Raw genomic sequence first — 144,179 nt, 5'->3', positions numbered from 1 at the left:
TGATCCTCGATTCATTACTTGGTGGAGTGAGGAAGAATTAATGCTGAGCAGATGAAGGTGGCCAGGCATGGTTCTGGTCACACCACCACCTGTTTACCCATGGCAGTGTGTGACAGTGTCAAGTTTGTGTTTGCAGTAAAGTCTATTAACTCTATTGCACACGGAGGTTATATCAAAACAATAGTTTATTTTTGTTTTCCTCTGGAACGCTTTGTAAGAATGGAAACAGGAGGTGAACACAGCACACACATGCAGCTGAATTCGGAACTCTTCATCCCAGCATTCAAGGACATCTGAGCCTGGATTCACACCTCTAAGTTGCGATTGAACATTAATTTCTGCATAACACAAATAGTATTGCTATGTCAGCTGAATTTAGCTCTCATAAATATTCCTTTTGTAGTCAGACAGCCGAAATTGTGTGCTTAGAGTTTTGGATTATCATTCATCTTGAAGATATGAAGGCTTCCAGGCATATTAATGACATTTGCCCTATCATTGTGTGCCCTAACAGCCCGTGGAGAGAAACCCTTCAGGTGCACTCTGTGCAGGAAGGCGTTTGCACGTTCATCAAATCTGATGAATTTGGGAAACTTTTTCACTACATCATGAATATATTAATAAGTATAGACGTGTAAGTCACGTGTGCATTCCTCTGTGCCTGACGTGTAGATGGTGTGGATTTTCTTTTTTTTCTGTCTGCAGCTGACGCTTCCTCTGCAGAATTGGTCTGATGGAGCAAAGGCAGTCAGCGCAGCTCGGTACGACAAGTCAACAATGCGACCAGCGTGCATACAGCACGGACCGGACTGGAAATCTGACACGGCACCAGAGAAGTCACAAAGGAGAGAGACCCTTCAAATGTACTGTGTGTGGGAAGGCGTTTGCATTGCCATCAGTTTTTCAGAACCACCAGAGAACACACACGGGAGAGAAACCCTTCAGGTGCACTGTGTGCGGGAAGGCGTTTACACAGTCATGTAATCTTGTAATACACCAGAGAACACACACGGGAGAGAAACCCTTCAAGTGCAGTGTGTGTGGGAAGACATTTTCAGATTTATCTACTCTTAAAAAACACCAGAGAACACACACAGGAGAGAAACCCTTCAAGTGCAGTGTGTGCGTGAAGGCATTTGCACAGTCATCTGATCTTGTAAAACACCAGAGAACACACACGGAAGAGAAACCCTTCAGGTGCACGATGTGCGGGATGGCGTTTGCACAGTCATGTAATCTTGTAACACACCAGAGAACACACACGGGAGAGAAACCCTTCAAGTGCAGTGTGTGTGGGAAGGCATTTTCACATTTATCTACTCTTAAAACACACCAGAGAACACACACGGGAGAGGAACCCTTCAAGTGCAGTGTGTGTGGGAAGACATTTTCAGATTTATCTACTCTTAAAAAACACCAGAGAACACACACAGGAGAGAAACCCTTCAAGTGCAGTGTGTGCGTGAAGGCATTTGCACAGTCATCTGATCTTGTAAAACACCAGAGAACACACACGGGAGAGAAACCCTTCAGGTGCACGATGTGCGGGATGGCGTTTGCACAGTCATGTAATCTTGTAACACACCAGAGAACACACACAGGAGAGAAACCCTTCAATTGCACTGTGTGTGGGAAGACATTTTCAGATTCATCTACTCTTAAAACACACCAGAGAACACACACGGGAGAGAAACCCTTCAGGTGCAGTGTGTGTGGGAAGACATTTTCACATTTATCTACTCTTAAAAAACACCAGAGAACACACACAGGAGAGAAACCCTTCAAGTGCAGTGTGTGTGGAAAGGCATTTTCAGATTCATCTCATCTTCAAAGACACCAGAGAACACGCACGGGAGAGAAACCCTTCAAGTGCAGTGTGTGTGGGAAGACATTTTCAGATTCATTTGCTCTTAAAACACACCAGAGAACACACACAGGAGAGAAACCCTTCAAGTGCAGTGTGTGTGGAAAGGCATTTTCAGATTCATCTGCTCTTAATACACACCAGAGAAAACACACGGGAGAGAAACCCTTCAAGTGCAGTGTGTGTGGGAAGGCATTTGCACAGTCATCTGCTCTTAAAAAACACCAGAGAACACACATGGGAGAGAAACCCTTCAAGTGCACTGTGTGTGGGAAGACATTTTCAGATTCATCTGCTCTTAAAACACACCAGAGAACACACACGGGAGAGAAACCCTTCAAGTGCACTGTATGTGGGAAGGCATTTGTACAGTCATTTGCTCTTAAAACACACCAGAGAACACACACGGGAGAGAAACCCTTCAGGTGCAGTGTGTGTGGGAAGACATTTTCACAGTTATCTGCTCTTAAAACACACCAGAGTACACACACGGGAGAGAAACCCTTCAAGTGCAGTGTGTATGGGAAGGCATTTTCACAGTCATCTGCTCTTAAAACACACCAGAGAACACAGAAGCATCAGAAGATCCACAAGGAGTGCAGTCTGAAATCAGCTTGTGAAAGTCAAAGTGCCGCAATTATCCCACCCCTCATGAAACACGAACCGGAAGAAAATCCCAGCTTGGACACTTTTAAAGGTATCGAGGTGAAATGTGAAGAGGTGATGGTGAAATGTGAAGAAGTGATGGTGAAGAGGGAAGAAGTGATGGGGAAGAGCGAAGAAGTGAAGGTAAAATGTGAAGATGAAGATTCAACTCCAAAATGGGACCTTCACATCGATGGAGGCAACGTAAAGCAGGAGGTGAATTCTGACTGTGAGGCAGAGCGAGGCAACTCCCAGCAGTTTGTGGAAGTGGAGGTGTGGGTGGACTTCCTCCGAGACAATACAAAGTCAAGTGGAGACCCGGTAGATGTGTAAACTTTGCGTTTTAATAATTGTGTTTTTTAATTTTATTTTGGGCACCTTTATAATACACGCCACAGGACCCGCACGAGCTTAATCCGGCACTGTCCGGGATACCGTTCCAGTGGCCAACCAGGCTGTTGAAACCACTGCGGGTGGAGTTGAGGGTGACGGTGGAGGGCGCGAAGGGGGCGAGTGATGCCGATGGGCGGCGAGGTGGTCACCCGAGATGATGCCCAGTGGGGAGACGAAACAATGAAATCGCTCCACGTGTCAGGTGATGTTGATATCGAAAACTGACATATAACTGGCATGCCATAAATAGGAAATTAACTCTGCTTATTCGAATCAATGTATTCATATATGTTGATAAACTGTTTTCAAGCAGATTGTCTCTAACGGCGACTACAGGGACCACGTGATTGTTTAAAAATGTCTTTGATTATAACTATAATTGCCTACAATTCGTCATGTGTAGCTTATTTAGACTATAATTTATTCACTACCCAAACTGTATTTACTTGAAAACATAGAGCTGATATTTGTAAGCAGTCTTTTTTATTTATACGTTAAGTGGAATTGGTAAAAAAAATATTTGTACACGTAGAGGCGTTGTGGTCCATAAGTCTGGTGACACAGAGGCGTTGTGGTCCATAAGTCTGGTGACACAGAGGCGTTGTGGTCCATAAGTCTGGTGACAAAGGCATTGTGGTCCATAAGTCTGGTGACACAGGCGTTGTGGTCCATAAGTCTGGTGACAGAGGCGTTGTGGTCCATAAGTCTGGTGACAGAGGCGTTGTGGTCCATAAGTCTGGTGACACAGAGGCGTTGTGGTCCATAAGTCTGGTGACACAGGCGTTGTGGTCCATAAGTCTGGTGACACAGAGCCGTTGTGGTCCATAAGTCTGGTGACACAGGCGTTGTGGTCCATAAGTCTGGTGACACAGAGCCGTTGTGGTCCATAAGTCTGGTGACACAGGCGTTGTGGTCCATAAGTCTATGGGCTGTGTTGAGTCTATGGCAGTGTTGAGTCTATGGAAGTGTTGAGTCTATGGGTAGTGCTGAGTGTGTAGACAGTGTTGAGTCTGTGGGTAGTGTTGAGTCTATGGCAGTGTTGAGTCTATGGGTGGTAGTGTTGAGTCTGTGGGTAGTGTTGAGTCTATGGCAGTGTTGAGTCTATGGATGGTAGTGTTGAGTCCATGGGTAGTGCTGAGTCTATGGGCAGTGCTGATTGTATGTGCAGTGTTGAGTCTATAATAGTGTTGTGTCTATAGTAGTGTTGAGTCTATGGGTGGTAGTGTTGAGTCTATAGTAGTGTTGAGTCTATGGTAGTGTTGAGTCTATGGGTGGTAGTGTTGTGTCTATGGTAGTGTTGTGTCTATGGGAGTGTTGAGTCTATGGTAGTGTTGAGTCTATGGGTGGTAGTGTTGTGTCTATGGTAGTGTTGTGTCTATGGTAGTGTTGAGTCTATGGGTGGTAGTGTTGAGTCTATGGGTGGTAGTGTTGAGTCTATGGTAGTGTTGTGTCTATGGTAGTGTTGAGTCTGTGGGTGGTAGTGTTGAGTCTATGGGTGGTAGTGTTGAGTCTATGGTAGTGTTGAGTCTGTGGTAGTGTTGAGTCTATGGTAGTGTTGAGTCTATGGTAGTGTTGAGTCTATGGTAGTGTTGTGTCTATGGTAGTGTTGTCTACAGTGAGGGAAAAAAGTATTTGGTCCCCTGCTGGTTTTGTACGTTAGCCCCATGACAAAGAAATGATCAGCCTATAATTTTAATGATACGTTTATTTGAACAGTGAGAGACAGAACAACAACAACAACAAAATCCATAAAAACGATTCGCTACGTGGCCACGAGTGACGGTGAAATATGAAGAAGGGGCGACCTTGAAGCGTGAAGGTCAGGAATCTTCTCCGGGTGCTCCTCCCACGTTTGCAGGCGCCTATCAACGTCATCACAGCATCCCAATGGCAGTATTCTCGACACGAATATCTCGAGACTCAAGAAGGCTATTCTGGATAAAAATCATTCGCGTTATTCTCATGATTATTGTAATCCTCATGTGTGTATGTTGAACTCCTTTCGCACAGTACGTAGCCAACCTTGCTATACATCCTAAAAATAATAGAAGAGTCATCCTATGCAGAGACCGGTGCCTGCCAATAAATGTGTAACTTCCACCCTCGAGCTCAGATAAGAGCCGTCAAATGTATATTTGACAATGGTGACACTTTGCTTTGTGTTTCTGGATAAGGTTAACATATAGGTTGCATTTTGCATTCAAACAGATGACTATACAGGAATACAGCTTCTGACCTTCAAGTGTGCATAACGTTCATTTTATTTAAGCCGAGATGCCATTCATTAATGTGAATGGAAATAAGCTCAAATATGTTTTATGAAAGTATACCACATTGATGAAATTTATGGTGTGCATTATTGAAGGTCTGTGAACTTTATAACAGTCTTCCCAGCAAGTGAAGAAACTTGTCAAGCATTTCTAAAACACTTTATATAAACAAGGTTAATGTTTTAATGGTATCTGTGAAAGCAGAGGATGGAGCTCTTTTTTCATCAGCGGAGTACGGTGCCACACTCTTACACAGCAACTCTTTGAGTTTATGGATCACGCAATGATCGTAAAACTCTGCACGCCCGACTTGCAGGGCAGCACTGTGGTGTCTGTCAGAGCGTTCATTTTGATCTATGCACGTAGTCTTCAGTCTCGGTGGTGCTTTCCTGGGTAAATATTCTAATGAAATATGGATGATGAATGTTAGCAACTGCTCAATCTGCTGTGTGTGTATATATTTACATTTCTGCTCTAATTTGATGCGTGAGAAGGGGAGATCCATTTTTCACTTAATGGGAACCAGTTTTTCCAAAAAAAGACTGCAATATAGTGGCTGTACAAATATACTTACAGCTTTGTTGAACAGCACCGCTCACCTTCATTACAGTGGAGATAACCCATGTATATCTGTTCACCAACATTGATCTGTTGTTCACACATTACTAAGCTTGTGGTTATGGTGGTGGAGGCAGAAAAATACATTCTCATCCCCACAGTTCACAATTGTAATGCGAGCTTGTGATCTTTGCAGGTCTTTCTCCGGGTCAGACCACCTTGCCTTGCACATGAAGAGTGTTGTATGTGTAGAGGTGTTACGGGAGGGTGACACGCGGTTGTGTAACGGTGGCCACACAAACACGTGTAGAGGTGTTACGGGAGGGTGACACGCGGTTGTGTAACGGTGTCCACAAACACGTGTAGAGGTGTTACGGGAGGGTGACACGCGGTTGTGTAACGGTGGCCACAAACACTTGTAGAGGTGTTACGGGAGGGTGACACGCGGTTGTGTAATGGTGTCCACAAACACGTGTAGAGGTGTTACGGGAGGGTGACACGCGGTTGTGTAACGGTGGCACACAAACACGTGTAGAGGCGTTACGGGAGGGTGACACGCGGTTGTGTAACGGTGGCACACAAACACGTGTAGAGGCGTTACGGGAGGGTGACACGCGGTTGTGTAACAGTGGCCACACAAACACGTGTAGAGGTGTTACGGGAGGGTGACACGCGGTTGTGTAACGGTGGCCACACAAACACTTGTAGAGGTGTTATGGGAGGGTGACATGCGGTTGTGTAACGGTGGCCACAAACACGTGTAGAGGCGTTACGGGAGGGTGACACGCGGTTGTGTAACGGTGGCCACAAACACGTGTAGAGGTGTTACGGGAGGGTGACACGCGGTTGTGTAACGGTGGCCACAAACACGTCCGCTACGGCCACCACCCTGGGGGACTGGGGGACGCTGTGATCACTCCCAGCCCCGCCCCTCAGTGAGGGACAGTATAAAAGGTGGGACCCGGGGAGCTGAGGTTTAGTTCGACTCAAGCAAGATGAAGAGCCAGTGAAGAACGAAGATCGACTAGCCAGACCCTGGAACTCCTTTGGCCCACTGCCCTTCTGAGGGCCGGGCACAGCAAGCCAGGGTGTGACCCCAGAGCCACGAGGGCCGATGTCCTTCCGAGGGCCGAACTCGTGTGGCTGGTGATCGGGACCTGCGCCGAAGCTGGGCCAGGTCAGACAGCCTCCTGAGAGAGGACCAGGATAGAGGGAACCAGGGAGCTGGCGTGGGCTAAGGCTCGGGGAACGTTCCCTCTGTATAGTACGGGTGAAGAGGCCGTTACCTCTTCAAGTATCAGATTAGCCACTGTAGAGTGAAGTGTCTGTAATAAATACGTGTTGCCTCCGAAGAATAAGTCTCCGTCGTCAATAAGGCCACTACACTTGCACAGCTGCTTCTGAAGTTGCTTGAAAGAGCCATTCTTACCCAATAGACAGTTTTTCACCATGACACAGGGGGTTATTTTGGGGGGTTATATATAAATGTTGTCGTTAAATCTGCCACCACCCGGCGCAGCCAACTAGTAAGGTTTTTCACTTAAACAGAAGACGCCAATTCGTCACTAGTACAACTCACGCCGGTGTGTTGGGGAGCGAAGCCACAACATCTGAGTACGACTTGGCATGTTCTGTTTGTGACGAACCTTACAAATTGGCTGTGTCGGATGGTGGCAGGTTTCATGACACAGTTACGTGTTCACGCAATCTAACCCAATAAAACCTACGAGGATGATATTTTGATTTAAAGCTTTCGTGACTGCAGGGATTCATATTCTTGGCTCTTTCGGTGAAGTCACCACCACGTAGAAGCGAAACAATAAAACCAAGAATAAGGATGATATTGGTCGCGAAAGCCGACGTGTTAAACAGTTCTTCACATTTCAATAATTCAGCAATGTATTTTGATCGCTCAAAGGTAAACTACCATATATGTAAATGCAGAAATAAATGTTTTACAAGACTTTGTTTGAGCTCTTGTTGGTGATTTGGCTAAGATCTTCAACTTGGCTACACTTGAGAATATGGTTTAATTTTGCACGCTCGCCTGGGTTTGAATCCAGGATCGGCGGTGCTGGGCTCAGTCATTTGACGCAGCATTACACCTCCAAACCACCTGTCGACTTTCTCATTTATTTTTCTTTATTTTTCACCTACGTGACTTTACCGAACAAAACCAAAGAGTATGAATCCTTGCAGTCACGAAAGCTTCAAATCTAGAAGAAAAAAATGTCTATATTTGTGCCTTCAAGAATAATACTGGTTGGAGTGCCCTTTCAACGAGTAGCGTTGCATAATAATCAGTCATCCTATTGTTAACAACGTGACAATAATTGCATTAAGGGGCGCGCATGATCAATGACCGAATGCTGTGTTGTGTGACAATTCAAGTAACGAAACATTGCGGCCATTGAGTGGTATTGATAAGGCAATTAGAAGTATTTCAGTCGAACGCTTTTAATTCATAATCGTTATGAATCAATGAACGAACATCGACGTGGTACTGTGCTGAAGATTTCAACCATAATAACTTCGCATATCAGAATGTGTTAAGGATTGGATACGAATCAAAGACCGAGTGCCGTGTTGTGTAACAATTCAAGTATACGAGTTTTCATAATATAAAGTTAAGGTTTGATAGAATAGTTCGCATGTTTTTAATCTCTCTCTCAACAACCGATCGATTGCGTTACGCGTCGGGAATTAACCACAGGTGCAGCTATCGAGGTGAAACAACGCAATTTGTGATGGTATCATGTTAACGCTGTGTTGAAATTCCAAAATCCCGAGATTGAGTTTTCATATTATCCAAAAATTAAAGTTAGCTAGAAAATAAAATTGATTAAAGCAGGTTTGTGTGTGATTCTTCCTGAAATTCTGCATAATATTGTTCTGCGTATGAGATCTGAATCCTGGGGACCTATCATAAGCACACTATCACAACACAATCCATAACACACATAATTCATAATGTTCAATCAAGAGTAATCGTATCCTTATCGATAATACGGAATTAAAGAGCAGAGTCGAATCGACTCTCTCATTCACGCTCACAACGCCTGCGTCACTGCATACGATTAATTGCGTCATTCCAATTCATAACACAATCCTAGTCACCGAGGCTCGACCCGATAATATATAACTACCTACATTATCATAACCATGCCCACTCGCATAAATTAATACGAGTATCTCTCGAATCAGCATAATTTATGCACATAATTACACCAATTAACATAAATACAGATAAATTATGGAAATTTCAAATTTCATTTAATTTTCATTATTTTCATCAATTTTCATAACACCTATATATACAACAGTGTACACAGACACAGTGTACACACACACACTGTACACACACACAGTGTACACACACACTGTACACACAGTGTAAACACGCAGTATAAACACACAGAGTGTACACACACACAGTGTAAACACACACAGAGTAAACACACACAGTGTAAACACAGTGTAAACACAGTGTACACACACAGAGTGTACACACACAGTGTACACACACAAACAGTGTACACACACATTGTGTACACACATGTACACACACACATTGTGTATACACACAGTGTACACACACACAGTGTACACACTGTGCACACACAGTGTACACACACAGTGTACACACACACAGTGTACACACAGACACATTGCGTACACACACAGTGTACACACAGACACATTGCGTACACACACATTGTATACACACACAGTGTACACAAACACTGTACACACACAGTGTACACACACATATTGTGTACATACACACAGTGTACACACACACAGTGTACACACACACACGGTGTACACACAAACAGTGTATACACACAGTGTACACACACACATTGCACACACACAGTATATACACAGTGTGCACACACAGTATATACACACACACAGTGTACACACACACAGTGTACACACAGTGTACACACAATGTACACACACAGTGTACACACACACAGTGTACACACACACAGTGTACACACACACAGTGTACACACACACTGTCCACACACACACAGTGTACACACACACTGTCCACACACACACAGTGTACACACACACAGTGCACACACACATAACATACACACAGTGTACACACACACAGTGTACACACACACACACACTGTACACACACAGTGTACACACATACACACAGTGTACACACACACACACAGTGTACACACACACAGTGTACACACACACAGTGTACACACACACACGGTGTATACACAATAATGTCCACGTTGTTGTAGCTGAGCCCACACACCCAAGGGAGGGAGCAATGAAAATGAATCTAAATCAACTTAAACTCCAACTCTGTGACGTCACCACTCAGCATTGCTTCATCGGCGTGAAACGCCAGGGGGAGGTGTACCTCGCTAGTGACGTCATGTCACCAAGGTATTCCACCGCGCTCTTGAGCGTGACGTCGCCTCCGCTTGGGTCACTGCCGATTGCGTTCCAGTGGCAATCCTTATTTGGGCAAAGCTACGCCCAGTGACGGCAACTCATTAACATAATGTGTTCGTTAAAGCCGTCGCGAGTTTATTGCGACGAGTTCATTGCCCACGACAAATGGGACGAGTGATATTAACATAATTTATTTATTCTCTAATTTATTCAGATACGGAGCCGCTCATTGTGGGAGGAGCGTGCCTCGTACCCCGGATGTGACGTCATGGCACCTGCAGCTGCGTGACGTCATGAGGTAACAAATCCAAGGTGAGAAATTCTCATTGCGATTGTGGTTGTGGTGGTGGTGGTGGTTGTTGTTGTTTACCAAGGTAGAGCTTCGCTCTCTCTCTCGTAGGGATGTCAGTTGAATAGCAGCGAGCATGGGAATCGATGTCCAGGTTGGAACTTTACAACGCGGGGCCTAGCCACGCGGGGCCTTGCCTCCTGCCCTCGCCTGATTGCATTCACTTTAATTATCTCGCTTAAGTTTAATTTGTCTTCACCCGGCTCGCCACTTTGTAACTTTGTTTTATTGTAAATATTCACGCAGTTTTTATTTTCGTTCTTTTGTTAGCAGGCCAAGCCCGCTTGAGCTGCTATACCGCTCTTGTTATCAGAAGCAACCTGCCCACAACAACACAAGGTGAGGCTTTGTCAACGTGTGTGAATGTTTTGACTTAAAACTTTGGTGACTGCAGGAATTAATATTCTTGGTTCTTTCGGTAAAGTCACGTAGATAGAAAATAAAATAAAAATAACATAATAAACATAAAAATATATTAAATAAAGCAAAAAAAACCCGCGTTTTGATTGCAACTCAAGTGGTCTTTATTTAATGTAATTGTATTATCTGTTATTGTTATTTTCTATCTACGTAACTTTACTGAAAGAAACAAGAATACGTGTGTCAATGTCTATCGGTCAAAGACGCTAAACGGAGATACGCGCAAACTCCAAATATACAGCAGGCGTCAGGGTCGGGATCGAACCCACGACTTCCTGTATACCAGGTGAGGTAGTTAACATCTCACCACGGAGAGAGACACGCAAACTCCAGTTAGCCTCGGCTATGTTCGTTGATCCTCAATTAATTACTTGGTGGAGTGAGGAAGCATTCATGCCAAGCAGATGAAGGTGGCCAGGCATGATTCTAGACACGCCACCGCCTGTTTACCCAGTGACAGTGTACAGTTTGTGTTTGCAGTAACGTCTATTAACTCTGTTGAACACGGACGTTATAGCGTAACAATAGTTTACTTTTGTTTTCCTCTGGAACTCTTTATAAGAATGGAAACTGGAGGTGGACACAGCACGCACATGCAGCTGAAGTCGGAACTGTTCATCCCAGCATTTAAGGACATCTGAGCCTGGATTCACACCTCTGCCTAACACAAATAGTATTGTTTTCAACACCCTTTGCTATGTCAGCTGAATTTAGCTTTCATAAATATTCCTTTTGTAGCCAGACAGCTGAAATTGTGTGCTCGGAGTTTTGGGTGAACATTCATTTTGAAGATACGAGGACTTCCAGGCATGTTTATAACCATTTGCCCTCTCATTGTGTGCCATAACAGCCCTGTGATGAATTTGGGAAGCGTTTTTACTACATCATGAATATATGAATAAGTATAGACGTGTAAGTCACGTGTTACTGTGTATATATGCTTTCCTCTGTGCATCGATACTGACGTGTAGATGGTGTGGATATTATTTTTTTCTGTCTGCAACTGACGCTTCCTCTGACGCTTCCTCTGCAGAATTGGTCTGATGGAGCAAATGCACTCAGCGCAGCTCGGTATGACAAGGCTCCAATGCGACCGGTGTGCATACAGCACGGATCGGACTGGAAATTTGACACGGCACCAGAGAACACACACAGGAGAGAAACCCTTCAGGTGCACTCTGTGCGGGATGGCGTTTGCACAGTCTCCACATCTTCAAGTACACCAGAGAACACACACGGGAGAGAAACCCTTCAAGTGCACTGTGTGTGGGAAGGCATTTGCATGTTCATCTAATCTTGTAGAACACCAGAGAACACACACGGGAGAGAAACCCTTCAAGTGCAGTGTTTGTGGGAAAGCATTTTCACGGTCACCTGCTCTTGTAATACACCAGAGAACACACACGAGAGAGAAACCCTTCAAGTGCACTGTGTGTGGGAAAGCATTTTCAGATTCATCTGCTCTTAAACCACACCAGAGAACACACACGGGAGAGAAACCCTTCAAGTGCAGTGTGTGTGGGAAGACATTTTCAAATTCATCAAATCTTCAAGTACACCAGAGAACACAGAAGCTTCAGAAGATCCACAAGGAGTGCAGTCTGAAATCAGCTTGTGAAAGTCAAAGTGCCGCAATGAGCCCATCCCTCGTGAAACACGAACCCGAAGAAAATCCCAGCTTGGACACTTTTAAAGGTATCGAGGTGAAATATGAAGAGGTGATGGTGAAATGTGAAGAAGTGATGGTGAAGAGCGAAGAAGTGATGGTGAAGAGCGAAGAAGTGAAGGTGAAATGTGAAGATGAAGATTCAACTCCAAAATGGGACCTTCACATCGATGGAGACAACGTGAAGCAGGAGGAGAATTCTGACTGTGAGGCAGAGCGAGGCAACTCCCAGCAGTTTATGGAAGTTTAGGTGTGGGTGGACTTCCTCCGAGACAATACAAAGTCAAGTGGAGACCCGGTAGATGTGTAAGCTTGAGATGATGTCGCTCCAATAGATGCACCTTTGTCAAAGGCCTTCAATGACAAGAACGTGAAGTTGGACACTCAGTTGATAGGTTCAACCTGCAGAGTAAGGGCGGCCAGTCTTTGTGGACCTGTGGGTTGGGTAGATCTTTAACCGGGAGCGAGAAACAATAAGCTCCCAAGCATTCACTATGTTATAATAATTGCATTTACACGGTGCTTGCTTAATCGCCTCAGCAACTCAGAGTTTTGTGTCGTACCTCGTCTGAAACACTCGAAGAGCATCCCCAAGTAGCAGCTGCCCCTGTGTGGCACAAGGTGGTGGCCCTGCATCGGCCTGCATGTGGACAAGAGCCTGTCAGTAGGGGGCGATGATTGATGTGTCATCCCAGTTGTGTAGTTTGTAGGCAATGTTTATTCCAAGCTTTCGTGACTGCAGGAATCCACACTCTTGAGTTATTTCGGTAAAGTCACCACGTGGGTAGAAACATAACAGACCACGGCGTTTAGATCACAACACAAGCAATCGTCATCAGGTGGGACAACCACAGCAAGAAGAAGACGCTGAAGTAGTAGGCGCCTACTCCAGCAGTTTCTGCTTATTGCTGCTGTGCTTGTCCCACCTGATGACGATTGCTTGTGTTGCCATCGAAACGCCGTGATCTTTTATTTGTAGCTAATGTTTAGAATTTGCTACATTTTGACCCAGACGCCAGCATGCAACGGCCTACTCGTTTTGAATGACGCAACAATAGTACGGTGTACATACACTGTTAAGCAGACGGTGCGTATTTGTAAAATTACTTCTTGTTAATACGATGTAACGTGATGCAGTCAATTTCGCTGCAGTAATTCAATGTTGTTGATATGCCCGTCAATCATTTAGAATTAATACTTGTCTGATTGTGCGCGTACATGTAACATTTTGTCTGAGGGTCACACATTGAATAAGTGATGTTAGGACAAAGTGTGTGTGTGTGTTTGGAAGTATCCTGTACAGATATCTCAAGTGAGACCCGTTGTTCTTGTGATACAGGTCAAAGGGTGCTTTTGTGTTTCACGAAGCGTTGGCCTCTGCAGCAACTCATCGTCTTTGAAATAGGGAGCACGCTCGGATCATTCATCGTTACAAGGCATACCACTTGAAAGTTACACGTATAGGAGGAGGTACATTCTCTACAACACGAATTGTAGTTTTGTCTTACGTGTTGACGTAGATTTTGTCTAACTAGGACTAGAAATGCACCTTGCTGGTTCACGTCTGGATGTTCGTACCTATCGCTTGAAGCAAACCCCACTGCTGCTGCTGTTGAGACGCTGTGCACCAATGAGGGTCCGAGCATTTTAGGGCCTTCGGCCAGGAAAGTCACAACATTTACGGCACACGAAGGACGCATTCACGCCAGCGCCCCGTGCTCCGTTTTGAAGATTTAAAATTAAACATCTTTGAATCGTGTTGTGTTTTGAACCGCCTCAGCATCTCGGAGTTTTGTGTCGTACCTCGTTTGAAACACTCGAAGAGCATCCCCAAGTAGCAGCTGCCCCTGTGTGGCACAGGGTGGTGGCCCTGCACCGGCCTGCATGTGGACAAGAGCCTGTCAGTAGGGGGCGATGATTGATGCGTCATCTCAGTTGTGTAGTTTGTAGGCAATCTTGATTCGAAGCTTTCGTGACTGCAGGAATCCACACTCTTGAGTTCTTTCGGTAAAGTCACCACGTGAGTAGAAACATAACAGGTCACGGCGTTTAGATCACAACACAAGCAATCGTCATCAGGGGGGACAACCACAGCAAGAGAAACTCCTGAAGTAGTAGGCGCCTACTCCAGCAGCTTCTTCTTGCTGCTGTGCTTGTCCCACGTGATGACGATTGCTTGTGTTGCCATCGAAACGCCGTGATCTATTATTTGTAGCGTAATGTTTAGAATTTGCTACATTTTGACCCAGACGCCAGCATGCAACGGCCTACTCGTTTTGAATGATGCAACAATAGTACGGTGTACATACACTGTTAAGCAGACGGTGCGTATTTGTAAAATAACTTCTTGTTAATACGATGTAACGTGATGCAGTCAATTTCGCTGCAGTAATTCAATGTTGCTAATATGCCTGTCAATGATTTAGAATGAATACTTGTCTGATTGTGCATGTAACATTTTGTCTGAGGGTCACACATTGAATAAGTGATGTTAGGACAAAGTGTGTGTGTTTTGGAAGTAACCTGGACAGAAAACTCAGGTGAGACCCGTTGTTCTTGTGATACAGATCAAACGGTGTTTTTGTGTTTCACGAAGCGTCTGGAGCAACTCATTGTCTTTGAAATAGGGAGCACGCTCGGATCATTCATCAGTTACAAGGCATACCACTTAAAAGTTACACGTATAGGAAGAGGTACATTCTCTACAACACGAATTGTAGTTTTGTCTTACGTGTCGACATAGATTTTGTCTAACTAGGACTAGAAATGCTCCTTGCTGATTCACGTCTGGATGTTCGTAACCATCGGTTGAAGCAAACCCCACTGCTGTTGTTGAGACGCTGTGCACCAATAAGGGTCCAACACATTGACGGCCTTCAGGCCAGGAAAGTCACAACATTTGCACACGAAGGACGCATTCACGCAAGTACCCCATGCTCCGTTTTGAAGTTTTAAAATGAAACATCTTTGAATTGTGTTGTGTTTTGAATTAGATGATTTTATTTCTTCATTAAAAGCTTGTATCAATTTACATCTGGATGACTCCATTGAAAAGGACATTTCGTGTGAATTTTCTCTCGTCATTAAGTAGATGGCCTTGCCGGGGGTTCGGTTCAATGCGGACACAAACAGTGTACACACACACAGTGTACACACACACAGTGTACACACACAGTATATACACACAGTGTACACACACATAGTGTACACACACACACACACAGTGTACACATAGTGTACACACAGTGTACACACACAGTGTACACACACAGTTTACACACACAGTGTATACGCAGTGTACACACAGTGAACACATACAGTGTACACACACACAGTGTATGTACACAGTGTAAACACACGTAGTGTACACACACTGTATACACAGTGTACACACAGTGTACACACACAGTGCACACACAGTGTACACACACAGGGTACACACACAGTGTACACACACACTGTATACACAGTGTACACACACACAGTGTACACACACAGTGTACACAGTGTACACACACACAGTGTACACACACTGTACACACTGTACACACATACAGTGTACACACAGTGTACACACAGGGTACACAGTGTACACACACACAGTGTACACACACACAGTGACACAGTGTACACACACAGTGTATATACATAGTGTACACACACAGTGTGTGCACACGCAGTATATATACACACGCAGTATATACACACTGACACAGTGACGCACACATAGTGACACACACAGTGACACAGTGACACACACAGTGACACACACAGCGACACACAGTGACACACAGTGTATACACAGTGTACACACAGTGAACACATACAGTGTACACACACACAGTGTATGTACACAGTGTAAACACACGTAGTGTACACACACTGTATACACAGTGTACACACAGTGTACACACACACAGTGCACACACAGTGTACACACACAGGGTACACCCACAGTGTACACACACACTGTATACACAGTGTACACACACACAGTGTACACACACACAGTGTACACAGTGTACACACACACAGTGTACACACACTGTACACACTGTACACACATACAGTGTGCACACAGTGTACACACAGGGTACACAGTGTACACACACACAGTGTACACACACACAGTGACACAGTGTACACACACAGTGTGTGCACACGCAGTATATATACACACGCAGTATATACACACTGACACAGTGACGCACACATAGTGACACACACAGTGACACAGTGACACACACAGTGACACACAGTGTATACACACAGTGTACACACACAGTGTATACAAACGGTGTACACACACTGTATACAAACAGTGTACACACAATTCTAGATTTAAAGCTTTCGTGACTGCTAGGATCCATACTCTTTGGTTCTATTCTATTAACAGACAACGGGAAAAGAAGTCGCAACTCATCGAGACGCTGACCTTCCTCAAAAGATGCCGCGATCACAAGCTTAAGGGTCGTGATCTAAGCGTGGCTTCTCTCACTCCAGCGCTGTCCTCCAGGCAGTCTCGTCCCTTCACCTGATGAAGGCCGCTTGTGTTGTGGCCGAAACGTCGTGATTTTTATTTTATTTTCACCTACGTGACTTTACCCAATAGAACCAAAGAGTATAGTGTACACACACACAGTGTATACACACAGTGTACACACACACACAATGTACACACACACGCAGTGTACACACAATGTACACACACAGTACACACACACACAATGTACACACACAGTGTACACACACACAGTGTACACACACACAGTGTACACACACAGTGTATACACATAGTGTACACACACAGTGTACACACACACAGTGACACACACAGTGTACACACACAGTGTACACACACACAGTGTACACAAACAGTGTACACACACACAGTATACACACACAGTGTACACACACACAGTGTACACACAGTGTATACACAGTGTACACACACACAGTGTACATACAGTGTGCACACAATGTACACACACATTGTACACACACAGTGTACACACACAGTGTACACACACATTGTACATACAGTATATACACAGTGTACACACACAGGGTACACACACAGTGTATATATACACACTGTACACACACACAGTGACACACAGTGTACACACACACAGTGACACACAGTGACACACACAGTGTATACACAATAATGTCCACGTTGTTGTTGCTGAGCTCACACACCCAAGGGAGGGAGCAATGGAAAATGAATCTAAATCAACTTAAACTCCAACTGTGTGACGTCACCACTCTGCATTACCTCATCGGCGTGAAACGCCAGGGGGAGGTGTACCTCGCTAGGACGTCATGTCACCAAGGTATTCACCCCTCCTCCGTCCACCGCGCTCTTGAGCGTGACGTCACCTCCGCCGTGTCACTGCCGATATCGTTCCAGTGGCAATCCTTATTTGGGCAAAGCTACGCCCAGTGACTGGTGGCTCATTAACATAATGTCCGTTAAAGCCGTTGCGAGTTTATTGCGACGGGTTCAGCGCCCACGCCCCCATCCCTCGACATAGGGGCCGGCCTCATTAACATAATTTATTCATATTCTTAGTTTTTTCGTTGAAGAGAAACAACAAAATATATATTTTGTTATTTTGTTGTTTCTCTTCAACGTGACTTTACCGAAAAAACTAAGAATATGAATTACTGCAGTCACGAAAGCTTTAAATCAAAATATAATTTATTCAGTTAAAGAGTCGCTCGTGGGAGGGAAGTGACGTCATACTACTTCCTGCTGTCGCGAGGCAACAGGAAGCTGCCGTGTGCGCGCTTGCACTGAAATCCGAGGTGAGAAATTCTCATCGTTGTGGTGGTGGTTGTGGTGGTGGTGGTTGTTGTTGTTTACCAAGGTAGAGCCTCTCTCTCGTAGGGATGTCAGTTGAGTAGCAGCGAGCATGGGAATCGATGTCCAGGTTGGAATTTTACAACGCGGGGCCTAGCCACGCGGGGCCTTGCCTCCTGCCCTCGCCTGATTGCATTCACTTTAATTATCTCGCTTAAGTTTAATTTGTCTTCACCCGGCTCGCCACTTTGTAACTTTGTTTTATTGTAAATATTCACGCAGTTTTTATTTTCATTTTTTTCACCAGGCCAAGCCCGCTTGAGCTGCTATACAGCTCTTGTTATCAGAAGCGACCTGCCCACAACAACACAAGGTGAGGCTTTGTCAACGTGTGTGAATGTTTTGACTTAAAACTTTGATGACTGCAGGAATTAATATTCTTGGTTCTTTCGGTAAAGTCACGTAGATAGAAAATAAAATAAAAATAACAGATAATCATTTTTCTTTTTTTACAATGAAGCAAAAAACCCCTCAACGTTTGTATGGCAACATTAATGTTGAAGATGCGAGGGCTTACAGGAATATTTATGACATTTGCCCTCTCATTGCGTGCCATGACAGTGCTGTTTGCACAGTCACACATAGTCACTGTAAGATGATTTTCTTGGTCGTGTTTTTGTTTTGTCGCTTGTTGTGGTTGCACCCGATTCAAGAGCCGAATGGCTCACGGGACTATAACCAAAATAAATCAAACTGAAAATCAAAAACTGAAACCGCGTGATGAATTTTGGGAAAGTTTTTCACTGCATCTCCAAATATAAAAGGCAAAGTTGTGATTGTGTGTGTTGTCTGTTCAAAATGTTTAGCGTACTTCGCGACATGCAACAAACTGGAAATTTGCCATGTGGGTACTTTCCAGACTGTACACCGTACAAACATTGGAAGTAAAACTTTGTGGGAAAAGTCCACGATGTTTTTTTGTATTTACCGAACAGCTTCAACGGAGGCGGATGGATCGTTGCGCAAAAGACGTTGATGGCTTGTTGAGTCTCCAGGGGGGGGGTTCGTGTATCAGTAGATGGGTCGTGGCTGCTGATTATGAAAGAGAAACCAATCCCACGGGGTCAGCACTGCACTCTGTCGGCAGGGTTACCAAGGCAGTGGAAATATATCTGGTCCAGTTTTTTATGGAGATCAAAGGTCAAAGGTCGCGTCATGGGTGACCTATAATGTTCGCCGCCGCCGCTGCTACTGCTGCTGCACTCTCCTCTGCTCTCGTGACCCCCCTCCCTGCCAGCCTGCTCCTCGTCAGAAGAGGGGACGGTCGCCGTGATTGAGCGCCCCTTCGTCAGGTCTGATGGGCGTGGCGTCGCTTACGTTGGGGCCATTCGTGGTGTGCTGCACTGCGTGGCGGCGTGCGCTGCGTGGTGCGCGCTACGTGCCGGGGCGGAAGCGGCAGCAAGCCCCCAGCTGTGACTGTAAATCGAGCCGCGTGGTGATATCATACCAAAAAAATAAGCCACTGAAAGAACCCAGGCTTGGTTATTTTTTTCACGTAGGAACATTCAACAGAAGCGACGGTGAGCTCCTCGGGTTAGGTTTGCCGTCCGTTGGTGTCGGCAGCTGCAACAAATATTCTCCTGAATTGTTACAAAGGAGATTGTGAATAAACAAGGCCTGATTAATTATTCTTGCGACCGTGAAGGGTCGTTAGCCCCTGCTTCTTTGGACAGGTCTCAATGTTGCGTTTTATAAGAGGCGTCCAGAGCAAATCTCAGAGCAGAATGATATATAGGGTTGAGCTTAATGAACGATGTATTGGGAGGCACAATGATAAATAATATCGCAGTAATCAAATTAAGACATTACGGTAACCCTTACCAACTCTAAATGGAGTGTAGCTGGGAAACAATGTTTGTGTCTAAAGAGAGACAGTTTTTATTTTTTCAGTCTTCCCAGCGTGGTCATTGGATTATTAAAAACAACATTTTGGGAGTCTGTATATTTTTCATGGAAGCCTGATTGTTTGGGATGTAACAGCTTATTTTCTGAAAGTTAACCAATTTGCATATTTAGTAAATATTCAGGTAGTTTTAACAATGGTGATAATATCGTAGTCTATTTTGGATTCATACAGCGCCCTTTCCAGGCCACTTTACAACGTGAGCTGACGGCAGTCAGTAAGGACGGTGACTGAATGGGAACGGAGCCGATGTCCGGGGTAGCAAAGGTGGAACAAAGTGGAAGTGTAATGGCGAGTGAGGGTGTCCGATCGGTGCCGCAGCGTAGACGAGCGAGGTGCGGGGTACGTGCGTGAAGCGGTGACACGTGCGTGGGTGAGAGGAGGCGAAGGGTGATCGTGGCAGAGGTCTGGCGGCAGGATAGTTGAGCTTTTCGATTTAAAGCTTTCGTGACTGCAAGGATTCATCTTCTTTGGTTCTTTCGGTAAAGTCACCACCACCACGTAGAATGAGAATAAAATAATAAATTGATAAAATAAATTTCGATTTAAAGCTTTCGTGACTGCAATGATTCATCTTCTTTGGTTCTTTCGGTAAAGTCACGTAGAATGAGAATAAAATAATAAATTGATAAAATAAAATAACACAATAATATTCTCACGACGTTTCGGCCACAACACAAGCGGCCTTCATCAGGTGAAGGGGGCGAGACTGTCTGGTAGGACAGCGCTGGAGTGAGAGAGCCACGTTCAGATCACGGCTCACACAGCTTAAAAGCCGTGATCTGAACGTGGCTCTCTCACTCCAGCGCTGTCCTACCAGACAGTCTCGCCCCCTTCACCTGATGAAGGCCGCTTGTGTTGTGGCCGAAACGTCGTGAGAATATTATTGTGTTATTTTATTTTATCAATTTATTATTTTATTCTCATTCTACGTGACTTTACCGAAAGAACCAAAGAAGATGATAAAATAAAATAACGCGATAATATTCTCACGACGTTTCGGCCACAACACAAGCTTCCCAGTGTGGTCATTGTCCTCCAGACAGTCTCGTCCCTTCACCTGATGAAGGCCGCTTGTGTTGTGACCGAAACGTCGTGAGAATATTATTGTGTTATTGTATTTTATAAATTTATTATTTTATTCTCATTCTACGTGGTGACTTTACCGAGAGAACCAAAGAAGATAGTTGAGCTTATGGAGGTGCACAGCGTAGGGCTGGGGAGGGAATGTGGTCTGGTGCACATAGAAAGTCACGTGGGAGCCGGGTCAGGAATTGGAGTTGGAGGAGGAGGGAGGAGGAGGAGGATTGCAAGTGGGTTTGAGGTTCGGGTGGAGGCACCGGTGTAGGGGTGGAGGCAGCGGAAGAGAGGAAGCAGTCGAGAAGAGGAGGGACGTGAGGGCCGAGTGAAAGGTGTCAAGTGAGAGTCCCGTGGTGGAGGAGTTTCTTCTGCGCTGCAACTGGGCTAGAAGGGGGAAAGAAGAGAAGCAAGGAGGTGAAGGAAGGGCGAGGAAACGGAAATATTCACATCGAAGGGACACATTTAAAGAAATATTGGCCGATTTTAATGTTGAGGATAATTTGTAGGCGCTCTTTTGCGAAGGTGGCGAACAAATTCAGTTGTTCATTCAACAGGGTAACTGAGGCTTCTGCAATGGACAAATTAAATATACGGGTTAGGGGCCTGAAAATGAAGTCACCCACAGTGATTAAAGCAAAAGGCAGGTAATTTATCAGCTCCAGAACTATTTATTCTTGGTTCTTTCGGTAAAGTCACGTTGAAGGGAAACAATAAAATAATAAAATATATAAAACAATAAAAATTCTCACGACGTTTCGACCGCAACACAAGCAGTCATCATCAGGTGTGAAAACCACAGCAATAAAATTTGAAAAAAAATTATAAAACACTTTCCTAAAAGTCATATTTATTAAGTGCGCCACCACCGAACAGATTTTATCCATCCTACAAGTATCGTCGCCCAATGTAAACATTGAGTCTTCATGTTGTTCTTCATAGGAGATATGGAACTGCATCCTGGTCCTGACTCACTACTACAAATGTTCTTGCCGTTGATTGTGTTGCAGTCGAAACGTCGTGAGAATTTTATTGTTTTATATATTGTATTATTTTATTGTTTCCCTTCAACGTGGTGACTTTACCGAAAGAACCAGGAATATGAATCACTGCAGTCACTGCAGCTTTACATCAAAGCTCCAGAACTGTTGAAGGAATGGAGCTCTGTAATGGTCTGAAAATGAGCCGCATCGAATTGATTGTTGATGGTTATGAACGCTTTGTTTTGGATCTGTTGAGCCCACGGGAGATGGTTACTTGCTACTGCAACGTATTATCTCCACACATATAAAAGGCAAAGTTGTGATTGTGTGTGTCTGTTCAAAATGTTTAGCGTACTTCCAGACATGCAACAAACTTTACATTTGCCATGTGGGTACTTTCCAGACTGTACACCGTGCAACAATTATAAAAAATACACTTTTGTTTTTTTTAGGCGGGGGGGGGGAGCTCAAAAATGCATTTAATTTTTGCAAGGCAAGTGAGCTGTGACGTCAAATCTGTCACGTGACCCGCGCACGTGGAAGGGTCACGCATTGCTGCGTAGTGGTTAGCGCGCTGTCTGTGTGTGTGTGTCTGTGTGTGTGGGGAGCGGTAGTGTAGCGGTTAGCGCGCTGCGCTATGAACCTGGCGACCCGGGTTCGATTCCCGCTCACGGCCAACACCAGTGACGATTATCTGAACCGGTCCCGGGCCTCCCCTAGGTTGACTCAGCCTCAAATGAGTACCTGGTGCGGTGTGTAAACATTGCCACTAGGGAGACAAAGGCGGTCGGGCGTGGTGCTGGCCACCCACCCCCTCGTGTACCGTTCCGGCCTTCATAGGTGCTCGCTAACAGCACTTGTCCCTACAGTCTGTTAAGGCTATATGGGGGATCTTTGTTGTGTGTCTGTGGAGGAGTTGGAGGAGTTGGAGACGCTGCTGCTGAGACTGGAGCGTGCCACTAAGAGGTGGGGCCTTACCATCAGCCCCACCAAAACTAAGCACCTGCCTGGGTATTTTGTACCATCGGACACTCCACCCCCACAACTCCCAATCGGTGATGGGGCAGTTGTGGAGAGAGTGGAGAGTTTCCCATACCTGGGTAGTGTGCTTATGACTGGCTCCAGTTTAACAGCAGAGGTCTCACTCCGAATCAGTCGAGCGGCAATATCTTTTCATCGGTTGCGTAACGCGGTGTGGAAGCTACCTGGTCTGTCGCTCCGCACTAAGCTTCAGGTCTTCTCGGCCACGGTCATTCCCTCCCTTCTCTACGCTTGCGAAACGTGGACCCCCCTAATGGAACATCTTCGCCGGTTAGAAACATTTAGGCTGGCCTGCCTACGATCCATCCTGGGTTTAACCAGACTGGATTGTGTGAGGAGCTCACAAATCCTTGAAAGATCTGGGCAAGGTCCCATCGGTGAGCTCCTCCGGCGGGCAAGGCTGCGATGGCTGGGTCATGTAGCCCGCATGCCCAGCCAACGCATGCCGAAACAGCTTTTGTTCGGCCGGATTGAGGGGGCTAAGCGGGCGCGGCACGGGCTAGAGAAGAGATGGAGTGATGTGGTACAGGAGGACGTGGAGCTGAGTGGACTTGCCGATGACTGGTACCAGCGGTGTCAAGATCGGCCTCTGTGGAGGAGGCTCGTGAAGGATGCTACTGGGCAGTTGGAGGCAGTCGCCCTCCAACAACAACGGAGGGCGGAGGAGCGACGCTCAGAACAACGAGCGGAGCGCCGGGTGGCTAAAGCACAGCAGGTTGGCACAGTAGGGGGCACAGGTGGTGCATCAGCCAGTCATCTCAGTCAGTCGACCCGTGGCACCTGGGTCTGCCCCGTGACCTCCTGCCAGCGGGCGTTCGACACTTCACGTGGCCTCAGGGTGCACATAGCCTGGCACAAGCGTCGTGGTGACGTCACCGCCACTTAGTGGCGAATGGCGGTTGTTGTCTGTGTGTGTGTCTGTGTGCGCATGTGTGTATGTGTGTCTGTGTGTGTGTGTGTATGTAGTGGTTAGCGCTACGCCGCGCTACGAACCCGGCGACCCGAGTTCGATTCCCGCTCCCGGCCACCACCGGTGACGATTATTTCAATCTCTCCTGGGCCTCCCCTAGGTCGACTCGGCCTCAAACGAGTAACTGGTGTGGTGTGTGAGCATCGCCACTGGGGAGACAAAGGAGGCCGGGCGTGGTGGATCCAAGTCCCGGGCGAAGCCGGGCAGTAACAGCTAGTCATCAATTCTTTCGGTAAAGTCACCACGTAGAAGGGAAGCAATAAAATAATAAAAATATAAAATACATTTTTTATATATATAAAATAATAAAAATATAAAAATAAAATTGTATTGTTTTATATTTGTATTATTTTATTGTTTCCCTTCTACGTGACTTTACCGAAAGAACCAAGAATATAGTCTATAGGCTCTACATAGCCTCAGTAGATACTATCTATATACTATCTATATACATAGCCTCTAGAGAGGCTAAGTAAATAGATAGTATCGACTGCAGGTCGACATTAAATGTCGATGCTGTGTGTGTGTCGATGCTAGCGAGCACCGCTGATGACAGTCTACACAGCGACATGCGATCTGGCTGCGTGACGATGTTAACGAGGCAACGCTCGTGAGCTCTGGCGGACTTCACAGGTGGTGCTCGCTGACAGCACTTGCCCCAACAGCCTGTGCAGGCTATACAGGGACCTTTGCCTTTGTATTTGCTTGTATGTGTGTGAGAGCGGAGCGGTGGTGCAGCGGTTAGCGCCGCGCTACGAACACGTCTACACAGGTTCGTTTCCCGCTCACGGCCAACACCACCGCCGACGATTCTCTGAACCGGTCATGGGCCTCCCCTAGGTCGACTCAGCCTCAAATGAGTACCTGGTGCGGTGTGTAAACATCGCCACTAGGGAGACAAAGGCGGCCGGACGTGGTGCTGGCCACCCACCCCCTCATGTACCGTTCCGGCCTTCGTAGGTGCTGCTCGCTATCAGCACTTGCCCCAGCAGTCTGTTAAAGCTACACGGGGGATCTTTGTCTTATTGCCTCGTGCCATCGTAACGGAGTGTGTCAGACTTTCACCCGCGGATCCAATGTACTCACTTTTTGTTTGGGGGGTCTAATTAAATCGCTCCACGTCACCCACAGAATTTGTAATTCGCAAAACGGACGTGATTGTGGAACACACACGTGTCGCCCGTCACGTGTCAGCAGAGCTCTTCACAACTCGGGCAGCTTTGTCAGAAAACTAAACACTCAACAACATTTGTCAAGTGGCCCTGCCCTGGGACGAGAACACACACGCGGTTAAAATATAGATGCGTCTAAACATGTAATAGGCAACGTTTCGTCCACGTGCTACGATGAAGGGTCACTGCCCGAAACGTCGCCTTTCATACATGTTATTACTATTGCAAGGCCACCGTGCTGTTCACTAATGATTTGCGTGTCTTTGGTTATCACAGTCGCGTGCCATTTGGCAACGATAGACATTTTGCCCCTGACAATTAATTACAACAATAACAAAAACGCGGCTTGCTCACAAGGCGCTACAAATTGCAGCGGGCTGCTCTACGAATAATTAGGCAACGTGACTGCAATTCGTGATCTGACTTGATAGGAACGCGTTAACTCCGCCACGTAATGTAATCACACGGCGCGTTTGGGGACTCCGTGAGAGAAAACAAAACAAACACAAATCCCGTGCCGAAGGAAATCTCTTGCCAAAACGGTGTACAGTAGAGTACAGTCATCGGTACGTTACTTTAGATATATAGAGTCTCACACACTTCCCGGCTTCAAGAGGTAACACAAACTCAACACATTCGCAAATAACGCAGTTGCATTTTAGGCGTTTTCAGCACAGCGAGAGGGCCCATCACGCCACCTGGTGGCATCATGGCGAGAGGGCACATCACGCCACCTGGTGGCATCACGGCGAGAGGGCCCATCACGCCACCAGGTTGCATCACGCCACCAGGTGGCATCACGCCGAGAGGGCCCATCACGCCACCTGTTGGCATCACGGCGAGAGGGCCCATCACGCCGCCAAGTGGCATCACGGCACGAACACCCTGGTGCACGTCTCCTGCTCCATGCGAACTTTGCACGACGTCGGGGCCTGCAAACGCCCGAGTAGATCTTCCACACGCACAGACAAAGATCCCCCACCGTGTAGCCTCAACGGGCCGTAGGGGCGAGTGCCGTTAGCGAGCAGCAGCACCTACGAAGGCCGGCACTGTGGCACACGAGCGGGTGGGTGTCCAGCACCGCGCCCGGCCGCCGCGTGCTCGTTTGAGGCCGAGTCGACCTAGGGGAGGCCCGGGACCGGTCCGGATAATCGTCACCGGTGGTTTTGGCCGCGAGCGGGAATCGAACCCGCGTCGCCGGGTTCGTAGCGCGGCGTAGCACCGACCGCTGCACCGCCGCTCCCCACAACACACACACATGTACACACTCACACGTACACACACATGTACACACACTCACAGACACACGCACACACGTACACAGACACACACTCACGCGTACACACTCACACGTACACACACGCACACGTACACAGATACACACTCACACGTATACAAACACACTCACGTACACACACATACGCACATACACACGTACACACGTACACACTCTCTCTTCATGTGGTCACGTGGATTTTTCCCTCCGGGTTCGTAGCGGCGGCGTAGCGCCGACCGCTGCACCGCCGCTCCAAACACCGACGCGATCGCGTTGACAAACCTCGCCTGGTCTACGGGAGGTCGTGGGTTCAACAACCCCTAACCCTCGTGACACTTGCGGCTCCTCCAGGTTTTCCCCTTCGCATTTAGATTCAACGTCGCGATATCGGGGAGCAATTGGGGCCGCGGTGGGTGTCCACGCGGCAATGATGAGCGGTCGCGGTCTGAGCTTGGTTGCGTTTCACTCCAGCGCTGTCCTCGTGACAGTTCGGTCCCTTCACCTGATGAAGGCCGCTTGTGTTGTGGCCGAAACGTCGTGATTTTTGTTTTATTTTTTTAATCTACGTGACTTTACCGAATAGAACCAAAGAGTGTGGATCCTTGCAGTCACAAAAGCTTCAAATCTAGGTTTACCAGATACCCAACCGATACCAGCGGCTGGACAAATGGCTACACCCGCACGTTTGGCCACGTACGGCGCGTAAGAAGTTCACCGTACAAAGCCACTCGCAACAGAGACGAATAAATTAGCACGGGGCCCTTGAAAGTGCGCGGCCCGTAGCTGCACACATAGCAGCTACTTTTGCTACTGGGATAATCCGGCACCTCACCGCGCTCGTTCGCCGCTGCGTCCGTCTCGATGGCAAAGCCTAAACGGAAAAAAATGTAAACGAGCATCTCTTCGACTCGATTCGAAGCTTTCGTGACTGCAGGAATTATTACTCTTTGGTGTTTTCGGTAAAGTCACGTATAAATGAGAAATAATAAAATGACATAATAGCGTACGACGTTTCGGTTGCAACACAAGCAGCCATCATCAGGTACAGAAGAGCTACATTTACGAGAGAGGGGAGACACATAACCTCAGATGCATATACAGACACCCAAGTAGGGGGAACTAACACAGATACAACAGGGGACACAGAGAGAGAATCACACCAAACAGGGTTTAGCAAAATTTGGAAACCATGTAAAGCAACACAGACGGTCGGTCAAAACACAATTAACGCATAGTCTGGTTGATTACGCTATTTCAAAGATTTCTAAATTGCAAGTTAAGTATGAAATTTTAAAATACAGACCGCACACACACACATAGACATCCAAGCAAAGCGAACCAGCACAGAGTGAAGTCGCCTTAAATAGGCAGAGAAGGTAAGGTTAAAATGCGTGCGTAGCGCATCACCACCGTCGTCAACATCATCATCACGCAGAGCGGACACAATGGCGAATGATACGGGCAGCGATCCACCGCATTGAAACAATCACAACATTTTTGCCCATCATCATCACTGTGGCTAAATGTTAACTACCTCGCCTGGTATACAGGAGGTCGTGAGTTCCATCCCGACCCTGACGCCTGCTGCTGTATATTTTGGAGTTTGCGTCTTTCTCTCTCATCATCACCACGGGGGCTAGGGGATGTTAACTACCTCGCCTGGTATACAGGAGGTCGTGGAATCGATCCTCACCCTGACGTCTGCTGTATATTTGTAGTTTGCGTCTCTCTCATCATCAGTGTGGCTAGGTGATGTTAACCCCCTCACCTGGTATACATAATTTTGTCGGATTGATACTGACACCCGCTGTATTTTTGGAATTTGTGTTTCTCTCATCATCACCACGGTGGCTAGGAGATGTTAACTCCCTCACCTGGTATACAGGAAGTCGTGGGTTCGATCCCGACCCTGACGCCAGCTGCTGTATATTTGGAGTATGCGTGTTCTCCCCCAGGTTCTGTTGATATTTCTCCGCGTCCTCAGATTTTCCCCTCCACGTTTGAAGTCAACGTTTGCGCGTTTACAGTATCTGGCCGCTGCTTTACGTTCCCACGTGATGATAACAACGATAAGCCACTAAGTTGAGCTGTCATTTGTGACGGCCATGGTCGTTTCTAAAAAAACGATCTAAACAGCAGCTCAGTGTGGCCTTACACCTGGTGAAATGAAACACATTGCTTCATGTGTTTAGTTTACTGTGTGAGGCCTTACACCGTTAGTGAAGACCTCGTTTTCAAGACAAATCACTTGATGTTCCTGGTACGAGTGAGCATAGTGGTGTGTGGGGGGGAATGGTAAATGTTTTATAGCAATTACTGCGATGAATAATTCATTAAAAAGAACGTTGTTGAATTACCTTTGATGACGAGACGATGGAGGTGGTTTTAGTGATGGCTGGGCCACGCAGTCCACATGCCCAGACACCGCATGCCCAGACACCGCATGCCCAGACACCGCATGCCCAGACACCGCATGACTATACAGCTTTTGTTCGGCCGGATCGAGGGGGCTAAACGGGCACGGGACGGGCTAGAGAAGAGATGGAGTGATGTGGTACAGGAGGACGTGGAGCTGAGTGGACTTGCCGATGACTGGTACCAGCGGTGTCAAGATCGGCCTCTGTGGAGGAGGCTCGTGAAGGATGCTACTGGGCAGTTGGAGGTAGTCGCCCTCCAACAACAACGGAGGGCGGAGGAGCGACGCTCACAACAACGAGCGGAGCGCCGGGTGGCTAAAGCACAGCAGGTTGGCACAGTAGGGGGCACAGGTGGTGCATCAGCCAGTCATCTCAGTCGACCCGTGGCACCTGCTGGGTCTGTCTGGTGACCTCCTGCCAGCGGGTGTTCGACACTTCACGTGGCCTCAAGGTGCACCTAGCCTGGCACAAGCGTCGTGGTGACGTCACCGCCAATTAGTGGCGAATGGCGGTCGTCGTCGTCGTTATTGGCGAGGATTTGAGGAGGACGACCCTTCAGGAGATGCGGGCGTTTGACAATAACGCACGACCATCGTCGTTTAAGCACTCATAGAGACCCATAGACCACTACTCATAGAGACCCATAGACCACTACTCATAGAGACCCATAGACCACTACTCATAGAGACCCATAGACTACTACTCATAGAGACACATAGACCACTACTCATAGAGACCTATAGACCACTACTCATAGAGACCCATAGACTACTACTCATAGAGACACACAGACTACTACTCATAGAGACCCATACACCACTACTATTGGCGAGGATTTGAGGAGGACGACCCTTCAGGAGACAATAACGCACGGCCGTCGTCGTTTCAGCACTCCGGGCGGCGCTTTTTAGACGGACCTCACGTGGGACTCGCCTCGACCCAAGCCGCAGGAACGAGCGCACCGCAGGAAGTTCGCGCAAAGGAAACCCGGCCGTCGCCTCGCGAAGCTCGTAATCGCACGCGAAAGGTCATACTCGGATTGTAAAACGTCGCGGCATGGCTCTCCGACACACACCACCGGCTAAGTCTTCTTTGGCTCTTTCGGTAAAGTCACCACCACGTAGAATGAGAATAAAATAATAAATCGACAAAATAAAACAACGCGATAAATCCTCACCGGCTGGCGCCGCACTCGTGCAGTGACATCGCGCCGCGTGCCGGCAGGGCGGAGGAACCGGGGCGAGGGTCGCGGCAAGACCTCGCGCGGAAGCCCCTGGAACCCTCCGGTAGGCTCGGGAAGGCGAGGCGCAGGCCGGGGGCCGAGTCGAACCGCGCTGAGAGCTCCGGGCTGCCGGTTCCGGGAGTGGACAAGTCTCCTTGTCTCATCTCCTCGTCTCGTCCTCGCCGCCTTCGCCCGATTATCGCGCGGTCGACCGCCGTGGGCGCGGCGCATAGAGGGCCGTCTCCGGGACGAGGCATGCGGCAGCGGAGAGAGAGAGGGGGGGGGGGCCCCAGCGGTGGCGTGAGCTCGGCAACAACAACAACAACAACGACGACAACGACGACGACGAAGACTAAAGAGGGCGGAGCGGGCGCCTCCTGCGACCGCCTCGTCTCCGGCCTGACCGCGCCATGTGGTGCGACGCCGCGTGGTGCGACGCCGCGTGGTGCGACGCCGCGTGGTGCGACGCCGTGTGGTGCGACGCCGCGTGGTGCGACGCCGCGTGGTGCGACGCCGCGTGGTGCGACGCCGTGTGGTGCGACGCCGCGTGGCTTCGTTGACGCGCGAACGCGACGACGGTTTGTTGCGTGCGCGGACTGACGCGCAGGCGGGCGGAAAAAACATTTTACTTTTAGAGGCGAGGTGAAGACGCGACATGAAGGGCCGCGGCCCGGACGTTAACACGGGACGTCAACAACAACTTGCAATGCATCGCCACGGAGTTTGTACAAAGAAATCGCCGTATTTATAAGTTTTTTTAGACGCGGCCTTCGATGATTTTTAGACGCGACAGGGACGATGCGGAACGCACCACGGACACACGGGGGGGGGGGGGGGGGGTTAACGACGTTTGGACGCTGCCCTTCGTGACGCGGAGAGAGCGGTAGGGATCGTGGGTCATGGCAGGAACCGGGGGGGTGGTGGGGGTAAGCGACTTGGAAGTTCATATTCTTAGCTCTTTCGGTAAAGTCACGTTGAAGGGAAACAATAAAATAATAAAATATATATAAAACTATAAAAATTCTCACGACGTTTCGACCATAACACAAACGGTCGTCATCAGGTGTGTCGGTTTGAAGGCCGGAACAGTACACGAGGGGGTGGGTGGCCAGCACCACGCCCGACCGCCTTTGTCTCCCTAGTGGCGATGTTTACACACCGCACCAGGTACTCATTTGAGGCTGAGTCGACCTAGGGGAGGCCCGGGACCGGTTCAGATAATCGTCACTGGTGTTGGCCGTGAGCAGGAGCAGCGTAGCGCTAACCACTACACTATCGCTCCCCACACACACGCCTGCACACACACAAACACACCAGTACACACACACACCAGTACACACACACGCCTGCACACACACACCAGTACACACACACACACCAGTACACACACACACACCAGTACACACACACCAGTACACACACACCAGTACACACACACACCAGTACACACACACCAGTACACACACACACACCAGTACACACACACACCAGTACACACACACACCAGTTCACACACACACCAGTACACACACACACGCCTGCGCACACACACACACCAGTACACACACACACCAGTACACACACACACCAGTACACACACACCAGTACACACACACACCAGTACACACACACACCAGTACACACAAACACCAGTACACACACACCAGCACACACACACACCAGTACACACTCACACCAGTACACACACACTAGTACACACACGCACACCAGTACACACACACACACCAGTACACACACACCAGTACACACACACACCTGTACACACACACACCAGTACACACACACACCTGTACACACACACCAGTACACACACACACCTGTACACACACACACACCTGTACACACACACACCTGTACACACACACCTGATGATGACCGTTTGTGTTATGGTCGAAACGTGAGAATTTTTATTGTTTTATATATTTTATTATTTTATTGTTTCCCTTCAACGTGACTTTACCGAAAGAGCTAAGAATATGAATTACTGCAGTCACGAAAGCTTTAAATAAAAATTTAACTTGGAAGTTGACAAGTAGGAAGGAGAGCGATCTGTGTGTGTGCGTGCGTGTGTGCGTGTGTGTGCGTGTGTGCATGTGTGTGTGCGCGTGTGACACTTCACGTGGCCTCAAGGTGCACCTAGCCTGGCACAAGCGTCGTGGTGACGTCACCGCCACTTAGTGGCGAATGGCGGTTGTTGTTGCTGACAAAAACAACTCCCTACCTCCACGTGGTGCCGGACGGCCAACGTTGTCGTGGACAGTGCTGTGGGGTGGAGGGCCAATTCCAATCGGCCTCTTCTCTCAGGGCATTTGCGACCACCATAGCGGCTAATTAATTGAAGGTGGAGGGGCTGGTAACCCCTCCACCTTCAATTACTTAATTGAAGGTGGAGGGGTTACCCACTCACCCACCCACTCACCCAGACACTCACACATCCACCCACTCACCCAGTCGCCCACCCACTCACCCAGACACTCACCCAGACACTCACCACCCACTCACTCACCCGCCCACACACATCCACCCACTCACCCAGTCGCCCACACACCCAGCCACTCACAACAATCGCCACTAATTGGCGGTGACGTCACCACGACGCATGTGCCAGGCTCACGTGGTTAGCAGTAATTAATTAATTAAGCCCCTCTCCACCTTCAATTAATTAACCCCTCCACCTTCAATTGATTACCACTAACCACGTGACCCTGGCACAAGCGTGGTAGTGACGTCACCGCCAATTAGTGGCGATTGTGAGTGAGTAGCTGGGTGAATGGCTGGGTGAGCGAGCAGGTGAGTGAGTGGGTGAGTGAGTGGGTGAGCGTGTGGGCAACTGGGTGAGTGGTTGGGTGAGTGGGTGGTGAGTGTGTGAGCGACTGGGTGAGTGAGTGTGTGGGTGAGTGGGTGAGTGAGTGAGTGTGTGAGGTGAGTGTGTGAGCGACTGGGTGAGCGACTAGGTGAGTGTGTGGGTGGATGAGTGGGTGGGTGACTGTGTGAGTGAGTGAGCAACTGGGTGAGCAACTGGGTGAGTGAGTGTGTGAGGTGAGTGTGTGGGCGACTGGGTGAGTGGGTGGGTGAGTGGGTGGTGAGTGTGTGAGCGACTGGGTGAGTGAGTGAGTGTGTGAGGTGAGTGTGTGAGCGACTGGGTGAGCGACTAGGTGAGTGTGTGGGTGGATGAGTGGGTGGGTTACTGTGTGAGTGAGTGAGCAACTGGGTGAGCAACTGGGTGAGTGAGTGGGTGTGTGAGTGTGTGTGCGACTGGGTGAGTGAGTGGGTGTGTGAGTGTGTGAGCGAATGGGTGAGTGTGTGAGTGAGGGAGCGACTGGGTGAGTGTGTGGGTGGGTGAGTGTGTAGATGAGTATGTGAGCGACTGGACGAGTGAGTGTATGAGTGGTTGGGTGAGTGTGTGGGTGGGTGAGTGGCTGAGTGAGTGGGTGAGTGAGTGGGTGAGCCAGCAGGTGAGTGATTGGGTGAGTGTCTGAGTGAGTGGGTGAGTAAATGGTTGGGTGAATGTGTGAGCGACTCGGTGAGTGAGTGGATGAGTGAGGAGGGGCACTGCGAGGTGGGGGGTGTACAGGGGGTGAGGGGTAATGATTATTTTACAAGGCGGTCCAAAAGTCAGGACACAGTTTTTTGGGTTTCTCTTTAAGTTCATTGTGATTTTTCGAGTTTATAAAGTTTAACACGTAGGCTTTCGCGACCAATATTATTCATAATAAAGGTTTTTGGGTTAGATCACGTTATTTAAAAATGTGTCGTAACCCTCCACCACCCGACACGGCCAATCAGCAAAAAAAGTGTCACGTTGACAAAAGACAAATAGTTCACTACTTTAGCCCACCGGTGTGTTGAAGAGTGAATCCACAACATTTACAGTTGAGTAGTACTGTGACGTTTCGCTCGTAAATACATCCAGCATCATCGGGCAATTCGCCAGAATGGTAAAGCCCTCGCTCCCGGTTTTATATAGAGCAGCAGGGTGACGTCATCATTTAACTCATATCAGGTGCAGTGATTAGAGGCGGATGGGGGGGGGGTATTGGAATTATGTAATCGATTAGTAATCAGTCAATGGTTATGATTAGTAATGAGTTGTAGATTAGTAATTAGTTGTAATGTGAGTTAGTGATTATATGCTATGTTAGTAATCCGTTAATTAGTATGTGTTTCCCCTATAAGGAATTGTAATATGTATTATTTCATAATACGCTTCCAGGCCGCACTAAGCCTGTAGCTGTCAGAGCGATTAAAGTTATTTTTTTCCTCTCAATTTCAATGGATTCTCTAATTAGTCTTTGCTAGTAATAATTAGTTTTACACAACACTTCAACGTTATCAAAATCAATTGAGTGTCCTTGTTGACAAGCATGTTCTGCCACTGCCGACAGTTGTTTTTGAGATAATTTAATATTTCTTTGATGTTCTTTTAGTCTTACACTGATGTTACGTCCCGTCTGTCCAATATAGCATCTGCCACATAAACAATCAATCCGATATACACCTGTTGATAATTTAGGTAATGCGTCTTTAGTGCAAGATACTAGTTTTTGAATTTTGTGTACTGTACCAAATCTTACTGTAATGTTTTGCTTTTGCAAAACACGGGCTAATTTGTCAGTTACTCCTGAGATATATGGAATCTTTATTGTTTTAACAATCTGATCGCTTTCAGCAGTATTGCTTTGCGACCGTGATTTGGCATTCAGTGCTCTGTTGATTTGAGCATTATTGTAGCCATTCTGTCGTAGTGCGTCTTTAACATGTTTAATCTCTCTCACTAGACTCTCACCATCTGACACTGTTTTAGCCCGATGTATGAGCGTCTTGATAAGAGAGGATTTCTGAGCTGGATGATGATGCGAATCTGCATTCAGATAGGCATCAGTGTGTGTTTGCTTTCTGTAAACGCTGTGTGTTATTTTACCGTTTAGGCCATGTCCAAGGTCTTATCACGAAATCAAACCGGTCCGAGATTACGCCAACCTTGCTAATCGAAGGTGCGATATCTCAACACGTGTGTGTGTGCATACATCAAGGCCGTAGCCATGGAGAAAAAACTAATCTAAATTTTTAAACGAATTTCCTGCTTAAAAATATTTTTTAAATATTCACTAACACGAGTGTGGATCTAAACGCGATTCCGTAGTTTCGATTCATTCCCCGACTCGTTCCATCAGAATCGATATTCACCTTCACCGTAAAAAAATTAGATTCTCTCCATTCTAAGAGCGCATTGACAAACGATTCATAGAATCGATCATCGATGCCTACCGCCCTCTTTGTTGAACAGCGGCTAAATCGTATTGAGCTATAATTAGGAATCGAATCGGCTATGATGCGATCTGCGCGGCTTAGCCAATAGGAGCGCACGTTGCTCGGAGGCACCGTCCAATCGGAGGAGGCGATGGTTTGGGGTGGCTGGGTGCCACTTGGACCAATCAGGAGGGCTTCAGGTTGTTCCTTCCACCCTCAACACGAGGTGCACCTAGCCTGGCACCGGCTTCACTGCTACACGGATACATCACTACAGCAGGTGCACCTAGCCTGGCACCGGCTTCACTGCTACACGTATACATCACTAGTGTATAGTAATGTGTAGTGTATAGTAATGTATAGTGTGTAGTGTATAGTAATGTGTAGTGTAGTTTGTAGTGTATAGTAATGGATAGTGTATAGTAGTGTAGTGTGTAGTGTATAGTAATGTATAGTGTAGTGTATAGTGTATGGTAATGTGTAGTGTATAGTAATGTATAGTGTAGTGTGTAGTGTATAGTAATGTATAGTGTAGTGTATAGTGTATGGTAATGTGTAGTGTATAGTAATGTATAGTGTAGTGTGTAGTGTATAGTAATGTATAGTGTATAGTAATGTATAGTGTAGTGTGTAGTGTATAGTAATGTATAGTGTAGTGTTGAGTGTATAGTAATGTATAGTGTAGTGTATAGTAATGTATAGTGTAGTGTGTAGTGTATAGTAATGTATAGTGTAGTGTGTAGTGTATGGTAATGTATAGTGTAGTGTATAGTAATGTATAGTGTAGTGTATAGTGTAGCGTATAGTGTAGTGTGTAGTGTATAGTAATGTATAGTAATGGATAGTGTATAGTAATTTATAGTGTATAGTAATGTATAGTGTAGTGTGTAGTGTATAGTAATGTAGTGTGTAGTGTATAGTAATGTGTAGTGTATAGTAATGTATAGTGTAGTGTGTAATGTATGGTAATGTGTAGTGTATAGTAATGTATAGTGTAGTGTATATTAATGTATAGTGTAGTGTGTAGTGTATAGTAATGTGTAGTGTATAGTAATGGATAGTGTATAGTAATGTATAGTGTGTAGTGTATATTAATGTATAGTGTAGTGTGTAGTGTACAGTAATGTGTAGTGTATAGTAACGTATAGTGTACTGTGTAGTGTATAGTAATGTATAGTGTAGTGTGTAGTGTATAGTAATGTGTAGTGTATAGTAATGCATAGTGTAGTGTATATTAATGTATAGTGTAGTGTGTAGTGTATAGTAATGTATAGTGTAGTGTGTAGTGTATAGTAATGTATAGTGTAGTGTATAGTGTAGTGTGCCTGCCACTGTATATTTGGAGTTTGCGTGTCTCTCTCATCACCACGGTGGCTAGGAGATGTTGACTACCTCGCCTGGTCTACAGGACGTCGTGGGTTCGACCCCGACGCCTGCTGCTGCTGTATATTTGTGTCTCTCTCCCCATGGTCGGGTGGATTTTTCTAATCCACATTTAGAATCAACATCGATGACCCGTTTAGAGTATTTGACTGCCGCTATAAATGTCCACGTGATGATGATGATGACGACGCTTCGCCACTCAGTCGAGCTGTCGTCTGTGATGGTCGGGTCGCGTCTGAAAAAGTGGTACACAGCAGCTCAGTTGGCTGTACACAGGCGGCACCCTGGTACCACCCGGTGTGCCACCCGGTGTGCCACCAGTGTGCCACCCGGGTGCCATCAGTGTGCCACCCGGGTGCCACCAGTGTGCCACCAGTGTGCCACACTGGTACCACCCAGTGTGCCACCAGTGTGCCACCAGTGTGCCACACTGGTACCACCCAGTGTGCCACCAGTGTGCCACCCAGTGCGCCACCCTGGTACCACCCTGTGTGCCACCAGTGTGCCACCAGTGTGCCACACTGGTACCACCCTGTGTGCCACCAGTGTGCCACCAGTGTGCCACCCGGGTGCTGCCCAGTGTGCCACCCGGGTGCTGCCCAGTGTGCCACCCGGGTACTGCTGCAGCACTGGACGGTGCGCTCCGCGATTGGTTTGTTATTTTCGCTGTTCAATGGTGGTGGGTTTTTTACATTTTATTTTTAACAACCTTGGACCTTATTGCTTTTTTTATATATTTGTAGTCACCAAATCATGGGGGTTTTGATAACAAAAAGGGATATGCACCGGGGGGCGTCCCATGCCTATCCCCAGAGTCACACGAGGACACGCTGCACAGCAATAACAAACAACCCCTCTAATGCCCGATGATGCTGGATGTAATTTCCAGTGAAACGTCGTATTAAAAAAATGTGTAAATGTTGTGGATTCACTCTTCAACACACCGGTGGGCTAAAGTAGTGAGCTATTTTGTCTTTTGTCAACATGACACTTTTTTTGCTGATTGGCCGTGTCGGGTGGTGGAGGGTTATGACACCCACCCATCATCCACTCACCCACTCACCCACTTACACACCCACTCACTCAGCCACTCACCCACTCACTCACTCACCCACTCACTCAGCCACCCATCCACCCATTCACTCAGCCACCCCACCCACTCACTCACCCACCCACTCACTCACTTACCCACTCACTCACTCACCCACTCACTCAACCACTCACTCACTCAACCACTCACTCAACCACCCACTCACTCACTCAACCACTCACTCAACCACCCACTCACTCAACCACCCACTCACTTACTCATTCACCCATCATCCACTCACCCACCCACCCACTCACTCACCCACTCAACCACCCACCCACTCAATCATCCACTCATCCACGCAGCCACCCACTCACTCACCCACCCACTCACCCACCCATTCACTCACCCACCCACTCAGTCACTCACCCACCCACCCACTCGCCCACCCATCCACCCACTCACCCACCCACCCAGTCACTCACCCACCTAGTCACTCACCCACCCACTCAGTCACTCACCCACTCACTCACACCCACTCACTCACTCACCCACTCACTCACCCACTCACTCAATCACTCACCCACTCACTCATTCACCCACTCACACCCACTCACTCACCCACTCACTCACCCACTCACTCACCCACTCACCCGTTCATTCACCCACTCACTCACGCTCACTCGCTCACTCACTCACGCTCACTCACTCACTCACCCACTCACTCGCCCACTCACCGACCTCCACTCAGGAGCAGGCTGCGTGTGTCGGGGTAGAGTGTGGACACTCACAACCTCTCCCAAGGCACCTGGCCCGTGTGGAGAAGTAGGCTAAGTTTACCCACTAAGAGGGCCTCTCTTAAGAGTTCCTTCTGCTTGAGCAAATAACGTGGTGATGCTGCGCTGTCAGTGGTGCACAAATAGCAAAACGACTCACCACCGCACGAGTCAATAATACTGATTTTTCATGGTAAAAACAATGCACGTTGTGATTGAAGCTTCCGGTCAAAGTCTCCTCCGCCAGCCGTGAGTGGTCTGAGCAAGCAATTGCAGGGGCTGCGCCTTTACACACACACACAGATCCCCCGTGTAGCCCTGACAGACTACCGGGGGTATTGTTAGCGAGCGCCTATTAAGGCCGACACGGCACACCGTGGCCAACGCCACGCGCCCGTCCGCCTTTGTCTCCCCAGTCGCGACGTTTACTACGCACAGGCACCCAGGGTGCTCATTTGAGGCCGAGTCGACCTAGGGGAGTCCCAGGACCGGTTCAGAATAATCGTCACTGACGGTGTTGTCCGTGAGCGGGAATCGAACTCGGGTGGCCGGGGTCGTGGGGTGACTCGCTGACCACCGCTCCTCCCTCCCCCCCACCCACCCACTCACGCGCACGCGCGCGCATTTCGCACGAGGCGGCCACTGATTGGTCCCCCCAAGAGGGGGCCGTCCTCGAGGCCACTCCCCCACCCCCCCACGTGGTCCTGTAGACCACGTGACACGCCTCGAGGGCCTTCACTCCGTCAGTAGCACTTGGCAACGCTGGTAAGCACCACAACACTTTTATACATTTATTATGAACTTTTATTTATTATTAACTTGTATTTATTATTAACTTATACTTATTATTAACTTGTATACTTTTATTATTAACTTATATTTATTATTAACTTTTATACATTTATTATTAACTTATACTTATTATTAACTTTTATTTATTATTAACTTGTGTTTATTATTAACTTATTTATTATTAACTTGTATTTATTATAAACTTTTATTTATTATTAACTTATATTTATTATTAACTTTTATTTATTATTAACTTATATACATTATTAACTTTTATACATTTAAAATGAACTCTACATCACCGACATCGATTAAACAACACTCGGTGATTGGTGACTGCGGCTGCCTTAGAGAGCCCGAGGTGTTATCGTCGATTGTTTAATGATATAAACAAAATCTTTATAATAATTAAGGTCTTAAATGTTAAAAGTTACAAGTATAATGAGCGTCTTGTGAGCTTTTAGACGTTAACTTTGCTGTTGGGGGTTTTCCCGCCTTTTTTGCGCTGGAAAATCAATTGGAGCGTAACAAGATGTGGTTATTAATGATAATGATTACAGTACTACTAATACTGTATTCATCGCTTCTTTTATCGATCCAAATCGGAATGACATCGACGCGACCGAGTTGGAAGATGGCTTTAGAGCGTTTTGGTGAGGAAAGTGCGATGTTGTTATGATGTAATAGTCGATAACGCCTTGTTAATAGTAACAACAACGTACAGTGGTACCTCGGTACGCGTCGTTAAATCGTCCCAGAAGGTAGGAGGACTTATACCCAAAATGACGAACACCAAACGCAATTTTTCCCCATAAGAAATAAAGTGAAAGGAAATAATCCGTTCCAGAGTGTAAGAAATGATATTTTATATGGCATATTATACATTAGTGGAGTTGTATAATATAATGTAGACTCTACTTTTGATTTAAAGATGTCGTGACTGCAGTAATTCTTATTCTTAGCTCTTTCGGTAAAGTCACGTTGAAGGGAAACAATAATAATATATAAAATATATATAAAACAATATATTGTTTCCCTTCAACGTGACTTTACCGAAAGAGCTAAGAATTTAGACTCTACTTATTACTAAAATGCATACATACATTAAAATAAATGCATAAATAAATTGAAATAAAATTTAACGTCACTTTACCTCGCTGAGAGGAGTTGATAGCCTACGAGGATAGTGGTCAGGAGGAGGAGCAGGAGGAGCAGGAGGAGATGTTATTCTTTGGAAGGAGAATTCCCCTTCCATTAAAACTTCAGGAAGCTGAAATTCTGGGGGATTTTTTTTTAATCTCTTCTGTCTTTTTTCTTGACTCGGCCCTGGTTGAGGCTCACCAGGTTTGAGTTTTACTAAAAGCCTGTCCATTGACGTTTGTTTTTTTGCCTTCTTCTAAGAACGTTCCTGAAGTGTGACATTGTCTGGTCATTCCACACAATACTCTTACGGCCTTGTCAGAGCTTTATTGGGGTGGTATTTTTCTTGCAACACTTTGCACTTCCATGCATTTTACACACGTTTCTTTGATCAGTGAAGTGGGGGCTTCCTCTATCTCCTCCTCATCGCCTGAAGAGAGTGCCTCCATCTTCACCTGGTGTTCCTCCCTCTCAAGCTGCCACAGCTCCACAGTGGGTACAGCTCTTCCTTGTGCTCCTCCACTAACTCCTCCACATCATCATCACCATTGACCTCCAGGCCCATGGACCTGCCCAGAGAGACAACATCCTCCACAATAGGCACAGCCTCAAAGCCCTCAAAGTCCCTTTCAGTTACGGCTTCTGGCCACAAATTCCTCCAGGCAGAGTTCATGGTCTTATAGGAAACTTCCTGCCAGGTGTTTGTGTATAAGAGTTATACAGTGCACAATATTAAAATGCTCTTTTCCAGAAACTCTCTGAGGGTCAATTCTGGGTCAGAGGTCACTTCAAAGCACCTCTGAAAGAGTGCTTTGGTATACAGTTTATTTAAAATTTGAAACGACCTGCTGGTCCATGGGCTGAATGAGAGGAGTCGTATTAGGGGGCACAAACTTCACAGTGATGAAGTCGAACTGCCGGCAGCACGTCGTCCTGCAAGCTTGGTGGGTGTGCAGGAGCATTGTCCTGAAGGAGGAGGGCCTTTAGAGGCAGTTGTTGCTTCTCTGAATATTTTTTTTTACACTTGGCCCAAACACAACATTGAAGCACTCACTGAAGAATTGTCTCGTCACCCAAGCCTTTGAGTTTGACCTCCACATGACTGGTAACTGGGTTTTTTGTTCATTATGTTTTTTTATTTTTAAAACCCCTCGGGTTCTCCGAGTGGATGATTAGTAGAGGCTTGAGTTTAAAATCCCCACTTTGTATTGCCACACAACAAGAGAGTTAGCCTGTCATTCGTTGGCTTGTGCCCTGCCAATGCCATCTCCTCTTGTGTGATATAGGTCCTGTTTGGCATTTTCTTCCGAAACAGCCCTGGCTCGTCACAATTAAAACTTGTTGGGAAACAAAACCCTCAGCCTCTACAAACTCCCCAAACTCGGTAACGGATTCCTTTGCAGCGTCTTTGTTGGCACTGGCCGCCCTCCCCAATGCCTCACAACACTATGTATGCCAGTCCTCTTCTTGAAATAATCAAACCAGCCATGGCTGGCTTTAAACACTTCACTAAAATCTTCACTCGTTCCTGGCACGTCTTTTAAAAGATCGGCATGCAACATTTTTGCCTTCTCCCAAATTGTAGCCTCTGAAAGGCTATCGCCGGCTAACCGTTTTTCGTTTAGCCATATTAATAACAATGTTTCTACTTGCTCTGATGTCCGTGATCTTTGTGTTTGATATAAATTTCACCCCCTTTGCAACGTTAGCTGATTCGATGGCTTCGTTTTGTTTTCTTCACAATCGTCTAAATTGTTGCTCTCGGCATATACGCGACGCCACCGCAAGATCAGTTATGCGCACGCCGCTGTCATACTTTTTTCTACGATCTCTTTTTTCACGTCGACAGTGATCCTCAACATTTTCTTCGCAGCTTGGCTTTCCTCACGAACCTTCTTGAATGAATTCGGCAAAAAAATTTACGTTAAAATGACAAAAAAACACCACGTGGAAATTCACGGAGAGTTGTAGCAAAAGGGTTGCGCACTGAACGAGATCTACTGGAGAGGCAGACTGAGGAGCGGCGCTTTGTTTAAGTCGTGAACGGGGTCTACTGTACGCGGTGACTCATCTCGACCCATACAAGTTCTAGCAAGCGCGTCGTATCACAAGCAAGACGTATCCCAAGACATTTTTTCTCTCGTCAAATACACGACGTGGACCAAATTCGACGTATTCCAAAGCGGTCGTACACCGAGGTGCCACTGTAAATGTGTTTTGGTGAGGAGAGTGCGATGTTGCTGTGATGTAACAGTCGATAACGCTGGTGTTGTTGACGAGGTACAAGAACCAATGGTCGCCGCCTCAGAGCTGAATGTGAACGTCCATTTCAATGCTATAAAATACTGTGAATTATTAAGGTCTAAAATATGAAGCGCGGTGGAAGGATGGTGTCTGATCGACTTATTGCAGGTTAGAGATGTTAACCTATTTGTATTGTATAATGTCATTGTAGTGTTATATGCATCGTCTTAATTAATAATGTAATGGTGTGAAATGCATTGTGTTTTAATACGCAACATACACAGGGTTAACGGCGGGAGGAGAAGGGGACGGTGGTGGTGTACCAGCTACACCAGCGGCAGCAGCAAGAACGCGCCGGCCACGCCATGTTGCCGCGGTGTCTAGCGGTGCTCCTTCTGGCCTCCGTCGCGGTCCGAGGTGACAACCGCCGTGAACACCGACCAGTCCAGTTCGCTTATTGGTTAGAGCCCTGTGAGCCATGCGGCTCTTGAATCGGGTTGCAACCGCAACGAAACAAAAACGTGAATAAGAAACCGCAGCGGCAGCATCCAGCAAGCGTCACCGTGACGGTAATCGTCATTGACGCCGTTGTTCGGCATCATCTTGTCAAGCGTCATCATTGTCATCCGTAGACGCGTCAGCACCGCCATCGTATAATCCGTAGTTGTGGCAGCAGGTTTCCGACATCGCGGTTATCAGCAAAGTTCATCATTTGGAGAGGCTAATAGGGTGGCTGGAATCGCCAGTGTTCTGTGCATTGAACAAATAAACAGCCCAGGGCCTGCGCTTGAGCAATGGCGAGCTACAGGAGAATGCCACACGTATCGGAGCATTCATAGCTTGGGGTGAGCAGCTCTATCATGGGATACCTTTTCACCAGTATCAAAGTATTAAATATAAGAATAGGTTTGACCCTTTTGACCGAGAAAACAGATGTTATTATGTTTTGATTTAAAGCTTTCGTGACTGCAGGCATTCATATCCTTGGTTCTTTCGGGAAAAGTCACCATGTAGAAGGGAAACAATAAAATAATAAAAATATAAAACAATAAAATTCCCTTCTATGTGACTTTACCGAAATGACCAAGAAAACATGTTATTATGTTGAAATACCAAATAGATAACTTTGTCAAGGAATCAATTACTGCATCAGCTACACGTACTTGTGTTGAACATGCAAACAGACATGCTCTGTTAAAAAAAAATATATAGTGCATTGTACTCTTTGTTTTTTTCGGGTAAAGTCACGTAGGTAAAAAAAAAATCTATAAAATAAATGAAAACAGCTTAATTAAACAACTAAATTAAATGATTTAATTTAGTTTTCATTTATTGATTTTTTTTACCCACGTGACTTTCCCGAAGAAAACAAAGAGTATGAATCCTCGCAGTCACGAAAGCTTCAAATCTGGAACTAGCGCATTGTCTTTGTGCTATTGTTGGCGTTCCCTGGTCTGACAATGGTGAGGCTAGACCATTAAGAACAAGGGTGTCTCTGGTGTAGACCAATCGCTTTCTCAAAGACAATGCATATAACATTATAGTCACGTTACTTTTTTTATTTAAAGCTTTCGTGACTGCAGGGATTCATATTCTTGGTTCTTTCGGTAAAGTCACCACCACGTAGAAGGGAAACAATAGAATAATAAAAATAATAAACAATACAATTAAATCACGACGTTTCGACTGCAACACAAGAAGCAATCATCATCAGGTGTGAAAAACCACGGCAAGCAATGTTTTTATTGTTTCCCTTCTACGTGGTGACTTTACCGAAAGAACCAAGAATATGAACCAAGAATATACAGTTAAGTTACTATTATTAAAGCACCGCATATATTATCAGAGGTTGTTTGCATGGTCACCACACGTACCGTATGTGTGGTCATTTGCAGACTTGGTTCCCCGCAAAAGGTGTCTATTTGGTGTTGGAACATCTTAACACAACTCCTCTTTGATTGCCAGAGAAAGGGTAAAAACCAGTTCTTATTTTTATCATAGATCATTAATCGACCCCGGAGGGCGATGGACGCAACTCAGCGCCTCCGACTGAGAGCCGCTCACGTTGACCCCCCCGAGCCACGCAGTCGTTTGCGTATAACGGTCGCTGCGCTGCAAGTTCTCGCTTGTTTAAACAAAAAAAAAATCTGAAACAAAATCTGAAAATCCCTCCGCATCGCGCCGCGAAATCCGTTTGTCCACGCGGCATTCGATCTGTCTGCGTGAGGGCACGGTGTGGGAGCAGGCGCCTGCGCACAGAATAGCTTTCCCAAGTCTGAGTTGTGCAATTCCCAGTTAGAGATAATAAAAAACACGTCCCAACATTGACCCCACGGGTAAAGACAAGCCTCTCAAGTTTGGAGCTCTCCAGGTGCCACAGTGGCTAGGAGCTGTCAACTACCTCGCCTGGTCTACAGGAGGTCGTGGGTTAGATCCCGACCTTGACGCCTGCTGCTGCTGTATATTTGGAGTTTGCGTGTCTCTCTTATCATCACGGTGGCTATGAGATGTTAACTACCTCGCCTGGTCTACAGGAGGTCGTGGGTTCGAGCCTGACCCTGACGACGCCTGCTGCTGCTGCTGTATATTTGGAGTTTGCGTGTCTCTCTCATCATCACGGTGGCTAGGAGATGTCAACTACCTCGCCTGGTCTACAGGAGGTCGTGGGTTCGAGCCTGACCCTGACGACGCCTGCTGCTGCTGTATATTTGGAGTTTGCGTGTCTCTCATCATCATGGTGGCTAGGAGATGTTAACTACCTCGCCTGGTCTACAGGAGGTCGTGGGTTCGATCCCGACCTTGACGCCTGCTGCTGCTGTATATTTGGAGTTTGCGTGTCTCTCTCATCATCACGGTGGCTAGGAGATGTTAACTACCTCGCCTGGTCTACAGCAGGTTGTGGGTTCGATCCCGACCTTGAAGCCTGCTGCTGCTGTATATTTGGAGTTTGCGTGTCTCTCTCATCATCATGGTGGCTAGGAGATGTTAACTACCTCGCCTGGTCTACAGGAGGTCGTGGGTTCGATCCCGACCTTGGCGCCTGCTGCTGCTGTATATTTGGAGTTTGCGTCTGTCTCTCACTGTTGTCCCGTGGATTTTTCTCCCAGTCCTCCAGTTTCTTCCTCCACATTTAGAAACAACATCACGCATTCAGAGTTTCTTGGCTGCTATACATTTCCACACAATGACAAGTCATTAAGTTGGGCTATCACTTGTGGCCAGGTCGCTTCTGACAAAGAGCCACATAACTCAGTGGGGCCTTACCTTGATTAATAAGAAAAATAGTTTAGTTTTTATCGTGTATTTTTTATGGAATTTCGGATCTTGCTGCAATTGCAATCTGCTTGATGACATGCTCCGGTATTTTCTTATTAAAACCTGATAAGTACAAGTTAACGACAACATCCCTGCCCAATCATTTCAGAATCAGGGATCTTGATTTATCCTGGAGGAATTCGCTGAGCTATGAAGCTTATTTTTTATTGTTTAACTCAGGTGCCCCCCCCTCCCCAGGATTCTGTCGCACAAGGGGAATTACCCGAGTTAAAGGGCAGCTCAGCAAGAACAGCGGCAAGACGAGCGTGAGCAGCGGCCTCTGCGTTCGACATCTGTGATGGGCGTGAACCGGTCTCTCTCCTCATAATAATTAATAATAAAGGTTGTTTTTGGGTTAGATTGCGTTATTTATAAATGTGCCGTAACCCTCCACCACCCGACACGGGCAATTAGCAAAAAAAAGTGTCACGTTGACAAAAGACAAATAGTTCACTACTTTAGCCCCACCGGTGTGTTGAGTGAATCCACAACATTTACAGTGTGAGTAGTACTGTGACGTTTCGCTGGTAATTACATCCAGCATCATCGGGCAATTCGCCAGAATGGTCAAGCCCTCGCTTGCTCCCGGTCTTAAATAGAGCAGCAGCAGGGTGACGTCATCATTTAACTCATATCAGGTGCAGTGATTAGAGGCGGAGGGGGGGGGGGATTGTAATTATATAATCGATTGGTAATCAGTCAATGGTTATGATTAGTAATGAGTTGTAGATTAGTAATTAGTTGTAATGTGTGTTATTGTGATTATATGCTACGTTAGTAATCCGTTAATTAGTATGTGTTTCCCCTATAAGGAATTGTAATATGTATTATTTAATAATACTCAAACTGTAAATGTTGTGGATTCACTCTTCAACACACCGGTGTGGGGCCAAATTAGTGAACTATTTGTCTTTTGTTAACGTGACACTTTATTTTTTGTCGATTGGCCGTGTCGGGTGGTGGAGGGTTACGACACATTTATAAATAACGCGATCTAACCCAAAAACCTTTATTATGAATAATATTGGTCGCGAAAGCCTACTACGTGTTGAACTCTTTCTCTCCTCTCTTCCCGTGCAGATGTAACGTTCGCAGCAAAGCTCCGGCTCTCCCTGCCGGAGAGGCTGGACGTGACGGAGGGGGTGAGCTTGACCATCAACTGCTCTTTCTCACCGCCGCCGACCGACCTGAATCACGTCATCGTCAAGTGGTCCGTGTTGCCCGCGTTCTACTCGAAGAACACGTCCATCGGCGACGTCGTCCAGGTGACGGGCGGACCTCATCCCGGCTCTAACTTTGAACGACTTGACTCCCCCGTCCGTGTCGCCGCTGGCATTGACACGCCGCGGTTTCTGTTTAACCGGCGGCGCGTTATTTGCGCGTGTTTTGTTTTGCTCCGGAGAAGTGACGGTGTCACTCAGTGACCCAGCTAACGTCTCGTCGAGTGCCACTTTTTTTGTTTTAAATAAGGATCTTGTTTTAAGAAGTTTGCCTAATTTCGTAATTGAACGGCTTCCTATTGAATGAAACTGGCACACCCAAGGGATAAAGCCCCACGTGCACAAGGAAAGAGCGTGCGATGTTCCAAACAAATAAAGTGGACTCTTTGATTATCCGCACTTACAGATCGGGAAGACGGCCGTGGATAATTCAAAGTCACGGATAATCCATAACTTTAACCAGTTTCTGTGGATCTCTATGCCAGAAACCACTAATATAAGTTATACATTACTAGACTTAAGGCTTTCGTGACTTCACGAGTTCATATTCTTTGGGTCTTTCGGTAAAATTTTGATTTAAAGTTTTCGTGACTGCAGGGATTCATCTTCTTGGTTCTTTCGGTAAAGTCACCACGTAGAAGGGAAACAATAAAATTATAAAAATAAAACCTAATAATGTTATTATGTTTTATTATTTTATTATTTCCCTTCTTTCGGCAAAGTCACGTAGATAGGTTCATTTTCTTTGAACTTATCTGCGTGACTTTTACCGGAAGACCCAAAGAATATTTACATGTCACTGACGAGACGCGCATGCCGAGTGATAACACTTTACTGCCCCTGCCCAGCAGAAGGCTCCGCCTACTTAAGCGGATGACGGCGGGGCCACAGCCAATCGGGCATCAATCAAATCGCGGCCGAATTCGTACGCTGCAGGAATCAAACAAAATAAAAAAGTCGTGCATCGCGAAACTTCGCCGCCTCCTCCGCACCGGAGTCTGGGAACGCTGCGCGAGCCGCCGGGAGCCGCTGTGGGACGCTCGGGAGAGACGGGCCGGAGACGGGCGGGCGGGCGGGCAGGCGGGCGGCAACACCGGATCGCGGCCCTTTCCTTTTTTCTCGTCCGCAGATCTACAACTCGGGCGTCGACGTCGTCGGCGTCGGGGTGGCCGCGCTCGTGGGCGACGTGGCGAAGGGCGACTGCTCCGTGAGGCTCCGGCGCGTCTCCGCGGGCCTCGGCCCCGTGATTGGGTGCATGGTGGTCTGCGGGCGGTGCAACACGGAGGACGTTGCAGTGGCACGGGAGGCGACGCTGAACGTGACGGTCGCAGGTGAACGGAGCGAGCGGCGTTTTGGGGGGACCGTCCGATCACGAAGGGCCGCTTGGCAAAAGATGGGTGGGTGGGTGTGGGTTGGTTTTATTATAGATTTGAGGGGGACTCCAAAAACCTCAACGGTAACTCCACCCAACCCCGGTCAATTAAAATCCAAAGGGGCATCCTCTTAAAAAAATCCGTCCCCAATAAACAAGGCACCGCCAGTGAACTTGAAACCAACACCGGGACCATTCTTTCAACATCACCAATCCATATCGACGCCTCAATCTGGCTCACAATGGCTAAACTCCTGCCATTAGACACTTTTTTTTCCAAATGTTTTTTGCTGTGGTTTTCACACCTGATGATGATCGCTCGCGTTGCGGTCGAAACGTCGTGATTTTTTGCTATTTTATTTTTACCTACGTGACTTTACCGAATAGAACCAAAGAGTGTGGGTTGGTTTTATATATCTACGGGAACCTTTTTGGCGGTCTCACGATGATGACGAAAAGAAGAGGCTGCTTTTTTACCCCTTTCCGTTCGTCACGTCCTGAAGATGTTGCAGACGCCACTGCCGCCGTCTGTTGAGCTTGGGACTCTCGGTCCAAATTAGGCGACCGGACACACGGGTACCCGGTTTGTTCGTATCTCTGAAAGTTCCTAGTAGGACGTTTCTTAAGTAGGGAGTCCCTGTGATCAATTATTATAATAATATAAATTATCTTCTTTGGTTCTTTTGGTAAAGTCACGCAGATTGAGAATAAAATAATAAATTGATAAAATAAAATAACACAATAATATTTTATTCTCATTCTACGTGGTGACTTTACCGAAAGAACCAAAGAAGATGAATCCTTGCAGTCACGAAAGCTTTAAATCGAAATATAAATTATATTTGTAAATTCTGATATCGCGCTTACCATCTATACACGCGAGCATAACGACTCCCCCCACCGCCCCCCTTTAACGAGGATTCCTTTAGCGCTCACTTTTCCCAGGGGGCCGCACCTCGAGCACTAAGGGAGGCCTGCCTGCAGTGTACCGGTGGCGTGCGCGCGAGGGGAGAATTCTCGTGTAACACGATTCACGCGGGCCCGAGGGATGAAGCCGGTGTCATCCCGTGCGACGGCCCGAGCGGGGAGCAGCAGCGTTGGCGGTTAGCGCTACGCTGCTGCTGCTGCTACGAATCTGGCGGCCCGAGTTCGATTCCCGTTCGCGGCCAACGCCGGTGACGGTGATTTGATCCGGCGTCGGCCTGAAACGAGTTCCCTGGTGCGGTTTGTAAACACCGCCGCTGGGGAGACAAAGGCGAGCCGGGCAGGCGTGGTGCTGGACACCCACCCTGGTGTGGCGTGCCAGCTTCCATTGCCGCTGCTCGCTAGCGGCACTTGACCTAACCGTCTGTCGAGGCTGTACAGGGGGATTTTTGCCTTTGATACTCTTGAGCGTCCTGCGTGATAACGTCGCACGTCTGGTGCGCATCGGTCGACCCCACGGCGCCTGCTGCTGGGTCTGTCCCCGTGACCTACCGCCAGTCTTCAAGTGCGCCGAGCCTGGCGACAAGCGCCGTGTTGTTGTTGTTGTCGACGCCCTTAGAAGAGAGCGTGCGGGGTTAGAGTGATAACGGTGAAGATGCCCCCCCCTCCCCCCGGTGAGCCGTGTCCAGGCAGTGCCACGTTTTAGCGATTGATCCTCCTGCCTGCCTTGCCGCAGGCGAAGTTTCAAGTTTTTTTTTTCATTTCATTTTATCGGGCGCGGCCCTGCGAGCCGCGCGGCTCTCAGGTTGGGTGCAGCAACAACAGCGAACGAACAAAACGCGAAGCCGCGTTGAGCCGGTGGCGCCGCGTGCCGGTCTCACCGAGCCCCTTCTCCGTCGCCGCCCCGGTTCTCTGTCAGCCCCGCGGCGGCGCGGTGGCGACGCCGCCTCCGACCCCACAGCGACCGCGCCGCTCCCCTCGCCCACGAAGGGGACGTGGCTGGTGGCGGCGGTGGTGGAGGCGGTGGCGGTGGCGACGTTGACAGCGCTGGGCTTGGTGGCCGGGGCTGCTGCCGTCGTCGCCGCGTTCGTCTGCAAGGTGCGCTGACGCCCGCCACCTGTTCTGTATTTTGAATTTGTGGTGTCTCTCATCATCACGGTGGCTAGGAGATGTTAACTACCTCGCCCGGTATGCAGGAGGTCATGGGTCTGACCCTGATGTCTGCTGTACATTTGAAGTCTGCGTCTCTCTCTTTCTAAACACGAGATTTTGATCCTGTCCATAGTAGAGTTTGTTTGGGTGAGATGGTGTAAATATAAATGCTCTGTCGTTAAACCCGCCATCACCTGACACAGCCAATTAGTAAGGTTTGTGTCACATAAACAAAACGTGCTCAGTAGTTACTCGTTTATCGTGTAGTGTATAGTGTAGTATACAGTGTAGTGTATAGTGTAGTATACTAGTTCAACACTAACTCGTTGTGTGTTGGAGCGTAAACCCACTGCAACATTTACAATTATAGTTTAGTATATAGTGTAGTGTAGTATACAGTGTTTAGTGTACTGTACAGTGTAGTGTATAGTGTAGTCTACTAGTTCAGTACTAACTGATTGTGTGTTGGAGAGTAAACCCACTACAACATTTAAAATTATAATGTAGTTTATAGTGTAGTGTAGTATACAGTTTCATGTATAGTGGAGTGTATAGTGTACTGTACAGTGTAGTGTATAGTGTAGTATACGAGTTCAACACATACCGTTTGTGTGTTGGAGAGTAAATCCACTACAACATTTACAATTATAGTGTAGTATATAGTGTAGTGTAGTATACAGTGTTTAGTGTACTGTACAGTGTAGTGTATGGTGTAGTCTACTAGTTCAGTACTAACTGGTTGTGTGTTGGAGAGTAAACCCACTACAACATTTACAATTATAATGTAGTTTATAGTGTAGTATACAGTTTCATGTATAGTGGAGTGTATAGTGTACTGTACAGTGTAGTGTATAGTGTAGTATACGAGTTCAACACATACCGTTTGTGTGTTGGAGAGTAAATCCACTACAACATTTACAATTATAGTGTAGTTTATAGTGTAGTGTAGTATACAGTGTATAGTGTACTGTACAGTGTAGTGTATAGTGTAGTCTACTAGTTCAGTACTAACTGGTTGTGTGTTGGAGAGTAAACCCACTACAACATTTACAATTATAATGTATATTCTTAGTTTTTTCGGTAAAGTCACGTTGAAGAGAAACAACAAAATAACAAAATATATATATAAAACAATAAAAAATTCTCACGACGTTTCGACCATAACTCAAACGGTCATCATCAGGTGTGTCGGTTTGCATAAATTTATTTTGAAAACGGCATATTTATTTATATATATAAAAATAACGTTTGCGTCACGCGCAAAGATTGGCTGTTTGCCAGGACTAGTCCATCTATTTTTTGAAAAGAGGAGGGGGGAGACGAAATTTGTTTTTATGTATGCTGTCTGAAAGCCACTGTAAGCGTGAACAATCAATCAAGAACTGAAATGATTTATCAAATCTTTCCAATGATTGCTAAGATAGAATCCATCTTCTCGGTTGAAATTGTCTCTGTGTTTGTATATGTGGATAGCCTCATGAACGAATCTCTCATGGAAGCCAGATGGCTTACAAAGAACCTCCGTCTTGGAAAAGTCAATGGCATGTGAGCCTACTGAATTAGAACAATGATCTGCTACGGCCGAGGTGTTGGTCCTACCGTGTTTAAGGTCTGCTTTATGTTCACGAATGCGGTCCGAGATATGGCGTTTGGTTTCTCCAATGTAACTACTACCACAGAGGCAACTTAGTTTGTAGACACCAGGGTATTGTATGTCCGGAATCACATCTTTTACAGACGGAACCAGATCACGGATTTTATGTAATGTGTTGAAACGGACCTGGATCTTGTGTTTATTCAAGATTTTGGAGATCTTTTTTGTGATCCCAGCAATGTAGGGTAAAGTGATGGTTTTGAAAGGCTCCTCAAGAGGGTTCTTCTTCATGGTTTGAGTGATAGCTTTGCGGATTGTATAGTCGGAGTAACCATTAGCCCTAAGAGCTTGGTGTACGTGCTTGAGTTCACTGCTTATGTGTTCCTGGTCGGATATGCATTGGGCTCTATGATACAAAGTCTTGATGAGAGAATTCTTCTGTGATGGATGGTGGTGGGAATCCGGTTTCAGATAAGCATCCGTATGGGTAGCTTTCCTGTAGACAGAGTGGCTCATTGAACCATCAGGTCTCTTTTTAATTAGGACATCCAAAAAAGGTATCTTGCCATCTATTTCGACTTCCATGGTAAATCTGATGGCTGGGTGTATGGAATTGATGTGGTCGAAGAATTGGTCTAGAGCAGGCCGGCCATGTGGCCAGATGACAAAAGTGTCATCCACGTACCTCTTCCATAAGGTTGGGCGCAGAGTGGCAGTCTGGATGGCGTCAGTCTCAAATTTCTCCATGAAAATGTTAGCTATAACTGGAGAAAGGGGGGAGCCCATTGGGGTGCCCTCAGTTTGTTTGTAGAAAGTTCCATTCCAAGTGAAGTATGTATTGGTTAAACAGTGTCTCACCAGGGGGGGGTACCTCAGTGTTTAGTCCTTGATGAACCAAGTCTTCAATGATTGCAATGGTGTCAGGTACAGGAACCTTGGTGAATAAGGAAACTACATCAAAACTGACAAGCAGGTCGTCTGGGGACAGGGAAATACCCTTGATTGTTGATACCAGGTGAGTAGAATTTTGTACCGCAGAGGTGGTCTTTCCAGTGAAAGGACGCAGGATTTCAGACAAAAAACGAGCTAGTTTGTAGGTGGGGGAGCTGATAGTAGAGACTATGGGACGAAGAGGTGTATCAACTTTATGTATTTTTGGTAAGCCGTATAATCTTGGTGGCCTGGCAGCAGAAGGTTTCAATGAAAACTGTTTAGATTGATCAATTAATGCGGTTGAATCAGAAATTATTTTGTTGGTTTGTGTGACGAGGCTGTTGGTGGGATCTCTTTTTATTTTTGTATAACTACCATCGTCGAGTAATTCTTTAATTTTGTTGTTGTATTCTATTTTATCCATGATAACAGTAGCATTGCCTTTGTCAGCTGAGAGAACTACAATATCATTCCTCTTTTTTAATTTATATAATTCAAAACGCTCATTTTTGCTGAGGTTGCTAGCTGGCATCTTAGCGTTTTTGAGGGTTGCAGCGATTTCAGATCTTGCTACGTCTGCAGCGATGTGACCCAGGCCCCTGAGAGCAACGTCTACTTGGGCAATTATATCATTAACTGGTATGTGTTTAGGTGTGACTGCAAAGTTTAGACCTTTAGCTAAAACGGATTTCAGACCATCGGAAATAGAACTGTTACTGCGATTAATTACGACTTTATTAACGTCTAACTTTTTGGTGTGTGGGTCCGGTCTTTTGTTGAATAGGAGGTTAAATTTGGAAATCAGGTTTTCCTTACATTTGGTCGACATAGTAGCAGCTGAAGAGGCAGTCATATTGTCTACATGTTCCCAATCCGATGTGGACATTATTGCCGTCAATGATAAGTGTGATTTGTAGAGTGTCTTGTCTAACTGATCTAGTTCTGTGCGTATAAGTCTGATTTTTTCTGAGATAAGAGCTAAGCTAGTTTTGAAAAGAATTCGTTTTGCATTAGAAGAAGTTACAGTAGCAGAGGTGAGTGTAAATGCGATTGGTATTACCCCAGAGTCGCGGCATCTCTTCAGGAAGGTGAGAGACTCGATCAGCTGAGCTTTCTTATCCCGGAGTTTGTTGAAGGATCTTAAAGTTATGTGAAAACCCTCCCCGTAGAGGCGATTAAATTTTGATTTAAAGCTTTCGTGACTGCAGTAATTCATATTCTTAGTTTTTTCGGTAAAGTCACGTTGAAGAGAAACAACAAAATAACAAAATCCGTGATCTGGTTCCGTCTGTAAAAGATGTGATTCCGGACATACAATACCCTGGTGTCTACAAACTAAGTTGCCTCTGTGGTAGTAGTTACATTGGAGAAACCAAACGCCATATCTCGGACCGCATTCGTGAACATAAAGCAGACCTTAAACACGGTAGGACCAACACCTCGGCCGTAGCAGATCATTGTTCTAATTCAGTAGGCTCACATGCCATTGACTTTTCCAAGACGGAGGTTCTTTGTAAGCCATCTGGCTTCCATGAGAGATTCGTTCATGAGGCTATCCACATATACAAACACAGAGACAATTTCAACCGAGAAGATGGATTCTATCTTAGCAATCATTGGAAAGATTTGATAAATCATTTCAGTTCTTGATTGATTGTTCACGCTTACAGTGGCTTTCAGACAGCATACATAAAAACAAATTTCGTCTCCCCCCTCCTCTTTTCAAAAAATAGATGGACTAGTCCTGGCAAACAGCCAATCTTTGCACGTGACGCAAACGTTATTTATATATAAATAAATAAATATGCCGTTTTCAAAATAAATTTATGCAAACCGACACACCTGATGATGACCGTTTGAGTTATGGTCGAAACGTCGTGAGAATTTTTTATTGTTTTATATATATTTTGTTATTTTGTTTCTCTTCAACGTGACTTTACCGAAAAAACTAAGAATATGAATTACTGCAGTCACGAAAGCTTTAAATCAAAAATTATAATGTAGTTTATAGTGTAGTGTAGTATACAGTTTCATGTATAGTGGAGTGTATAGTGTACTGTACAGTGTAGTGTATAGTGTAGTCTACTAGTTCAACACATACCGTTTGTGTGTTGGAGAGTAAATCCACTACATTTACAATTATAGTGTAGTTTATAGTGTAGTGTAGTATACAGTGTATAGTGTACTGTACAGTGTAGTGTATAGTGTAGTCTACTAGTTCAGTACTAACTGGTTGTGTGTTGGAGAGTAAACCCACTACAACATTTACAATTATAGTGTAGTTTATAGTGTAGTGTAGTATACAGTGTATAGTGTACTGTACAGTGTAGTGTATAGTGTAGTCTATAGTGTAGTATACTGGTTCAGTACTAACTGGTTGTGTGTTGGATAGTAAATCCACTACAACATTTACAATTATAGTGTAGTTTATAGTGTAGTATACAGTGTATATGATTACTGTTGTTACATTGTTTTTACAGCTTTATTTTGGTGATTCGAAAACATATGGTTAATCTAAATTGTCTTATGGTTGTTGTTGTTGTTGGCTTGCACCACATTGATTTTAACACACAGCGTTTTAATACGTTTTTTTTAGTGGAATATTTCCTGGTTTATTCCAGGATGTTTCTGTTACGCGTTGTCGCTTTAAGATGTTCTGTGTTCAAGTTTTGTTTGTTGCGGTTGCACCCGACTTAAGAGCCGCATGGCTCACAGGGCTATACCTAATAAATGAAACTTGAAACTTAGTGTACTGTACAGTGTAGTGTATAGTGTAGTCTATAGTGTAGTGTATAGTGTAGTCTATTGTGTAGTATACTAGTTCAGTACTAACTGGTTGTGTGTTGGAGAGTAAATCCACTACAGCGTTTTACAATTCGAGTACCTGGTGACATTTCACCGGTAACTACGACAACAACAACAACAAGCAGAAACATCAACAGACCTGACGATGCTGCTGCTGCTTGCTGCTGCTTGATGCTGCTGTTGTTGTATTTCGGGAAGCGTCAACGGAGTTCCGTGCGTTGTTGAGTTTTTCTCCCCACCCTGCGCGTGATGTTCTCGTTCCCCCAGCGAGGGAGCGACGGAGCGCCCCAATCCTGGTTCCCGAGTGCCTGCTGATGAGTGACGCCGTCTCTGCCGAGTGTAGGTAGCCACCGCCACCACCACCACCAGCAGCTCCACCATCACCATTCCCAACACCACCACCCCCACCACCACCACCAGGAGCTCCACCATCACCATTCCCAACACCACCGCCGCTGCTGCTGGCGATAGTTTTGATGTAGTCTCTTTGTTTATCAAAGTTCCTGTGCCTGACACCATTGCAAGCATTGGAGATTTGGTCCAACAAGGGCTGAATGCTGATGTACCGGCCCTGGTGACACACTGCCTCACCAACGCTTACTTTACCTGGAATGGAACATTCTGCAAACAAGTTGAAGGTACCCCAATGGGTTCTCCCTTATCTCCAATCCTAGCCAGTGTTATCATGGACAGTTTTGTAAGGAATGCCGTCCAGGCATCCACCCTACGTTCATCCTTGTGGTACGTGGATGACAAATTCATCATCTAGCCACATGGCCGACCAGCACTAAACAGATTCCTCAACCGCATCAACTCTCCATACACCCAGACATCAAATTCACAATGGAAGTGGAAAAGGATGGCAAGCTACCGTTCTTGGATGTTTTAAGAGACCAGATGGCTCAGTGGGACACTCTGTCTACAGGAAAGCCACCCATACGGGATGCTTATCTAAAACCTGACTCCCACCACTATCCCTCCCAGAAGAATTCCCTCATCAAAGCTCTACACCATGGAGCTCAATGTATTTCCAACCGTCATCACCGAGCCAGTGAACTTGAACACGTACACCAAGCTCTCAAGATGAATGGATATTCAGACTACACAATCCGTAAAGCTATCACCCCAACCGTTGGGAAAGAACCGTCTGAGGACCCAATCAAAACCATCACCTTGCCATACATAGCAAGAGGTCACCAAAAATAATTAAAAAACAATGAGCAAACACAAAATTCAGGTTCGATTTAACACAGCACATAAAATTCGTGATCTGATCCCATCTGTGAAGGATGTGATCCCTGACATGCAATACCCCGGCGTCTACAAACTAAGCTGTGTCTGAGGCTGTCGTTACATTGGGGAAACTAAGCGACGTGTCTCGGACCGTTCTCGTGACAATAAGTCAGATCTGAAACACGGTAGGACCAATACCTCGGCCGTGTGCTGATCATTGTTTTAACGTGGTGGGCTCACACGACATTGATTTCTCTAAGACGAAGGTACTTTGCAACGGCATTGAAGGCAACAACCATCTACAGGCAACGATGACGATGGTAATTGTTGTTGTTGTTCCATTGGAAACCTCATTTGCCAGTAACAAAATATGATAATTGTTTTTTTTACCATTTTATCTGGCAACAAAACTGACACCTTTTTTTACAAGGAGTCATGTTTACATTGACCACTATACCTGCGGTCGGAACGCAAACACAAAACAACAACTCTGATAATGTATGCACGAGGCTCTAAAGAAAGCTGTCTCAGGTGTGGACCAATCAATTTCAAGGACAGTGCCACATACATTATCAGTGTTTTGTGTTTGCGTTCCGACCGCAGGTATTGTGGTCAATGTAAACACGACTCCTTGTACAAAATGTGTCAGTTTTGTTGCCAGATAAAAGGGTAAAAAAACAATTATATATTGTTGTTGTTTTCCCGGCAGGAGAGGGGGAGGAAGTGGAGGTTTGGCCGATGAAGACGATGAGAAAGGGTGGGGAGAGACCGCCGGTGGGTGGGGAGGGACCGCCGGTGGGTGGGGAGAGACCGCCGATGGGTGGGGAGGGACCGCCGGTGGGTGGGGAGGGACCGCCGATGGGTGGGGAGGGACCGCCGGTGGGTGGGGAGGGACCGCCGATGGGTGGGGAGAGACCGCCGATGGGTGGGGAGGGACCGCCGGTGGGTGGGGAGGGACCGCCGATGGGTGGGGAGGGACCGCCGGTGGGTGGGGAGGGACCGCCGATGGGTGGTGGGGAGGGACCGCCGGTGGGTGGGGAGAGACCGCCGGCCTTCGGATCTTCATTCCTTGTTCTTTGTGGCGGGGTTCTTTTCCCTTTAAGGTTTTGCAAACGGCGTCAAAGTGCAGACATCCGGAGGGCATCCCGACTCCGCCCAGTGCCACAAGACAACGGAGACAAGTTTGGGAAGCCCCGGTGCATCCGTTACAAAAACCTCGTTCTTTTCTTGAATACCCAACGATGCCCATGCACATCGTATAATTAGATTATGTTGTATGCACGCTGGTCGCATTGTTGACTTGTCGTACTGAGCTGCGCTGAGTGCCTTTGCTCCATCAGACCAATTCTGTAGAGGAAGCGTCAGCTGCAGACATAAAAAATAATATCCACACCATCTACACGTCAGGCACAGAGGAATGCACACGTGACTTACACGTCTATACTTATTAATATATTCATGATGTAGTGAAAAAGTTTCCCAAATTCATCAGATTTGATGAATCTGCAAACGCCTTCACGCACAGAGTGCACCTGAAGGGTTTCTCTCCACGGGCTGTTATGGCACACAATGAGAGGGAAAATGTCATTAATATGCCTGGAAGCCTTCATATCTTCCAGATGAATGTTAACTCAAAACTCTAAGCGCACAATTTCGGCTGTCTGACTACAAAAGGAATATTTATGAAAGCTAAATTCAGCTGACATAGCAAAGGGTGTTGAAAACAATACTATTTGTGTTTTGCAGAAATGCATTAATTAATGTTCAATCGCAACTTAGAGGTGTGAATCCAGGCTCAGGTGTCCTTGAATGCTGGGGATGAACAGATCCGACTTCAGCTGAATTTGTGTGCTGTGTTCACCTCCTGTTTCCATTCTTATGAAGAGTTCGAGAGGAAAACAAAAACAAACTATTGTTTTGATATAACCTCCGTGTTCAACAGAATTAATAGACTTTACTTCAAACACAAACTTGACACTGTCACACACTGCCATGAGTAAATAGGTGGTGGTGTGACCAGAACCATGCCTGGCCACCTTCATCTGCTCAGCATTAATTCTTCCTCACTCCACCAAGTAATGAATCCAGGATCAATCAACATAGCCGAGGCTATCCGTGTCTCTGTCTCTCTCTCCCCGTGGTGAAGGTGTTCCCCTCCACACATTCAGAGTCAACAGCGGCACGCGCTTAGCGTCTTTGACCGATAGATACATTGACGCACATATTGTTGGTTCTTTCAGTAAAGTCACGTAGATTGAAAATAAAAATAACAGATTAAATTCAATAAGATAAAGACCACTTGTGTTGCGATCGAAACGACGTGGTTTTTGCTTTATTTGCAATTCTTAATTATTTTACAATGTTATTTTTTTCTATCTACGTGACTTTACCGAAAGAACCAAGAATATTAATTCCTGCAGTCACCAAAGTTTTAAGTCAAAACATTCACACACGTTGACAAAGCCTCACCTTGTGTTGTTGTGGGCAGGTCGCTTCTGATAACAAGAGCGGTATAGCAGCTCAAGCGGGCTTGGCCTGCTAACAAAAGAAAATAAAAACTGCGTGAATATTTACAATAAAACAAAGTTACAAAGTGGCGAGCCAGGTGAAGACAAATTAAACTTAAGCGAGATAATTAGAGTGAACGCAATCAGGCGAGGGCAGGAGGCAAGGCCCCGCGTGGCTAGGCCCCGCGTTGTAAAGTTCCAACCTGGGCATCGATTCCCATGCTCGCTGCTACTCAACTGACATCCCTACGAGAGAGAGAGAGGCTCTACCTTGGTAAACAACAACAACGACCACCACAATGATGAGAATTTCTCACCTCGGATTTCAGTACAAGCGCGCACACGGCAGCTTCCTGTTACCTCGCGAAAGCAGGAAGTAGTATGACGTCACTTCTCTCCCTAGGGCGGCTCTGTAACTGATTAAATTATGTTAATGAGGCCGGCCCATATGTCGAGGGATGGGGGCGTGGGAGCTGAACCTCTCGCAATAAATTTCGATTTAAAGCTTTCGTGACTGCAATGATTCATCCTCTTTGGTTCTTTCGGTAAAGTCACGTAGAATGAGAATAAAATAATAAATTGATAAAATAAAATAACACAATAATATTCTCACGACGTTTCGGCCACAACACAAGCGGCCTTCATCAGGTGAAGGGACGAGACTGTCTGGTAGGACAGCGCTGAAGTGAAAGAGCCACGTTCAGATCACGGCCTTTAAGCTGTGTGAGAGGAACAAAGCGCCTTGACAAAGGGATTAGCATATAATTTAGCATTGAAATGGCTGAATGATTAGCTTGTGACTGGTCACAGAAATAGCAATGTTAAAAGTTAAAGCATACACATCCGCAGAGGCACCCATTGTTAAAGGAATTAGCATAGAATTTAGCATTGAAATAGCTAAGTTAAGGCATACACATCCGCAGAGGCACCCCTTGACAATGGAATTAGCATAGAATTTAGCATTGAAATAGCTGAGTGATTAGCTTGTAACTGCTCACAGAAATAGCTACGTTAAAGTCAGAGCATACACATTCACCGAGGCACTTAGTACAAATCAAACAGGAGAATTTAGCATTGAAATAACTAGGCGAATTTAGCATTGAAATAACAGTGATTAGCTAGTGACTGGTCACAGAAATGACTACACATCTGAGCTATTCACAGTACTATATAGTGAACCAATAAAAAACTAAAATATAAATTACCTTAATGTTATCAATAAACTCTATATTCTCCAATCAGCTAAGCTACCAACAATAAGTCGTTATATATCACAATGCTATGTGGCGAAAAAATGGGTGGATTCTTACCCTCAACTTTAGCACCACGGATAGCTACGGGCCCCGTTCAGACGGACGAGTTCGTCCATGGTCGGAACAGAGGAGGGGGAGAGAGACAGATGCGAGGCGCTATTATACTCCATGTTGTAAAACCATACCATTAACCGTGGTGTGAGAGGTATTAAGAGTCAATGCTGGCGAAAGAGCTGCGGTCTGAAGGTCATCGTAAAAATACAATGAATTAAGAACAGAAATGATTTAAAACATCTTTCCAGTGGTTACTAAGCCAGAATCCATCTTCTCGGTTGAAATTGTCTCTGTGCTTGTATATGTGAATGGCCTCATGAACGAATCTCTCATGGTAGCCGGTTGGTTTGCAAAGAACCTCCGTCTTGGAGAAGTCAATGTCATGTGAGCCCACTGAATTATAACAGTGATCTGCCACGGCAGAGAAGTTCGTCCTACCGTGTTTCAAGTCTGCTTTATGTTCGCGGATGCGGTCCGAGATATGTCTTTTGGTTTCTCCAATGTAGCTACTACCACAGAGGCACTTTCGTTTGTAAACGCCCGGGTACTGTATGTCTGGAACAGCATCTTTTACAGATGGAACTAAATCACGGATTTTATGTACTGTGTTGAATCGGACCTGGATCTCCAAGACGGAGGTTCTTTGCAAACCAACCGGCTACCATGAGAGATTCGTTCATGAGGCCATTCACATATACAAGCACAGAGACAATTTCAACTGAGAAGATGGATTCTGGCTTAGTAACCACTGGAAAGATGTTTTAAATCATTTCTGTTAATTCATTGTATTTTTACGATGACCTTCAGACCGCAGCTCTTTCGCCAGCATTGACTCTTAATACCTCTCACACCACGGTTAATGGTATGGTTTTACAACATGGAGTATAATAGCGCCTCGCATCTGTCTCTCTCCCCCTCCTCTGTTCCGACCATGGACGAACTCGTCCGTCTGAACGGGGCCCGTAGCTATCCGTGGTGCTAAAGTTGAGGGTAAGAATCCACCCATTTTTTCGCCATATAGCATTGTGATATATAACGACTTATTGTTGGTAGCTTAGCTGATTGGAGAATATAGAGTTTATTGATAACATTAAGGTAATTTATATTTTAGTTTTTTATTGGTTCACTATATAGTACTGTGAATAGCTCAGATGTGTAGTCATTTCTGTGTCCAGTCACTAGCTAATCACTCAGTTATTTCAATGCTAAATTCGCCTAGCTATTTCAATGCTAAATTCTCCTGTTTGATTTGTACTAAGTGCCTCGGTGAATGTGTATGCTCTGACTTTAACGTAGCTATTTCTGAGCAGTTACAAGCTAATCACTCAGCTATTTCAATGCTAAATTCTATGCTAATTCCATTGTCAAGGGGTGCCTCTGCGGATGTGTATGCCTTAACTTAGCTATTTCAATGCTAAATTCTATGCTAATTCCTTTAACAATGGGTGCCTCTGCGGATGTGTATGCTTTAACTTTTAACATAGCTATTTCTGTGACCAGTCACAAGCTAATCATTCAGCCATTTCAATGCTAAATTATATGCTAATTCCTTTGTCAAGGCGCTTTGTTCCTCTCACACAGCTTAAAGGCCGTGATCTGAACGTGGCTCTTTCACTCCAGCGCTGTCCTACCAGACAGTCTCGTCCCTTCACCTGATGAAGGCCGCTTGTGTTGTGGCCGAAACGTCGTGAAAATATTATTGCGTTATTTTATTTTATCAATTTATTATTTTATTCTCATTCTACGTGACTCTCGCAATAAACTCGCGACGGCTTTAACGAACACATTATGTTAATGAGCCACCAGTCACTGGGTGTAGCTTTGCCCAAATAAGGATTGCCACTGGAACGATATCGGCAGTGACCCAAGCGGAGGTGACGTCACGCTCAAGAGCGCGGTGGACGGGGGAGGGGTGAATACCTTGGTGACATGACGTCACTAGCGAGGTACACCTCACGCCGATGAGGCAATGCAGAGTGGTGACGTCACAGAGTTGGCGTTTAAGTTGATTTAGATTCATTTTCCATTCCCTCCCTTGGGTGTGTGAGCTCTGCAACAACAACGTGGACATTATTGTGTATACACTGTGTGTGTGTACACTGTGTGTGTACACTGTGTGTGTACTGTGTGTGTACACTATGTGTATACATTGTGTGTGTATGTACACTATGTGTATACACTGTGTGTCACTGTCACTGTGTGTGTGTCACTGTGCCTGGCACAAGCTTCGTGGTGACGTCACTGCCACTTAGTGGCGAATGGCGATTGTTGTGTCACTGTGTGTGTACCCTGTGTGTACACTATGTGTGCACACTGTGTGTCACTGTGTGTGTATACACTGTGTGTACCCTGTGTGTACACTGTGTATACACTGTATGTGTACACTGTGTATACACTGTGTGTACACTGTGTGTACAATGTGTGTACATTGTGTGTACAGTGTCTACACTGTGTGTGTACACTGTGTATACACTGTGTGTACACACTGTGTACACACTGTGTACACACTGTGTGTGTACACTGTGTGTGTGTACACTGTGTGTGTACACTGTGTGTGTGTACACTGTTTGTGTCCGCATCGAACCGAACCCCCGGCAAGGCCATCTACTTAATGACGAGAGAAAATTCACACGAAATGTCCTTTTCAATGAAGTCTTCCAGATGTAAATTGATACAAGCTTTTAATGAAGAAATAAAATCATCTAATTCAAAACACAACACAATTCAAAGATGTTTCATTTTAAAACTTCAAAACGGAGCATGGGGTACTTGCGTGAATGCGTCCTTCGTGTGCAAATGTTGTGACTTTCCTGGCCTGAAGGCCGTCAATGTGTTGGACCATTATTGGTGCACAGCGTCTCAACAACAGCAGTGGGGTTTGCTTCAACCGATAGGTAACGAACATCCAGACGTCAATCAGCAAGGTGCATTTCTAGTCCTAGTTAGACAAAATCTACATCAACACGTAAGACAAAACTACAATTCGTGTTGTAGAGAATGTACCTCCTCCTATACGTGTAACTTTCAAGTGGTATGCCTTGTAACTGGTGAATGATCCGAGCATGCCACCTATTTCAAAGACAATGAGTTGCTCCAGATGCTTCGTGGAACACAAAAACACCGTTTGACGTGTATCACAAGAACGGGTCTCACCCGAGTTCTCTGTACAGGTTACTTTCAAACACACACACACACTTTGTCCTAACATCACTTATTCAATGTTTGACCCTTACAGATCAAATGTTACAAGTATGCACAAAACCAGACAAGTATACATTCTAAATTATTGACAGGCATATTAACAAAATTGGATTACTTCAGTGAAATATACTGCATCACGTTACATCGTATTAACAAGAAGCTTTTAAAAAAAAGTTGCACAGTCTGCTTCACAGTGTATGTAAAACATACTATTGTGTCATTCAAAACGAGTAGGCCATTGCATGCTGGCATGAGTGAAAATGTAGCAAATTCTAAACATTACTTACAAACTACACAACTGAGATGACACATCAATCATCGCCCCCTACTGACAGGCTCTTGTCCACATGCAGGCCGGTGCAGGGCCACCACCTTGTGCCACACAGGGGCAGCTGCTACTTGGGGATGCTCTTCGAGCGTTTGAGATGAGATACAAAACTCCGAGTTGCTGAGGCGATTAAGCAAGCACCATGTAAAAGCAATTATGATAACATAGTGAATGCTTGGGAGCTTATTAGCTCTTGCTCCTGGTTAGAGATCTACCCAACCCACGGGCCCACAAAGTGTTCAACTTCACATTCCTGTCATGAAAGGCCTGTGACAAAGGTGCATCTATTGGAGCAACATCATATCAAGCTTACACATCTACCGGGTCTCCACTTGATTTTGTATTGTCTAGGAGCAAGTCCACCCACACCTCCACTTCCACAAACTGCTGGGAGTTGCCTCGCTCTGCCTCAGTCAGAATTCTCCTCCTGATTTACGATGTGAAGGTCCCATTTTGGCGTTGAATCTTCATCTTCACATTTTACCTTCACTTCTTCGCTCATCACTTCTTCACATTTCACCATCACCTCTTCACATTTCACCATCACCTCTTCATATTTCACCTCGATACCTTTAAAAGTGTCCAAGCTGGGATTTTCTTCCGGTTCGTGTTTCATGAGGGATGGGCTCATTGCGGCACTTTGACTTTCACAAGCCGATTTCAGACTCCACTCCTTGTGGATCTTCTGATGCTTCTGTGTTCTCTGGTGTACTTGAAGATTTGATGAATCTGAAAATGTATTCCCACACACACTGCACCTGAAGGGTTTCTCTCTCGTGTGTGTTCTCTGGTGTACTTCAAGATTTGATGAACGTGCAAACGCCTTCCCGCACAGAGTGCACCTGAAAGGTTTCTCTCCCGTGTGTGTTCTCTGGTGTTTTTTAAGAGCAGATGACCGTGAAAATGCCTTCCCACAAACACTGCACTTGAAGGGTTTCTCTCCCGTGTGTCTTCTCTGGTGTGTTACAAGATTACATGACTGTGTAAACGCCATCCCGCACATCGTGCACCTGAAGGGTTTCTCTCCCGTGTGTGTTCTCTGGTGTTTTACAAGCGCAGATGACTGTGCAAATGCCTTCACGCACACACTGCACTTGAAGGGTTTCTCTCCCGTGTGTGTTCTCTGGTGTGTTACAAGATGACATGGATCTGAAAACGCCTTCCCGCACAGAGTGCACCTGAAAGGTTTCTCTCCCGTGTGTGTTCTCTGGTGTTTTTTAAGAGCAGATGACCGTGAAAATGTCTTCCCACAAACACTGCACTTGAAGGGTTTCTCTCCCGTGTGTGTTCTCTGGTGTGTTACAAGATTACATGACACTGTAAACGCCATCCCGCACATCATGCACCTGAAGGGTTTCTCTCCCGTGTGTGTTCTCTGGTGTTTTACAAGATCAGATGACTGTGCAAATGCCTTCACGCACACACTGCACTTGAAGGGTTTCTCTCCCGTGTGTGTTCTCTGGTGTGTTACAAGATGACATGGATCTGAAAACGCCTTCCCGCACAGAGTGCACCTGAAAGGTTTCTCTCCCGTGTGTGTTCTCTGGTGTTTTTTAAGAGCAGATGACCGTGAAAATGTCTTCCCACAAACACTGCACTTGAAGGGTTTCTCTCCCGTGTGTGTTCTCTGGTGTGTTACAAGATTACATGACACTGTAAACGCCATCCCGCACATCATGCACCTGAAGGGTTTCTCTCCCGTGTGTGTTCTCTGGTGTTTTACAAGATCAGATGACTGTGCAAATGCCTTCACGCACACACTGCACTTGAAGGGTTTCTCTCCCGTGTGTGTTCTCTGGTGGGTCTCAAGAACTGATGGCCATGCAAATGCCTTGTTACATACAGTACATTTGAAGGGTTTCTCTCCTGTGTGAGTTCTCTGGTGCCGTGTAAAATTTCCAGTCCGGTCCGTGCTGTATGCACGCTGGTCGCATTGTTGACTTGTCGTACCGAGCTGCGCTGAGTGCCTTTGCTCCATCAGACCAATTCTGCAGAGGAAGCGTCAGCTGCAGACATAAAAAATAATATCCACACCATCTACACGTCAGGCACAGAGGAATGCACACGTGACTTACACGTCTATACTTATTAATATATTCATGATGTAATGAAAAGTTTCTCAAATTCATCAGATTTGATGAACGTGCAAACGCCTTCCCACACAGAGTGCACCTGAAGGGTTTCTCTCCACGAGCTGCTATGGCACACAATGAGAGGGGAAATGTCATTAATATGCCTGGAAGCCTTCATATCTTCCAAGATGAATGTTAACCCAAAACTCTAAGCACACAATTTCGGCTGTCTGACTACAAAAGGAATATTTATGAAAGCTAAATTCAGCTGACATAGCAAAGGGTTTTGAAAACAATACTATTTGTGTTATGCAGAAATGCATTAATTAATGTTCAATCGCAGTTCCGACTTCAGCTGCATGTGTGTGCTGTGTTCACCTCCTGTTTACATTCTTATGAAGAGTTCCAGAGGAAAACAAAAATAAACTATTGTTTTGATATAACCTCCGTGTTCAACAGAGTTAATAGACTTTACTTCAAACACAAACTTGACACTGTCACACACTGCCATGAGTAAACAGGTGGTGGTGTTACCAGAACCATGCCTGGCCACCTTCATCTGCTCAGCATTAATTCTTCCTCACTCCACCAAGTAATGAATCCAGGATCAATCAACATAGCCGAGGCTATCCGTGTCTCTGTCTCTCTCTCCCCGTGGTGAAGGTGTTCCCCTCCACACATTCAGAGTCAACAGCGGCACGCGCTTAGCGTCTTTGACCGATAGATACATTGACGCACATATTGTTGGTTCTTTCAGTAAAGTCACGTAGATTGAAAATAAAAATAACAGATTAAATTCAATAAGATAAAGACCACTTGTGTTGCGATCGAAACGACGTGGTTTTTGCTTTATTTGCAATTCTTAATTATTTTACAATGTTATTTTTTTCTATCTACGTGACTTTACCGAAAGAACCAAGAATATTAATTCCTGCAGTCACCAAAGTTTTAAGTCAAAACATTCACACACGTTGACAAAGCCTCACCTTGTGTTGTTGTGGGCAGGTCGCTTCTGATAACAAGAGCGGTATAGCAGTTCAAGCGGGCTTGGCCTGGTGAAAAAAATAAAAACTGCGTGAATGTTGACAATAAAACAAAGTTACAAAGTGGCGAGCCGGGTGAAGACAAATTAAACTTAAGCGAGATAATTAAAGTGAACGCAATCAGGCGAGGGCAGGAGGCAAGGCCCCGCGTGGCTAGGCCCCGCGTTGTAAAGTTCCAACCTGGACATCGATTCCCATGCTCGCTGCTACTCAACTGACATCCCTACGAAAGAGAGAGAGAGGCTCTACCTTGGTAAACAACAACCACCACCACGACCACCAACACGATAATAATTTCTCACCTCGGATTTCAGTGCAAGAGCGAAGCGATCGCTTCCTGTTACCTCGTGACGTCACGCGGCAGCAGGTAACATGACGTCACGGTAAAAGACACTCCCCTACCACGAGCGGCTCCTTAACTGAATAAAATTATGTTAATGAGCCCGGGCAATATGTCGAGGGATGGGGGCGTGGGTGCTGAACCCGTCCCAATAAACTCGCGACGGCTTTCACGAACTCATCATGTTAATGAGCCACCAGTCACTGGGCGTGGCTTTGCCCAAATAAGGATTGTACCGGAACAGATATCGGCAGTGACCAAGCAGAGGTGACGTCACTCTCAAGGGCGCGCAGGACGGGGGTGGGTTGAATACCTTGGTGACATGACGTCACTAGCAAGGCTAACGTGACATTGACTTTTCCAAGACAGAGGTTCTTTGTAAGCCATCTGGCTACCATGAGAGATTCGTTCATGAGGCTATCCACATATACAAGCACAGAGACAATTTCAACCGAGAAGATGGATTCTGGCTTAGCAATCATTGGAACGATTTGATAAACCATTTCAGGTCTTAATTGATTATTCACGCTTACAGTGGCTTTCAGACAGCATACATAAATTTTTCGTCTCCCCCCTCCTCTTTTCAGAACATAGATGGACTAGTCCTTCTAAATAAACTGCCAAATCGCTGCGCGTGGTGCTAACGTTTATAAATAAATAAATACACCGTTTAAAAATAAATACATTTATGCAAACCGACACACCTGATGACGACCGTTTGTGTTATGGTCCAAACGTCGTGAGAATTTTTATTGTTATATATATTTTATTATTTTATTGTTTCCCTTCAACGTGACTTTACCGAAAGAGCTAAGAATACGGAATATCATTTGGGTCATTTTTTTTTGTTACTCAAGATGAGATTTCTGATCATAACCAATAAAAATTTGTGTTTTTTTATTCAGACCGCGCCAATACCAACGCGAGTGTTTATTGTTGATGGTGAGTTTTGTAAATCCGTCGTACGGTTAAAAAGAAAAACAATTTCCCCGAAAAAAAAATCTCTCCGCCTTGGAGCCAATCAGGTTCCAGTTTCTCCCCTCCCACGTGACGCGGAGTTTTATTTGGCTCCTCCCCCTCCTCGCTCGCCGCCATTTTGAGAGTCGTGAGGGAGGTGAAGCCTGCGGCCTTGACAACGACGAAGATTCACCAGGGTCAGTGACAACCTCACACTCACACACACACTGTGACAACCTCACACACACACTGACAACCTCACACTCACACACACTGACAACCTCACACTCACACACACTGTGACAACCTCACACTCACACACACTGACAACCTCACACTCACACACACTGTGACAACCTCACACACACTGACAACCTCACACACACACACTGACAACCTCACACTCACACACACTGACAACCTCACACTCACACACACACTGACAACCTCACACTCACACACACTGTGACAACCTCACACTCACACACTGACAACCTCACACTCACACACACAATGACAACCTCACACTCACACACACTGTGACAACCTCACACTCACACACACTGTGACAACCTCACACACACACACTGACAACCTCACACTCACACACACTGACAACCTCACACTCACACAGGCTGACAATCTCACACACACAGGCTGACAACCTCACACTCACACACACACTGTGACAACCTCACACTCACACACTGACAACCTCACACTCACACACACTGACAACCTCACACTCACACAGGCTGACAATCTCACACTCACACACACAGGCTGACAACCTCACACTCACACACACACACTGACAACCTCACACTCACACACTGACAACCTCACACACACACACACTGACAACCTCACACTCACACACACTGACAATCTAACACACACACACTGACAACCTCACACTCACACACACTGACAACCTCACACTCACACAGGCTGACAATCTCACACTCACACACACAGGCTGACAACCTCACACTCACACACACACACTGTGACAACCTCACACTCACACACTGACAACCTCACACTCACACACACTGACAACCTCACACTCACACAGGCTGACAATCTCACACTCACACACACAGGCTGACAACCTCACACTCACACACACACACTGACAACCTCACACACTGACAACCTCACACACACACACTGTGACAACCTCACACTCACACACACACACTGACAACCTCACACTCACACACACTGACAACCTCACACTCACACAGGCTGACAATCTCACACTCACACACACAGGCTGACAACCTCACACTCACACACACACACTGACAACCTCACACTCACACACTGACAACCTCACACACACACACACTGACAACCTCACACTCACACACACTGACAATCTAACACACACTGACAATCTCACACTCACACACTGACAATCTCACACTCACACACACTGACATCTCTCAGGGACATGATCTAACCCACGACCTCCGACCTCCTGTAGACCATGCGAGGTTGTTTTGTTAACAAAGTAAATAATCTCCTCATCGTGTAAATGTACACGCGTGTGTGTGTGTATAGAGAGAGAGTCACGAGTGATAGATAATTAATAATTAAGCTGAAGTTAGTCGTCCAAGTGGGAACGTGAAGAGTTTGCAGTGTTGGTTTTGGTGACGGTTTGTTTTTGGCGGGAAAAGTGGAAACGGCTGCGCTGGGGGCTCGCGTGAGGTAAACTTTTAATTAAACACAACTCTTAAATTACTCGCCTAATGTTTATTTTATCATCGTAATATACACGGCGTTTAATATTTGCGCAGGTTGTGCACGTTTAGGGCAACGGGGGGAGCGGTGGCACAATGGTTAGCACGCATTGACCAGCGTGGTGAAGTATGGTCAGTCTACATTGACCAGAGTGGTGAAGTATGGTCAGGTCACATTGACCAGCGTGGTGAAGTATGGTCAGGTCACATTGACCAGGGTGGTGAAGTATGGTCAGGTCACATTGACCAGCGTTGTGAAGTATGGTCAGTACACATTGACCAGCGTGGTGAAGTATGGTCAGTACACATTGACCAGCGTGGTGAAGTATGGTCAGGTCACATTGACCAGCGTGGTGAAGTATGGTCAGTACACATTGACCAGCGTGGTGAAGTATGGTCAGTACACATTGACCAGCGTGGTGAAGTATGGTCAGTACACATTGACCAGCGTGGTGAAGTATGGTCAGGTCACATTGACCAGCGTGGTGAAGTATGGTCAGTACACATTGACCAGCGTGGTGAAGTATGGTCAGTACACATTGACCAGCGTGGTGAAGTATGGTCAGGTCACATTGACCAGGGTGGTGAAGTATGGTCAGGTCACATTGACCAGGGTGGTGAAGTATGGTCAGTACACATTGACCAGCGTGATGAAGTATGGTCAGGTCACATTGACCAGCATGGTGAAGTATGGTCAGTACACATTGACCAGCGTGGTGAAGTATGGTCAGTACACATTGACCAGCGTGATGAAGTATGGTCAGGTCACATTGACCAGCGTGGTGAAGTATGGTCAGTACACATTGACCAGCGTGGTGAAGTATGGTCAGTACACATTGACCAGCGTGGTGAAGTATGGTCAGGTCGCATTGACCAGCGTGGTGAAGTATGGTCAGTACACATTGACCAGCGTGGTGAAGTATGGTCAGTACACATTGACCAGCGTGGTGAAGTATGGTCAGTACACATTGACCAGCGTGGTGAAGTATGGTCAGTTCACATTGACCAGCGTGGTGAAGTATGGTCAGGTCACATTGACCAGCGTGGTGAAGTATGGTCAGGTCACATTGACCAGCGTGGTGAAGTATGGTCAGTACACATTGACCAGCGTGGTGAAGTATGGTCAGGTCACATTGACCAGCGTGGTGAAGTATGGTCAGTACACATTGACCAGCGTGGTGAAGTATGGTCAGGTCACATTGACCAGGGTGGTGAAGTATGGTCAGGTCACATTGACCAGGGTGGTGAAGTATGGTCAGTACACATTGACCAGCGTGATGAAGTATGGTCAGGTCACATTGACCAGCATGGTGAAGTATGGTCAGTACACATTGACCAGCGTGGTGAAGTATGGTCAGTACACATTGACCAGCGTGATGAAGTATGGTCAGGTCACATTGACCAGCGTGGTGAAGTATGGTCAGTACACATTGACCAGCGTGGTGAAGTATGGTCAGTACACATTGACCAGCGTGGTGAAGTATGGTCAGGTCGCATTGACCAGCGTGGTGAAGTATGGTCAGTACACATTGACCAGCGTGGTGAAGTATGGTCAGTACACATTGACCAGCGTGGTGAAGTATGGTCAGTACACATTGACCAGCGTGGTGAAGTATGGTCAGTTCACATTGACCAGCGTGGTGAAGTATGGTCAGGTCACATTGACCAGCGTGGTGAAGTATGGTCAGGTCACATTGACCAGGGTGGTGAAGTATGGTCAGTACACATTAACCACAGTGGTGAAGTATGGTCAGGTCACATTGACCAGGGTGGTGAAGTATGGTCAGGTCACATTGACCAGAGTGGTGAAGTATGGTCAGTACACATCGACCAGGGTGGTGAAGTATGGTCAGTACACATTGACCAGCGTGGTGAAGTATGGTCAGTACACATTGACCAGCGTGGTGAAGTATGGTCAGTCCACATTGACCAGAGTGGTGAAGTATGGTCAGTACACATTGACCAGCGTGGTGAAGTATGGTCAGGTCGCATTGACCAGATTGGTGAAGTATGGTCAGTCCACATTGACCAGGGTGGTGAAGTATGGTCAGTACACATTGACCAGCGGTGTGAAGTATGGTCAGTACACATTGACCAGGGTGGTGAAGTATGGTCAGTACACATTGACCAGGGTGGTGAAGTATGGTCAGTACACATTGACCAGCGTGGTGAAGTATGGTCAGTACACATTGACCAGGGTGGTGAAGTATGGTCAGTACACATTGATCAGGGTGGTGAAGTATGGCCAGTACACATTGACCAGCGTGGTGAAGTATGGTCATTACACATTGACCAGGGTGGTGAAGTATGGTCAGTACACATTGACCAGGGTGGTGAAGTATGGTCAGTACACATTGACCAGCGTGGTGAAGTATGGTCAGTACACATTGACCAGGGTGGTGAAGTATGGTCAGGTCACATTGACCAGCGTGGTGAAGTATGGTCAGGTCACATTGACCAGGGTGGTGAAGTATGGTCAGTACACATTGACCAGCGTGGTGAAGTATGGTCAGGTCACATTGACCAGCGTGGTGAAGTATGGTCAGTACACATTGACCAGCGTGGTGAAGTATGGTCAGTACACATTGACCAGCGTGGTGAAGTATGGTCAGTACACATTGACCAGCGTGGTGAAGTATGGTCAGGTCACATTGACCAGCGTGGTGAAGTATGGTCAGTACACATTGACCAGCGTGGTGAAGTATGGTCAGGTCACATTGACCAGGGTGGTGAAGTATGGTCAGGTCACATTGACCAGGGTGGTGAAGTATGGTCAGTACACATTGACCAGCGTGATGAAGTATGGTCAGGTCACATTGACCAGCATGGTGAAGTATGGTCAGTACACATTGACCAGCGTGGTGAAGTATGGTCAGTACACATTGACCAGCGTGATGAAGTATGGTCAGGTCACATTGACCAGCGTGGTGAAGTATGGTCAGTACACATTGACCAGCGTGGTGAAGTATGGTCAGTACACATTGACCAGCGTGGTGAAGTATGGTCAGGTCGCATTGACCAGCGTGGTGAAGTATGGTCAGTACACATTGACCAGCGTGGTGAAGTATGGTCAGTACACATTGACCAGCGTGGTGAAGTATGGTCAGTACACATTGACCAGCGTGGTGAAGTATGGTCAGTTCACATTGACCAGCGTGGTGAAGTATGGTCAGGTCACATTGACCAGCGTGGTGAAGTATGGTCAGGTCACATTGACCAGCGTGGTGAAGTATGGTCAGTACACATTGACCAGCGTGGTGAAGTATGGTCAGGTCACATTGACCAGCGTGGTGAAGTATGGTCAGTACACATTGACCAGCGTGGTGAAGTATGGTCAGGTCACATTGACCAGGGTGGTGAAGTATGGTCAGGTCACATTGACCAGGGTGGTGAAGTATGGTCAGTACACATTGACCAGCGTGATGAAGTATGGTCAGGTCACATTGACCAGCATGGTGAAGTATGGTCAGTACACATTGACCAGCGTGGTGAAGTATGGTCAGTACACATTGACCAGCGTGATGAAGTATGGTCAGGTCACATTGACCAGCGTGGTGAAGTATGGTCAGTACACATTGACCAGCGTGGTGAAGTATGGTCAGTACACATTGACCAGCGTGGTGAAGTATGGTCAGGTCGCATTGACCAGCGTGGTGAAGTATGGTCAGTACACATTGACCAGCGTGGTGAAGTATGGTCAGTACACATTGACCAGCGTGGTGAAGTATGGTCAGTACACATTGACCAGCGTGGTGAAGTATGGTCAGTTCACATTGACCAGCGTGGTGAAGTATGGTCAGGTCACATTGACCAGCGTGGTGAAGTATGGTCAGGTCACATTGACCAGGGTGGTGAAGTATGGTCAGTACACATTAACCACAGTGGTGAAGTATGGTCAGGTCACATTGACCAGGGTGGTGAAGTATGGTCAGGTCACATTGACCAGAGTGGTGAAGTATGGTCAGTACACATCGACCAGGGTGGTGAAGTATGGTCAGTACACATTGACCAGCGTGGTGAAGTATGGTCAGTACACATTGACCAGCGTGGTGAAGTATGGTCAGTCCACATTGACCAGAGTGGTGAAGTATGGTCAGTACACATTGACCAGCGTGGTGAAGTATGGTCAGGTCGCATTGACCAGATTGGTGAAGTATGGTCAGTCCACATTGACCAGGGTGGTGAAGTATGGTCAGTACACATTGACCAGCGGTGTGAAGTATGGTCAGTACACATTGACCAGGGTGGTGAAGTATGGTCAGTACACATTGACCAGGGTGGTGAAGTATGGTCAGTACACATTGACCAGCGTGGTGAAGTATGGTCAGTACACATTGACCAGGGTGGTGAAGTATGGTCAGTACACATTGATCAGGGTGGTGAAGTATGGCCAGTACACATTGACCAGCGTGGTGAAGTATGGTCATTACACATTGACCAGGGTGGTGAAGTATGGTCAGTACACATTGACCAGGGTGGTGAAGTATGGTCAGTACACATTGACCAGCGTGGTGAAGTATGGTCAGTACACATTGACCAGGGTGGTGAAGTATGGTCAGGTCACATTGACCAGCGTGGTGAAGTATGGTCAGTACACATTGACCAGCGTGGTGAAGTATGGTCAGGTCACATTGACCAGCGTGGTGAAGTATGGTCAGTACACATTGACCAGGGTGGTGAAGTATGGTCAGTACACATTGACCAGCATGGTGAAGTATGGTCAGTCCGCATTGACCAGAGTGGTGAAGTATGGTCAGTACACATTGACCAGCGTGGTGAAGTATGGTCAGTACACATTGACCAGCGTGGTGAAGTATGGTCAGTCCACATTGACCAGAGTGGTGAAGTATGGTCAGTACACATTGACCAGCGTGGTGAAGTATGGTCAGGTCGCATTGACCAGATTGGTGAAGTATGGTCAGTCCACATTGACCAGGGTGGTGAAGTATGGTCAGTACACATTGACCAGGGTCGTGAAGTATGGTCAGTACACATTGACCAGGGTGGTGAAGTATGGTCAGTCCACATTGACCAGGGTGGTGAAGTATGGTCAGTCCACATTGACCAGCGGTGTGAAGTATGGTCAGTACACATTGACCAGGGTGGTGAAGTATGGTCAGTACACATTGACCAGGGTGGTGAAGTATGGTCAGTACACATTGACCAGCGTGGTGAAGTATGGTCAGTACACATTGACCAGGGTGGTGAAGTATGGTCAGTACACATTGATCAGGGTGGTGAAGTATGGCCAGTACACATTGACCAGCGTGGTGAAGTATGGTCATTACACATTGACCAGGGTGGTGAAGTATGGTCAGTACACATTGACCAGGGTGGTGAAGTATGGTCAGTACACATTTACCAGCGTGGTGAAGTATGGTCAGTACACATTGACCAGGGTGGTGAAGTATGGTCAGGTCACATTGACCAGCGTGGTGAAGTATGGTCAGTACACATTGACCAGCGTGGTGAAGTATGGTCAGGTCACATTGACCAGCGTGGTGAAGTATGGTCAGTACACATTGACCAGGATGGTGAAGTATGGTCAGTACACATTGACCAGCATGGTGAAGTATGGTCAGTCCGCATTGACCAGAGTGGTGAAGTATGGTCAGTACACATTGACCAGAGTGGTGAAGTATGGTCAGGTCACATTGACCAGGGTGGTGAAGTATGGTCAGGTCACATTGACCAGCGTGGTGAAGTATGGTCAGTACACATTGACCAGGGTGGTGAAGTATGGTCAGTACACATTGACCAGAGTGGTGAAGTATGGTCAGTACACATTGACCAGCGTGGTGAAGTATGGTCAGGTCACATTGACCAGCGTGGTGAAGTATGGTCAGTACACATTGACCAGAGTGGTGAAGTATGGTCAGGTCACATTGACCAGGGTGGTGAAGTATGGTCAGTACACATTGACCAGCGTGGTGAAGTATGGTCAGGTCACATTGACCAGCGTGGTGAAGTATGGTCAGTACACATTGACCAGAGTGGTGAAGTATGGTCAGTACACATTGACCAGAGTGGTGAAGTATGGTCAGTACACATTGACCAGCGTGGTGAAGTATGGTCAGGTCACATTGACCAGGGTGGTGAAGTATGGTCAGTACACATTGACCAGCGTGGTGAAGTATGGTCAGTACACATTGACCAGCGTGGTGAAGTATGGTCAGTACACATTGACCAGGGTGGTGAAGTATGGTCAGTTCACATTGACCAGGGTGGTGAAGTATGGTCAGTACACATTGACCAGAGTGGTGAAGTATGGTCAGTACACATTGACCAGAGTGGTGAAGTATGGTCAGTACACATTGACCAGCGTGGTGAAGTATGGTCAGGTCACATTGACCAGGGTGGTGAAGTATGGTCAGTACACATTGACCAGCGTGGTGAAGTATGGTCAGGTCACATTGACCAGCGTGGTGAAGTATGGTCAGTACACATTGACCAGGGTGGTGAAGTATGGTCAGTTCACATTGACCAGGGTGGTGAAGTATGGTCAGTACACATTGACCAGCGTGGTGAAGTATGGTCAGTCCACATTGACCAGAGTGGTGAAGTATGGTCAGTACACATTGACCAGGGTGGTGAAGTATGGTCAGGTCGCATTGACCAGCGTGGTGAAGTATGGTCAGTCCACATAGACCAGCGTGGTGAAGTATGGTCAGTACACATTGACCAGAGTGGTGAAGTATGGTCAGTACACATTGACCAGCGTGGTGAAGTATGGTCAGTCCACATTGACCAGAGTGGTGAAGTATGGTCAGTACACATTTACCAGAGTGGTGAAGTATGGTCAGTACACATTGACCAGGGTGGTGAAGTATGGTCAGGTCGCATTGACCAGCGTGGTGAAGTATGGTCAGTCCACATAGACCAGCGTGGTGAAGTATGGTCAGTACACATTGACCAGCGTGGTGAAGTATGGTCAGTACACATTGACCAGGGTGGTGAAGTATGGTCAAGCAAATCCCTCAACCTCTCACTTGGGAGATTAGAATGATGTTTTGTGTTTCTCACTCGTGAAGAAATACAATAAAATCACATTAAAACAAAAAAACAATCACGACGTTTCGATCACAACGCAAGCGATCTTCATCAGGTGTCAAGAACAAATCGCGGAGGTAAATACAGCAAAAAGATGAGAGACGAGAATTCAACAAACCTGAAACAACATTACGTGAAGCACATCCAGTCAGGCCAACAACACAGTTAGACACTTCCTGGCGGACCACGAATTTCAGAAGAGTGTTACATTTCGTGTTCAACCTTTGGATTGCACATAGCAGCATAGATAGAATGAAAAATACGAGGTACACGGTGAGTAGAAATACATATACAAGTCCACCAAGAGGTAAGGAGAATTCAACAAACCTGAAACAACATTACGTGAAGCACATCCAGTCAGGCCAACAACACAGTTAGACACTTCCTGGCAGACCACGAATTTCAGAAGAGTGTTAAATTTCGTGTTCAACCTTTGGATTGCACATACCACCTGATGAAGATCGCTTGCGTTGTGATCGAAACGTCGTGATTGTTTATTGTTTTAATATAATTTTATTGTATTTCTACATACGTGACTTTACCGAAGAAACCAATGAGTAATTTCATGCAGTCACGAAAGCTTTAATACTTTATTAAGTTCTGAATTGGCCTGTTGTAAGGTAGGGGCAACTGATGAGGGGTTGACAGCTGCGCCATCGAGAGGGAATCTTGATGGTGACGGTGTTTGTCTTTGTGGGTGAAGGACGCCAGTGGGAGAGCCTCGCCATGGACACGTCAGGTGACGAACTTGGCCGTGGTGGCAGCAGCAGCAAGGCTGCTTCTGACAGCCGGTGATGGCTCTGTGGTGATCGTGATGGGGTTGGTGGTGGTGATTGTGAGGGTGGTAGTGATGGGTGGTGATCGTAATGATTGTGGTAATGGTGGTGATCGTGAGGGTGGTTATCGTGATGGGGTTGGTGGTGATCATGATGATGGTAGTGATGGTTGGGGATCGTTATGGTGAATGTGAGGATGATAGTAATGGTGGTGATCGTGAGGGTGGTTATCGTGATGGGGTTGGTGGTGATCATGATGATGGTAGTGATGGTTGGAGGTCTTTATGGTGATTGTGAGGGTGGTAGTGATGGTGGTGATCGTGAGGGTGGTTATTGTGAGGGTGGTTATTGTGAGGGTGGTTATCGTGATGGGGTTGGTGGTGATCATGATGATGGTAGTGATGGTTGGAGATCTTTATGGTGATTGTGAGGGTGGTAGTGATGGTGGTGATCGTGAGGGTCGTGGTGATGGTGGTGATTGTGAGGGTGATGGTGGTGATCGTGATGATGGTGGTGATCGTGATGATGGTGGTGATCGTGATGGCGATGATGTTCATGACGATGGTGCACGTGATGGGGATGGTTATGATGGCGATCGTGGTCATCAGGGCCATAGAAAGTCATAGACGACAGTTAGGCAATACAAAAAAAAGATGTATTCCTGACCAGGGAGTATACATTTTGTGAAGTATAATTACCTTCTCAGGGAGTATAATTTCCAACAGTTTTGCACTATTGGACAGTGTGCTCCCTAGTTGGATCGTATTCTCCCCGTACAGAAATTCACGATCACATTGTGTCTCGTACATTTTATCTCCCACCTGTCACAATCCCAACACCAGGTACGATTCCAACACCAACTATGACCCTTCCACCCAATTATCTTCAGCCGCCGAGGAAGCCTTGACCCTGCTCTCAAGCCCCTCGGGTAGGCCCACCTCTGACGATCTGACAAACGAGCTGGAAGCACTGGTGCAGGAGATGAACGATAAACGCGCCAGGGACTTGGAGATGTTGAACGAGTTCCAGAATTCACTATTATTCGAGGTGAGAGGATGTTACTACGACCCAGGGTCGCCTTAATCTGGCTCTCTTGAGCCTCTGGGGCTTAACACCTGGGTCCTTAGGCGCCCTCATTCTGGCTTTGAAACTGTGCGAAGGATTTATGAAACAAGCCTCAGAGTTGTAACACTGAACCTGACGGGGAGCCTTCAGACCAAAATGTACGAGGGCAATTTTCAGGAAACGGTTGGCAAAAATCATCAATGATGATCACATGTGAAAGAAATGCTGTATCTTTAAAAAAAACTGACTCAAATCTGATGACTGATCTCCCTTTTTTACATTTGGGTAAGCAACTTCCGTTGAGATCTTAGAAAGTCACCGTTCTTGAGGTGCACTCTTCAGATACCCAGTGGTCGCTCCTGGAACCCACGTAGCAACAAACTCGTTTTTTTTTTACCAGCTAGACCAGGGGTGGGAAAATTTGTTGACTCGCGGGCCACAGTGGGTTCTAAAATTTGACAGGCCGGGCCAGGAACAGATAAAGTGTTTGTGTGAACTAAATATAAATGACGTGTTAAAAATCATTACGTGAAAGGATTTGGCCTTTAACAGGTAGCAAAGCATTCGTTTGCAAGGCAATTTAACAAGTTGCACGAACATAAACAATACAAAAACATACATTTTGATTTAAAGCTTTCGTGACTGCAGTAATTCATATTCTTAGCTCTTTCGGTAAAGTCACGTTGAAGGGAAACAATAAAATAATAAAATATATATAAAACAATAAAAATTCTCACGACGTTTCGACCATAACACAAACGGTCATCATCAGGTGCGTCGGTTTGCAGTAATTTACTTATTTTTTAATATATATTTCATTATTTTATTGTTTCTCTTCAACGTGACTTTACCGAAAGAGCTAAGAATATGAAATACAAAAACGTGTCGTAACTCGCGGTCAAAGTTCGCCATCTAATGGGGAAATGGGGGCATTACAGGATAAAGGTAAAATTTAATTTAACAATAATATTTGGACAAGTTCGGCGGGCCGGATTAAAAAGCCCAGGGGGCCGTACTTTGCCCACGTCTGAGCTAGACACAACTCTTTCACCATACAGCAGGATTCCTCACGTTGGCTATTAGGCTACGTGACATCACGCACGTTATCTCTGTCTTGGGGGAGCTTGGCTGTCATCTCGCTTTATCTCTTATCTCCAGCTATTTAACAACAAAAAACACTCAGTGGGACACTTCAAGAGCATTTGACTTACAGCCCACCGGTTGCGCATTTACTTACCGTAACAATGTGTGTTTCCCTCAAGTTTAGTTCAAATAAATATTTAACGAGGTGAGAACTCAAGGAACCAGGATAGTCTCATTATTCAAAATCGATCCCCCGAGTCCAAGGTTGACAAAAGAGTAAGCAACAAAGAAAGTACAGAAATTATCACATAAAAAAATCGGTAGAAAAAAAACAACAGCAGCCGCCATTCACCGCTCAACCACTAACTGGTGGTAATGTCACCAAATAGCTTGCGCCTTTGAATCCATGGTGCCCGTTTCGAAGGCAAGAGGTCATTGGACAGGCCCAGATCATTGTGGGTTAACTGACCGAGGTAAATGGCAGATGCATGGCCTGTGATCCCCACTGTGCCAACTTGTGTGCTTTAGCCGCCCACTGCTCCACTCTCGAGCGTCGCTCCTCCACCCTACATTGATGCTTGCAGAGCGACTGCCTCTAACTGCCCAGTAGCATCCTTCATGAGCCTCCTCCACAGAGGCCGATTTTGACAACACTGGTACCAATCCTTGGCAAGTCCAATCAGCTTTATATTCTCCTGTACCACAGCAGCCCCTGTGTTCTGTAGCTTGTACCATGACCATTCAAGTCCCTTCTTTCTGGCTAGACAGAAACTGATTGGGCATGCGGTGGCTGGGCATGTGGGCTATGTGTCCCAGCTAACACACAGTCTAGCCTCATTGAGGAAGTCACTGGCGTGACTTTGTCCAGATCTTTCAAGAACATGTGAGTTCCTCACAACACAGCCTGCTTAAACGCAGGGTGGATTGGAGGAAGGCCAGCCTGAATGTTTCAAACCGATGCAAAATGTTCCTTTAAATGTGTTCAGTTCCACGAAAACAAAACACGATCATATGAGGAATTGAAAACATTTCCCTCCATTATTGCTTGTAAAATTGCCCTTTCGCCCCCCCCTCCCCCCACTGTAGGTGTCTCAGGTGTGCGATGCTTTCCGCTCCTCCGTCATGTCACGTCACGAAGGCTACAATATCCGCTTGACCATGCAGTTTGGGGAAATGGCGACGGTGCTGCAACAAGCTCGACAACAAGAGGTAGCCCTCGCCACCTCGTGGCAAGCCCTGGACTCAATCATGCAGTTACAACAGAGGCCCTAGAGGGCGTCAGTAATGGTCGTGTCAGACATGAGCCCTGGGGTGTTTATTTACAGAGAGAAAAAGCAACGTAGGAAGTTCACAACGCCCATGGCGGATTAACAACGGATTTGTTGGTAAAGTCACGTAAAATAGAAATAATAATAATAAAAGGAAATGAATAAAAATAAAACCTACGACGTTTCAATCGCAGCGCAAGCGGCGGTCGTCATCAGGGTTCATATTGGCCATGCCATGTTCTGACTGAGTTCGTACCGGATTGAGGCTTCACTTGAGCCTAACGAGGTGCAGAGTAATGGGAGAAAACTGGCAGAGGAAAAAAAACCCTATAGAGGAATCGAGCCGGAGGACTCCACCATCTGTGGAGGTGCAGATGTGCGTGTTTGGCAGGGGGGATTACACGAGACCAGCACTTGAAACATTCATATGCCAGGTTCCAAAACTTAAATACAAATTGTTGGCTAATCCTTCAAGCACAACATCTAAACATGATCCTGGCCCACTCAGTTTTTATAATTGTCAAGTTAAAGTTGATGTCCTGCTTAAATGTGCAATGGTGTTGTGTTTACAGCCCTTAGCCAGTGTTAGAAATGTCACATTTCAATGATGGGTGTGAGTCGACCCATAGGACAACCACTGTTTACTTCCCTACTTAGTAGTACTAATTGTATTGGCCCTTGAGGGCTCATAGGCTGAGTCAACCCCCAACCTTAGGATTTTATTGGTTTTTAATAAGCTATTAATTCCAAAATTGGATGTTATAAATTTGAGCGCTTTTCAGATTTGTTGCATAGATAGTATGAGTTTTCAGATTTTAGTTAGACCTTTTCGGCAATGTTAATTGTAGAATGTTGTGAAATGTATTCTAATATATTCTTAGCTGTTACTGCAACTGCTTTTAAAATTGCTTTGTACTTGCTGTGCTTTCGTGATGTTTCATGAGTGTTGACCCAGGGCTCACTGAAATAAAATACATCGAGACTCTGGGCTTACACTTGGTTATAAAGTTAATACTGGTAGGAACCTCCTGGTTATTACACCACCAGCCCACAGGGGATTATTGTTGTGTCCGTCCATCGTGACATCCAAAAATGGGAGGGGTGGGGCTGGGTGGAGAGGGGAGGGTGGGGAGGGGCTGGGTGGGGAGGGTGAGGAGGGGCTGGGTGGGGAGGGGCTGGGTGGGGTGGGTGTGGCTGGGTGGGGAGGGGAGGGTGGGGAGGGAGGGTGGGGAGGGTGGGTGGGGAGGGGCTGAGTGGGGAGGGGTGGGGCTGGGTGGGGAGGGGCTGGTCACCCCGTGGTGCCCTTATAAAACTCAACGTTTCACCTACTCACGCCGGCTTGCGCCCGCCCTCACAGTCGGGCGTATTGTGCTGAATGCACCACGTGGTGGTGCCGCCATTGTTGACCCTGGCCATTGACTGAGCAGCCCAACGTTCCTACAACCAGCTCCCTCCCTCCGCAGGAGAATGTGTTATGTTATCTTATGGTTGTGCCTCTACGTGCCTTTGGCCTTGCTTTACATACCCTTTAACGCTCTAAACATGGGGCCTCGCTCTTTGGTTCTTTAGGTAAAGTCACGTGGTAGGTATGAAATAAATTAAATCCGCGACGTTTCGGGCGCAACGCAACAAGCGTCCGCCGTCAGGTGGGACAACCACAGCAAGAAAACAATTGCTGAAGTGGGCAAAAGGGCTGCTGTGACAAGAGGCTATGTAGGTAAGAGAGGGGTTCAGGAGCCAGGGAGGAGAGAGTGGAGGGTGTGGAGTAGGGGCAGTGGAGTGCTGCAAGTGAGTCACATCTAGATTGGGTCTTGCGTTTCATTATCAAGTTACATTTTCCGAAAGCGCACCAACCTGCTCTCATCCGCTTATTTTGTAAGTTTGATCCCAGGCGGCCTTCAGTTTTTTGCGTGCCTCTTATGGCAGCCAGGATGCGTTCTTGATAAACGGAACACTTCGTGAAACAGCGCTGTAGGAGGTCATCATAACATGCTTCCAATGGAGATGCATTACCGAATGAGCATTGGTTTTCCTCTGACCAAATATGAGCACTTTATTGGGGTATCAGTACCCGCCTTAATTACGATACTGTGCACATGATAAATGTTTAGAGTTTTTATATGTATTTAAAACAAGTTCAATGGTTAAAGACGTAAGAGTTATTCCTGTACATGTGTAGTGGGTTCTTTAAGACAGCGTAGAGACGAATCGGTAGAGGCAATGCTTATTTATTACAAAGGTGCTTAACACAATACAATACAGCCTTCTACTTGAAGGGGTAACGGCCCCTTCACCCGCTGCTAGCTGAGGAGGTACGGCTTCGGTCTAACTCGCCCTATTCCTGGGCTAGGGTCTCGGGGTCCTCCAGCTAAGGGGGTCCTAGGGGAGGCTAGTCTGACCTGACCCAGCCAAGGTACAGGTCTTGACCACTGGCCACACGGGACCCGTCCCTGATAAGCCACCCACACAGACACACAGTCACTCACCTAGCCACCCACACACTCAGTCACTCACTCACCTAGCCACCCACACAGTCACTCACCTAGCCACCCACACACTCAGTCATTCACTCACCTAGCCACCCACACACTCAGTCATTCACTCACCTAGCCGCACACACACACACACAGTCACTCATTCACGCACTCACCTAGCCACCCACACACTCACTCACCTAGCCACCCACACTGTCACTCATTCACTCACCTAGCCACCCACACAGTCACTCACTCACTTAGCCACCCACACAGTCACTCATTCACTCACCTAGCCACCCACACACTCAGTCACTCACCTAGCCACCCACACACTCAGTCACTCATTCACTCAGTCACTCACTTAGCCACCCACACACTCATTCACTCAGTCACTCACCTAGCCACCCACAGACACAGTCACTCATTCACTCAGTGACTCATCTAGCCACCCACACAGTCACTCACCTAGCCACCAACACTCAGTCACTCATCTAGCCACCCACACACTCACTCATTCACTCACTTAGCCACCCACACAGACACTTAGTCACTCATTCAGTCACTCACCTAGCCACCCACAGTCACTCACCTAGCCACCCACACAGTCACTCATTCACGCAGTCACTCACCTAGCCACCCACACATTCAGTCACTCATTCACTCAGTCACTCACCTAGCCACCCACACACTCATTCACTCACCTAGCCACCCACACACTCAGTCACTCACCTAGCCACCCACACAGTCACTCACCTACCCTATGCCCAACTTCCTTCATGTCTCCACGCTCATGTTCAATCGATTCCAGTTCGATGTCAAACATGCATCTCTCCATACTTTTATTTTCAAACACTGTTCTATTTTCTCTTGGGGTTTATATTTGCAAGCGTATTAACCTGCTAAATACACGCACTGTACAGAATGGCAACCCATGTTTTTCAATGGGATTTTCAATGAGTCGGGGTATATTTTTACCAGCCCCCCCGCAAAAGGGTCTCTTTGGCATTTATTTCAGAGCTCTCCGTTATGAAATTAAATGGGCAATATTAGTGCCATGGGCTACAGCAAGAAAGGAGCATCACTCGTGGTGGGAGCAAAAACTTTGGCTATGAGCAAGTTGAGAACCCCCCCAAATTGTAAATTAATTGGAGCCGCTAAAGTTACGGCACCCGAGGACTGCCAAGTGAAATCTGGTTTGGGGCTCATGGACAAAATAGCAATGCACACGGCAGACAAACTCGGCAGGTTAAGGAGACTAATCATTATTATTTTAATTTCAACATTCTTCATTTCCACTGCGACCTTTAAAATCTTTCGGTGCAGTCAATATAGAAATCTAAATTAATCCTCCAAAAAATGACAACTAAAATGTAAACGCGTCAAATTGCACTTTCGACCTATACCCACGGTTAACTTTCAACAAGAGTGATGGGACATTCACAAATAGTACACAAAGTGACAATGATGTTGACACCGACGTTCAATACGGCATGAAACATGTTGAGTTGTCTTCTATGAAGGCTGGGCAGTGGAGAAGCACAGTTTGAGGGTGTAGAGGTATGGAACATCTGAGAAAATAAAAACAGGGGAGCCACATGACGTCTTCACTGGAGCACACAAAAACTTAAAACAATGAAGCGATTCTTAGGAGGGTCTTTGTCGATGTCAACAAACTCGTTCAGGGAGCTAAGATAACGTTGAGTTGTGATAAGTGAAAGTGGTTGGATATGTCAAATTACAATCCCATTCTGTACATGCAAACAACAACGAAATCCAAATCGCCCATAAATAACAACCTGTTAATATATAATACAACAATCTACAACTGCTTTCACTTCCTGCAATTTCACCCAAGGCTGCTAGGCAGCCAGTGTACACAGATGGTGCTATGGTAATAACAAGCGCCCCCCCCCAAATCTGAACATTAGGTGCTCAACAGAGCGTACGACCAAAGATTTGCCGATAATGCAGCACCGCTTCAATGTCATCGCACCAACACAAATGGCCAACACCCCACAACTTACTTGCGTTCTTCAGGGGGTGATGGTTAATGCACGCCAGAGCCTCCATGGCATCGTTCTTGGTCTCCCACTCCGTCAGACCGGACACGCTCCTATCGGCTGGACACGTGGACGGACCGTCGCTCATGGAGTCATTTGGGTCGTGTAAAACGCAACGCCCTTCACCATTTTGATTTAAAGCTTTCGTGACTGCAGGGATTCATATTCTTGGTTCTTTCGGTAAAGTCACCACCACGTAGAAGGGAAACAATAAAATAATAAAAATATAAAACAATAAAATTCTCACGACGTTTCGACTGCAACACAAGCAATCATCATCAGGTGTGAAAACCACAGCAAGAAAATTTGAAAAAAGTGGCGGTTATTTTTAACGTTAGCACCACGGAGAGCGATTTGGCAGTTGTTCAGATGGACGAGTCCATCTATGTTCTGAAAAGAGGAGGGGGGAGACGAAAATAATGGATGCGGTTTGAAAGCCACCGTAAGCGTGAACAATCAATTAAGACCCGAAATGGTTTATCAAATCCTTCCAATGATTGCTAAGCCAGAATCCATCTTCTCGGTTGAAATTGTCTGTGTTTGTATATATTTATTATTTTGTTGTTTCCCTTCTATGTGACTTTACCTAAAGAACCAAGAATATGAAACCCTTTGCCGTGTTTAAAGGGTGGTGTCAGTCGTCGGTGAATTTCTGCAGCAGGAAGGCTTCAGTCCGATGCCTTGGCTACGCTAACACGGTCCAGTCAGCCTGGGCGCGAGTGAATAGCAAGGATTGCTCTCGGGAGAGAATTTCTCACAGGGTTTCTTGAGCATGGCCTCATAGCACACGTTGCAGATCATCTGGTGTCGTGCTGTAAATCAAGCGACGATTGCATGGAGAATACAGTACACGATTTATTCTGTGCCATGACACGTAAGATAAATAATAAACATACTTTGCGGGACTTACTTTTTCCAGAAAACACTTTGAAAGAGCGGGGCCTCGCAATCGACATTTCGTCGCACAGCTGCGGGGACAGAACGGGCGGCGTTCACGTTATAGTTGGTAACAGTTAACGTGCACCGGTAAAGCATTCGGGAGATGTCATTTTAATTGCAGGCACAAATCCCGTTGTCCATTTTTAAATTTACATTCGCCAGCTTTGGAGCAGTCTTTTAAAGTGCTCAGATTATTGTGAACACCAAGCATAGACTCAGGGGGAATGCAACCATTTGCAGAAACAATGTCCAAAGACTGAAATGTAAACCTTTCGAATACGAATGAATATGAATCGTAATGTATTAAACAGGACAAATTAACGCGAGGTGTTGTCTAGTCTGTAACAAAAAAGTCCCTTTGGAACATCGACTGCATTATTTATACATCTTATGTTTTAACCGCTGAAAGGAAACTACATTACACCATTTTACATTTGTCCCGTCACAGGAAACGTGTCATTGGCCACCACAAACTCCACAACATCAATAGGCTCATCTTAAAAACCCACGATTGTTTCACGTGCAAACTTTGGACTTGAATATTTATAAAAGCTTCACCTGGGAAAACTTTTAAAGAAACCGAACGCGCTCCCCTTCTGCGCTGCTGGCAGCAGGCTGAAGGGGCGGCGGGGGCACGGACCTGCGCGAACATCTCGGCCGTGATGTCCGTGGGCGCGTTGAAGAAGTGCAGCACCGCGGTGGGACGCTGGTTGCGGTTCTTCGCCGCCTTCTCGCTGTTGGCGTAGCGGTGGTTGTGAGAACCTGCGTAGTCCCTGTAGCTGTCGGTGCCGTCCGGCAGCTCGAACGCCTGGCCCGGCACAATCGACCGCTGCCTCGACACGCTGCCGAGACGAGGGCGGAAGGGAGGGAATAGCGCGAAGAAACTGTTTTTAGTTTTTATTTTATCACGTTCCAAATTTCACGTGCTCTTTGGTTCGATTCGGTAAAGTCACGTGGGTAAAAAATAAAATAACAAAAAATCACGACGTTTCGGCCACAACACAAGTGGCCTTCATCAGGTGAAGGGACCGGACTGTCCAGAGGACAGCGTTGGAGTGAAGACAGCAAGCCCAGGTCGCGTCCTTTAAGCTTGTTGTCGCGGCATCTTTTGAGGAAGGTCAGCGTCTCGATGAGCTTTGACTTCTTGTCCCGTTGTCTGTTGAAAGCTCTAACAGATAGGTGAAAGCCCTCCCCGTAGAGCTTCAAATCTAGAATCCAAATTTCACATTCGCTATTTCAATAAAGGCCCTCCCCGTAAAGCTTCAAATCTAGAATCCAAATTTCATGTTCACCACTTCAATAAAGGCTCTGGACAGCAAGTCACCAGGGTCCTCGTGAGCTGTGTGACAAGTGTTTCGTTCACGGTATTCATCAGCTCTCTTTTTCACCGTCCTAAAATTTAGTCACTTGCACTAAATATTTACTAAAGTTGTCTTCTCTAAATGGAAAGCAGTATCCAATTACATTAACAGGATATGACGAGTTACATTTACCAATTTAACACGGGAACAAAAAGGCTCACCAGAGGTTGATTTTATTTCCAAAGATCTGAGACATATTGAGGTGAAAAACCGCCCTGTGCACGGCGTACTGATCTCCCATCTCGACCATGGCGGCTCCCGGCTTGCTCTTCAGGAACTTAACCTACAAAAATAACAACCCGTAAGACGGTTCAGCATCGCGCAATCTTGCACGAAAATATCTACAAGTTTCGTTGTAACGCATTGTTGAAATGTGAAGTGTTGGCCGAGGGGCCATTAGAAAACATGCACAAAGAACACTTCGCATTGGGTACATTTTTGTAAAGAAAATGACCAAATGTGTATGTTGTCAATCGGTGAACAAATTTGGTCGTGTGAATCTCCCACTTTATATAACACGATCAGCGCACGACGTGCACCACACGCGTGCGTACGCATTGCACCGCGGTTGAACCTTTGGAAGAAAAAAAACGGGGACTCATTTCAAAGCAGGTGCGCGCAACACCCAGCGAAGGCACCTTCTCCACGTTGCCGAAGAGGCAGAGGATGTTAAACACGCGGTCGCAGTTGAAGCGTTCGGCGTCCAAGTCGTACACAATGAGGACCTTGTTGTCGGCCTGCTGGTTCATCATGGCCTGCACGTGCTGGCCCTGGGTACCACCCTGGGGCCCAACCTGGTTGCCCATGCCTACTCCCATGCCCATTCCTCCCCCACCGCCCATGCCGTCGCCGCCAGATCCATAGTCGACGCCCGGTGGTGGTGGCTGCTGGTGGCCTGTGACGCAAACACACAAGAGGGGGAAACGCATCGTGAACTAGCTGAAACTCTCTAAACTTCTCTGAAAAACAGATTTATGACAGCCATCATCTTACACACGTGTGCCCTTTCCTATAAGGTCAGGTAACCCAGGAATCACCACTCTACTCCTTGGAGACACTGGAAAACATTGGTCCAGAAGACTCAGTTGCCTAGGGAATAGACTAAACTAGTTTTTATTTTAGGTTGAGGGCCACCAAGCTAGAGCTCTTATTCAGCATAGCTTGTTTTAAATACCCAATACATCTGATAGCTATTGGAAATATCGTCTCTTAAAACACAAAGCAACTCATACGTTGCAATTGTTAATCGCAAAAAAAGGTTTTTAGGATGCACCTTAACACTAATTCCAAATAAGAAATGTTCTCAACAGGCAGCAGGTTCTTTCAATCTGACAGCAAGCTGAAGGAAACCGAAATTATAGCATTCGCAACAAGGGGATTACCTCCACAGTCGCCACCACCGCAAGCGTGTGCTTTGGGATGGTCGCCAAGGAGAGACGTTTGCTTCGCTGGCATCACTGCATTGTCCTCTGAAAACAACAAAAAAACGATCACCAAATTCACCCACGGGAAACATAAGCGCTCATTGCTGCACAAAATAAGGACAATCCAAAAAATGCATTCTGCACCCAGAACATTCACATGACCAACACATTAAGAAATTCCGGGCACACTCCACACGGGGGCGCGCTGCGTCTGTCGATAAAAACAATTGGCGGTATTTTTAAAATGCAGATTTCACACGGTGCAACATAAATAACGAGCACCATACAAAATACAGCGCGTAAAGAAACGCTCATCGCAAGAAGAAGAAAAAACAAAATTTATTGGAGGTGTACAGATGCACGCGACAAATTGTTCCGAGGTGCGGCGTCAGCGAGTGTCCGTGGTTGCCGCCTGCGATGCCCGCTCGTTTCTTACCCAGTCTACACTTCGACGGGAACACAAAGTTGCCCAGAGTCGGGCGGCGGCTGACAACCCATCGCGAGGAGGATGCAACAGAAAGGCCGGCGCCTTCTTTCCTGCGCCAACAGCAGTCACGCTCGGCACAAATGGACCCCCCCGCGTTGTCCGTGCCACCGCACCTCTCGCTCTCCGGCGACCCTTTTTGGTTTGGGGCTTAAAATTGGGACACTTAAGTGGGCGACGGGGCCTTACAAACCTTTAAAATGAAAAAGATCGCCGCTTATAAACCGATGCGAAATGCGTTGTGTCTGGCATCTGCAATGTCAAAAGCCTCGTTTGCAAACAAAACTTTAGCAAGGCAGTCTAAACGTACGAGCGTCGAGGTAAATTCTCACCAACGGAGCGATTTTAAGCCCCAAACGCATCGGCACGCGTTCCGTTCGGCTTATTTCCAAGTCCCGTTCGTGGTGAATGCGGGCTTTCGTCGCTCCCGGCTTCTTCGCGGTGGTGCCGGTGCTTTGCCGGTCTGTCAGCGCCGTGTCCCCCGATGCCTGCGGCTGGACGCGGGTTATCCGATGGCCTCTGCCAAGCGGCACGTGGCGGTTGCGGTGCAGCGGACGCGGCGTGCTGCGCCGAGTGTTCCGTGACGTGGCGCTGCAGGCGTGGGGGGGCGCGGGTCGGCCGTGCGTGTCACAGCGGCGGCGGCGTGTTGGTTGCTTGGTCCCCGGTGCCTCCCAAGTGCCGACGAGGATGTCGCCAATGTCGCCGTTCGTGTCGTCGCCGTTCACGTCGGTGGCTGTTGGCTGCCGGGCGCTTGATTGCTCGTGTGTTGCTTGCAAATTGCCTCCGTGTGCTTTTGTGTGCGGCAATGCTCGCAGATGCTCCTTGTAGCGTTGATGTTGGGAGTGAGGAAAATACCCTTCGAAACGTTTACGAAAATTTGGCGATAAAATCAAACCGCACCGTGTCCCTGAAGCTCCCTTGATAAAGTGGCGAGACTTACCTCTTCGGAAACTAATATCTGTGCCTACACACAATGTACTCGGGACAAAGATACCATTTTCCTGTTCAGGTTCAATCGTACCAAATTAAAAGGGTTACTTTATAAGTGATATTTTCAATCGTAAATATCGGCTTTTCTGACATCCTCTAAGCTTCTCCGCTTAGTACCCAGACACCACATAACGCAGTCAAGGTTTCTCAACCCTACAAAATATAAAAACGCAACGTGCAATGTCCACCTCAAATATGCCAGTGAAAGTTGGCATCTACTTCTGATCCAACAGACACACACCCTGGTAAATCTAAATACAAAGTAAAACCTTGGATTGCGAGTAACTTGGTCTGCGAGTGTTTTGCAAGACGAGCTAAAATTGTAAATAAATATTAACTTGATAAACGAGCGAGGTCTTGCAATACGAGCAGCACGTGTAGACACACTTTGTACTGCTGTGAGTCACGTGATCACACAACTGATAGACGAGTGCTTTGATGTACGAGCGCTTTGGATTACAAACACGTTCCCGGAACGAATTATGCTCGCAATGCAAGGTTTTACACTGTAGTGTAAAAATGACCAGCCTTGATACACCCCGAACACCCGAGTTCCCACCTATGGGCCACATGCACTTGACGTTGGGAAAATATTAAAAGCTGATCAAAGTCTAAAATGCGACCAACTTAATGGCAATGCACCAGGGCAACAGCTTTAATGTGAGAATTTGTATTGTTTTATATATATTTTATTATTTTGTTGTTTCCCTTCAACGTGACTTTACCGAAAGAACTAAGAATATAGCTTTAATGGTAACAAAAAAATGAATCCAATGGATTATTGAACACTCCAGCAGCCACATGCCTCCTTGTGAATCCTGTTCTTCACAACATTCACTTATACTGCCACATTGTTGTGAAGGGTAAACTAGAAAAACAAAGTACACGGGCAGGAGTTTAAAACCAATCTGCCCAGAGTAAACTACGCAAGCTTAGCATGGGCTAAAAAAACACAAAGATTATTTAGTTATATGTTGCGCTAGCTGTTACTACCCGGCTTCGCCCGGGACTTGGATCCACCACGCCCGGCCGCCTTTGTCTCCCCAGTGGCGATGTTCACACACCACAGCAGTTACTCGTTTGAGGCTGAGTCGACCTAGGGGAGGCCCAGGACCGGTTAAAATAATCGTCACCGGTGGTGGCGGTGAGTGGGAATCGAACTTGGGTCGCCGGGTTCGTAGCGCAGCGTAGCGCTAACCGCTACACTACGGGTCACGTGACAGATTTGACGTCACAGCTCACTTGCCGTGCAAAAAATAAATGCATTATCGAGCTCCCCCCCCCCCCCAAAAAAACAAAAGTGTATTTGTGTAATGTTTGCACGGTGTACAGTCTGGAAAGTACCCACATGGCAAATTTCCAGTTTGTTGCATGTCGGGAAGTACGCTAAACATTTTGAACAGACACACATATTCACAACTTTGCCTTTTATATATATGGAGAAGATAGGTATAAACGAAAATAACCTTGACCAGCTCTACACAATTGCAGTGATTGCATGATTGATACAAAAGAGGGGAATGGCGTTTCAAATAACTTCCTGTGACAACGACCAAGTTCTGTAGATTGTAAACAGTACACCAATGTGCTTCAAGACAACCAAGTGTCTGCAGGTGTGACATTTTTCTGCAACCAAAATCTCAAGTGCAGAAGCTGCATTATCCTCTTGAGAACGCTCCAAACTTCCCCCTCTACTTGGCCACTGATCTTCAAGTATAACACGGCAAAGCCGGCCGCGTACAGAAAGTCAATGCCTGTTTCATCACGCCGTGCACACCCCCAGCCCTTGCGTTAAAAACGTCACCCCCCCCCCCCCCCACACACCCGAGGGCTCACCACCACCAGCTGTCGAGAGAGCGCGGCTCTGATATGCTCAATATTGGTCTTACTTTGCTTGAGGCCAGGGTTGGTGAAGTCCCAGGTCTCAGAGTCATTTTTAAACACATTCAGACGCGTCGCCTGTAAAGAGGACACAGCAGGGGGAAAAGATAAACATTATTCGTGGCCAGCATATAGGGCATAGATGCTGGGAAAAAAATATATAACTTTAGAACCTTCTTTAGTTCTTTCGGTAAAGTCACCACGTAGAATGAGGATAAAATAATAAAATAAAACAATAAAATTCTCACGACGTTTCGGCCACAACACAAGTGGCCTTCTTCAGGTGAAAGGAACAAACCTGTCGTCCCGACCTTGTGTTGTGGCCGAAACGTCGCGATAATTTTATTGTTTTATTTTATTATTTTATTCTCATTCTACGTGGTGACTTTACCGAAAGAACCAAAGAAGATGAATCCTTGCAGTCACGAAAGCTTTAAATCGAAACTTTAGAACCATTTAAAATTTACAAGCTTAATAATTATTAAGCGGTCATTACCCCTGAGACAATTACGGCACGCAACTTGCGGTAAAGCCGAGGTACTTAACGCAACCCTTAACTTCCTGGGAGATGAATGAATAAGAGCTGCCACACGTAGCAAGTCAACGATAAGCTAAACTTTCGCACCGTACGTAGCAAAAGCGTGCTTATCGGAGTTGTGGGAAAACAGTGGCCTTCTGCCACCAGTTTTTTTTTTAAGATCACGTGTTGATTATCCCTCTTCGTTGGAACAAGCTCCCTTCGTGTTTGCAGATAAAAATCGCTATCCCTCGGTGGCCTATTTAAATTCCAAACTTGTTTAATCGCACATAAGTTTGGCATGCTCTGCCTAACTCGGTATTATTTATTTGCAGTGTTCCTCGTGTACTGTAAAGCGTTAGCCTTGATCGTATACCTCAAAAATGTTGAAGTGCCATAACCCCGTTATGAAAATGATGCATTCGTTATTACTGTTCTGTAATTTTATTTCCTGCTAACAATGTAACATCTCCCCTCAGGTACTCTGCAGGTCTCGCAAAGCAGCCTATGGCTGAATGTTAATCACCCGTCACCAAATAAAATCGAATTGAAAACCAACTCTACCCTTCCCACTGGATGCGAATTTTCCATTAACTGGCTCAGGGCACTGGCTCAGATGAGAACCACCCTCACACGGTAATATCAATTGGGAAAAGTTTGACTTTAGACAACGGCAAGGATGCCCGTCATGCACAATGGGTTGTTGTAGGTTGTGGGGCTGTGTGGTGGGCAGCTGTAAAATCCATTGGGTGCATTGTATTTCTATGCTGCCACAATATATGCTACACTCCTTTACCCCGCACACAAGTCAAATAACCCCCACAACAGGCATCGAGTGCGGAAGCCCTCATCTAGCAATGAATTGCCGTGTGTATTCAGCATTATTTGCTCACCAAAGTGGTCAATTCAGAATATTAAATGAAATCTTTGGTCTGCGGGTGAAAAAACCCAGGTTGTGGTGCACACACTTGTGAATGTACAAAGTATCGGTTGTACTTGCCCTTGCATAGTCCACTATAAGAGTACAGCAGCCCGAATAGATGTCCGCTCCATTCAGAGATGAGTTCGCTCTCTCGGCGCTCTCAACCGAAACAAACGTGGCCAAAAATTAAGGAAAACACGACCATTTCATTTTAAAAACAATACATTTAGCATCTCCAAAATAACACGTAAAATTACGTGAATGGCGGACATATCGTTACGGTTATGCATTTCGTTGAAAGGATATTCCACAAAGGCCTGCAGGCCATTCTTCCTGAAGATAACAATGCGTTGCAGAGGCCCAAATGGTTTGCAAATGTTGTAAAGCACATCCTGCAGGACCACATGGAGCACACAAACGCAGCGAGGTGATTTTGCACGCATTACCAAGTAAATTTGAAAAGCTTTTTTTCCAGTGAATTTTTAAGATCGAGCCATACAGGACATCAACGCTTTCCAAAATCAACATTAGGTCTATATATTGTTTTTTATTCAATGCCATTGGTAGACTTCAAAGCACAAACAAAAAACACGACTTCAATTGCCTCAAATTAACCAAAGGATCAATGTAATTTCCTTAGCAAAGCCATTCACTGTAATCCAAAACGGACATAATTTCACTCGTATAAATGAAACATGCGCGTGTGTGCGTGGCACACCCGACAAACTATTCACACATTAATGTCCAGCTGCTGTAAGTGTAACAATGTCCACCGTGGTGATGGGGTAGATGGGGTTGAGAATGGTGAAGAGCAGGATGTGGTTGCTGTTGCCGTTGTCCCCCGGGACGCCAGGGCGCCAAAGCTTCTGGCTGGTAGAGAAGTTAAAGTAGGCCGGCTGCCCGCACACGTAGACGGAGCCCTTGGACGAGTAGTCGACGCAGCTGCGGGAGCTCTCCGGGTCTTCAAACTCCACCAGCGCCTGCCGCGTCTTGGGTATCATCACCACGTAGCTGCACGGAGGGAGCGATTCAAACGAGTGCCGTTATTCAAAGATGTGGCCGACTTTAAAACGCATGCCTGTTGTTAATGTTAAACACGAGGTTGGTCTGCTCCAAGTCACCTCATTTGATCTCAAGAAATGTTTCAATGCATGCAACGGAGTGGAGACTGGTTGGATGCAGGTTAGATGCTACGTCCCATTTCAGTTTGGCAGTGTAGTACGTTGGAATTGAATGTACTGTAAGAATATAATTATATTTAAAATACATCTTGAGGGTAATGTAGTCTTCTTCTGTCGATGTATCACCTGACAAACGAAGCCTCTTCAAACGTACATAAACAAGGTACGTGTGTGCACCATTTCAATACGAGATATTAATTTTTAACACGGTTACTAATCACAGTTGAACGTGTGCCGCTTTTGTCAGACGGCACAACAAAAGCAGCAGCGGCACTTTAATTCGGAGGGAATTCGTGACTTGGGGAAATTGAAAAACAAACGGTTTTTGTTTCGATTTAAAGCTTTCGTGACTGCAAGGATTCACCTTCTTTGGTTCTTCCGGTATAGTCGCGTAGAATGAGAATAAAATAATAAATTAATAAAATAACACAATAAAATTCTCACGACGTTTCGGCCACAACACAAGTGGCCTTCATCAGGTGAAGGGACGAGACTGTCCTATTTCAGTTTGGCAGTCTCGTCCCTTCACCTGATGAAGGCCGCTTGTGTTGTGGCCCGAAACGTCGTGAGAATTTTATCGTGTTATTTTAATTTTGATCGATTTATTATTTTATTCTCATTCTACGCCGTGGTGACTTTACCGAAAGAACCCCAAAGAAGATGAAGCGGTTTTTGGTTGGTCACTTCAGGCTGTAAAGGCCTCGAGTAAGCCACGCACGGCGTCGCCGATCACGCCGTGACGTGGGCAACGCCGCGCCCTCTCGTCCACCGCCACACGCGGCCACGACTTTTTATTTACGGAAGTGGTTCTTGAGCTTTAACCTGCAGCCTTGCCACCCCCCCTTTGGTTCTCAATATTTTTTTTGTTTAAACGTACAATGTTTATTAATTTAGAGGTTTGATGGAACAAAGTAGCGGTGCTTACGTGCCCGTGCTCAATGTGTTTCGATGATTTACCTTGTAAAAAATAATCTGGCATGTCTTGCACCCCCAGGAAGGGCATCTCCCACCCCGTGCTTAAGAACCATCGAGTATTTTCGTGTTATGCAATTTCTTGAGTTGTTGAACCGAAAATTGGTAATACTCGAATTTCCAAGGTCTACGTTCACTCCACGTCCGCAAACACCACCACCACAACAATAATAACAACAATAATAACAACAACAATAATAATAACAACAACAATAATAACAACAATAATAACACCAATAATAATAACTATAATAACAATCATCTTTGTTTTTTTCGGTAAAGTCACGTATAAATAAGAAATAATAAAATAACATAATAGCGTACGACGTTTCGGTTACAACACAAGCAGCCATCATCAGGTAAAGAAGAGCTAAATTTACGAGAGAGGGGAAACATAACCTCAGATGTATATACAGACACCCAAGTAGGGGGAACTAACACCGACACAATAGGGGACACAGAGAGAGAAGCATACCAAACAGACAAGAGTTTAGCAGAATTTGGAAACCATATGAAGCAACACAGACGGTCGGTCAAAACACAATTAACGCAAAGCCTGGTTGATTACGTTATTTCAAAGATTGCTAAATTGCAAGTTAAGTATGAAATTTAAGATACAGACGGCACACACACACAGACATTCAAGTAGAGCGGACCAGCATAGGTACAAGCACACAATGAAGTCGTCTTAAATAGGCAGAGAAGGCAAGGCTGAGAGACAATGGGACATATTTGCATGAGAAGGCAAGGCTGAGAGACAATGGGACATTTTAGCATGAGGTATGCATAGAGCAAAGTGGAGCACGGCAGCAAACATTCGGAAGCACCAAGACCTACCCACAGGCAGAGACAGCACAGATAAACAAATCCAAGCACAGACACAAAGGCAGATACACAAGCAGAGACAACACACAGACAACACAAGACAACACAAAGACAGAGACAAAGATACAGACCTTATACCTCCCCGTAGAGGCGGTTTAAACTTGGTTCGAAGCTTTCGTGACCGCAGGAATAAATCTTTGTTTTTTTCGGTAAACAACAATAATAACAATAATAATAATACAGCTTCCTTCCCCATGCGGGCAACGGTCACCACCAACTGGTCACCTGACTAAGCCAAAGTGCCGCACGGCCTCCACGAGGTCCGACTCGAGGGCTGTGTCCGAGAGTCCCTGCACGTGAACCACAGCCGACGGTGGGGGCTTGTGTGGGTCCTCAAACGTGTCCTGTGCACGTCGGCAAGGAAGCAAACTCAACACGACTATTGTGCAAAGCTGTTGTTTCCTCCTATACCGAGAAGACAGTTTTCAGTTTCATTTATTTGGTATAGCCCTGTGAGCCATTCGGCTCTTGAATCAGGTGCAACCGCAACAAACAAAAAAACAAAAACACGACCAAGAAAAACATCTTAAAGTGACTACGTGTGACTGTGCAAACAGAAAATCCAGTTAAAAAAAAACATCAAAATATTCCTGAAATAGCACCGTACACCAACGTTGTGTGCAAAAATCCCAGTGGGATGCAAGTCAAATAACAACAACCACAAGACAACTAAGATTAAGGACATCAGTCTAACTCCGTACTACAACAAAACATGGCCAAACCATAAAACTTTTTCAAAATCACCAAAATAAAGCCATAAATGCAATGTAACAGTGATCACGGGGACTGTGACCGAATGTTTAACAATAAACCACATAAACAACATGTAACACCAAACCCTAGAGCCACAGCTGGCTGCATGAGTCACTCCACAACAACAGGAGCATCAGCCGGAGTATCACATTTTTCAATGCACCTTTAAGATCAGCACGCTAAATAAAAACACAGATCATACTTTGCAGCGGTCATCCGGAGCGAAACATTTCAGACAGACATGGTAAAGTGGTGCAGTGCTTTCAACGCGCGTTCCACTATGAACCGGGAGATACAAGTTCGTTTGCGGAGCCACGGCTGACATCGCCGGCAAGTGATATCGGAGCAGATGCAGACACTTGCATTAAAGGGCTTTTTAAATCTGCATCCGTTTGGCAAAAAAGTGGCCATAGCTCAGTGCCATCATTTCAGTAATCGCTAAGAACGTTCGCGAGTTTAACTTTAAATCTAAACGGCCCTCGAGTTATAAACTCTGGAACTCGCATCCCCCACCGCCAGGTGCGCTTTTGTAGACGCTGTAAAGTTTTATTATTCCACAAAGTGTTTAAACATATTGGGGAGGGTCGAAGAGCTACCCTACGACGCCATCGCGTGGGACATTTAACACATTGGTATTTTAACTTCATTAGTATTTTAACCTTTGATTTAAAGCTTTCGTGACTGCAGGGATTCATATTCTTGGTTCTTTTGGTAAAGTCACCACGTAGAAGGGAAACAATAAAATAATAAAAATATAAAACAATACAATTCTCACGACGTTTCGACTGCAACACGAGCAATCATCATCAGGTGTGAAAACCACAGCAAGAAATTTTGAAAAAAAGTGGCGTTTTTTATTTTTTTAACGTCAGCACCACGGAGAGCGATTTGGCAGTTATTCAGATGGACGAGTCCATCTATTTTGATTTAAAGCTTTCGTGACTGCAGTAATTCATATTCTTAGTTTTTTCGGTAAAGTCACGTTGAAGAGAAACAACAAAATAATAAAATATATATAAAACAATAAAAAATTCTCACGACGTTTCGACCATAACTCAAACGGTCGTTATGGTCGAAACGTCGTGAGAATTTTTTAATTGTTTTATATATATTTTATTATTTTGTTGTTTCTCTTCAACGTGACTTTACCGAAAAAACTAAGAATATGAGTCCATCTATGTTCGGAAAAGAGGGGGGAGAGGAAAATAATGGATGCGGTCTGAAAGTCACCATATGCGTGAACAATCAATTAAGACCCGAAATGATTTATCAAATCCTTCCAATGATTTCTAAGCCAGAATCCATCTTCTCGGTTGAAATTGTCTCTGTGCTTGTTGTATATGTGGATAGCCTCATGAACGAATCTCTCCTGGTAGGCAATGTTTTTATTTTTCGCTCTTTCGGTAAAGTCACGTTGAAGGGAAACAATAAAATATATATAAAACAATAGTGATAATTTTTATTGTTTTATATATATTTTATTATTTTATTGTTTCCCTTCAACGTGACTTTACCGAAAGAGCTAAGAATATGAATTACTGCAATCACGAATGTTTTTATTGTTTTATTTTTTTATTATTTTAGTATTTTAACGTTCAGTGCAAAGAGAATACACACCCTTAGAAGAGAAAACGCCGTCTAAAAAAATTACACTGGAAATAGCCCAAAGTGTTAACGAACACGAAATCCACGTTTACCAAAACGCGTTTTACTGAACGTAAGCAGAGCCTAGCGATGCTGTGGTCCGCGTGGTCCATCCCCCCCAACAACAACGAGAAGCTCTTCGCAACATATAGTCTCACACAACTCGCCTCACGGCACTGGAATCCGCGGGTTACAACGCTAAACAATCACGTTAAATAATATAAACACGGCTGGTGGTGGTGGTGGTACGTCGCCTGAGTGAAGCCTCTGGCCTAGGCCTCACAACGAGGCTCTGGGCGAGGAGTAAAAGAAACATCTTCTCGTTATAAAAACACCTCGTCAAGTCGCTCGTCACTGACGCTCACCATCGCGCCCGCCTGGACGCGGTTGTTGCCTTCGCCATTGACTCCCAGGCGCTTGGCCGCGTGCCGGGGGGAGGAGGCGGCGGTGGTCGACATTGTCGTGGTGGCGTGGAGCGCCGGAGGGAATCGATTCGCGATCCTGTCGCTTGAAACCGACGCCCGCGCGGATCGCCGAGCGTCAGCAGCAGCGGGCGGCGGCGGCGGGGCGATTCCAACGCGTGACATCAATTCTCGGATCGATGTGTCCTCTGGCGATGTTCGCGCGGCTTGGTGTGACCCCACAGCCACTCGTCACGTGACGCCTCTCTCGGCCGACTGGGGCCGGCGACGGAGATCTGAAGCAGTCGTGGGCCTCCCCCTAGGTCGGACTCGGACTACAATAAAATTTGATTATATTTTTATAATATTAAATAAATAATAATAATGATGAATAAAAATACTCAAATTTGATTATTGTAAAATCATTATAAATAAAAATAAATTAAAAATAATCAAATTTGATTACTTTTAAATAAGAATAAATAAATAAAAACCAAATTAGATTATTTTTAAAATAAGCATAAATAAATAAAAATGTATAAACTAAAATAATGAAATGCAATTATTATTAAATAATACATAAATATACATTATATGTTAAAATAATCAAATTGGATTATTTTTAAATAATAATGAATAAATAATAAAATAATTGCACAATTTCGATCACTTTTGCATAATAAATCAAGGCAGAAATATTTAATTAATAATTTAGCCTTTCTTTATAACCAAATTTTAATATTTTTAAGTAATAATAAATAAAACTTACAAATAATAACATTTGATTATTTAAAATAATAAATAACATTCCGTTTAAAATTTTACTAAGCAAATTTGATTATATTTAAATAAGAATAAATAAATAAAAATAATCAAATTTGATTATTATATGAATTAAAAAAGAGGGATGACATTGTCATCCTCTCAGCCGACAAGGTCAATGCCACTGTCATCATGGATAAAATAGAATATAACAACAAAATTCAAGAATTACTCAATGATGGAAGCTATACAAAAATAAAGAGATCCCACCAACAGCCTCGTCATACAAACCAAAATCATTTCTGATTCAACCACATTAATTGATCAAACCAAACAGTTATCTTTGAAACCTTCTGCTGCCAGGCCACCAAGATTATACGGCTTACCAAAAATACATGAAGTAGATAGACCCCTTTGTCCCATCGTCTCTACTACAGTGAGGGAAAAAAGTATTTGATCCCCTGCTGATTTTGTATGTTTGCCCACTGACTCAACACCGCACCATAGACTCAACACTGCCCATAGACTCAACACTGCACCATAGACTCAACACTGCACCATAGACTCAACACTGCACCATAGACTCAACACTGCACCATAGACTAAACACTGCTACCCATAGACTCAACACTGCACCATAGACTCAACACTGCACCATAGACTCAACACTGTACCATAGACTCAGCACTGCACCATAGACTCAACACTGTACCATAGACTCAACACCGCACCATAGACTCAACACTGCCCACTGACTCAACACTGCACCATAGACTCAACACCGCACCATAGACTCAACACTGCACCATAGACTCAACACTGCCCATAGACTCAACACTGCCCATCGACTCAACACTGCACCATAGACTCAACACTGCACCATAGACTCAACACTGCACCATAGACTCAACACTGCACCATAGACTCAACACTGCACCATAGACTCAACACTGCACCATAGACTCAACACTGCACCATAGACTCAACACTGCACCATAGACTCAACACTGTACCATAGACTCAGCACTGCACCATAGACTCAGCACTGCACCATAGACTCAGCACTGCACCATAGACTCAACACTGCACCATAGACTCAACACTGCACCATAGACTCAACACTGCACCATAGACTCAACACTGCACCATAGACTCAACACTGCACCATAGACTCAACACTGCACCATAGACTCAACACTGCCCATAGGGGGATCCCTGCCTAGGGGGTGTGAGGGGTCAAGGGGATCCCTGCCTAGGGAGTGAGGGGTCAAGGGGATCCCTGCCTAGGGGTGTGAGGGGTCAAGGGGATCCCTGCCTAGGGGGTGTGAGGGGTCAAGGGGATCCCTGCCTAAGGGGTGTGAGGGGTTTTACCGGCACGAGGTTTTCGCCGAGGCTTCGCGGTCCGCCTCCCTGAGCCGCTGTAACTTTAGTGACACCACGTGGTGGCTGTAACTTTATTGACACCACACGGTTCCTGTAACTTTATTGACACCACGTGGTGGCTGTAACGTTGACACCACACGGTTTCCTGTAACTTTATTGACACCACGTAGTGGCTGTAACTTTATTGACACCACGTGTGTCACTGTGTGTATCGCTGTGTGTGTGTACGCTGTGTGTGTCACTGTGTCACTGTGTGTGTCGCTGTGTCACTGTGTGTGTACACTGTGTGTATACACTGTGTGTGTGTACACTGTGTGTGTACACGGTGTGTGTACACTGTGTGTGTACACTGTGTGTGTACATTGTGTGTGTACACTGTTTGTGTCCGCATTGAACCGAACCCCCGGCAAGGCCATCTACTTAATGACGAGAGAAAATTCACACGAAATGTCCTTTTCAATGAAGTCTTCCAGATGTAAATTGATACAAGCTTTTAATGAAGAAATAAAATCATCTAATTCAAAACACAACACAATTCAAAGATGCTTCATTTTAAAACTTCAAAACGGAGCATGGGGTACTTGCGTGAATGCGTCCTTCGTGTGCAAATGTTGTGACTTTCCTGGCCTGAAGGCCGTCAATGTGTTGGACCCTTATTGGTGCACAGCGTCTCAACAACAGCAGTGGGGTTTGCTTCAACCGATAGGTACGAACATCCAGACGTCAATCAGCAAGGAGCATTTATAGTCCTAGCTAGACAAAATCTACGTCAACACGTAAGACAAAACTACAATTCGTGTTGTAGAGAATGTACCTCCTCCTATACGTGTAACTTTTAAGTGGTATGCCTTGTAACTGGTGAATGATCCGAGCGTGCTCCCTATTTCAAAGACAATGAGTTGCTCCAGAGGCAGACGCTTTGTGAAACACAAAAGTACCCTTTGACCTGTATCACAAGAACAATGAGTCTCACCTGAGTTCTCTGTACAGGTTACTTCCAAACACACACACACACTTTGTCCTAACATCACTTATTCAATGTTTGACCCTCAGACAAAATGTTACATGCACGCGCACAATCAGACAAGTATTCATTCTAAATCATTGACGGGCATATTAACAACATTGAATTACTGCAGCGAAATTGACTGCATCACGTTACATCGTATTAACAAGAAGTTATTTTACAAATACGCACCGTCTGCTTAACAGTGTATGTACAACGTACTATTGCTTCGTCATTCAAAACGAGTAGGCCGTTGCATGCTGGCGTCTGGGTCAAAATGTAGCAAATTCTAAACATTACGCTACAAATAATAGATCACGGCGTTTCGATGGCAACACAAGCAATCGTCATCAGGTGGGACAAGCACAGCTGCAATAAGAGGAATCTGCTGGAGTAGGCGCCTACTACTTCAGCAGTTTCTCTTGATGTGGTTGTCCCACCTGATGACGATTGCTTGTGTTGTGATCTAAACGCCGTGATCTGTTATGTTTCTACCCACGTGGTGACTTTACCGAAAGAACTCAACAGTGTGGATTCCTGCAGTCACGAAAGCTTCGAATCAAGATTGCCTACAAACTACACAACTGGGATGACACAGCAATCATCGCCCCCTACTGACAGGCTCTTGTCCACATGCAGGCCGATGCAGGGTCACCACCTTGTGCCACACAGGGGCAGCTGCTACTTGGGGATGCTCTTCGAGTATTTCAGACGAGGTACGACACAAAACTCCGAGTTGCTGATGCGATTAAGCAAGCACCATGTAAATGCAATTATTATAACATAGTGAATGCTTGGGAGCTTATTGTCTCTCGCTCCTGGTTAAAGATCTACCCAACCCACAGGTCCACAAAGACTGGCCGCCCTTACTCTGCAGGTTGAACCTAGCAACTGAGTGTCCAACTTCACGTTCTTGTCATTAAAGGCCTGTGACAAAGGTGCATCTATTGTAGCGACATCGTCTCTGGCTTACACATCTACCGGGTCTCCACTTGACTTTGTATTGTCTCGGAGGAAGTCCACCCACACCTCCACTTCCACAAACTGCTGGGAGTTGCCTCGCTCTGCCTCACAGTCAGAATTCTCCTCCTGCTTCACGTTGCCTCCATCGATGTGAAGGTCCCATTTTGGAGTTGAATCTTCATCTTCACATTTTACCTTCACTTCTTCGCTCTTCACCATCACTTCTTCCCTCTTCACCATCACCTCTTCATATTTCACCTCGATACCTTTAAAAGTGTCCAAGCTGTTATTTTCTTCCGATTCGTGTTTCATGAGGGATGGGCTTATTGTGGCACTTTGACTTTCACAAGCTGATTTCAGACTCCACTCCTTGTGGATCTTCTGATGCTTTTGTGTTTTCTGGTGTACTTGAAGATGTGGTTGCTGTGAAAATGCTTTCCCGCACGGAGTGCACCAGAAGGGTTTCTCTCCTGTGTGTGTTCTCTGGTGTGTTACAAGAGTATATGAATGTGCAAACGTCTTCACGCACACACTGCACTTGAAGGGTTTCTCTCCTGTGTGTTCTCTGGTGTTCTACAAGAGTATATGAATGTGCAAACGCCTTCCCACACACAGTGCACTTGAAGGGTTTCTCTCCTGTGTGTGTTCTCTGGTGTTCTACAAGAGTAGATGACTGTGCAAACCCATTCCCACACACAGTGCACTTGAAGGGTTTCTCTCCCGTGTGTCTTCTCTGGTGTATTACAAGAGTAGATGAATGTGCAAACGCCTTCCCACACACACTGCACTTGAAGGGTTTCTCTCCCGTGTGTGTTCTCTGGTGTATTACAAGAGCAGATGAATGTGCAAACGCCTTCCCACACACACTGCACTTGAAGGGCTTATCTCCCGTGTGTGTTCTCTGGTGTATTACAAGAGTAGATGAATGTGCAAACGCCTTCCCACACACACTGCACTTGAAGGGTTTCTCTCCCGTGTGTGTTCTCTGGTGTTCTACAAGAGCAGATGAACGTGCAAACGCCTTCTCACACACACTGCACTTGAAGGGTTTCTCTCCTGTGTGAGTTCTCTCATGCCGTGTGAAATCTCCAGTCCGATCCGTGCTGTATGCACACCGGTCGCATTGGAGCCTTGTCATACCGAGCTGCGCTGAGTGCATTTGCTCCATCAGACCAATTCTGCAGAGGAAGCGTCAGAGGAAGCGTCAGCTGCAGACAGAAAAAAATAATATCCACACCATCTACACGTCAGTATCGATGCACAGAGGAAAGCATATATACACAGTAACACGTGACTTACACGTCTATACTTATTCACATATTCATGATACAGTGGAAAAGTGTCCCAAATTCATCACACGGGCTGTTATGGCACACAATGAGAGGGCAAATGGTCATAAATATGCCTGGAAGCCCTCGTATCTTCAAAATGAATGTTCACCAAAAAGTCCGAGCACACAATTTCAGCTGTCTGGCTACAAAAGGAATATTTATGAAAGCTAAATTCAGCTCACATAGCAAAGGGTGTTTAAAATAATACTATTTGTGTTATGCAGAAATGCATGAATTAATGTTCAATCTCAACTTAGAGGTGTGAAGCCAGGCACAGATGTCTTTGAATGCTGGGATGAACAGATCCGACTTAAGCCGCATGTGTGTGCTGTGTTAACTTCCTGACTCCATTCTTATAAAGAGTTGCAGAGGAAAACAAAACTAAACTATTGTTTTGATATAACCTCCGTGCTCAATAGAGTTAATAGACTTTACTGCAAACACAAACTTGACACTGTCACACACTCAGAGGCGGAGCCTGGATTTTCAGGTAGGGGGGGCAACCCCTCCAGCAATGAAATGATAGCAGTTGTTAGTAAGTAAGGAGTTGTTAGTAAGGAGTTGTTAGTAAGTAAGGAGTTGTTAGTAAGGAGTTGTAGTAAGGAGTTGTTAGTAAGGATTTGTTAGTAAGGAGTTGTTAGTAAGTAAGGAGTTGTTAGTAAGGAGTTGTTAGTAAGGAGTTTTTAGTAAGGACTTGTCCCTTGCTTTTTATTCACGCGTGTGATCGGCATTGCGCTCGCTGAAGGTGTTTGCCTTCAGGGAAGTCGTGTACTGTATACGCAACTGCGCAAAATTCTGTGAGTCGCTTTGCCGTTACTTATTGCCAATTATGGACTCGGACTGTTGTCCTCTCATAGAGTCCCTGGCACGTAATAATATGCCACACGGTGGCAGTGGGGGTCGCAAAATGCTGATTTATCAATATATTTGAAAGGGAAATGTGTGGATACGTGTGTCTGTTCGAAATGTTTAGCATACTTCCCAACGTGCCACACACTTGAAATTTGGCATGTGGGTATATGTTCCATACTGTACACAATGTAAAAAACTATAAAAATAGTCTTTTGTATTTTTTGGGTGGGGGGGGGAATGACCATGAAGTGTCTGGCATCAACCCGCAACACCTCTGAGTTAAGCGCTCTGCAATGCTTAGAGCTGTTAACAGCGTGCCGGGAGATTTTAGGTGGCGCTTCGCTCCTGGCCGATGAAGCCATTGGCTTCTCAGAGTTCAATACATATCCTCCGTGCGAAGAACGGGTAGAACTGCTATCTTATATATGAAGCAGAACATTCCATCTGTTTGTTTGTGCGAAGCAGCAAAAACCTCTCCAACGCTGAGCTCTGGCGTCGTGAAAATTTGCACAGCTAACGCTGTCTGGAATTTCTAAGTGAACGTGACTATTTTCAGCTCGCCACATCATTATTCCCTTCCTGATCATTTCCTTGTCAGTGGGCAAACGTACAAAATCAGCAGGGGATCAAATACTTTTTTCCCTCACTGTAGGCACAGAGAAACAACGCCTCTGTGTCGAGGCCTTAAATAGAGAGAGAGGGGGGCAGAGAGAGAGAGGGGAGGGGGTGTAGAGAAATCCGCGAGTCAATGCAAGGCCGTAGCCATGGAGTCAACATTGGGGGGGACCAAATCTACCAGGGGGTCTGGGGTCCCCCTACAGGAAAAAAAGAAAAATCTAAATTTGAAAACTAATTTCCTGACATTACCTAAAATATTGAAAAATTTCACTAACACATTGGATGGAATTTGTATTATTTGATACAATCATGTATAATAATGTATTGTATTACATTGCTCTGTTGTTTATTTTTTTACTTTTCTTGTTTCATAGTATGTAATGGCAGAGATTAGGGATTCATAAAGTACAACGCAATCATACAAACACAAATCTACGCATTGTTATATGAAGACAAGTCCACATTTTGTGGCCAAGGTTTAGCGAAATTGTTTTTATTAACATAGCATAGCAATTATTATTTTTAAAAAATACTTTATAGCAATATATTGGGGGGGACATTTTGAGCATATTTGATTATTGTGGGGGGATATGTCCCCCCACAATATATTATAATTATTATAATATATTATAATTATTATGACATAATTACAGCCTTGTGTCAATGAGAGATTTGGAACTTTGGTGACTGCAGGAAATAATAATAACACGAGGACACGCAGAGAGAGAGAAAGCACACTTATATTATTGGTTCTTTCGGTAAAGTCACCACGTAGAAGGGAAACAATAAAATAATAAAAATATAAAACAATAAAATTCTCACGACGTTTCGACTGCAACACAAGAAGCAATCATCATCAGGTGTGAAAACCACAGCAAGAAACCACAACAAGAAAATGTTCTTGCTGATGGTTTTCACACCTGATGATGATTGCTTGTGTTGCAGTCGAAACGTCGTGAGAATTTTATTGTTTTATATTTTTATTATTTTATTGTTTCCCTTCTACGTGGTGGTGACTTTACCGAAAGAACCAAGAATATAAATCCCTGCAGTCAAGAAAGCTTTAAATAAAAAGCATACTTAATCAAACAAACTGAGTACATTTTTTAAATGTAATGCAATGAAACACAGAGAGTCGGTCAACACACAATAAACGCATAGCCTGGTAGATTACTTTCTTACAAAGATTGCTCAACTAAGCGAGATAATTGAAGCAAACACAATCAGGCGAGGGCAGGAGGCAAGGCCCCGCGTGGCTAGGCCCCGCGTTGTAAAGTTCCAACCTGGACATCGATTCCCATGCTCGCTGCTACTCAGTTACATTGGATTTATGGCTTTTATTTTGGTGATTTCGAAAGTTTTTTTGTTTTGGCCATGTTTTTGTTTATTGTAGTACGGAGTTAGACTGATGGCCTTAATCTTAGTTGTCTTGTGGTTGTTGTTATTTGACTTGCATCCCACTGGGATTTTTGCACACAGTGGTGGTGTACGGTGCTATTTCAGGAATATTTTGATATTTTTTCCTGTATTTTCTGTTTGCACAGTCACATAATCACTTTAAGATGTTTTCTTATTCGTGTTTGTTGTGGTTGCACTTGATTCGAGCCGAATGGCTCACAGGGGTATACCAAAATATATAAACTGAAATTATTGTGTACACACTGTGTGTACACACTGTGTACGTACACGCTGTGTGTGTGCACTGTGTGTGTACACGTACACACTGTGTGTGTGTGTACAGTGTGTGTACATATTCTTAGTCCTTTCGGTAAAGTCACGTTAAAGGGAAACAATAAAATAATAATATATATATAAAATAAAAATTCTCACGTTTCGACCATAACACAAACGGTCGTCATTAGGTGTGTCGGTTTGCATAAATTTATATATTTTTAAACGGTTTATTTATTTATAAAAACCGTCAGCGACACGCGCAGCGATTTGGCAGTTTATTTAGAAGGACTAGTCCATCTATGTTCTGAAAAGAGGAGGGGGGAGACGAAAAATTTAATGTATGCTGTCTGAAAGCCACTGTAAGCGTGAACAATCAATTAAGACCTGAAATGGTTTATCAAATCTTTCCAATGATTGCTAAGCCAGAATCCATCTTCTCGATTGAAATTGTCTCTGTGCTTGTATATGTGGATAGCCTCATGAACGAATCTCTCATGGTAGCCAGATGGCTTACAAAGAACCTCTGTCTTGGAAAAGTCAATGTCATGTGAGCCTACTGAATTATAGCAATGATCTGCCACGGCCGAGGTGTTGGTCCTACCGTGTTTAAGGTCTGCTTTGTGTTCACGAATGCGGTCCGAGACATGGCGTTTGGTTTCTCCAATGTAACTACTACCACAGAGGCACCTTAGTTTGTAGACACCAGGGTATTGTATGTCCGGAATCACATCTTTTACAGACGGAACCAGATCACGGATTTTATTTAATGTGTTGAAACGGACCTGGATCTACTGTGTTTATTCAAGATTTTGGAGATATTTTTTGTGATCCCCGCAATGTAGGGTAAAGTGATGGTTTTGAAAGGTTCCTCAAGAGGGTCCTTCTTCATGGTTTGAGTGATAGCTTTGCGGATTGTATAGTCGGAGTAACCATTAGCCTTAAGAGCTTGGTGTACTTGCTTGAGTTCACTGCCTATGTGTTCCTGGTCGGATATGCATTGGGCTCTATGATACAGAGTCTTGATGAGAGAATTCTTCTGTGATGGATGGTGGTGGGAATCCGGTTTCAGATAAGCATCCGTATGGGTAGCTTTCCTGTAGACAGAGTGGCTCATTGAACCATCAGGTCTTTTTTTAATTAGGACATCCAAAACAGGTAGCTTGCCATCTTTTTCGACTTCCATGGTAAATCTGATGGCTGGGTGTATGAAATTGATGTGGTCGAAGAATTGGTCTAGAGCAGGCTGGCCATGTGGCCAGATGACAAAAGTGTCATCCACGTACCTCTTCCATAAGGTTGGGACGCAGAGTGGCAGTCTGGATGGCGTCAGTCTCAAATTTCTCCATGAAAATGTTAGCTATAACCGGAGATAGGGGGGAGCCCATTGGGGTGCCCTCAGTGTGTGTACACAGTGTGTGTGTACACGTACACAGTGTGTGTGTACACTGTGTAAGCACACACTGTGTGTGTACACTGTGTGTGTGTGTGTACACTGTGTGTGTACACTGTGTGTGTGTACACAATGTGTGTGTGTACACTGTGTGTGTGTACACTGTGTGTGTGTGTGTGTACACTGTGGGGGGCACAGTCATCTCAGTCGACCAATGGGCATCTTTTCATCAATTTATTATTTTCCAATTTTCTTGTTTTTTTTGTTTCAATTTACGTGACTTTACCGACAGAACCAAGAATGTGGTAGCACATTCTCTATTTGTTGCAGAGGTTCAAGGTTAAAATCCGACAGGCACACCTGGCTACCCCAGTAACATTCAAAAGCTTTAAATCGAAAAAACAAAAATACCCTTTGACCTGTATCACAAGAACAATGAGTCTCACCTGAGTTATCTGTACAGGTTACTTCCAAACACACACACACACACTTTGTCCTAACATCACGTATTCAATGTTTGACCATTACAGATCAAATGTTACATGTACGCACACAATCAGACAAGTATTAATTCTAAATTATTGACAGGCATATTAACAAAATTGAATTACTGCACTGAAATATACTGCATCACGTTACATCGCATTAACAAGAAGCTAGTTTTAAAAATACGCACCGTCTGCTTAACAGTGTATGTACAACGTACTATTGCGCCATTCAAAACGAGTAGGCCGTTGCATGCTGGCGTCTGGGTCAAAATTGATCAAATTCTAAACATTACCTACAAACTACACAACTGAGATGACACATCAACCATCGCCTCCTAGTGACAGGCTCTTGTCCACATGCAGGCCGGTGCAGGGCCACCACCCTGTGCCACACAGGGGCAGCTGCTACTTGGGGATGCTCTTCGTGTGTTTGAGACGAGATACAAAACTCCGAATTGCCAGAGGCGATTAAGCAAGCACCATATAAATGGAATTATTAAATAACAAAAATCACGACGTTTCGGCCACAACACAAGTGGCCTTCATCAGGTGAAGGGACCGTGCTGTCATGATGAAGGCCACTTGTGTTGTGGCTGAAACGTCGTGATTTTTGTTATTTTATCTTTTTACCTACGTGACTTTACCGAATAGAACCAAAGAGTATGGATCCTTGCAGTCACGAAAGCTTCAAATCTAGAATGGAATTATTAAAACCTAGTGAATGCTTGGGAGCTTATTGGCTCTCGCTCCTGGTTCGAGATCTACCCAACCCACAGGTCCACAAAGACTGGCCGCTCTCACCATGCAGGTTGCACCAAGCAACTGAGTGTTCAACTTCACATTCTTGTCATTAAAGGCCTGTGACTAAGGTGCATCTATTGGAGCGACCAGAGTGCAGTCGGCTCCGGGAGAGGCAACCACCTCGCCCCACGCTGCTCCTCCACTTCGAGGTCTGCGGAGAACTTCGCCACCACCACCACCACCAGCGTGGCGATCTTCACGGCTGTGCTCACTGTGGTTCTGCTGCTCACGCAGCCGATGGTGGAACTCCTCGGAGGATCTCGGCGTGGGGATTCGAACATCAACGGCTCCAACGCCACCACCACCACCACGATCAACAACTACTCGGGACTCGTGAAGGACGTCTCTCCACCGGCAGCGGTCGCCACCTGGGGACCGATGTTCACCTGCGGCCACGCAGACGGATAGGAGAGGGATGGCCCAGCCTGGCCCCCCGGGATGTCCTGGCTCATGGACAGCGCGACGACTCCTCTCCTGCACGCTGCGGGTCAGCTGTGCAGCAGCCACAGTGAGGACATTGTGGACAGCGTGCTCCCTGCCCTAGTGCAGGCTATGGGTCAGCTGTGCAGTAGCCACAGTGAGGACATAGTGGACAGCTCGCTCCCTGCCCTACTGCAGGCTATGGGTCAGCTATGCAGTAGCCAGTGAGGACATTGTGTACAGCGTGCTCCCTGCCCTAGTGCAGGTTATGGGTCAGCTGTGCAGTAGCCACAGTGAGGACATAGTGGACAGCGTGCTCCCTGCCCTACTGCAGGCTATGGGTCAGCTGTGCAGTAGCCACAGTGAGGACATAGTGGACAGCGTGCTACCTGCTCTACTGCAGGCTATGGGTGAGCTGAGCGACAGCTGCCAGGACATAGTGGACAGCGTGCTCCCTGCCCTGCTCCACGTCGTGCGTCAACTGTACAGCGGCTGCAAGGAGGCCATCGGCTCCACCGTGCCGCTGAACACCCCGCACATCGCCGTGCGTCTCCGGCGTTTCGTACGTCGCAGAGTTGAGTGAGCAACATCCACCGTCGTCGTCGTCACCATCAGCCACGGTCAATCCACTAGCGGGTAGAGACCTCCCCCGTGCCGTCGCCACCTCCCACGATGCCGCTGTGCGGTGATCCACCCAGCGCCTGACACGTGGAGCGATTTCATTGCTTGATCTCTCCACTGGGCATCCTCTCGGATGACCCCCTCGCCGCCCATCGGCATCACTCGCCCCCTTCGCGCCCTCCACCGTCACCCTCAATTCTACTCGCGGTTAAATTTTGATTTAAAGCTTTTGTGATTGCAGTAATTCATATTCTTAGCTCTTCCGGTAAAGTCATGTTGAAGGGAAACAATAAAATAAATATATATAAAAAATTAAAATTCTCACGACGTTTCGCCACCTCCCACGATGCCGCTGTGCGGTGATCCACCCAGCGCCTGACACGTGGAGCGATTTCATTGCTTGATCTCCCCACTGGGCATCCTCTCGGATGACCCCCTCGCCGCCCATCGGCATCACTCGCCCCCTTCGCGCCCTCCACCGTCACCCTCAACTCTACTCGCGGTTAAATTTTGATTTAAAGCTTTTGTGATTGCAGTAATTCATATTCTTAGCTCTTCCGGTAAAGTCATGTTGAAGGGAAACAATAAAATAAATATATATAAAAAATAAAAATTCTCACGACGTTTCGACACACCTGATGACGACCGTTTGTGTTATGGTCGAAACGTTATGAGAATTTTTATTGTTATATATATTTTATTATTTTGTTTCCCTTCAACGTGACTTTACCGAAAGAGCTAAGAATATCCACTCACGGTGTTTTCAACAGCCTGGTTGGGCACTGGAACGGTATCCCGGATTAAGCTCGTGCGGGTCCTGTGGCATATATTATAATGGTGCCCAAAATAAAATAAAAAAACACAATTATTAAAACGCAAAGTTTACACATCTACCGGGTCTCCACTTGACTTTGGATTGTCTCGGAGGAAGTCCACCCACACCTCCACTTCCACAAACTGCTGGGAGTTGCCTCGCTCTGCCTCACAGTCAGAAATCTCCTCCTGCTTCACGTTGCCTCTGTCGATGTGAAGGTCCCATTTTGGAGTTGAATCTTCATCTTCACATTTCACCTTCACTCCTTTGCTCTTCACTTCTTCACATTTCACCATCACCTCTTCATGTTTCACCCCGATACCTTTAAAAGTGTCCAAGCTGGGATTTTCTTCCGGTTCTTGTTTCATGAGGGATGGGCTCATGGTGGCACTTTGACTTTCACAAGCTGATTTCAGACTCCACTCCTTGTGGATCTTCTGATGCTTCTGTGTTCTCTGGTGTACTTGAAGTTGTTGTTGCTGTGCAAACGTTATCCCGCACGGAGTGCACCTGAAGGGTTTCTCTCCTGTGTGTGTTCTCTGGTGTACTACAAGAGTAGATGAATGTGCAAACGCCTTCACGCACATACTGCACTTGAAGGGTTTCTCCCCCGTGTGTGTTCTCTGGTGTTCTACAAGAAGAGATGAACGTGGAAACGCCTTCATGCATACACTGCACTTGAAGGGTTTCTCTCCCGTGTGTGTTCTCTGGTGTGCTACAAGAGTAGATGAATGTGAAAACGCCTTCATGCACACACTGCACTTGAAGGGTTTCTCTCCCGTGTGTGTTCTCTGGTGTGCTACAAGAGTAGATGAATGTTGAAAACGCCTTCCCACACACAGTGCACTTGAAGGGTTTCTCTCCCGTGTGTGTTCTCTGGTGCTGTCAAATTTCCAGTCCGGTCCATGCTGTATGCACACCGGTCGCATTGCTGACTTGCCCTACCGAGCTGCGCTGAGTGCATTTGCTCCATCAGACCAATTCTGCAGAGGAAGCGTCAGCTGCAGACAGAAAAAAATAATATCCACACTATCTACACTTCAGTATCGATGCACAGAGGAAAGCATATACACACAGTAACACGTGACTTACACGTCTATACTTATTCACATATTCATGATATAGTGGAAAAGTGTCCCAAATTCATCACACGGGCTGTTATGGCACACAATGAGAGGGCAAATGCTTATAAACATGCCTGGAAGCCCTCGTATCTTCAAAATGAATGTTCACCAAAAACTCCGAGCACACAATTTCAGCTGTCTGGCTACAAAAGGAATATTTATGAGAGCTAAATGCAGCTGACATAGCAAAGGGTGTTGAAAACAATACTATTTGTGTTAGGCAGAAATGCATAAATTAACGTTCAATCGCAACTTAGAGGTGTGAATCCAGGCTCAGATGTCCTTGAATGCTGGGATGAACAGTTCCCACTTCAGCTGAATGTGTGTGCTGTGTTCACCTCCTGTTTCCATTATTATGAAGAGTTCCAGAGGAAAACAAAAATAAACTACTGTTATGATAAAACCTCCGTGTTCAACAGAGTTAATAGACGTTACTGCAAACACAAACTGTACACTGTCACTGGGTAAACAGGCGGTGGCGTGTCTAGAATCATGCCTGGCCACCTTCATCTGCTCAGCATTAATGCTTCCTCACTACACCAAGTAATTAATTGAGGATCAACGAACATCGCCGAGGCTAACTGGAGTTTGCGTATCTCTCTCCGTGGTGAGATGTTAACTACCTCACCTGGTTTACAGGAAGTCGTGGGTTCGATCCCGACCCTGACACCTGCTGTATATTTGGAGTTTGCGCGTCTCTCCGCTGAGTGTCTTTGACCGATAGACATTGACACACGTATTCTTGTTTCTTTCAGTAAAGTTACGTAGATAGAAAATAACAATAACAGATAATACAATTACATTAAATAAAGACCATTTGTGTTGCGATCAAAATGACGTGAGTTTTTTTGCTTTATTTACAATTATTTATTTATTGTATTGCTATTTTTATTTAATTTTCTATCTACGTGACTTTACCGAAAGAACCAAGAATATCAATTCCTGCAGTCACCAAAGTTTTAAGTCAAAACATTCACACACGTTGACAAAGCCTCACCTTGTGTTGTTGTGGGCAGGTCGCTTCTGATAACAAGAGCGGTATAGCAGCTCAAGCGGGCTTGGCCTGGTAACAAAAGAACGAAAATCAAAACTGCGTGAATATTTACAATAAAACAAAGTTACAAAGTGGCGAGCCGGGTGAAGACAAATTAAACTTAAGCGAGATAATTAAAGTAAACGCAATCAGGCGAGGAAAGGAGGCAGGGCCCCGCGTGGCTAGGCCCCGCGTTGTAAAGTTCCAACCTGGACATCGATTCCCATGCTCGCTGCTACTCAACTGACATCCCTACGAGAGAGAGCGAGGCTCTACCTCTGTAAACAACAACAACCACCACCACCACAACCGCGGTGAGAATTTCTCACCTCGGATTTCAGTTCACGCGCGGAGCAGCAAATTCCTGCTACCTCGTGACGTCACGCGGCAGCAGTAGATGACGTCACTTGCGTGGTACAAGACACTCCCCTCCCGCAACGAGTCGGACCTAATTTAAATAAATTATGTTAATGAGCCCGGCCCATACGTGGAGGGATGGGGCGTGGGTGCTCAAACCCTTCGCAAATAAACTCGCGACGGTCTTCACGAATATATTATGTTAATGAGCCGCCAGTCACCGGGCATAGCTTTGCCCAAATAAGGAGTGTACTTGAACAGATAACGGAAGTGACCCAGGCAGAGGTGACGTCACGCTCAAGGGCGCGGTAGACGGGGTGGGGTGAATACCTTGGTGACATGACGTCACTAGCGAGGGACACCTCCCCCTGGCGTTTCACGCCGATGAGGTGATGCTGAGTAGTAACGTCACAGAGCGGGGTTGGAGTTTGACAGCAACGCTTCTACAGTTATCGACATGGTCAATTAGCCTGTAAGAGACTCACACACACACTTACATACACAACAACAACCGCCATTCGCCATTACATACACACACACTCATACACTCATACACACACACTTACACAACAACAACAACCGCCATTTGCCACTAAGTGGCAGTGACGTCACCACGACACTTATGCCAGGCTATGTGCACCTTGAGGCCACGTGAAGTGTCGAACGCCTGCTGGCAGGAGGTCACGGGGCAGACCCAGTTGCCACGGGTCGACTGACTGAGATGACTGGCTGATGCACCACCTGTGCCCCCTACTGTGCCAACTTGCTGTGCTTTTGCCACCCGGCACTCCGCTCGTTGTTGTGAGCGTCGCTCCTCTCCCCTACGTTGTTGTTGGAGGGCGACTGCCTCCAACTGCCCAGTAGCGTCCTTCACGAGCCTCCTCCACAGAGGCCGATCTTCACACCGCTGGTACCAGTCATTGGCAAGTCCACTCAGCTCCACGTCCTCATGTACCACATCACTCCATCTCTTCTCTAGCCCGTCCCGCGCCCGTTTAGCCCCCTTTATCCGGCCGAACAAAAGCTGTTTCGGCATGCGGTGGCTGGGCATGCGGGCTACATGACCCAACCAACGCAGCCTTGCCTGCCGGAGGAGCTCACTGATGGGACCTTGCCCAGCTCTTTCAAGGATTTGTGAGCTCCTCACACAATCCAGCCTGGTTAAACCCAGGATGGATCGTAGGCAGGCCAGCATAAATGTTTCTAACCGGTGAAGATGTTCCATTAGGGGGTTCCACGTTTCGCAAGCGTAGAGAAGGGAGGGAATGACTCTGGCCGAGAAGACCTGAAGCTTCGTGCGGAGCGACAGACCAAGTAGCTTCTACACAGCGTTACGCAACCGATGAAAAGATAATGCCGCTCGACTGATTTGGAGTGAGACCTCTGCTGTTAAACCTTAAAGAGGGGGACCACCAGGGCATCCTTCCAGTCCTGCGGAACCCGTCCAGTGGTCCAGACTGTTGTTATGATGTCATGTAGGGCAGTCTTTGCACAAACGCCACCCTCCCTCAGCATTTCGCTTGGGAGATCATCTCTGCCCAGTGCCTTTCCTGGTCTTAGACTCTGGATCGCCTTCAGTACTTCCTGAACAGATGGCACCTCAGACAGCCACTCACAGGGGGTGACTTCTTCCGATATTTGAGGCACCGCAGCCTTGGCTGGGTCATGCCCACTTTGTCCCATGGTATTATCCTGGCTGAGGGATGTCCCCTCCCCCAGGACCTCACAGCAATGCTCATGAAATCTGCAAACCTATTCCTGGGGGTCGGAGATTGGATCACTGTTCTTTCCTCTGATGGTAATAGGTGTGGCTCTGCAGGTTACTTTTTGATGGAATTAAAGAGAGATTTGTGATCGCGGGCCACTGAGGCAGACTCATCTCCTCAGCAACCCGCGACCACCACCCATCCTTGCAGCGCCTCATGGCTCTCCGAACCTCTGAGCAAAGGCTGCGGTAAGCCTCCTCATTCTCCGACGTGGGATGCTGTAGCCGATGAGAGTGGGCCTGTCGCTTTTTCTCAGCCAGCTTGAACACCTCCTCTGTCAGCCAGGGTCTCTGGGGAGGTCTGGACCGTGTACCCAAAGCAGCCATTGCAGCCTCATGAGTCACAGTTCTAAACCTCGCCCATTTACCCTCGACATCAGGAGGAGTGGGGAACGATGCCAACCCCAGCCTCAAGCGATGATGAAATTCTTGCTTTCAACTTTCAACAACTAGCTGAGACCATGCCACTAAGGGTTTGAATGGGGTCCTGGGTGTACCCCCACCACTAGAGTGGAAGAATGGCAGGCACATCTTACAGATGACAAGTCGATGGTCAGTGGGCAGATCAGCTCCACGGTAGGTCCTGGTGTAAAGGACATGGGCCCGCATCTGCTGTTCCGTCACGATGTAGTCCAGCAGATGTTCTTGCTTGGACCCGGCATGCATCCATGATGTTGTGTGGATGCGCCGATGCCGGAACAGCGTGTTGGTAATTACAAGACCATGGGCTGCACCAAAAAACTATCAGCCTCCTGCCGTTGTTATTGAGCTGATCTGGCCCATACCTTCCAATCACTCCAGACCAGGTGCCAGCATCATGACCAACTCGGTCATTTAAGTTTCCCAACAAGATGACTCTATCCCGAGGGGCCACTTTAGCTAGCACCTGTGACAGGAGGTCATAGAAGGCATCTGACTCATCGGCCTTGCCTGCATCCCTCCACGGATGTTCGTCTTCAGTGGGGGCATAAGTAATCACGACCAACTCTGGTTGATGGGAAGGCGAGCCGAAAGTAGCCTGGGGCTTACAGGTTCCCAAACCTCACCGCCACGCTCCCACGCCCCCTTCATTCTTTTATTCAGAAGAAGAGCCACAACCTGTTGTTTGGCAGTCTCCTGCCCCGAGTAGAGGACTGTCCACCCTTCATGGTGGCATGAGCCAGAGCTGGTCCACCGGACCTCCTGAATACCACAGAGATCCAGACGGTACCGGTCCAGCTCCCGACAGAGGAGTGGCAGCCTCTCATCTGCAGTGAGCGTTCGAACATTCCATGTGGCCACACGTAGTGGCTTTTTGTTGTTTCTAGAGGAGCCCTGAGGGTAAATATTCAATCTCCTGGCTCAGCCAAATGGGGTTTGGCCAGGAGATGTCATAGACGCTTGTCCACCCGGGGCCTCCGGCACAAGCTAATTAATAAATAAATAAATAGGCACATAAATAAATAAATCCCCCGTGGTTTAATGGTAATTAATTGAAGGTGGAGGGGTTACTAGCCCCTCGCATCCATCCAGAGCCCCCATTTGGCCGCTGTGGTGGTCACAAATGCCATGAGGGGAGGAGCCAATCGGAATTGGCAGCGTTGCCCGTCCGGCACCACGAGGAGGTAAGGGGTTGATTTGCCAGACATACACACACACTTACACACTCATACACTCACTCACACACTCGCAGACCCACTCACACACTCACTAACTCTGTATCTTCGTGTATCTGTATCTGTGTGTATGTGTCTGTATATAATATATCTGTGTGTCGCTGTATATGTGTGTCTGTGTGTGTATGTGTGTACCTGTGTGGGGAGCGATAGTGTAGCGGTTAGCGCTATGCTGCGCTATGAACCTGGCGACCCGGGTTCGATTCTCGCTCACAACCAACACCAGTGTCGATTATCTGAACCGGTCCTGGGCTTCCCCTAGATCGACTCAGCCTGAAATGAGTACCTGGTGCGGTGTGTAAACATTGCCACTAGGGAGACAAAGGCGGTCGGGCGTGGTGCTGGCCACCCACCCCGTGTACCGTTTCGGCCTTCATAGGTGCTCGCTAACAGCACTTGCCCCTACAGTCTGTTAAGGCTATATGGGGGATCTTTGTCTTTTATCTTTGTGTGTACCTGTGTGTATGTATGTGTGTATGTATCTGTATATATAATATATCTGTTTGTATCTGTGTGTCTGTATGTGTCTTTGTATCTGTGTGTCCGTGTCTACGCATCTGCATATAATGTATCTTGCGTGTATGTGTGTATCTGTATATAATGTGTGTATCTGTGTGTGTCTCCATGTGTTGTGTGTGTCCGTGTGTACGCATCTGCGTATAATGTATCTTGTGTGCATATCTCCCAAGCGGCACTTGCCGCTGGTGGCCTGCTTACACTACCTGGGGTACCTTTACCTGTGCCCCCCTCTTCCAGGTCTACGTCCAGGATCTGTTTGGCCTGCGGACGCTGGACAGGAGGGGAGGTCTGGTCACCTGCTCCGTGCCAGGGGTGGTGCACAAGGCGTGGGTCCATAGCGAAACGGCCTTCGTGCGATGTATACAGCCTCACCTCACGTAGACAGAGACCCGGGGAGAGAGACACGGGCAAGCAGACATGGGGAGAGGTAGACACGGGGAGAGGGAGACACGGGGAGAGAGAGAGACACGGGGAGAGAGAGACAAGGAGATATGGGGAGACACGGGGAGAGAGACACGGGGACAGAGACACAGAGACATGGGGAGAGAGACACGGGGAGACACAGTGAGAGAGAGACACAGAGAGAGAGAGACACGGGGAGGAAGACAGGGGTAGTATGTGTCTGTGTGTGTGTCTGTATGCCTGTCTGTGTGTGTCTGTGTGTCTGTCTGTGTGTCTGTGTGTGTCTGTGTGTCTGTCTCTGTGTGTGTCTGTGTGTATGTGTGTGTAGAGATAGGGGTAGGAGTAGAGCATTCATTTTGCTTCAGATGTCTCAATGGGGTTGCTGTAAATTCCCCCCCTGGGTAGAATCCACGTCAGTTACTGTCACGTCACGGCCATTTTCATAACGTTACAGGAACGCACGCACACACATACACACCCACACACACGCACCACACACACCCCACACACACGCACCACACACACACACGCACCACACACGCACCACACACACACCCACACCCCTCACACACCCACACACACGCACACACACACCACACACACGCACCACACACACACCACACACACGCACCACACACACACCCACACACACGCACCACACACCCACACACACACGCACCACACACACACACGCACCACACACACGCACACACATACACACCCACACACCCCACACACACGCACCACACATACACACCCACACCCCTCACACACCCACACACACGCACCACACACACCCACACACATGCACCACACATACACACGCACCACACACACACCACACACACCTAACCAGTCCGTGTGGCCGCGTGTAAGAGCCTGTCCTGCAATAAAGTCAACTATAAATACTTGCCGGTCCGTTTCATTTTTATCTAAAACGCTGCCCAGGTCACCAACGACTGCACAAAAACAAAACATTTGGGTCCACGTTAAGAATGACCTGCGTCACCGTCATGTAATCAATATTACTGGCCGCAGAGCGGGGGCTGAACAGTGCTGCCCTTGCCTCTTTGGACCAGAGGTCACTGCAAGGGATGTGTCAGAAGTAGCTCTGTGGTATCCAATTCCGTGGGCCAGTCAACGTGAAAACGAAAGGTTGCACTGCTTTGCGAGAGATCGGAATACTTAAAGTCTCAAGATACCGATCGAGATCAAATGACATTTCATCTAAAGCTGTGCTAGTTTTGAAAAAAAGAAAAAGATTTGCCAAACACAAATGAGGGACTCCTGAATTAGCTTCTTGTCATCCAACTGCCGTCTGTACCCTGTCTTTTGGAAGACCAGCAGGCACTTGCTGTTGCCTGGCAATTCCACCTGAATAGAACGGGGGTAAGAAAAAGTTAAAGTACATTTTTAAAGATGGACCTCGTTCATACTGGTCAGTGCACACACCACACCTGATGTATATAACCTATATTCGCATTCTAATGTTACATTTCAGATAAACGGAGCAAAGAAACGAACACCTACAATACAAAGGTTTAAAAAGATAGTATGCTTTTGAAATTGAATCGGCGCCACGAATTGCAACAACTGATCAAACTGCCCAAGGTGCAAGGGGTGGGTGAGTAGCTGAACTCGGACTCGCCATCCTCTGGAGACGCAAGCCATTGGCGAGCGCCAGCTGCTGAAGCATGCTGACATTCTGCAGTCCCCACTCCGGGTTCCTGGCACGACAACCACAGGGGCTAGCACTCCTCACCTGCCATCAACGCCCATCCACCCACCCCGACAGCGATGTGGCCCGCGTGGAGCTAGCTCTGAACACAAGCGCCATGACCAGCTAGAAGGACTCCATGGGGCAACCACCAAGCGCATCGCTACCGCCTCCAAACACATCACTCGCATGGATCGGTTAACTGTGGGAAACGCCTATAGACTTCAGCAAACGAGGCTGCTAATCACGATGCGGTGGAACGTTTGACATTCAGATATTTTATTCAATAACTAAAGTTATTTAAAGCCACTGCTAGATGAAGCTATTGCCACAGTATGTGTATTATGGTTGTTTTCCCATCTTCACCACACTACTGGCCAGTGCGGGATTGACGGAGAGAGGCCCAGGACCGGTTCTGATATCACTTGCCACCGATGTTAGCCATGGCCTGGAATGGAACTCGGGTTGACGGGTCTAAACCGCAGTACGTCGACCGCCGTTCCATCAGTCCACCCGCCAATCGTGGAGTACAATTTTAACCCCGTTATTTCAACAAGGTCCATTCTGCATGCATACATTAAAATATTTAATAAAATATTCAATGGAGTACAGCCTAGGCGTGGCCAAGAGCCTTGGAAGACCACAGACTGTAGACAGTGGATATCAGCACCCATACCGGTCGCGTACTTGGCCAGAGGCGAGACAATGTGCCTCCCTTATCAATCACCCACCAGCATGGTGAGGTATGGTCAAACAACAACAACAACAACCACCGTGTGACACTCCTCAACTACAACCCCCGGTACCCAGAAGCTCTGAACCCACCAGCCGTGGCGTTGGTCAGGATGTTGATGGTTCTGCTGGATGAACGAAAGCTTTGCCGAACCGCGAGCAGAATCGGCGAGGGAATGCTGAGCTCACCTCTCGCGCAAGACGGCGTCAAGATCTGCGTTGCTCTGCAGGAAGACGATCCCGTTCACTTGCGTAAGGCTGCGTGAGGAGGAGTTCAAACAGCCGTGAGCGTCTCTGCTCTTGTTTAACCCGGTGAGAACTAAGGCTGCTGCGTGAGGAGTGAAAACCGCTGTTGGCAAGCGTCTCTTTGATGAACCTGCTGAGAACACCAAGCGATCAGGATGAGTCTCGTCTGCATGGGTGACCTGCGGCAGAAGTCTGCCAGTTGAGCAGTGCCCGCCACGCGATTCTCTGATTTGCAGCGTGCGGCGAGCACGCGGCCCTACTCTTGTTTAGAACGACGTCACGGGATCTTTGCCTTCCACTGTTAAGCAGGCGGTGCACATCTATGGTCTATACACCCGCAGTATTAACCAGGGTGGCTGCGTGTAGGAGGGGAGGGGGGGGGAGTGGTTTAAACGATGGACCTCTGCAACAAAAACAGCAAATCCTTTAGCGCTCGGTCACGCTCGGTAGCGAACGTACCCCTTGCAGAGCCAGGAGGCCGCTGGGCTTGAGCAGAACACCAGCATTGCTGAACAGACCCTGGAGGAGCACGCAAAGACAAATATTCCCCATGTATGCTACACGGAGTGTTAAGGCAAGCGCTTGCTGGAGAACGGCAATGAAGGTGGGCACGGCGCATGGGGGTGGTGTTGTGGCCAGCGCCGCACGCACGTGTGCACACGTGTGCGTGTGCACACGCACGCATGCATGTACATGCATGGCACGCGCAGTGCGCACATACACACGCTTGTGCGTGCGTGCATACGCACGTACATGCATGGCACGCGCAGTGCGCACATACACACGCTTGTGCGTACATGCACACGCACACATGCATGGCACGCACAGTGCGCACATACACACGCTTGTGCGTGCATGCACACACACGCACAAGCATTTAACCAAATGAGAAATCACGAGTGCAGGACACAGTCTGCGTCACGAAAATTAACAAAAGCTAAAATAAAAAAAAATAAACTACAGCTTGGAAACAAATTTTAAAAAATCGGAGAGAAATTTACTTCCACATGAGAAATGGAACAAAAATTACACGCACATAAATATATAAGTAAAGTAATAAGTTGCAACATCAGTTGACTCGGGCAGATTAGACTTATAATTGTAGAATGACGCACAAAGACCCCCCCCCCCCTTATAAGGTCTTTAGCAGCCTGTCGGGGCCAAGTGCTGTGAGCCAGCACCTACAGAGGCCAGCACTGCGCATGAGGGAGGAGTGGAACCAAGACCACGGCCGCCTTTGTCTTCCCAGTGCCGATGCCGACACAAAGGACGGCCAAGGCACCGCGCTCAAGGCCGAGTAGACCCCAGGGGAGGCCTAGGACCACTTCAGGCGTTCCTCACCGATGTTGGCCATAAGCCACAGCCGTGTGTACGTAGGCACGGACACATTCTCCAATAGACACGCAATCAGAGCAGTGAGCAGGGTGGCCATTGCCAAACTAAACACTGGAGCTCCGGGCCACAGGGCAATTAACGTGAAAGGCACGCAAGTGACGAGCTGCTCATTTGGTCAAACCTAGAGTCGCCGTGACCTGGCGATGCTGCGATGTATCGCGACAATATAAGTTCCGTTTTCATGACGGTAGTCATTCGGTGATTATCTTTGCGCGTATATTTTGTTCTAAAACATCGCATTTCCTGACGAAACGTTTATGAAATAACAAACCCAATGGTTAATGAAGCAAGCAAACATTCTATTATCCGTGAAATTAATGCTGTGTAACACGTTTTCATGGGTATATGACGTGGCGATTCTATTATGTAATCAACTTCCGTAGTTAATTTGCCCCTTCTGTTACTGTCCGTGTAACTGTCAGCACGTGTTTGCAGCATTACGGCGGGCACAGGCTGAGCGAACTGTGGCTGAATAACTATTGCGCAATCTCTATTCGCACCGAGACCAAAACAAGTTTTAAAAAGGCGCAAGATAAAAGCGAATCAACGAGTAAAAGTGACGTTGCGAAAAAACCGTCATCGCAAAACGTGTCACGTGGCACTGCCATCTGTCCGCCACATTCAATCCGCAGCTGAATGAAGGCTTCCCTGCAATGTGTCTGCTGCACTCGTCGTGACAAAGAGCTCACAGCGCATTGCGGGCGCAAGGCAGCTTGAGTGTCTTACAGACCTAAATACCTACGTAGTTACTTTAACTTGACGCTTGTTTACCCAGGAGCGTATAACTTGAGCGCGAATACTTTTTCAGGAAAGCCCTGCCAAACTCTTTGGTTCTATTCGGTAAAGTCACGTAGGTAAAAAAATAAAACAACAACAACAAAAAATCACGACGTTTCGGCCACAACACAAGTGGCCTTCATCAGGTGAAGGGACCGTGCTGTCATGAGGAGAGCGTTGTCCTCGTGACAGGACAGGGCTGTCCTCGTGACTTTACCGAAAGAACCAAGAATATAATTCCGTGTTGTTAAAGGCACTGCTCTGCGTGCGGGAGGGAGACGGAGTAACCCAGAGAAAAAAAAACTCGAGCGGACGAGGGGATTTCACTCTTAAGTGGCACGCAGATCGATTCAAGAAGCCAATTTGCTGCACTGCTTTCTCTTGGCCACCTTGCGGTCGGGCAGATTTGGGCATTTAACAAATCTGCGATCCACCAACCGTGCTTCAAAACCACAGGGATGCGCCACAATGCCCGGTTGCTTAACGTGGCCTTAAAGTGCACGTAGCTTGGCACAAGCGTCGTGGTGACATCACCGCCGCGCAGTGGCGAATGGTGGGCGTAGTTGTTGGCTGCTTAATGCCTCAGCACGATTTCAGTTTTTCTTTCCTAACAAACTGTAACAGTGGAATAGGACTGTGGATGTCATTATTGTTTTGAATTTTGCACGTAAGAAGCAATTGCTTTTTCACTCATACACACGCCGTGGTGGAGCGGTGGGGCACTGGTTGACGCACTGAATTTTTTACCCGGAGACCTGACTCGGATTCGCTGCCACGGCTAACTGTTCCTCCGCCTTTACCAGCCCTTACTGACCATTGTGGTGAAGTATGGTCAAACACACCCCCAGAACTGTACGTACGTGTGATGAACTTCTTTCGCACCGTACGTAGCCAACCGCGCTAATCGAACACGCCATGGGGAGGCTTTCATCCATCAGGGAATTTACAAACGGCTGAAAATTATTATCATGGTTACATACTGCATGTTGTTAGTTCTTGTAAATGATGCAGCCACTGTAAACTCCACATACACCACTGGAGACAACTGAGACTTCAAGGATTACTTCTCATGCGAATTGCTGAACGTGTGAATGGCATCACATCCCAATGCACGGCCTGGCTCTTGAACATATTCTTGAGACTCAAGGAGGTTTTCCTGAATGCATCAACATATTACTGGGGGTGTAAACGATTAATCCATTAACGTGTGTGTGTGAAAATCGATTTTTTCTTTAAATCACATTCTTTGTATGTCAGTTGGTCACGTGACCCCTGCTGCCACTAGAGGCGCGACATTCAGAGGCTTAAAAAAAATGTGTTGAGTGCAATCGCAACCTCGAATCGCAAACAGGGCGAATGTTCATGTTCAAGGTGAATGCCCTGATGATGGCACGATTGTGGTGAGTAAAATCTTCCCCGATCTAAATACGTGCTTCGGATCGAGTAGCAGGAGACCTCGCTGACAAAAAAAACCCCGCAGTTTATTTCTGTTTTGCACTCGATTTATCAAGATTGCAGCTCTTAAGAATGTAAATCTTCGGTTTGACTGCCATGCAACAATCCCATTGCAATGCATAGAAAGTGCGCCCCCTACTGTGTAAGGTAAAAAGGGCACACGAAGGTTTCTTTGGTAAAAGTCCTGTAAAAATATAAATTCTGCAACTATTCTATGACACATGGGGGGTGCACTGCTCTAACATTCTCTTACATGATCACGTGTCTCAAGGCATTGCTGCCAATAGCACACGGGAAGAACGCTAAACTAAACTATTGTTTATTTTACCGGGTGAGTCCCACTGAGCTACGTGGCTCTTTTACAGAAGCAACCTGGCCACACATAACAGCTCGACAAAGTGGCTTCTCAGGTGGGAATTTATAGCGGCCAAATACTCTAAACGCGTGTTTCTAAAGGCGGAGGGGAAAACCGGAGGTCCTGGTGAGAATTTCACACGACCACGGGGAAAACATGCAAATTACAAATATGTAGTGCATCAGGATTGGGATCGAACCCACGACCTCTGACATACCAGGCGAGGGGGTTAACATCTCTCCACCGTGGCAATACTGAGGGAGCAAGACCCAAACTGTGAACAAATAGAAACGTTCTTTGGTTCTATTCGGTAAAGTCATGTAGGTAAAAAAATAAAACAATAAAAAAAATCACGACGTTTCGGCCACAACACAAGTGGCCTTCATCAGGTCCTCTGGACAGTCCGGTCCCTTCACCTGATGAAGGCCGCTTGTGTTGTGGCCGAAACGTCGTGATTTTTTTATCGTTTTATTTTTTTACCCACGTGACTTTACCGAATAGAACCAAAGAGTATGGATCCCTGCAGTCACGAAAGCTTCAAATCTCTTTAAAGAAACGTTGCTTGATTCCATGAGGCTGAACTCGCGTGTGCATTTGGATGCCGTCTCTCAGCGAGTCGGGCAAACACATGTGTGCAGTGCGGCAGGTGCAGTGGGTGAGGCTCGAGCGAGGAGGAGGTGGGGAGGAGTACCGTGGGGAGACCCTCGCATCCATCTCAGCTGACGGTCGTGTCACCCGCTAGGCCGTCCACAGAGGCCTCGACTGCCAGGGTGAGACGCGCACACACACACGCACACGGCGGTAACGTGCGGCGTGTGCGCATGTGGAATTATCACCGTCAGTTGAGCAACGGTCTTTTCAGTTGTGTTGTAACGCGCAGTTAAACCTAATGTCTAACACGCACACACACGCGCGTCAGATCTGACGAGGCTGGAGCGGACTGGGGAAGGCCGGAATCGACGAACTGCAGGCGTTTAGGGACAGCGGGGAACGTAAGGATGAGGATGAGGCGCTCATTTGGAGGCTAGCTCGTGGAACCTGCATCGACTTCCATCCTCAGGGTACGCATGCCTAATTGAATCCAGTTCAAATACTAAACTATTAATGAATTTTCTTACCACGTAAGGTCCACTGAGTGTGGAAATTTATAGCAGCCAAACACTCTTAAACACGCGGTGACGTTGATCCCAAATGCGGAGGGAAAAACCAGAGGACCCGGAGAAAAATCCACGCAACCACGGGGAGAGAGAGAGACACCGCAAACTCCAAGCATACAGCAGCAGCAGGCATCGTCAGGGTTGGGGTCCAACCCGCGACCGCTTGTGTACGAGGCGAGGCAGTTAACATCCTAGTGGTCATCATCACCACCACTGAGGCCACCGCGCCTCACCATCACTCTCCTCCTCATGCCGGTTATGCGACCGGACATTTCGTTGACGAGCCCTACCGTCGACGAATGCAAGCGAGGCAAGCGAGCGGCCCCCACATTGAAGCGTCTGCGTGTACGCGTGTACACGCACGGACGCGCTCACCTGCGTGTACACATGTACACACACGGACGCGCTCACCTGCGTGTCTGTGTGTACGCACAGACGCGCTCACCTGCGCGCGTTCATCTCTGCGTGCGCTCGCGCTCATGAGCGCACGTGCAAGGACGGCGACGTGCACCTGGCCCGGGCACGGAGGAGGGCTCCGTCCACAGGTGCAGGTGCTCCTGCAGCGAGCGGCACCTGCGCAGCGGCTCCGCTCACCAGGTGAGGCATACGCCCCCACAACGCCACGCGCCAGGCTGCGCACGGCCACCATTTGCTGCGTCCGCTGCCATCTCTCACGTTCCAACGCTCTTTCCCTCGTTGCGCATTTCAACTTTTTTTTTGTTATCCGAAATATTCATTGGCTCACGATGTAAGTCACCTACGTGACTTTACCGAATAGAACCAAAGAGTGTGGATCCTTGCGGTCACGAAAGCTTCAAATCTAGAAGAGATGTAAAGCGCTTCAAGATATTTGATCTATTTATCCATTAATTTTAGTTTCGCGGAAAAGTAATCGTCAGTGACATCACGGTGCGCATTTTTTTGCTATCCGACATCGTATTTTATGGTGCGACGTCACAATGGTCATCGTCTTCCGTGCTCATCGTGTGCTATTCTCTACGCCGCGACTGCGCCCTTTGCCACCACATCAGAAACAGTCGAGGCAGAGGGTGCGCGTCACGACTGCTGTGTGTCACATTGCAAGCGAAACACCGATGTCGTTCTGGGTGGTGCCATGGCCCAGCGGTAACACGCTCGCCGCTCGGTGCAGAGGTTCGCGGTTCAAATCCAGCGGGGCCACCCTGGTTATATTACTGTGGACGTATTATTACTACGCGCCATCGGTTACACCATGTCACGGTCAAATCCCGCGACATCATTCGCAAGAGGAGGCCATTGTGTCCCATTGGCGTCATGGCCCCGCAAATCACTCTGTCGGAATAGACGCAGCGATCATCGCCCCCTACGGCAAGAACTTGGCAAAGGAGGTCTAATGATGTAGATGCTCACCCCGAGCCCTCATTACTTTGATAGCGGCATTGTCTTTGAGCTGTGTGACGTCTTCTGGCGTCATCTGGTCGAGCACCAATTGGGTCGAGGCTCAAAAAGAAAGCCGTCACTTGGTGTGGACCAATCAGTTTCAAGGACAATGCATCATATATTATTATAGTGTGTTTTTGTTTGCATTTTGACTGCAGGTATTGTGGTTAATGCAGTGACATGAATCCTTGTAAAAAGGTTTCAGTTTTGTTGCCAGAAAAAAGGGGAAAAACCCTCTTATTATTACAACTTGGCAGGATCTTCCTATGCAAGTCACACGGCACTCGGTGAACACAAGTGCAGCAGTAGTAGTAACAATAAAATGACGAGCTGAATTTCTACCGGGCCTGAAGCAATCAGACCCACGCCGTGCAGATCCGTTCCTGAGAAGGCCAAGCCCAGCTCAGGTTTCTCCCCCGGGCCACTGGCTCGACCCCTCCCTTCCGCCCCCCTCCTCGCCATCACGGCGGAGAAGTGATCAGAATTGAAGGTTCAATGCATGTTTGGGGTTAGCCGGTGTTACCCCCGCCCCCCCCCCCCCAAAGCTTTCGTTTTTTTAGCTCTTTCGGTAAAGTCACGTTGAAGGGAAACAATAAAATATATAATATATATAAAACAATAAAAAATTCTCACGATGTTTCGACCATAACACAAACGGTCGTCATCACGTGTGTCGTTTGTGTTATGGTCGAAACGTCGTGAGAATTTTTATTGTTTTATGTATATTTTATTATTTTATTGTTTCCCTTCAACGTGACTTTACCGAAAGAGCTAAGAATATGAATTACTGCAGTACGAAAGCTTTAAATCAAAATTTCGTTTTTTACGTCGCTTTCGAGATTTTTCCGCATTCACTTTTTTGAACGTTGAAAAACGCGGATCCGTGAGTCGACATAACCGACAGACGCCGTTAGCAAACGCGCATCTTTGCCGTGAAGCCACGAGGCTTTCCGAGGGTCGGGCCCCGCTCAGAGTGGCTGGAGCCCCCCGCCGTTGGCGAAGTGGGCCATGCGGCCCACGTGAAATGATGACGCCGAAAATTACTCGGGCAGAGCTCGCGGACTTTCGTGGGAATTTGTGATTTGCGACTGTGCGTTCGTGTCTGAACTTGCCTGCATTATCACCAGCTGTGGTCTCAACAGGGGTTTCCCCCCGGGTGTGTAATAAAGTAAACCTGTCAACCTAAAATAACCATTTGTCACGTTAGACGTGGCTTAAAAACGTGCGTTGACGGAGACAAACTTGTACGCACGCACGTTGAACTTCTTTAGCACCGTACGTAGCCAACCGCGCTAACCGGAGGCGCGGTCGGCTAAATCGCCACCCGACGTCCGTGCGGCACAGGGCCCAGTCTACCGCGTGCCGCGGCCTCCCTTCGAGCCGGGAATCTTCCCGAGCGGCTCCTCCGACGGGAGCGTGCGGCTGTGGGAGGGTGGACCACGACGTCCCCCCGTGCCCACCCTGCGGTGCGGCGGTCAGGCTGCGCTGGACGCCGCCTGGTCCCCCCACAGCTCCGCGCTCGCTCGTGGCCGCGCTCGCCGCGGAGGCTTCGCGCGCGCGGGAACTGTCCAGCGGCACGTGCGTCAGGCCGTGTGCACGCCGCAGTGGCCGGGGTGTTAACCACACCTCGCCCGTTATGCAGCTCGCGGTGCGATCCCGAGGCCTGCGTATTTGGAGTTTTGCAGGCCTCTCTCCCCGCGTGGTTGCGTGGATTTTTCCTCCGGCTCCTCCGGTTTTTCCCTCCGCACGTAGGAAACATCGCGTCGGTCAGCTTCACAGTGGAACAGACTTCAGCAGCACGCCGCTATGCCAAGGAGCGTGAAAGGCAGCAGCGGAGAGGCCGGTCGTCGCTGTGCCGGTTTTTTGTCGACGCTAGAAGCTAGCCGCTAGGAGGGCGCTGAAGGCGACGGTCTGTCAGCAGCGGCCACGGCCGGTTCTGGATTCTGGCTCGTTCGGGAGGCAGTTACGGGTTGATGATTGGGGTCAAGTCTAGCGAGCAATGGCACGATCCATCGGCTTGGAGGTGGGCATCAAGCGGGACAGCCATGGCCGACAATTACCTCGATGGATTTAACCCTGTACGGTAATATACTGAACATGCATGGGCATACCAAGTACTTGCACCATATATTGATAGACGTTATGCTGTTTTAAAGCGTGAATTCTTGGGGACTTTTTTATGGGCCATCAGTCATCACGACAATTTCCATCTGCTTATGACAGCGTAACGTGCCGACTTATCCCGAGATCCACAAACAAAAAATATTTTGCGATCCACCCATGAATCACGATCCACGCATTGGCCACCGCTGACCTGCTCGCGCAACAGAATTGTTAACCGGTATAAAGCAGGAGATGTTTTGTGGACCACTCAAAATCCAGGGCCCCGAACGGCAGCCCCGGCTGCCCCTGGCGATTGTTTACGTACAATCCTTTTCACTTCAGTCGTAAAATTAAAGATTTTTTGTTAAACAATGGGCAGTGCCACCCGTTCCCAAGTTTCGTGTTTCCCGACTCCAGGGCGGTGCGGAGCGATCCTGAGAGATGCTGACAGATGCTGAGACACGTACCGCGTCGCCCTCTACCCTGTCCGTGCATCAATCCTGAGAGACGCTGGCAGATGCTGAGACACGCACCGCGTCGCCCTCTACCCTGTCTGTGCATCGATCCTGAGAGACGCTGACAGATGCTGAGACACGCACCGCGTCGCCCTCTACCCTGACCGTGCATCGATCCTGAGAGATGCTGACAGATGCTGAGACACGCACCGCGTCGCCCTCTACCCTGTCCGTGCATGTCTCGACATCTTAAGGCGTGAAAATTATTTCTAGCCAAGGGGGGGGGGGATGGTTTGGCACACAAAGGACGTAGATTTATTTATCCCACATATGCACAATGTCTTAACAGCTGCAAAAAACTGTCAATTTGTAATGAACGCCTTTTCAAAGGAGAAGTTTTTCATCAGCAAAGAAATGTCCATAATACAGGTTAACTCTCCAATGAGTGACACTTTTTGACAATACATTCAATGTGTATGTATTATACAGTTTTTCAGTACAAACAATGTTAGAAATAACATTTTTTTTTGGCGTGACATCAAACGTGCAGTGTGCAAATGTGTGACCGTGTGCGTCTATGGATGTCCTTTGTGGTTTCACGTCACGTGGCCTCAACGTGCACATAGCCTGGCACAAGCGCCGTGGTGACGTCAATGCCACTTAGTGGCGAATGGCGGTTGTTGTTGTTGTGTTCTATGTTTGTACGCGTGGCTCTGGTTCTGTGTCTTTTGATGTCCTTGTCTGTGAGTGCAGAAATTGTGGCACTGTCGGATGTCATCGGTACCATAACGACCCCCCACAATGAGCAAACAGCAGCGATGGGGGAAACGTCGTGAACCAACCGCACTGCATCATCATACCTCGTGACGTTATGCCCTGTGGCAGCTTGTCATTACACTTTGGCTGGGGCCTAGACTTTGACTCAAAATTGACAGAAATTATTTACAATGCGTATTTTTATTCTTGGTTCTTTCGATAAAGTCACCACGTAGAAGGGAAACAATAAAATAATAAAAAACAATAAAATGTATCACGACGTTTAGACTGCAACACAAGCAATCATCATCAGGTGTGAAAACCACAGCAAGAAAATTTCAAATTGTTCTTGCTGTGGTTTTCACACCTGATGATGATTGCTTCTTGTGTTGCAGTCGAAACGTCGTGAGAATTGTATTGTTTTATATTTTTATCATTTTATTGTTTCCCTTCTACGTGGTGACTTTACCGAAAGAACCAAGAATATGAATCCCTGCAGTCACGAAAGCTTTAAATCAAAATTTAATGCATATTTTGTTTTTCTGAACAAAAATACGAGCGTGTTGTGTGTTGAATCCTAGGGTCAGAGTCTATGCCACACGTGCAGTCTCAAGTTACCTATTGACAACTTTTACTCAGCCTACCCTGTCAACTCCCATCGTTCACTTTACTGGACTTCACCCAAGCTCGACTGCCAAGGTCTACACAAGTCTCACAATTTATCGATTTAAAGCTTTCGTGACTGCAGGGATTCATCTTCTTGGATTATTTCGGTAAAGTCACCACGTAGAAGTGAAATAGTAAAATAATAAAATAATTTTTATTATGTTTTATTTGTATTACTTATGTTTTATTTGTATTATTGATGTAGTGGAGTAGATAATGCGCATGGGAATTGGCCATGTACAGTACATACAGACAGACAAGGAGAACGGGTCACACGAGGGCGAACAGGTGGTCGAGTCGCAAGTGCCGTAACCAAACCCAAGTAATTAAGAGAGTTGTGACACGAGGGCTGTGATTGGTCGAGAGGCTGTTAGCGTTAAGTGGTGGCGTCGGAATGTCTGATGAGGGGGACAGGTGCGGGCTGGCGGGAAACGGCCAGCGAGCCACGTGGCAATTAATTAAGGCTAATGCGAGAGGGGATAAAATGCGAGGTGGTTTGAACAGAGGGGGGTTGCTGTTGGGGAGTTGCGGTTGGAGAGTTGCTGCTGGGAAGTTGTTGCTGGGCAGTTGTTGGCGAGAGGTGAAGAGATACGGAGAAGACAGCTGGAAATGTTCTGGAAGAATAGAAAGAGAGCCGGATCCCAAAGACAGTAAATAGCGATAGGGAGAGTCAGCGTTAGCGGAGATAGATAGAGTCACTGTGTGTGGATAGATGGAAGTCACTGCGTGTGAAGAGATAGCAGCGATACTGTGTGTGAGGAGATAGAAGGCGAACCACTGTGTGTGGAAGAGATAGAAGACGAACCACTGTGTGTGGAAGGGAAGACACTGTGTGTGAAGAGATAGGCGAAGAAACACTGTGTGTGGAAGGAGATGCACGGACGATGCTGAAGTAAATCGGAGCGTCCGAGTTGGCAGAGCACGGAGAGAATTACTGTGTGTACGGAACGATGGAATAAAAGTGACGGCGGAAAAAGAGACGGTTGTCGTCCGAGTGAATTCACGGCACTACATTTGGTGTCAGAAAAAGTACGGAACACGCCACAATGTCAGGAAAGCAGCAAAGAAGAGAAATGTGCCAGTGGACTCGAGCGGCGACAGCGACAACAACGATTTGCAGCCCGGCCAGATGGCCGGCAGTACTCTGGACGGTGACAGCGGTTCGGGTGGTGCTGAAGGCCCGGGATCGCCGGAAGATTGGCGAGTCCTCATGACCCAGTGGGAGGCCAGAATGGAGAAGTTGTTGGAAGAATTCCAGAACTTCTTGACGGAGAACCGCATTCAACTACCCGTACCGGGTCCACCGCCGGAGGTTGCCGCTCAGCCGGAGCGGTTGGAAGAATCTGACGACGAAGACGACCCGTCGGAGGGACCGCCACGACGGCTACACGCACAACGATTTGAGGCCAAGGTGGGAGATTGGACGGCCCCTGCCGGGCCTGCGAGCACGGTGGCGGTGGTGGTGGACGAGGCGCCGCTGATGGCAGCGGCGGCCGGGGTGTCGACCGGAGACCGACGGCGTCGTCCCGGGGCATATGGAGATGGCGTGCATCGGACATGCTACGAGTGTGGGCGGAGGGGTCATCTCGCCCGCGATTGCTGGAGACGAAGAGGTTGTCCTCCATGGGCGCCGAACTACTACAGCGGGCGGTTCCCCCAAGACCAAGGATCCCAGGTGAGTCGAGATGCATTCAATACAGGGCCGCCCTATCCACATCACTCATCCGCGTCATCTCACCCGTATTCATCGGGTTCGGATAGTACGCATGGCCGGGATACGTGGGGCGCGTTGGTACATCGTGTGTTGGGGGCCGCGCCAGGATCGTTGGATGTGATGGCATGTATTCAAGGTGTTATGGTACGGGTTATTGTGGATACCGGGGCGTCGGCGACTCTCATTTCGTTGCAAACTTTTCGGTCGCTGCCGACGTCGCCTGGCTCGTTAGCGCCAGTGGAAGGGCCATGCGTAGCGGCAATCGGGGGTAGTTTGGGCATTATGGGCTGCGTGGTTGCGACAATTCAAATTGGGGAGGTGATTGTGACGGGAAGTGTTTTGGTTTCAACGGCCTTGGCGGTACCGTGTTTGTTGGGCACAGATTTCTTGCAAAAGATGCCAATTAAGATTTCAGTGGAAAGAGGTTGTTTGGAATTACCGTCGGGGAGATGTATGAAATTTTTGGGGACACCTTCGAAATTTGCGGTGGCGAACGCTGTGGTGCAGGCCGTGGTGAGCCGCACCGTGCGTGTCCCACCTGCATCGCAAATATTGATACCTCTACGGTTAAAGAAGGAATTGCCTTGGGATGAGCTGCAGGAGGGATTGCTGTTAACACCCTCAAATGCTGTATCGAGAATGTCCACCGTGGTAGGGGCTTTGACCATAATACCAACGTATTGCGATCCTTTCATTCAAATTGTAAACACGGGGCACGAAGAGGTTGTTATTCAAGAGGGCACTACATTGGCGCACGCGATGGGTGCGCCGGGTCCAGAAACGAAAACATGCTTGCCTAGGGGACAGGATGAAATGTTGTCAAGGGAAGAAGACGATCCGGAATGGTTAAGGGATCTTTACAAACAAAACCCAGAGTTATTGCCTGTGCAGCGGTCGGGTTTGCATGCGTTGCTAGTGGAATTTAAAGATGTGTTCAGTTCAGGGAAATACGACGTGGGTCGAACGACGTTGTTGCAGCATCGTATTGACACGGGGAACGCACCCCCGATCAGGTTAAATTCGCATCGTGTAGGTCCTCTTGAGAAAGAATGTATTCGGCGATCTGTTGATGAAATGCTAGAGCACGATATTATCGCCCCATCGTCCAGCCCCTATTGTCCTCGTTAAAAAACGTGACTGAACCATGCGATTTTGTTTTGACTATCGGAAATTGAATAAAGTTTCGGTGGCGGAAGCGTACCCGCTTCCACGAATTGATGATTCGCTGGACGCCCTGTCCGGCACCAGAATCTTTTCAACCCTCGATTTGTTGTAGGGCTTTTGGCAATTGCCCCTGGATAAAGAGTCAAAACCTAAAACGGCATTTCGGACACCACAAGGATTGTATCAATTTAACGTGCTCCCGATGGGACTCCACTCAGCGCCGGCGACCTTCCAGCGATTAATGGAACTCGTGTTGTCGGGCCTGCAGTGGGAGTCGTGCTTGATATATTTAGATGATGTGATTGTTTTCAGTAGGAATTTCGATGAACATTTGCAACGGCTGCGCGCCGTTTTTGGCAGAGTGCGGCGCGCTGGATTGAAATTTAAACCACAGAAGTGCTAATTGTTGAGAACATCGGTGAAGTATTTGGGGCACGTCGTTAGTGCATCAGGAGTGGCCACTGATCCGGAAAAGATGAGTTGTGTGCGTACATGGCCAGTGCCGAAAACAGCAGGGGAAGTGCGTAGCTTTGTGGGCTTTGCATCGTATTATCGGCGGTTCGTTAAGGATTTTGCCACGATTGCTCGACCATTGCATACGCTGACCGGGAAAGGTGTGAAGTTTCAATGGGGGATTGCAGAACAAAAATCGTTCGAAGCGTTGCGGGCCGCACTGGCGGACGCACCGCCGTTGGGATACCCGGATTTTACGAAGCGATTTATACTTGACATGGATGCCAGTGATATGGGCATAGGCGCGGTTTTGTCACAAATGGTTGATGGCGTCGAGAGAGTAGTGTCATATGGCAGCCGGGTGTTATCGCCGGTGGAGCAAAAATACTGTGTGACGCGTTGAGAATTGTTAGCGATTGTCCATTTTGTTCGGCAGTACTGACCGTATCTGTATGGCAGGGAATTTTTGATCCGCACTGATCACGCGGCACTACAGTACTCGCTGCGCGTGGATCAGCCGTCGGGGCAGATGGCTCGCTGGCTTGAGACCCTCCAGGAGTACTCTTTCACGATCCAACATAGGAAAGGAACGCGCCATGTAAACGCGGATGCTTTGTCGAGGTTGCCGCGACCGGCTGAGACGTGTCGGTGCGCATAGGGCTCGCTGCGTTGCGGCCTGCCGCTGCAGGAGGTTCCGCAAATGGTCGCTGCAACGGGTTCGGGAGTGCCGGGGATAATCCCTGGAGCAGAAATTGGATTGTTGGGGTTGTCATTGAAACAGTGGAAGCAACTGCAGGTAGAGGATTCCTCGCTGACCAGGATGAGGCTGCGTGCCTCTCGTTCAAGGGGATCGGAGGATCGCCCATTTTTGATGTTGACGGAGGGGTTGCTTGTTCGCTGAAATGTGGAAGCACAAACATTTTGTATTGTTGTCCCAAGGATGTTGTGGGGGAAACTCATTAACGAGATACATGAGAAATTGATGCATTTGGGGGAGAAGAAAACCGCGTTGACAGTGGGGAATGAATTTTACTGGCCGGGAATGTTTAATGATGTGAAACAGTATGTAAAAGCGTGCCAGGAATGTGCGCGGAGGAAAGCGCTGGCACGGCCATATCGTGTCCCATTGCAATCGATTCAAGTTTCGAGAGTGAACGAAATTGTGGCACTAGATATTTTGGGTCCGTTCCCCGTCACCCCCCGAGGGCACAAATATTTTCTCGTCGGGGTGGAATACTTAACTCGTTGGCCGATGGCCTGGCTGCTAGTAGACCAGTCAGCGACATTGATCGCTGAGGCTTTCTTGAAAGGGTACGTCTTGTATAAGGGGGCCCCGGAACAATTGCTTACTGACCAAGGCAGAAATTTTCATCGATATTGATTAAAGACGTGTGTGACTCGCTGGGGACCAAAAAGATCCGGACGTCCCCATACGACCCGCAGACTGATGGGATGGTCGAGCGGCTGCATAGGACACTGACGTCCATGCTTTGTCACCAAGTAAACACCACTCAAGATGTTTGGGACCTGCATGTTGCAGCGACGCTGGCCGCGTATAGATTGGCCCCGCATGCCTCAATGGGGTACTCGCCATTTTTTCTAATGTATGGACGGGAACCAGAAGCGCCGGCTATTGTTAAATTGGGAATTCGGAAGCGAGAGAAATCTACGACGGTGCCTGCTCCAATGCAGGTGGCTTTAGACCGTTTGAGGGAAGCCAGGGAGGCTGCATTGAAAAATACGGCATGACGACAAGCCGCTAACGAACGATTGTACGGCAGGCAGCAGTCACGAGAGCCATGGAGTGTTGGAGATAAAGCCTGGTTGCACTGCCCCATGGTGCCGGTGGGAACGTCCCCGAAATTTCACCGCCCCTGGCAGGGGCCCGTTGATATTGTGGAGGTTTTACGGGATCAGAGTGTGCGAATAAAATTCGGTCGTCGGACACGGTTTGTTCACCCGTCGCGCTTGAAGAAATTTGTGTTACCATATGACGCGTCATCCCCCATCCGAGAGCGGCCTGTATTGGATGTGTCCGACGAACCTGTGGGGAGGTCACAAGTGCGCGTGTCCCAGAGATCTGCCCCCCGTGTGCCTGCAGGATCGCCCTTTTTGGGCAGGGTTACCAACCGGACGCCGATTGAACGGCCGCAAATCCGGACCAATGGCCATCCCTACCATGAACGACGGACAGCCCCGCCAGCGGAGTGTCGCTGGGACAGGGATGGGCGCAGGGTGGAGCCCAGGAGCGCCCCTCGTTGGCGAGACGAGCGAGGCCCTCCCTTACCGCAGGGTGTCGCGTGCAGGGGAGATGGGCCGGCAGCGGGAACCCGTTCCAGGAGGAATACAATACGTTGACTTAGGGGGTTTGGGAATTCTGTATAAAGGTGTTGAGTGCGTGTCGTTGTGTGGTTGTACAAAATGGTTATGTGTTGCGAATGCGTTCTGTATATATGTTGTCATCGTTCCGTCTGCTTCACTCCACTACTCCAATTCGAGTATATCGTAGCCGGGGACGGCTAGGTTCTTTCATCACGGGGGGGGGGGGGGGGGGGGGTGATGTAGTGGAGTAGATAATGCGCATGGGAATTGGCCATGTACAGTACATACAGACAGACAAGGAGAACGGGTCACACGAGGGCGAACAGGTGGTCGAGTAACAAGTGCCGTAAACAAACCCAAGTAATTAAGGGAGTCGTGGCACGAGGGCTGTGATTGGTCGAGAGGCTGTTAGCGTTAAGTGGTGGCGTCGGAATGTCTGAGGGAGACAGGTGCGGGCTGGCGGGAAACGGCCAGCGAGCCACGTGGCAATTAATTAAGGCTAATGCGAGAGGGGATAAAACGCGATGTGGTTTGAACGGAAGGGGGTGGCTGTTGGTGGTTGCTGTTGGAGAGTTGCTGCTGGGAAGTTGTTGCTGGGCAGTTGTTGGCGAGAGGTGAAGAGATACGGAGAAGAGAGCTGGAAATGTTAGGGAAGAATAGATAGAGAGCCGGACCCCAAAGACAGTAAATAGCGATAGGGAGAGTCAGCGTTAGCGGAGATAGATAGAGTCACTGTGTGTGAATAGATGGAAGTCACTGCGTGTGAAGAGATAGCGGCGATACTGTGTGTGAGGAGATAGAAGACGAACCACTGTGTGTGGAAGAGATAGAAGACGAACCACTGTGTGTGGAAGGGTAGACACTGTGTCAAGAGATAGGCGAAGAAACACTGTGTGTGGAAGGGGATGCACGGACGATGCTGAAGTAAATCAGAGTGTCCGAGTTGGCGGAGCACGGAGAGAATTACTGTGTGTACGGAACGATGGAATAAAAGTGACGGCGGGAAAAGAGACGGTTGTCGTCCGAGTGAATTCACACGGCACTACATATACATCGGTGACATTTCTGAGAAATGGCCCTTTTTTCATGTAAAACTTGTCTATTTTTTTTTCTCTCTCCACGCAATTCATTTCCTAGCAGGGCAGTGTTACGGGCGAATGTTTTGAGATTCCGTGAAGTATATGATCACGTGACTTCAAACTGTTTATTTATTATTATTTTACCAGGTAAAGGCCCACCGAGCTATTTAGCTCTTTCTCAGAGGCGACCTGGTTACAAATGTAGGGGTGCTATGGGGAATAAACACATGGCACGGGAAGGTGTGGTTCACCCACACCTTGGTGGCTACAACAACGTCCGCTAAGGCTCCAGTGGGTATAAAGTGCGGGGAGCCAGGGAGCTCGGGGCAGAGTGTGGGGCCCGAGGCTGAAGCAACCAGTGAAGAAAGAAGGCCAGCTAGGTGAGACCCTGGAACTCCTGTGACCGCTGCCCTTTTCAGGGCCGGCACAGCAAGCCAGTGGTGCGGCCCCAGAGCCCCAGAGTCAGAGTCCTTCTAAGGGCCGGTCTGGTCGGCGGGGTGCCGAGATCTGTGCCTAACCAGGGCCGGATCTGATAGCCTCCCTTAGAGCCCTACCAGGAGGAACTGGGAGCCTAGAGCTTAGGCTAGAGAGCCTGGGGTGTGTTCCTGAGTTATACGGGTGGAGGGGCCGCTACCCCTTCTAGTGTAACCCTTGTTAAGGTTTAAATAAATAGTGCTGCTTCTATTCTGCCGTCTCCGTGTCCTGGAACCCACTACACAAATGACAGCTCAACAAAAGTGGCTTATCACGTGGGCATGTATAGCCGGCAGCAAGCAAAAAAAACTCTAAATGCACGTCGATTCCAAATGCGGAGGGGGAAGACCCCCCCGAGGAACCGGAGAAAAATCTGCTCGGCCACGGGGAATGGAGAGGATGCGCAGACTCCAAATATATACGGGCGTCAGGATCGGGATCGAATCGGTGACCTCCTGCGTACCTGGCGAGGGAGTTGTTGCCGTGGGCAAGACTGTGAGCCTTGACCACGTGTTCACGTCACGTCACAGAGTCTCTCGACTAGAATAGAACCAAAAATTACTCTTTGGTTCTATTCGGTAAAGTCACCACGTAGGTAAAAAAATGAAACAACAAAAATCACGACGTTTCGGCCACAACACAAGCGGCCTTCATCAGGTGAAGGGACGAGACTGTCTGGAGGACAGCACTGGAGTGAACACAGCTAAGCTCAGACCGCGACCTTTAAGCTGTGTGAGAGGAATCAAGGTGCCTTGACAAAGGAATTAGCATACAAAATTAGCATTGTCAAAAATTATTTGTTGTGGTAATGTAGGACTACTTCACAAATAAGTGACCTGTAAAGAGAAAAAGGATTGTCGAAGTCTACGGTCACAACGTTACCATTTACGATTTAAAATTCACCTTCACGATTCATGAGATGTTACATCGGGAATTTTTCAACATCGTTGTCTTAATCTCATATCAGAAGGCATCCGTTTCGCAACAAATGGATTAGTGTCCATCACATATAAAAAAAAAATCCAATTATTTGGAGTCATAACCAGCATTTTATTTAATGTGAAACACACAAACGTTGTGATTGCCGAGCTCATACGACATGAATCTGCTCGACTTCCATTCGTGTGAACTGCGCAATTTTATTTTCGGGGGACGTGACATGATAGATGACAGTTGTAATTGGGAGCACCCAATAACGATAAAATCCCGCTCCCTCAACGACTTAAATTACAGCACAATTGTGGAGTTCTGACAATGTGCCCCCACGTGCACCACCGTCTAAAGTTACAGATGAATTAATTACCGGCCTGTCTGCTTGCAGGCCAAGGACTGAAATGTAGTGGAAGCCAACGGGTTTTGGCGTGACTGCCTCGCCCAATGGGGGTCATTTAATGGCACGTCAATCAAAACCAAGAGCCACAAGCTGCCGTGCACTTTGTCTCTCGGGATGGATGATCCCGGTGCACACAAAAAACATGGAAATAAACAAAACGAAAGGATCGACGGGGAGACCTGGGAGGGGTCGCGAGGGACACATGAGAGAGAGAGGGGCAAGACGAGCCGGAAGGGTCGAGTCGATGAAGACAGAGGACGAGAGAAGCCGAAGGCGGACCGGCCAAGCTCGCCAGGCTGAGAGTGGCCCTGTGTGGCCCTGCGTAGCTGCCTAGGGTAGGGCCGCTAGGGAGTCGAGTCGATGAAGACAGAGGACGAGAGAAGCCGAAGCCGGACCGGCCAAACTCGCCAGGCTGAGGTTTAGTCCTGTGTGGCCCTGCGTAGCTGCCTAGGATAGGGTCGCTAGGGGGTCGAGTCAATGAAGACAGAGGACGAGAGAAGCCGAAGCCGGACCCGGCCAAGCTCGCCAGGCTGAGAGTGGCCCTGTGTGCCCCTGCGTAGCTGCCTAGGATAGGGTCGCTAGGGGGTCGAGTCGATGAAGACAGAGGACGAGAGAAGCCGAAGCCGGACCGGCCAAGCTCGCCAGGCTGAGAGTGGCCCTGTGTGGCCCTGCGTAGCTGCCTAGGGTAGGGCCGCTAGGGGGTTAAGCGCGGTCCGTACGTCGGCACGCTTGACCCCCCGGGGGCTGCTGAGACACGGCGAGACACGGCAGCTGGGAGGGGTGAAACGGGGAGAGTAGGGAAGGAGAGTAGTGAATAGGATCGGGAAGGAGAGTAGTGAATAGGATCGTGAAGGAGAGTAGTGAATAGGATCGGGAAGGAGGGTAGTGAATAGGATCGTGAAGGAGGGTAGTAATAGGATCGGGAAGGAGAGTAGTAATAGGATCGTGAAGGAGAGTAGTAATAGGATCGGGAAGGAGAGTAGTGAGTAGGATCGTGAAGGAGTGTAGTAATAGGATCGGAAAGGAGTTTAGTAATAGGATCGTGAAGGAGGGTAGTAATAGAATCGGGAAGGAGAGTAGTGA

At 47.0% G+C, this 144,179-nt stretch overlaps 3 protein-coding genes and 1 long non-coding RNA gene across 12 annotated transcripts in view; 2 read left to right on the top strand and 2 right to left on the bottom strand.

Annotated features, from left to right (window-relative positions):
• Positions 1-39,701: 39,701 nt before the first annotated feature.
• On the top strand, positions 39,702-59,138 carry LOC142913370 (uncharacterized). 5 transcript variants are annotated; one of them, XR_012934638.1, is made up of 9 exons: positions 39,733-39,751; positions 41,314-41,410; positions 43,447-43,579; positions 47,558-47,742; positions 48,827-49,028; positions 50,913-51,091; positions 56,745-56,816; positions 58,420-58,484; positions 58,814-59,138. XR_012934638.1 is itself a non-coding variant. In XM_076060898.1 (7 exons), the coding sequence occupies exons 2-6, from the start codon at positions 43,528-43,530 to the stop codon at positions 56,790-56,792; spliced, it is 666 nt and encodes a 221-aa protein (XP_075917013.1). In that variant the 5' UTR covers positions 39,702-39,751; positions 43,447-43,527; the 3' UTR covers positions 56,793-56,816; positions 58,814-59,138. The 5 variants fall into 5 exon arrangements, 2 of the variants coding, with proteins under 2 accessions (XP_075917013.1, XP_075917014.1); XR_012934637.1 differs by lacking the exon at positions 41,314-41,410 and having other exon boundaries at positions 39,702-39,751; XR_012934639.1 differs by lacking the exon at positions 41,314-41,410 and having other exon boundaries at positions 39,702-39,751; positions 56,745-56,820.
• A 10,446-nt stretch (positions 59,139-69,584) lies between these two features.
• LOC142913369 (uncharacterized) lies at positions 69,585-83,443 on the top strand. 2 transcript variants are annotated; one of them, XR_012934635.1, is made up of 3 exons: positions 69,585-69,662; positions 79,882-80,086; positions 82,274-83,443. It is a non-coding gene; the product is annotated as an uncharacterized LOC142913369 (long non-coding RNA). The 2 variants fall into 2 exon arrangements; XR_012934636.1 differs by lacking the exon at positions 69,585-69,662 and adding an exon at positions 71,086-71,181.
• A 1,224-nt stretch (positions 83,444-84,667) lies between these two features.
• LOC142913368 (heterogeneous nuclear ribonucleoprotein L-like) lies at positions 84,668-103,551 on the bottom strand. 4 transcript variants are annotated; one of them, XM_076060893.1, is made up of 14 exons: positions 103,480-103,551; positions 101,311-101,681; positions 98,774-98,892; positions 96,284-96,521; positions 95,817-95,902; positions 95,589-95,685; positions 94,080-94,149; positions 90,675-90,761; positions 89,931-90,187; positions 89,454-89,575; positions 88,572-88,773; positions 87,903-87,960; positions 86,957-87,052; positions 84,668-86,500 (listed from the first exon to the last, which is right to left on the bottom strand). In XM_076060893.1, the coding sequence occupies exons 2-14, from the start codon at positions 101,530-101,532 to the stop codon at positions 86,445-86,447; spliced, it is 1,710 nt and encodes a 569-aa protein (XP_075917008.1). In that variant the 5' UTR covers positions 101,533-101,681; positions 103,480-103,551; the 3' UTR covers positions 84,668-86,444. The 4 variants fall into 4 exon arrangements, with proteins under 4 accessions (XP_075917008.1, XP_075917009.1, XP_075917011.1 ...); XM_076060894.1 differs by lacking the exon at positions 98,774-98,892 and having other exon boundaries at positions 96,284-96,499; positions 101,281-101,681; XM_076060896.1 differs by lacking the exon at positions 98,774-98,892.
• A 39,253-nt stretch (positions 103,552-142,804) lies between these two features.
• Positions 142,805-144,179, bottom strand: part of LOC142913386 (uncharacterized) — a 6,627-nt gene continuing 5,252 nt past the window's right edge. The window contains exon 2 of the mRNA XM_076060926.1: positions 142,805-144,179. This exon is cut by the window's right edge and continues 1,466 nt beyond it. The gene's annotated coding sequence lies outside the window, so the exon portion shown is untranslated.

Source organism: Petromyzon marinus, unplaced genomic scaffold, assembly GCF_048934315.1.
Source record: "Petromyzon marinus isolate PM22_M1 ecotype Great Lakes invasive population unplaced genomic scaffold, UKy_Petmar_22M1.pri1.0 PM_G_Scaffold_25, whole genome shotgun sequence".
Lineage (NCBI taxonomy): Eukaryota > Metazoa > Chordata > Hyperoartia > Petromyzontiformes > Petromyzontidae > Petromyzon > Petromyzon marinus.
This window is presented reverse-complemented; position numbering and strand designations above follow the sequence as displayed.

Bases quoted from the DNA above. Each gene is read 5' to 3' on its own strand.
- LOC142913368 (XM_076060893.1), bottom strand. From the start codon at position 101,532: ATGTCACGCGTTGGAATCGCCCCGCCGCCGCCGCCCGCTGCTGCTGAC. The intron at 96,522-98,773 runs GTGACCAGTTGG...CCCTCCGTGCAG, and splicing joins CGGCACTTTGGCTTAGTCAG to CTACGTGGTGATGATACCCA. The intron at 94,150-95,588 runs GCAAGTACAACC...TCCTCTTTACAG, and splicing joins TTATAGTGGACTATGCAAGG to GCGACGCGTCTGAATGTGTT.
- LOC142913370 (XM_076060898.1), top strand. From the start codon at position 43,528: ATGTTGCCGCGGTGTCTAGCGGTGCTCCTTCTGGCCTCCGTCGCGGTC. The intron at 47,743-48,826 runs GTGACGGGCGGA...TCTCGTCCGCAG, and splicing joins CCATCGGCGACGTCGTCCAG to ATCTACAACTCGGGCGTCGA. The intron at 49,029-50,912 runs GTGAACGGAGCG...GTTCTCTGTCAG, and splicing joins GCTGAACGTGACGGTCGCAG to CCCCGCGGCGGCGCGGTGGC.